The 144,179-nt window shown below is 41.2% G+C and overlaps 2 protein-coding genes across 2 annotated transcripts; one reads left to right on the top strand and one right to left on the bottom strand.

Moving 5' to 3' along the window:
* The first annotated feature begins 53,387 nt into the window (after positions 1 to 53,387).
* On the top strand, positions 53,388 to 112,296 carry SLC2A12 (solute carrier family 2 member 12). Its single transcript, XM_022557038.2, has 5 exons — positions 53,388 to 53,661; positions 72,931 to 74,271; positions 93,071 to 93,193; positions 96,854 to 96,986; positions 108,422 to 112,296. Exons 1-5 carry the CDS (start codon positions 53,547 to 53,549, stop codon positions 108,573 to 108,575), a joined length of 1,866 nt encoding a protein of 621 aa, XP_022412746.1. The 5' UTR covers positions 53,388 to 53,546; the 3' UTR covers positions 108,576 to 112,296.
* TBPL1 (TATA-box binding protein like 1) lies at positions 110,664 to 142,547 on the bottom strand. Its single transcript, XM_022557082.3, has 7 exons — positions 142,236 to 142,547; positions 118,755 to 118,933; positions 117,184 to 117,266; positions 116,954 to 117,017; positions 115,338 to 115,441; positions 115,150 to 115,244; positions 110,664 to 112,908 (listed from the first exon to the last, which is right to left on the bottom strand). Exons 2-7 carry the CDS (start codon positions 118,887 to 118,889, stop codon positions 112,829 to 112,831), a joined length of 561 nt encoding a protein of 186 aa, XP_022412790.1. The 5' UTR covers positions 118,890 to 118,933; positions 142,236 to 142,547; the 3' UTR covers positions 110,664 to 112,828.
* Between the last annotated feature and the right edge of the window lie 1,632 nt (positions 142,548 to 144,179).

Raw genomic sequence — 144,179 nt, 5'->3', positions numbered from 1 at the left:
TTGCTTGGTCCTGGGGTATCACTGCTCCCAGGACCTCTCAGTGGACAGAGCCAGGTGCCCTCTCTCTCTCTCTCTCTCTTTGCCCCCACTCTCTGCTTGTCTCTCTCCCTGTCTCCCTCTTTGTCTCTGTATCTCTCTTATCTGTCTAGATTAAAGAATAAATTTACACCAATATTTCTAATTCCAATTCAATTCATTCTGGTTTTCTCCCTATCATGATTGTAACTCCTTGCTCTAATAATGAGAAACCTGCTTTCTTTATCCTTAAAGTACTTATTCATGTGATCAATTCCCCTGTATGTAACTTACATCCTGCTGCCCCCTCCCCTGCATGGATGCCCTACTCACCTTTCTCAAGCTCTGACGCCCCGAGCTGGGCTACCCTCCTACAGTGACACCTGTCTACCCTGATTCCAACTGGCTCTGCACTGGCTCCAGCACTTACACCGAGACGCTACTTCTTCACATGGACATGCTTCACACACGGTCATCCTAACCTGTGTGGACACTTGCCTTGCTCGACCTCATCTGATGGATTTGGACCAAATTGCTCAAATAGAGAAAAGGAAGAATAAGAGCTGTGTGCCATTGTGGGTTTGCCTATTTTAATTTTGGTTTACTTATTTATGTATGTATATATTCATTTTTGGTTGTGTGAGAAAAGCTGCATTTAAGTTTAATTACAGCTCCAAATGATCTCTGGCATTTTGAATTACCTTAATTATATTAATTAATTCTTGCATCTTTTTTGCACACATGGAACTTCTAAAATATTAATAAGAATATCCCCAGGTGGTCCAGGCAATCCAGAGTTCATTCTATTTGTATCTCTGTGGGTTTTTCAGAATTTGCTTCTTGTTGTCTTTATCATAAATATTTTTGTTTTCCCATGGAGGTAACTTTATCTCCTTCCACACTGCTCTGTTCCCAGCATTTCTCAAGCTCCATTCCTGTCCAAGCATTTCGAAGTACCATCCCTAGCCTGTTTTCCAGAATTCGGCTTTTGTGTCCCACTACATAAATGTTCTTGTGGAGCCACCTATTTCAGAAAGCACAGTTGTGATGGTTTATGGAGTGTCTGAGAAATGTAAGACATTGTTTTCCATGATTCACTGGGGAAGGTCAGTAACTCACTGCTTATAAGAGAGACAGACAGTCTGTTACATTTTGGTTGCCCTTTTCCTCCTCACAGAGAGGCCATTTTATGGCCAACTGGGATATGCCCAAGCTCCCCTGGTGCTAGGACATCTGGCTTCTCCGGTGTGGTGCATGCATCTCAGAGGACAGCTGTGGCCTGGCAGCTCTCCACCCCCAACATAATGTCTTCATAGTCTTCAATGGCCAAGAAAAAAAAAATCCGATCAAGAATATGAAATGATTTGAGTCTATGCCATAAGTATGAAAAGAAATTAGAATGGAAACATCACTACCAGTCTCCAGTAACTGAATGTTCCATTTGGAAGGATTTGGCATGAATTTGAGTTTTGCCAATGATCAATTGTTAGCTCTTGGGTTGATAACTCTGCTGGCCGGTTTCTTCTTCTTTTTTTTTTTTTTTTTTTTTTGCGGTACGCGGGCCTCTCACTGTTGTGGTGTCTCCCATTGCGGAGCACAGGCTCCGGACGCGCAGGCTCAGCGGCCATGGCTCACGGGCCCAGCCGCTCCGCGGCATGTGGGATCTTCCCGGACCGGGGCACGAACCCGTGTCCCCTGCATCGGCAGGCGGACTCTCGACCACTGCGCCACCAGGGAAGCCCTGGTGGCCGGTTTCTGATGCAAAAGTAGAATGAATGTTTTTCTCTTCCATAATGGAGATCCTTTTCTTTTCAGGGGAACTCTAAATGGGACAGAATCACAAATATTTTTAAACAACTTGCTGATAAGTTTTTTTAAATGCTTGGAGGGAGAAGGATTTGAATGAAAATAACTGGAACATGCAAAAGCTATGAACTTATTGGATCTGAATGTGGGGGAGGTGTGCAGTTCTTTGCTAAATTTGCTCCAGGAGGCAAGGATATACACCTGAGGAGGGTAACTGGGAGTGCTGGGTCATTTGGGAAAAATGAACAGCACTTTGGGGGAGAAGACCTTTCATAGAAGATACCTTGGAAACATTTATTTAGATCAGCAGCCACTTTTTCTGTGAGGGAATGGAAAGGGTCTCTATTTCTGTGTTTAGAGCAGGAAAGAAGGAAGAATGGAGAGAAGAAAGATCTAATGGGGCCAAGGCAGAATAAAGGAAATGGCTCCACGGGGTGGGAAATGTGCCTGGCCCTCAGGGGGTGCCGAAGATAATATTGTTTCACCATGTGAGGACAGTTGCAAGGACTTTGAGCTAAAATTACCACTTTTACTTTATTTTATTTATTTATTTCTTGGCCGCGTTGGGTCTTCGTTGCTGCGCACGGGCTTTCTCTAGTTGCAGAGAGCAGGGGCTACTCTTCGTTGCAGTGCAAGCGCCTTTCATTGAAGTGGCTTCTCTTGTTGCTGAGCAGAGGATCTAAGTTCGCGGGCTTCAGTAGTTGTGGCGCACAGGCTTAGTTGCTCTACGGCACGTGGGATCTTCCCGGACCAGGGATCGAACCTGTGACCCCTGCATTTGGCAGGCAGAGTCTTAACCACTGCGCCACCAGGGAAGCCCCACTACTCTTTGTTTAAATTGGCCTCTTCACCTCAGAGGGAGTTCAATTAAATCCAATTCTTCCAGTGCTTCCTGAGTTCCCTATGCGATTCCTCAAGAGACAATTTAACATTTCCAGAGCTACCTTCTATAACAGACCAGTGGGGTTTGCACCATCCTCCCTCTACTTGCTGCTTCTGAGAGCTTTTCTTCGTTCTCTTTGGACAAGTTTTCGGTGTACTACAATAGCAAAGTAGGAAACAAATTTCCCATGACGTGATAACTGTGTTAAGGGGCTTTAGCTGCTTGTATTTTGAGGAGTCCACATAATTCGTGTAAATCTTCTTAGTTTTCCCTTTTAGGACATTACTGCTGTTCTACCAGCCAGGAAAGGACACAGCCTCTGTCTGCAGGAGACGAGCAGCAAGAGACCGAAGTTGAATGTTCTGCTACCAAGATGGCTCCTAAAATGCTGCTGGCCTCCTTTTGTGAAATATTGCTGGGTACTTTATACATATTTCATTCTCAGTAGAGGCTTTTAATTTATTTATTGAGGGATTCTATCTTTAAAATGGACCTAAGGTGAAATTGAAGAGCCCTTGACTCCGTAATTAAATATATGGTGAGTGAAATCATTATAACCAGTCTTTTAATTTCATACAAAGCTGTTCCCCCCAAACCTAGACATTTTATAGAAATCTTACTCATACCTTGCCTTTAGACACAATGATGCAGCTTCAGCACATAAATGTCATTTAATTTTCTTTTCATTTATAAATGAATTACAATAGGTCAATGAATATCTCATCAAAACTAGAGATGCACAGCTTTTGGTATGACTAAGGATTTACATCTTTGTTCCAAATATATTGTTTATACGACCTACCCTTCTTTGTTTATAAAATGATCTCTCGACTTTCATATTTTCATTTTCCAATTAATTTGTAAAATAATAAGGTCTGGTACAATAAAATATTTTAGAAATATATCCACCCTGCTGCACATACACATTACGAGGAGACCAAACTGACCTACTGGCTTGCAGGCAGGGACCTCATGCAGAGCTAAACCTGTTTGTTTCTCAGCTGAGTGTATAGCAGTCTGCAAGCAGCACTACCGTGTGAAGGCTGAGCAGAGTAGAATGTTGCCTTTATAGAAAGAGGTGTCAGGAGCGTCTTCCCCTGGAACAAGGGAAAGAAAACATAGCTGCGTGTTGCCTTCTACATATTAGACACATCTACAGTGGTAAGACATTTCCAATTCACAAAAACTTTGACGGACATTGTTTTCTCCATTTTTTAGATGAAACAAAAAATTTAGGGTCAGGGAAATTAAATAACTTGCCCAAGGGCATATCACTAATAAGTGCATAGCTGATCCACGATGGGAGCTCAGAAATATTTAGGTTGAGAAATTGTCCTCCCAAACAGAAACAAGGTACCATCACCCCTTAGTAGCTGTGAGGGATTGGTTCCAGGATCTCCCCCAACCTCCGAATACTAAAATCCATGGATGCCCAAGTCCCTTATATAAAATGACATAGTATTTGCATATAACCTGTGTGCATCCTACCATATACTTTAAATCATCTCCAGATTACTTATAAATACCTAATACAATATAAATGCTATGTAAATAGTTACCAGCATGTGGTAAACTCAAATTTTGCTTTTGGGAACTTTCTGGGATTTTTAAAAAGTACTTCTGATGCACAGATGCAGAACCCACTAATACAGAGGGGCAACTGTATGCCAAAGCAACTCTTTCCTCCTCAAATGATAACTATTACAGAATTTGCTGCTAACGCTGCTGCTGCTGTTATTATTATTATCATCATTATTACTATTTGGACGGCTACACTGAGGGACTTGGGGTAGACCAGTTGCTCTGTCTCTCTACACATTAAAAAAAAAAAAAAAAAATCCCTGGCAGCTCTAAACACAAATGTAAGTTATTGGAAGATGCGGAAGCCTTATATCAGAGATTAGCCTTCTAGGACTTTGTAGTATCTTATTGACTGGTTCCTTGGCTTTAAATTTGATCTTTAATGAACTGTCAGACACACAGTAACATGAAGTACATATGAAAGAGAAAAGTCAAGGAGAGAAATGAGGTATTTGACAGAAAGGGCAATTTTTAGAAACCTATAAATTGAAGAAGCACAAACCAACCAAGCTATTTCTCTTAATCGGTTGTTCATTCTTGTGAAAGCATTTGGCTGATGACTCATTTTAGTAATGCTTTTTTAAAAATCAGAAATGTGCTGAGCTAGATTTATAGCTGAGCTAGTTATGGTCAAACGTGGTTCTAATTTTAGCTGACTCAGAGAGATTCTGTTTAGCCAGTTGTTACAAATGAGATCACTTTACATTAACACTTAAAGCAAATCTTGATACTCTAAGCCCTCATCTGCTTAATTAGTTAGAAATCTAGCTTTTTCTTGGGGTTTACCTCTCCAAATAGTTTGAAAGGTCCAGGGGTGTTATGTGTGTCTGTGATTCAGTTTCCTTTGCCACCTATTTGGGAAATGGACCATCACAATTTACTCTTTAAGGCCAGACTCCTTAAGGCCAGATGCTAGTTGGGAATTTCCCATTGTCCTTACATGCAGTGAATTGCACAATTCACAGGTGTACAGATTAGTGAATGCACACACACACACACACACACACACACACACAAAACCATAACCAAGAGCAAGATATGCAAAGTTTTCAGTGCCCCTGAAGCCTCCTTGAGCTTCTCCCATTCAATTCACCAAAACTAATCATTATAATGGTGTTTATCACCAGAGACTTCGAGTACAGTTTGGAGCTGAGGGAGAAGCTTGGGTTTTAAAGTTTTAAAGTGCAATCATCCTTTTTTTTCTAGTTAAAAAACGTAGCAGAGTTAGCCAGTTTTCCTGGGTATCTCCCTTGTACACAGGAATTATACATGTTATTTTAAAAATGTAGCAATCTAATAAGCATAAGAGATGCTTATCAGAATCTTGAAGGGCATGAGCCCGCCCTGCTTTAAAATATATTATTTGTAGTAAACAAACATATAGGCACTCAGGTTAAAAATTTAGCAAAATTATGTTTACAAAAACTATACAATGACAGAAGAAAAGCTTAAATTGTCTAAATGCCTGGGTTTGAATTCTGGTTCTGTCACTTTGCAGCTATGAGACTTTTTACTAAATTGCTTAATCTCCTGCAGTTTCCTCTTTAGTAAAATGAGGGTAGTAAGAGTTCCTACTTCATAGACATGTCATGAGCCTTTAATGAGGTAGTACATGTGAAGTGCTCAGTCCTGCACCTGACACATAGTAAGCACTCTATAAATTTCAGGCATTGTTACGACCATTATCATGGTCTGTGAGCCCAGCGAAAAAAACTTTGTATGGAAAAAGATTAGAAGGAAACGCACAATTTGGGACTGGTCAAAGCACTACTGCTAAAAAGAATGAAAAAGAAATTCTAGAAATTTATAATAATATAAGGTAAACCTTTACTGTTTGAAAATAGTTTAAGCCGTTTAATAGCTAAACTAAGGCTTAAACACCTTAAGTGTAGCGTCATCTGCTGGCAAAAAGGTGAATTGTTCAGCTTGTGTACTAAGTACCTACCCCTAACGCGTTCAATTCAGTAATTTACTGAACATAAATTGGCATCAGATGTTTTGCTAGATTCTGTGGACAAGGTGATTAATTCCCGTGCTCAAGAAGCTTAGAGTCTAGCAGATCAGTTGTAAATTGCCTGTGCCTGAGAAGGAAAAAAACCAGGACGTTGTCACCACAGGCCTCTCAATTCTGTTCAGAAAATGAGATATAGCACCCCCCAATAAATTAAATAGTAATATAAGGCTGGTGTATGATCAAATTCAAAAACGAAAACTCTCAATGGTAGAGCCGCATGAGTGTTGGGAGAGAGAGGATGAGATCTACTAATGGAACACTTAGAAAGTCATTCAAAGGGGTGAGTCTGGAATTTCTTTTAATGACACAGGGCGGGGGAGTTCTGAATATTCTTGAGCAGAGAAGTGATAATAAAACTAGTATTCTAGGAAAATTAACCTTCCGGCGTTGTATAAAATGGAGTGGCTTCAGGGTTGGACTGAAGCAGGAAGAATGATTGGGTTGCTGTAAATATTAACAGTGAGGATGATAAAAATGTGGACTGACTTGATTCCAAAGTAGGAGATTCAAGTCACCTTGGCAAAGTGATTATCTCAGACTTAGATTCTGAGACATACACACGAAGAAAATACGTATTTCTGTAAAAATGGACAAGTGAATATGGGTGCCCATAACCGACATCTGCTCCTACAGTCAGGCAATCTTAGTCACTCCTTTAAGTATAACTCAAGCTGTTATGAAATCACACTTTTAAGTACTTTTATCTCAACCTACCGAAAAATTGTCCTTCTGAATATAGAATGAGTTCGAGACATTGCAATTAAATATTTTACAAATAGCAAGAAGCAGATGTGTATAGTTTCTATCTCATACGAAGACCAATCAGACCAGAATTTTGACCCCCATCCCACAAATGCAGTGGACACAGTCTGCAGAAACATGAACTGAAATATTCAAGTCGTTGCTCTGACTGATTCATTAGTCTACTTAAAAAAGAACTATATCTTGGGTTTCCTTGGTGACGCAGTGGTTAAGAATCCACCTGTCAATGCAGGGGACACGGGTTCAAGCCCTGGTCCGGGAAGATCCCACATGCCGCAGAGCAACTAAGCCCGTGAGCCACAACTACTGAGCCTGTGCTCTAGAGCCCCCGAGTCACAACTACTGAGCCCGCGCGCCACAACTACTGAAGCCCACATGCCTAGAGCCTGTGCTCTGCAATAAGAGAAGCCACTGCAATGAGAAGCCCGCGCACCACAACCAAGAATAGCCCCCGCTCGCCACAACTAGAGAAAGCCTGCGCACAGCAACAGACATAATGCAGCCAAAAATAAAAATAAATAAAATTTAAAAATTTATTTAAAAAAACCAAACCTTTTGATTTTGAAGCTTACATTGACAATTTTCCAAAAGATATTTTTTTCTTAATATGCTTTTCTATCCTAGTTATATAGAAACAGTACATTTTTATATTCCTCAATTTATAAACTCACAATACTTCAGGTTCATAATGAGTGGACCATATAATCTGCCGTTCAAATTGGGATAATTTTGAGAGTGAAAGGAGATGGGACAAATGCTAGACAGGTTGGACTGCGGGAGTCCTCAGACCTGTGGATAATTGGGATGTACGCTGGTCACGGTAGTGAGTGGAATTGGCCTGGGACACCTCTGATTACATCCACCCTCAAGTGCCGTGTGTGCATCCCATCCTGCCTTCGTTTGCATCTCCTTCGATTCAGTTTGGCCCAGTGTCCTCACTGCTTTCCACTGTCACCCAGCGTTTGCCGTAATAAACAGCTTCCTGATCTCGGGAAACCTCGAACTAGCCATTGACCTTATGCACATCTCCAGATCTACCTCATCAGTAGAAGGGAAGCACGTTCATTGCTCTGCTGCCTCAAAAAAAACCCATGAGAATCAAACGCGACAATGAGCGTGAGAATGTGTGGAAACTATACAGTGTTACACAAATAGAGCCACTGCTAAGGGAAAATCGAGAAAACAGGACTCCGTCGGAGCAGGCATTGTTTTCTTGACCTGCTGTTCAGGTGAGGCAGGTTCACCAGCCTCTCAGGTGACAGGAGAGCTTCCCAGCATCACTCAAGCCAAAGTTCCTGGTGGTGAACAATTAGGAGGGGTGTCAATTATACTCCTCAGTTCCCGAGAGACAGAGGCACATTTGGGGTATCTCAGTTCTCAGGCGGATTGTTGTGAGGATGTGTTGAGAAGTGAAGGGGACAGGAAGCCCTGAGAGCAGCAGCACAGCCAGGTCTCCCCGGGAAGGACCCCCTCGCCAAGCCCACGACAGAGGTCCTGGGCTGTGCCTGACTCCCTGGAGGCCAGGGCAACTCCCAGCCATGTCCCTGGCAGGTGCCAGTTGCTTCCTGTCCCAGCGTTTTGCTTCAGCAGTTCCTCCTCTGGGCACTTCTCCTGCTCCTGTGGTTAATGACTGACGCTTGTTTATTTGTGATTTCTACCCCTCTTGGCTTCTGCTTAACAGCTATTCTGTGTGCGCCTCTCTTCTGTGTCACTTACTGTATCCGTTTCTGAATGTCTCCCATTCAGGCACCTTAAAGGAGGGGCTCTGATTGGCTGAGGCTGTCACCATCTATTGTAGAATCATCCTGCCTGGGCAGAGTTCTGGTGCCAACCTTTTTAGAGATGATGAGCTAGATAGTAGATAGCTGCTTCATGCCAGATACTGATTCCTAGTGTAGGGATCATACAAAGCCAATAATTGGTGTGTTAAAAAATCTTCAGCTCTTTGCCCTAGGGCGGTCCTGTTTGGTGGAACTAAAAATGTTTCATGTTGCATTAATACTTTTTTCCTTTAAGACTCTAGTTAAATTGCTTTATCTCATTTATTCTACACACGTAAGGCTTTCATGGATTTAGGTCTTAACAATTTCATACTTGCCACATAATTCATAACACTAATTCATTCTAAAATGATCAAATGTATCATCTTTGAATATGAACACTCTTTCTTTATAAAACAGAACAATGATAATTACAATTGAGTTCCTCCTTTACCACACATTTTACATACATTTCGCTCTCATTTAATTGTCACAACCTCAATACAAGGTAGATATGATTAACCTCATTTTGCAGACAAAGGAAGTCTTAAAGAGATTAAATAACTTGTTTACAGTCATAGAACTAAGATTTCAACTCAACTCTGATTCCAAAGCTCATGCAATTTCTTTTTTACTCATGATGACTTTCAAGTTTCTTATTCCAGCCTCTTCCTTTTAAATTATTTTTTATTTTTTATAGTAGGTCCTTGTTGGTAATCTATTTTAAATATAACAGTGTGTACATGTCCATCCCAAACTCCCAGTCTTTCCCTCCCCGCAAGCTTTGCCCGCTGGTAACCATAAATTCATTCTCTAAGTCTGTGAGTCTGTTTCTGTTTTGTAAATAATTTCATTTGTATCTATTTTTTTAGATTCTGAATATAAGTGATATCCTATGATACTCCTCTTTGTCTGACTTACTTCACTTCGTATGGTAATCTCCAGGTTCATCCATGTTTCTCTGCAAATGGCATTATTTCATTCTTTTTAATGGGTAATATTCTACTGTGTGTACGTACCACATATTCTTTATCCATTCACCTGTCAATGGGCATTTAGGTTGTTTCCATATCTTGGCTATTGTAAACAGTGCTGTAATGAAATTGGGTTCACGTACCCTTTCAAACAATGCTTTTCTCTAGATATATGCCCAGGAGTGGGATTGTTGGATCATAGGGTAGCTCTATTTTTAGTTTTTTAAGGAACCGCCATACTGTTATCCATAGTGGCTGTACCATTTTACATTCCCACCAACAGTGTAGGAGGGTTTCCCTTTTCTCCACACCCTCTGCAGCATTTACTGTTTGTAGATTTTTTGATGATGACCATTCTAACTGGTGTAAGAAGATATCTCATTGTAGTTTTGATTTGCATTTCTCTAATAATTAGTGATGTTGAGCATCTTTTCATGTGTCTCTTGGCCATCTGTATGTCTTCTTTGGAGAAATGTCTATTTAGGCCTTCCACCCATTTTTTTTTTTTTTTTTTTTTTTTGCGGTACACGGGCCTCTCACTGTCGTTGTCTCTCCCGTTGCGGAGCACAGGCTCCGGATGCGCAGGCTCCGCAGCCATGGTTTCACGGGCCCAGCCACTCCGCGGTATATGGGATCTTCCCGGACCGGGGCGCGAACCCATGTCCCCTGCATCGGCAGGCGGACTCTCAACCACTGCGCCACCAGGGAAGCCCCTTCTGCCCATTTTTTGATTGGCTTGTTTGTTTTCTGGATATTGAGCTGCAAAAGCTGTTTGTAAATTTTGGAAACTAAGCCCCTGTCGGTCCCATCATTTGCGAATATTTTCTCCCATTCTGTGGGTTGTCTTTTCATTTTGTTTGTGGTTTCCTTTGCTGTGCAAAAGCTTTTGAGTTTAATTAGGTCCCATTTGCTTATGTTTGTTTTTATTTCCAGTACTCTGAGAGACGGATCGAAAAAGATATTGCTGTGATTTATGTCCAACCTCTTTGATTTATCTTTCCTTTTTCTCTAATTTCTTCTGAGATTTTTATTGTATTATTGTATCAGAATATTTGCGGTGCTATAATTATATAGAAAAAGTTCCTGAGATCTTGACTCCGTTGAATAATAGTTAATATATATGTTCTTGGTGTTTCACTCTTATTTCTCAATTTAAGTTTTAGTGCAAAAATATTCATTATCTATTTTATCTCCTCCTCTACCTCAATCTTTAACCTACTTCCTTTTAACTAGATAGGACAACTGAGGGAATGCTTCCAGGAAAATTTCTGTTTGAATCCTGCTGGTGGCATGTACACAACCACCTCCAGCTCTAAACTCACTGCTCTTAGTACCTGCAAGAATCTTTGTAACTCCTGGATATTTTTCCAGTCTTGGTCGTTTTGCTTGTGATTGCAATGCTACCAGGCCTAGTTGAGAAGCAATAAGAGGAGGCTAGTTTTACCACAGAAAGATCATCCTAACACTACATTTTATCATCCCTTTAGGAGACGCTAAGGTAGGAGATGGGGAAGGTTTAAGGTGAGAAGTAGGCTCCCCAGCTGACAGGTATTCACTAGTTATCATTCTTTTAAATATCTTTAGAAACCTAACTCAAAGAGGCTTCATTAGGGGAAAAAAAAGAACAAAAAGAGAATTTCATGTAACTAAAAAAAAAAAAAAAGGTCATCAGATAGGGCTTGAACCAGAAGCTTAAAGAATGTCTTAAGACCCAATCTGTCTAACTCTGGACACCACTTCTGGCTGTGGCAGATTTATTCTAAGCAAAGCATCTCCGTGTGTGATGGAGATTCAGGGTTAAATGCTCTGAACTCCAGGTTCAGAGAAAGGAGAGAACTTTTCTCCCCACAAATGCAAACAAAAGTCTGGTTCTGACTGGTCTGTATCACTTGTGTATCAACGAGCAAATTGCTGCAGCCAGAGGGTTGGGATATTTTGATGGGCTTAAGGTGACACTGCTCTTTGCCTCTCTTCTTGGTTTGCATTATATTTAACAGGGGAGCAATATGCAAAATATACAAAGGCCATGTAGTCACCCTGAGAGATGAACTTAACTGAAAATCCCTTTTAAGCTTATCTCTCAGGGCAGGCACATGGCTTTTCTATAGAAAAGTCACCATGGACCCCACCAGGGAAAAAATCTTGGGAGGAAAGTTTGACCTGGACTCAACAGTAGGACGTGGAGGTTGGTGGCTAAGATTTAGAAGGTCCTCTGAACTTCAGGATGATTTGGAGACAATGGCTGAGCCAGTGGGTATGAACTAATAGCTGTACATTAGAACCTGCAGTGGATTGCATTGTGTCTTCCATCAAATTCTGTAAAGTTCTAATACCCAGTACTTCAGAATGTGACCTTATTAGAAAATAAGGTCATTTCCATTAAGATGAGGTCATACTAGAGTAGGGTAGCCCCTAATTCAATATGAGTGGCATCCTTATAAAAAGAAGAAATTTAGAAATGGATACACACATAGAGAGACTTTACACATGTGAAGACTGGAGTTATGCAGTCACAAGCCAGAGAACTACCAGGCCTGGAATTGACTTTTCCTTAGAGCCTCCAGAGGGAGCACGGCTCTGCCAGCCCCTTGTTTCCAGACTTCTGACCTTCATAACTGTGGAGCAAATGTACTTCTAAGCCACCCAGTTTTATGGCAGCCCCAAGAAACTAATACAGAAGCCAAAGTTGGGGCACCTCTGTGATCTGTGAGAGACAGATTTAGAATCAGTGCATACCACTGCATCAGGGGATAAAGGTCCTGGGATCTATGCAGGATTGGTGCTTAACAGATACACCATGAGACAGTAAGAAAATCGATGGTAACTCTGGGCTGACCATCTCCATTTGGTGTTTGAAAAATGGATAGCTTCTTTTATGATTCATTAAGAGGAAAGGTTATAATATAGGATTATATTACTAACTGGAAAAATGCATTTCCTTATTCATCAAATAATTTTTGAATATCTAATATGAAGCAAACGCTGTTCTAGGTCCTGAGAATATAGTATTGAACAAGATCTATGAGGTTCCTGCTCCAGTGGTGCTTAAGAGATGGAACCCTATTTCCCAGTAAGCTGTAAGCTAGGTGGTAAGTTACCTGGGTTCCTCCAGCTTCATATAGATGATGGACCAAGAGAATTGTAATAATCTAGCAAGCCTACTCATAAGACCTCAATCATAGTGGTATGTGTTTGAATTGAAATGTGACTTGAAAAAAATATGAACATTGTACAGACTGTGAAGAACAATATTGGCTGTTGATGAATGTGTACGTACAGAGAGCTCAGATTTTGACAAAACAATGTTTGGCACAAGATGATCATGCAAGAACCTTCTTGAGCGTGATATTGGGAATTTTACTCCTTTGGCAGAAACCAAACCAAAACGCACTAACATTATAGCAGAACATTTACATAGAAAAGAAACATTAATACCACGTATTACTATATATCACTTAGGGGTTGAAATACAAAAACAGACGATTAAAGTTATAGTAGATTGATGACTAAAATACTTTTGAATAAGGCAATCTGCACATGCTAAGTAGTGTTCCATTGTTTTAGAGAAACAATCCCCGAGGTAAGGAGGTCTTACAAGGCAGATGAGTGTGTCTGGGTTTGTGAATTACCAAAGCGTAAAAATTCATATATTTGAACATTTGGGGAATTTTGTCCAGTAGATGATAGAACTAATAATATGATGTTTTGATATTCTCTTTTTTTTTTTTTTCTTTTTTTGCGGTACGCGGGCCTCTCACTGTTGTGGCCTCTCCCGTTGCAGAGCACAGGCTCCGGACGCGCAGGCTCAGCGGCCATGGCTCGCGGGCCCAGCCGCTCCGCGGCATGTGGGGTCTTCCCGGACCGGGGCACGAACCCGTGTCCCCTGCATCGGCAGGCGGACTCTCAACCACTGCGCCACCAGGGAAGCCCTGATATTCCCTTTATTGCTTCAAGTTCAGTGATGCACTAGAAAGACTTGTCAGACTCAACGGCAGGTCATACTCATGGATAAGGTTTATTACAGCAATGAGTACAGAGCCAAAACAGCAGGAAAAGAAATGCTGCATCGGTGGAATACAATTAAGCAGGGAGGGACTTCTGAGTCTTTCCTCATCTAAGACCACACAGGATGTGCTTTCTCTCTGGCAGAGAACTGTAGTCACACCCATGCAGAGTCTATGCCCAGGAAAGGCTGTTCAAGTCTCAGGGTCTGAGGCTTTCATGGGGTGCTGATCACATAGGCACATCCTGCTACTCAACCAGCCATGGAAACTGAAACTCAGGACCCCAACAGTGAAAACAGGCACACCTTATCAACCTTGATGTTTGTTCAAGGCAACCTGACAAGCTGGTACAGGATGATCCATTACTCCAGATGAAAACAACGAAAGCATCAATCACTAGCATAAAGAACATCCCACATCCCGAGGGCCGCATTCCAAGGGGTTGGCCAAGGGTCAATCATGGTTCCAGGTTCCCTTGGAGGCACGCAAAGAGTAAGCAGCCACATCTGTGTTAACTTGTTTCTCATATGTAGATATATATATATATATATATATAAAGCCGGAAGGGTAAATCTAACAAAACAACAAATTTCAGTATAAGATCTCTTTAAAATTATTAATTGTAGGCTATAATGAAATGATGGCCTGTATGTAAAAACACTTAACAGACATACATTTGAAAACTTGATGTAAAACACAATTGGAAACTCAACACCAAAACTCAAATAGTGGCACTATGCAATGATCTTTTAGAAATTACTGATCCATTAATAGATTCTAGAATGCAAGCAAGAATAACGTTTGAAAAAATGTTATTGAATTTATTTTATCTGTTTTAATTTTATATGATATTTTAAGTGAAATTAGTGTTACAAGTAAAAGAAGGCAAGAAAGAAAATTCAGTGTAATAAAGACTTTGAAATCATCAAAGGCACTAAGAAAGTTTTTGAAGAAAAATAAATAAATTGTGTTCATGAAAAATGAATGATACTAAATAAATGATATAGTGCATTGATATTAACGCCAACTTCACATAGAAAACACTAGAAATACTAAGATTTATGTCAACTGTAACTCACAAGGTCCGTCCCATCTATGAGCCAATACTAAATTTCAAAATCAATTCTTTTCTTATATTGAATATAACAGCACTATTTTTAAAAGAAATGGTCACGTAATCAAAAGAATGTCATGACTTTATTGATGTCCAATGACCAAAGTAATTTGCAGTACCACACTATCTATGTAAAGGCTTCCAGTTTAAATGGAATACTGATCATACTAAGGAAGGTGCTATCGATGGGCAGCCATGTATACTTTTTTCCCTAAAATCTATTTTAAGTCCTGCAACAAAGCAAAAAAATATATAATTGAGTTATATTTGACATACATTATATAAGCTTGAGATGTACAACATATTGGTTTGATGCATTTATATTGCCTAACACAGAAAAATTTTAAGGGATAATTTTCTGGATGCATTTCTGAAAACTTTCTTTTGTTATTACAGAATATGTGTAACTTCGCCAAAATTGGTCAGCAGTGAAAAATGTGGCTCCTCAAAATTAAAATTTATTAAAAATGACATAACGTCTACAATGTCACATGAATGTCCAATCTAGTAACAATTTTTGTGTGAGAAAGATATTGGAGCAAATAAACATTGACGTTATGAAAAAGAATCTCCTTTTTATGAAAGGAATACATGTGAAAAATTTACAACAAATCATTATATTCTAGTGGGACTTTGAGTCCCTCCTTACTGTAAATAAAATTTAAATTTTATGTTAATTGGCTTTATTTGCATAAGTTATACAGAATGACTTCATGGTTTTTTGTGTTTATTATCATCCCTTCCACTACCCTCTGGTCCTCACCTCCTATGCCCATAACCATGGCAGCTCCAACTTAATTCTTTGATTGGCCTAATCTTTCAAACTAAACAGGGTAGGGTTTTCTTCAGCAAAATTCCTAGAAAATAAAGAAGTTCAAGAGTAGTTTTGTGTTTGTTGAGAGGTGGGGGGCAGTGCAGAAGAATATATCCCCTAGGAATCAGAGCCTTGACTTTTTTCCAAAAAGCAGCAATAGGGGTAGAAAAGTGTTGTTTCTTCTTTTCATTCTGTTATAAAGAGCACTGCTGATTCTCTCCCTACCAAAGCGCCATCAAAACAGCAGAAAAGATATAAGAATATGGTAAAGAAAGGGTGCCATCAATGGAACAGAAGTTTCCTAAAAGATAGAAATCAGATGGGCTTATATTGGTAAAGTGCTTAGTGAAGAGAAGCCACAGACCAAAATAGATGTAGCTGTGAGAGAGGGCATTTGCAAAGATTGGAGCTGATTTTCCTAATAGTGCCCTGGGAGAAACTACAGCTCCCAGCCTCTCTGGACAGCATTGGGTACAGCAAAGGTCATGAAAGAACCCAGCACTGGGTAGTCACCTCAGCTCACTCCCCCTCTACCCTGAGAGACTGAATATGTATGTGAGTGGGTCACAGGTATTATAACATGGAAGCATCCTCCACCTTCATTCCCATGACCTTCTGAGGAGGACTCTGAGGGGTCCACTGCCCTCTTGGGCCTTTTTGATATTGATCAGGGTAACGGACAAGGAGAAGATTTGACAGGAGCTGAACAAAGAGAGGCAATTTTACGTTGGAAAGGGTATGAGCCTACAGAATAAATCTTAAAGTGAAGAAAGGGGACAAGATGGGACAAAAGAAGCCATGTGGCAAGTCACAGTGGCCCTCAGTGAATTTCCAATCTGAGACTGCACGGAATGCTCAGCTGTTTGCCTTCTGTAATAATGTCCATATTCTAGAAGCTGCTTTTAGTAAGTAGAGGCTGCATTTCCCAAAACATTATGTATTTTTTGTTTGTTTATAGTTATTGTCTCAAATTTTGTCACCATAATAAATTGTGTTCATAGAAAAATGTAAGAATTCAAGATAAAACTACTGCTTATTTTAAAAAGAGGCAGTAGGGCTTCCCTGGTGGCACAGTGGTTGAGAGTCCGCCTGCCGATTCAGGGGGCACGGGTTCGTGCCCGGGTCCGGGAAGATGCCACATGCCGCGGAGCGACTGGGCCCGTGAGCCATGGCCGCTGAGCCTGTGCGTCAGGAGCCTGTGCTCTGCAACGGGAGAGGCTGCAACAGTGAGAGGCCTGCATACCGCAAAAAAATTTAAAAAATAAAATAAAATATAAATAAAAAAGAGGCAGTAACCTGAATGATTCTCAATCAAATATATTTTATGACTTTGAATAATTTCAAGAGATGGAAATTAAAACTTCAGTAAAGACTTTCCATTATGTTCTCCTATTGTGGGGTTATTGAAACAAGCAAACACATAAATGGGAAATATCTTAAAAATCAGGAATGTTCCTAGAAAATAACTGAGAAGTTTTTATTCAGATTTGCCTTAAGAAGGAAATAATAAGAGCTAATTTTCACTGAGCACATATTACGTTCTAGGCACTGTTCTCAGAACATCCATTTTATAGATGAGAAAGAAAAGACCCAGAGAGCTTAAGTCACTTGCCAAGCTCACACAGGTAGGAAAGAGCTCAGCCAGCATTCTTAGTCACCACACCAAATTGTGAACTTTCTTCAGGAAGAAAAAGAAACCTCCTCCTTCCATGCAACTCGAATGAAATTCAAAAAACAAACCAAAGCCAAAGCAAAAACAGCCTTCGCCATTCATCAACCAAAATTTCATTTTGTAAGATACAGTATTAACTTTACCAATAGATGGCAATATTGTCTAGAAAAAGTCTGTCCAGCACACTGCAAATGATCCTTACAGAAAATTCTGGCACTGAAGCAATAAGCAGCTTTTTATAGCTTTTTCAAATAGGATTTTTGCTGTTGTTTACATAGAAATACTGTTGCTTTATTGTTTTATGATTTTTCTCTGACTTTCAAACATTAAATTTAGACTTGGAGCAAAGGAAAATTCTAAAAACCTTAAATTCACATGTTTTCTGAAGTAGCACTTTGAAATCAGAGAGAAACAGTGCAGGCATGAAAATAGAAATTTAGTATGTTTATATGTCATTTCAAAAACTTAAATATTAATTTTTATCTTATTTACTTGAAATGAAAAGCAAAACACATTTTCCCCAGAACTGAAGAAACTATAAAGTCATAGGTTTGAAAAGCTAGAGGATAATTAAATTTTATTCAACCTACATTTTCTACTAATAGTAGTTACAATCACTTTGTATGGAACAAATCTCAACATTGCTATAAATGCTGAATCTTTCAGGGAGCTACTGCACCAAAATTAAAGGAAACTTCTCCAAGCAGCTTTGTCTTAGGGCTCAAATACTAATTTATATGGAATTAGCTGCTGTTAATGCCTGTCACGATTTTTAAAAACATGAACAAGTTTAGACAGGGAATATCTCCTTTGACATAGGAGCAAATTTTTTTTTTTTAGCCCATTGTACCTATTTTGAGGTTAATCATTCTGAGGTTTTCATTACCTGTCTTGGTGCCACCAAATAATAAACTTGTACAGTGACTTGTCAGTTTCTAACACAGATGATAGGAACCAGTGTTCTACCATCAAGGAACTTATATTAGGAATGGTTTATAATAAAAGCTAATATTTAAATTAACCGTAAGACATACCTGTTGTTATTGTGGCTTTATACTGACTGCTTTAAGTGATACTCTAATCTTCATAATAAACTTACGAAGTTGGTACTAATTTACATCACGTGAATAGTGAATTGGCTTGATATCAGAAGAGCAGAATATTTTGACCTTGGACATGGGTATGAAATTCCTTCTGCAGTTGCCAAGAAATGCCAATTGGATAATTAGGGATTGTTTACGGTTTAGATCAAACTGATTTTATCCATTGAAGAAAATTCATTGAACAACTACTATATGCTGATACTATGCTATAAATTAGTTAAGAAATGTGGAATTAGTCTCTGCCCACAAGGACCATACACTCTGGTTATATTACTGGATTCATTTTTAATCCCTAATTTAAATGGCACCTACTGAGGAGCCTCTGACCTCTCTCTGCTTCTTAATAAATTTCTTAGGAAAAGAGAAGTATATGGGGAAAGAAAGAAATACATGAAAGCTCGCAACACTGAAAATTGAGATTCAAAGAGAAATTTTCTTAACTCTAATGGATAACCTGGGTGGAAACGCCTAGCCCTTTCTGTGACACAGGGAACTGCACAACACTTGCACCTTTCATACTATCAGCTCCTGGCCCAGAAATGCAAGGACCGAACTAAAAAGAAAACTAAGCATCTCTCCCTCCCCTCTGTGGCTGTTGTTTTGTAGACTGCCAGATTGCCATTCCCACCTCTAGCCAACATTTCCATGCTCTTTTTAGTACCTTTCTCCTTATATTCATTTAGGGACAGCAACTTAAGGAAGACAATTGTACAAGAAGAAGGGAAGGCATTGAATCTGGGGATATGTCATTTCCATAACTAAAGTGTCTTAGAGAATGCCAGCTCTGGACAGAATCATTTTTTCATATTCTCTTTGTGTTCAGTGTCAGAAAACTGGTGGAAAGGACAGGATAAAATCCCATCAGTGCCACAGAACAAAGCCAGATGAATGTAATTTGTTAGCTGCTAGAATTTGGGCTAGGAGCTGAGTATACTAACCTATTAAAAGTTACAAATTTAAAGAGAAAATTTAGCTAGCATCCAATTGTCAGAAAGTAAAACTAAGGGCATCCATCCACCCAATTTTGTAGTCTAGATATGGATAGTTATCCCCATCGACTAAGAATATGCAAGTAAACAAATGAGAAAGCATGGTTTATCCATTAGCTAGTATTGCATAACAAACAACCACAAAATCTTAGTGCCATGCAACAATTAATATTTATCCCCATGGATCTGTAGATCAGCTACAGATTGCTGATCTAGACTGGACTCAACTGGATATATCCCTTCATAAAGGTGAATACTTTTTAACAATAATCTAACCTATTATACACACAAACAAAAAAGTATAGAGATTTTGAAAATGTATTACAGAACAAGAGACTCGAAAAAAGAGACTTATGGTGTTGAAAATTTTAAAAAGAGGAAACCTATAAAAATGATTGATTATAGAACCTTGAAGAAAAACTGTGAGAACTGTATGAAATTTTCAGTAAGATTCAGAATGCCATGGCCTATATGAAATAAGACCAGAAAGTTATGAGAGAAAAGGCTAACATTGAAAAGAAAAACAGCACACTGAGACAACAAAAGTAGAAAGACAGTGAAACACTTTACATATATATATTTTTTGGCCACACTGCATGGCACACAGAACTTCCCTGACCAGGGATCAAACCTGTACCCCCCCGCAGTGGAAGCCAGAGTCTTAACCACTGGACCACCAGGGAAGTCTGTGTGACACTTTAAGTGAGTTTAAAAATGCAGAAACAGTTGAAAAATCCACATTTGAAGCAGACTTGTTATTGGATAAAATCCAACCAGTGACGTGTAGAAGCCTTTTTACAATGTTGACAAGGTATTAGAAAATAGACAGTCATGCTCTGAAATTAAGGTTTGCCGGGTGAGGGTTGGGAGCAGACACTAAAACAACTGAAACAAGCCATAATTATACATATTATTGGGAAAAAAAGTTCCCTGAGTTGCGTCACTGCCCTTTAGCCAAAGGACACCAGGAACACAGGTTGTCGTTAAACAAGCTTGGTTTTATCAACTGGAAAACACACACACCATGGGAAGAGGATGTGAGAAAAGACTTTACAATTTGGGCTTGTGTTAGATGATTTTCAGGAGAGTTCAAGGAAGTCAGGGATTCCTCTGGATTTGATGCTGCCAGAAAAAAAGAATTATTCTATGTTTGGGTATTTATTCATTTCCTAGGGCTGCCATAACAAAGAACCAAAAACTGGGTGCCTTAAATGAGAGAAATTTATGATCTCAGAGTTCTGGAGGTTGGAAATTCAAGATCAAGGTGTTGGCAGGGCCGTGCTCCCTCTGAAGGCACTGGGGAACGCTCTGCTCTGTTCATAGCTCTCTCCTGGATTCTAGGTAGTTCCTTGGTTTGTGGTAGCATAATACCAACCTTTACGTGATGTTCTCCCTGTGCGCTTATCTGTGTCTTAATTTCCAGTGCCTAAAAGGAAACCAGTCATACTGAATTAGGGGCTCATCCTACTTCATCATGATCCCATCTCAACTTAACTCTCTCCAGGTACAATGACCACTTTTCTAAACAAGGTCACATTCTGAGGTACTGGGGGCTAGGACTTGAAAAACAGGTATCTTTGTGAATCTTATCCAAAAAGAGAGAATAGAACAAGGCTGTAATTAGTAAAGAAGCAGCAGTCACTTCTACAAGCCAGGGTAGGGGGATGTTTGGTCATTTTTTTGTGGTTTAGAGAACATTTACATTTTTGTCAGTGCTCAGGCATGATTACTTTGTGAACTTGTTTTTGTCCTGATCCATCATGGTCACAGATGGCCTTGTTTGGTGTTGATGTTCTGTGACACTGTGTTTGTTCAACAGAAAAAGACAAAACTTAGCTCTGAGTGCTAGCAAAACCAAGACCTAATTGATAGTACCAAGCCAGCTCCCTGCTACCAGGGGCTGCTTTTCTCACTTTCAGTCTACAGTTTTGATGAAGGGCAGATGAAATTAGGTCACAGGACATTAACTCATGATTTCCAGATCTTCACCATGGCTGAAATTTTGCTGATTAGGGTGTTTTCCAGAGAACAGAGTCCCTATTTCTGTCTTTGAACTATTTAAGACTTCAAACTTAGCTCTTATATAACTCTCCTTGACGTGGAGTTCTTTTTCATTCCTCCCCAAAAATGCCAATTTTACCCTAGCTTGAGAATTGCCAGTAGAAAGACAAACTAGAAAATGCACTTTCAAAAATATGAAGTAGGGCTTCCCTGGTGGCGCAGTGGTTGAGAGTCAGCCTGCCGATGCAGGGGACACGGGTTTGTGCCCCCGTCCAGGAAGATTCCACATGCCGCGGAGCCTGCGCGTCCGGAGCCTGTGCTCCGCAACGGGAGAGGCCACAACAGTGAGAGGCCCGCGTACAGCAAAAAAAAAAAAAAATGAAGTAGTCAATCCCTGTGTTTTACATAGAGAGAAAAGCTGACTCCATTCTATGGAAAGTCAAGGGCAGAGAGCTATGCTCACATGTCCCTTGGAAATATGGAGCTTTCAAAGCTCCATGTATTTTTGTTGCATTAAAGAAGTTCTGAGTTACTGTGAGAATTGCTTCTAGTGTTTCATCAAGAGTAAAGGGGTAGATGCTGGGTTTGGTCATTGTTGAGAAACTTTTAAGTCAAAACTGTGCAAAGCTCCAAATTTATCAGTAGCCAAAGGATATATAAATCTGTTTGAAATCAGGATTGGGAGAATGAGTTTTATTTTATTACTAAGTGCTGAATCTGCTGCCTTATCATGTTCCAGCTATAGGTTGGATAAAAATATAATTTCAGACAGGCATTCTCCAGTTTGATCATGAGATTTATCAATAAGGAACAATTTATGAACAATGGCAACGTTTGGGATTAAAGGACATTCATAATTAAGACTTTGTTTCTAGAGTAAATGTCATTGTTTTGTTAAGATTTAGTGTTCCCTTAAAATATGTAACTAGGGTAAACTCTGAAAATCAGTTCCCAGGCTTCTTCACTTATGTTGTATTCCTTTCACGTTCTTGCTGATTAAGGACCTTGTACCACTTTAGTAAAATGTAAAATGATGGCTTGCCTGTTTTATACCACCGGCTTCCTCTGATCCCTCCTCTCCAGCCCTCTAAGGAAGTTCTGTAAAGGAGTTTCCAAAAGCCAAACTCCTTTTCAATCTTCTATTATGTATGTCTGTGGCTAATGAATTTAAATTACAAAAAAAACAAAGCAAGATTCTGTAAATTCTATGCTTAGTCACTCCCCTTTCCTTGCAGGAAAAACTTTTCATCAGCAATTGGTATATGATTCCAAAACTGATAGATTCATTTTACCATTGAGCTGAATTAAATACAGTAGCAATGGTTAATATTCTGCAGTAAAAGTTTTAAAATCTTAACATAATCTAATGCTTAAAATAAGCAGCTTTGTCCTCGAAGGTAATGCTGAGTAGTGATGCAGCTGAAAGAACATGTCCTTGGCTCAAATTAGGCTTTCATCCTTTACGGCCCCTATGGCCTTAGATAATTTTTCAGATACTCAATTTCCTCATCTATAAAACGGGAATAAAAAGATAGTTTGTGAGGATCCAATGAGAGAGTGGATTCCAGACATCAAATATTCCAGTTTCGTTTTCTGCTTTTCTTTTTCTTCTTCCTTTAAATAAGTGTGGGTTGGTTGTACTAATCTTATAACAGAATACACTTAAATAGCGTCCATTGTACTAGGCACAGTGAAATATACATATTTCATTTAAGTAGTCAAAGATCATATAAAGGAAGGGGACGGAAAGGTCCTTGAATTCTGCTCTCTCGTCTTTTTGCCTTACCTTTCCTATGTTCTCGTTCCTTCCTTTTTCAGCCTAAGCCTTCTTCTATTCTGTCTCGATGGATGTCCTGTGGAGCCCTTGCGTTCTTGGCAGTCAACCCATCCTCTGCTGGAGTGTTTTTTTTGTTTTTTTTTAACATCTTTATTGGAGTATAATTGCTTTACAATGGTGTGTTATTTTCTGCTTTATAACAAAGTGAATCAGTTATACATACACGTATGTCCCCATATCTCTTCCCCTATTTCTTCTTGCGTCTCCCTCCCTATCCCACCCCTCTAGGTGGTCACAAAGCACCGAGCTGATCTCCATGTGCTATGCGGCTGCTTCCCACTAGCCATCTATTTTACGTTTGGTAGTGTATATAAGTCCATGCCACTCTCTCACTTTGTCACAGCTTACCCTTCCACCTCCCCATATCCTCAAGTCCATGCTCTAGTAGGTCTGTGTCTTTATTCCCATCTTACCCCTAGGTTCTTCATGACCTTTTTTTTTTTTTCTTAGATTCCATCTATATGTGTTAGCATACGGTTTTTGTTTTTCTCTTTCTGCCTTACTTCACTCTGCATGACAGACTCTAGGTCCATCCACCTCACTACAAATAACTCAATTTTGTTTCTTTTTATGGCTGAGTAATATGGACCAGCACATCTTTTTTAAATAGGGTGGACCATAATTAAGTTACCCTGTTTTATTTCAAAGGGAGAAAAAAATATATTTTTTAAAGCAACAGCTATCTATTATCACCAACATTCCTGTTTTTGAAAGGATATTTTAAAGATTTTCTTTTCTTTTAATGTGGACAATTTTTTAAAGTTTTTATTGAATTTGTTACAATATTGCTTCTGTTTTATGTTTTGTTTTTTTGATGAGGCATGTGGGATCTTAACTTCCCGACTGGGGATCGAATCCACACCCCCTGCATTGGAAGACAAAATTTTAACCACTGGACTGCCAAGGAAGTCCCTTTAAAGTATATTTTAATACCAAAAATATTTAGAAGAGCATAATCTCAGAATAAAGGAAAGCCCTTTAAACTGAGTGACTTTACCTTCATGAAAAACTCTCTGGATGGTTTTTATTTTTCTCATTTTGTTTCAGTCTGGTAAAAATGTGGGTCCAGGGGCTTCCCTGGAGGCACAGTGGTTAAGAATCCGCCTGCCAACGCAGGGGACACAGGTTCGGTCCCTGCTCTGGGAAGATCCCACATGCCACGGAGCAACTAAGCCCGTGGGCCACAGCTACTAGAGCCCACACAACTAGAGCCCATGCTCTGCAACAAAGAGAAGCCACTGCAATGAGAAGCCTGCGTACCACAACGAAGAGTAGCCTGCGCTCTCTGCAACTAGAGAAAGACCACAAGCAGCAACGAAGACCCAATGCAGCCAAAAATAAATAATTAAAAAAATATATATATATGGGTCCAGAGGCTGGCTTTTAAAATTCCCTCCTTTTTTGTTTTTCTTTCTGTCTTCTCCTTCACTTTATTTTTTCTTTCTTCCCCCCCTTATCAAAATGTAACTGCCTTGGGCTTCCCTGGTGGCACAGTGGTTGAGAGTCCGCCTGCCGATGCTGGGGACACGGGTTTGTTCCCCGGTCCGGGAAGATCCCACATGCCGTGGAGCGGCTGGGCCCGTGAGCCATGGCCGCTGAGCCTGCGCGTCCGGAGCCTGTGCTCCGCAACGGGAGAGGCCACAACAGTGAGAGACCCGCGTACCGCAAAAAAAGAAAACAAAAAAGATGTCATTAAGAACTCACATCTCTCCTCTGTTATTCTAGCTGCGTAAATCTGACTCCCCTTCACGTTTACAAGATTGTGGCAAATGCTATCTGGGTGACCGGTTTCTTCATCCACATCTCGGGAGAAAGCCTGTCCACAGTTGTATTTATCATTATATTTGGATGCTGGCCTTCTTGGCAGCAGAACTATTTTGAAAGTCATATCGAGTCAGATATATCTTTCAGCAGGCAACTGCCTGTGCCACCAAAAGACGCATTTTGAGGGAGAACGTTAAGGATTAACTATTTTGTTACTGGCCAGAGTCCCATCTTTCCAAAAAAAGACTTCTTTCTGACATGGTACAATGCCTGAGTTCCTGTGCTAAACTTTCAGTGACGTGTTCAGGGAAGGAAAAGTTAAACTTTATGTTATCTTTCTTCTCTTTTATCAATGATGAATTTTAAACCAATCCACCAAAAATGCCTATTATTTAAATTGCAAATGCTGTTTTAACAAGAAGAGGAGAATAAATTTTGGAATATTTATTTGCATTTTATTCTTAATTCTGTAAGAAACCTGAGGAATGAGAGTTGCTTTTCCTCCTCTCACATCCTAAGAAACTAAATTCCATGTGCTCCATGGCTTCTGGGATATTTTTATTGCAGAACAGAAGGTGGAAGTCACTCAGAATAAGCCCTTCCCTGCCTCACCAGCCCTTCTGTTCTGGAAGCCCATTGAGAGTGGAGGAGCCATGATTGATCAGACAAGGATTCTGGGAGTATTAGTTCCAGAGCCTGAGGAAGAACAGGTAGTTTGGGGTCCATGATGGGGGGGTGCCTTGAGCCCCAAGAGGATAAGACCTCCCTTATAAAGTAGCCCAAAACTGGTAGAGGAACTGAATACTGATGCAATGGGGAGTCCGCTTATTTTTTTCTTGATGATTCCTCCCATATGGAGAGACCTTCACAGGCATTAAACACCTGACTTCTCTTCATCCATAACTCTTGATCCTCCAAGGGAGGAGAAGCAACCGCTCTCATGAATGAGTTAGGAGAAGGAATTAGACCTGCACATCCCAGGTCTTCTCCATTTTTCTTTGCTCTGTTCTACTGTCAGTTTTCCAGGATGTGCCCCAGTGCGTACAGCAGCCTTGGCTGGGCGGGTGAACCAGTCTAATTAGATGGGTGAATGAGTTTAGATCTGGAGTTTTAGTATTAGCAACCCATTTGGCCATTTTCCCCAACATAGTTTTATCAGTATCTAAAGTGGTATTTTGATCTCCATCTGTACTATTCCTACATCTATTTCTCAGTTGGTCCTGAACTTAAGCAGGGGGCAAAAGGGGATGCTGTGTATTAACCCCTCAGACACCAACAGCTAAGAGTCATGACCTTGGACACCTAGGTCACAGAACTTTTTGTCCACTTTGAATAGCCATTCATTCATTTATTCAACAAACATTAACTGACTACCCACCATGTGCTAGGCCCAGTTCTCAGCAGTGGGAATGTAACAGGTGGGTGTCTCAACCATTGCAATGATGTGGTGAAGACTAGAAGCTTTTCTATGTTGACTCACCATGTGAGTCTTCAGATCCTCAATGACACACACCCCCCAACATGGCTGATGTATTTAATTTAGAACAAATAATATAATCTTTCTCACATGTAAGTACTGTAGGTCATATTCATAACCGCTCCTAATAATTTAAGTTTATTTTGAAAGGGTAGCTGTTACTGAGAGATTTGGAGTGTAGGATAGGAAGGGGAAAGCTAGGGCCTTCCCTCAAACTGTATGACAGCTACATGGACAGTGTAAAAGTTGATCATGTTTTTGCACAAAACTACTCTATTACTTCAGGAAAAAAATCCAAAACTCAAGTAACTTAGGTTCAAAGAGAGGAAGGGCAAATGTTAAAAAAATAATAATAAAATAAAAGGCTAAATGTAGCATTCTGTTCTCTCCATACAAAAATTGTTAAAAGTGTTGTACAGAGAAAGAAATCCAAACATGCCAGTTTAATGGTTGTCAGATTTAATGTAATCTCTAAATAGCTGGATGGGCAAAATATCATATTTCTGAGGAGTGAATATTAGTTAATATGACAGAATAAAAACAAAAGATTTATCTTCCTCAAGACCTTTGAAAAATGCATTGCAGTCCCTATTCCTTACTTATTTCAGAAACTCCAAGGAAAAAGATTTGAAGACCCTAAAATCATAAAGATTATTCTTATTGTCACTTCTAATTTTTATCTTAGACTAGGGCAAAATGCCAAAAACATTTAAAATTTTTCCATTCTCTTCTCATTCATCATAATGTTTGCCAAACCCAAAAGGGGAGTGTGAGAAATAGCTTTAGTTAAGATTTTTTTTTAATATGTGGGGGAAAAAAAGACATATGACTATGCCAGTTCCTACGATGCTCTAATCACAGAATGTTGGGTTTAATTTGCATAATAGTTGTTGCAAAACTTGTTCCTTGGCAAGTAGCTCTGGCTCTCATCAATGTCATGCAGTGGGCAAACACTCTTCTGGTCCAACTTTCTTATGGCCTGGACCCCACTCCACCCCTATTCCACTGTGATCTATTTCCCTTCTAGGAAATTCCAAATTTAGGGTTAGTGGACCTCCCCAAGCAAATTTCGATTTTAAGGATATGCAAATAAGAAATCCAAATGAGCAGCATGAGCTAGGAGAAGCCTTCTAGGTAGTTCTATATCTGTGTCTGTATATATGAGACCACACTGCCATATCTTTTGTTTGCACACCTGACTCTCCCACTGGACTAAAATTTGTGCAGCACAGTCTCCTTCTTATTCACATTTGTAACCCTTGTCCCTAGCTCAGGTCATGGTACACAGTAGGTAAGCAATTTATTTTTGATGAATTAATAATGAATGAATGTTTTCACATTTGGACACTTTGACAATATATGTTCTGTCTTTATACATATCAATGGCTACCTCTAATTCCAATTACATCTTTCTTCAAAAAGTACTTTTGAAAGTTGGATCTGAGTAAGCAAAATGGAAATGTAACTTCCGTGGACTGTAAGCAGAAAACAACAACTTTATTCTTCCTCTTCATTGCCTTTCAAACCTGCCCTGGGGAGGTATTTCTTCTCTGCCTATTGAATAAAATTTAAGGCAGATCCTAAGAATCTTGTAATAACTCTCAGAAAATTTAAAAAAAGAAAAAAAAAAAAGAAGACCCTAGTTACTTCTAATTATAGTAACAGCTTTATATGAATATCCATATTTTGGGTTCCCTGTATAGTAAGAAGTCCAGACTTATTAAGTGTAGGCTTCTTTTTTACCAGCTCAGGCTGCCCTTGCACTGGAAACTTGCAGTGGAAAAGAGGGGCGTGGTCAGTTTCCTTTCTCTTTCTTTGAGTTTCTTTCTCCTCTCTACCAGCAGATCTGGGGCTCTACCTGAGGATGGGTAATGGAGGGTCCAAGCTGACTTTTCTCTTTGAGCACACCTGAGGGTTCTCCAGAGGCCCCTCATGAGACTCCACATTGCCCTGAAATGGGTAATGCATTCCCTAACTGAACAGTTATAACAATACCTACCCTCAGCACCAGACTCGGTAAGCTTCCCTTGCCGTGATACGGACAGGATTACCTCACTGGGCTGCTCTCTTATGTAGGGCTCCTTCCGGATGGATCTAGTTACAATCCTCACTGTCTACTTGGTCCACAAATCATCCCTGAGTACACACCACCTCTCCCCACCACAGTCTTCTTTCCTTTCCCTCTCTTCACATGTGTCTTCAGCTTAGCCTTTAAGCTTTGTTTTCTTATGTATGACCCAAACATGTTCCCAAACACTAAGAAACACTCATTAAGTTTTCCAGATGTGTCTCTGAAGCCCTTCTCACTAGGCTTGAGTAAAGAGGAAGCAGCCCTCTCCTTTCTATATGTCTGGCTTCGGGGGAGGAAAAGAGGCTCAGTTTGACAGCATTTTTTTCAAAGGAACTGCCTCTTCAACCTTAACCTCTTACACCCTATGGTGGATGTTAAGATGGGAGGGTCACAGAAACAGATTTTGATCACCTTCCTTGCTAGCCCCACGCAGGAAGTGCAGCACCTCACTTAGGAATGTGGGAACATTTGCTACCTATTATTTTCAACTCAACATTTTCAGGCTGTAGTCAAAATTGAGAGCAGGACTTTCCCTGGTGGCACAGTGATTAAGAATCCACCTGCCAATGCAGGGGACACAGGTTCGAGCCCTGGTCCGGGAAGATCCCACATGCCACGGAGCAACTAAGCCCGTGCGCCACAACTACTGAGCCCACATGCCTAGAGCCCATGCTCTGCGACAAGAGAAGTCACCACAATGAGAAGCCCGTGCACCACAACAAAGAGTAGCTCCCGCTCACCACAGGTAGAGAAAGCCCACGTGCAGCAACGAAGACCCAACACAACCAAAAATAAATAAATAAACATAATTTAAAAAATTGAAACAAAAAACACTGAGAGCAGAAGTGTCCTATACATCCTATACAAACACAAAAAACAGAGTTCACAGTCACCTACTGTTTCAAACCCAGACTCTTTAAAATAAAGGGGTTAGGTTTCTGGTTCAAAATGTTAAGTGAGTATATGGGTTATGAATAAAGAAATACAGGAAGGAAAACAACAGGCAAAGAGAGTTTGGCTGATTTCTGGAATACAGCAAGAAGACTGGGGATTGAATGACAAGCCATTCCGAACGCCCTCAGGAGAAGGCATCAGGAGAGGTAGCAGCTGTTCTTTGCAGGCTCCAGGGAGGCTAAGTTCGGCCTCAGCGGGTCCAGGGCAGGAGCGGGAGGCATCCATTGGAAGGCTTTCCGCAGAACGTGGTACTGGCGGCCGCCTTCCCATCTGTTTTTCCTCACCTCACACTTAACAAGCCACTGGCCAATACTGTCTTTAACACTAGGGGGAAAAATACTGTCTTTAACACTAGGGGGGAAAAAGCACAGAGATGTGGTATCTAAAGAAAGGGATGACCTATCATACTGGGTTTAGGGCTCCAAGAGTGGACACTGGAACCTTAGAGTGAAGTTCTAGCCTTTTTTTTTTTTTTTTTTTGGCGGTACGCGGGCCTCTCACTGTTGTGGCCTCTCCTGTTGCGGAGCACAGGCTCCGGACGCGCAGGCTCAGCGGCCATGGCTCACGGGCCCAGCCGCTCCGCGGCATGTGGGATCTTCCCAGACCAGGGCACGAACCCGTGTCCCCTGAATCGGCAGGCGGACTCTCAGCCACTGCGGCACCAGGGAAGCCCAGTTCTAGCCTTTTTGCCGACAAAATTAGCCAATGTATTTCCTACATGGCTTCCACCCAAAAGTGAACCCTATCATCAGTGCATGTGTGTGCATGCACACACAGACAGACACACACAGAGACACACACACACATACACACACCTCCTCTACAGCATGCTGGTTTCAGGAAGAGCCTTGTTGGGAGAACAGACCTACTCAGTGCTTTCGGAACCCATGCCAACCACTTCCATTAATCAGTCTAACCCTTCATATAGAAACAGGAAAGAACAACCAAAGACCACCAGACCACAGCCAAAGGGATCTGGGCAGACCCCAGAGGCTGTCTGTGGTGGAAGCGGGCAGGACCCCAGTCTCTCACATCTTGTAGAGAGGCCTTCTTGATCTGGGGAGCAGCTGAACACATAGTGGGGCACCCCAGCAGGGACACCCTGATTCCTTTTGCTCTTGCTTCTTATAAAGTGAGCATGACAACGGTCTTGGATGTGAAAAATAAACATTTTGGCCTGGGGTACTGAGAAGTCTGAGCTTAGGAGCTGGTTATTTAGGAACCTTCTGGGCAATGCTAGCTGTCCACATCTGGAGAATTTTAGGGGCTGCTAAGTGAGAAGTTGAGTTTGGGTACCAAACTCCCACCCCAGTGGAGGCAGGCGGAGCCCTTGATTACAGAGGAATCTTCAGGCTCTGCCCTGAGAAGAGTGAACCATCAGGCTCAGCCAGTTTGTTGCCAGGTAACCAAGCAGCTTCCCAAAATTAGTCATCAAAAGAGAAGGACCAAGAGGAATAAACAGAATGATTAATTCTGGAGAAATCAAAGTTTACCCAGGGAAACAAAGAGAATTGAAAAAAAAAAAAAAACTTTATTGTGCCCACCACCCTCCTACAGTAACAGTACCCACCTACTCGCCTTCAGAGTAGAAGAGTTGAATTGTCAAAGCCAGCTCACTTGAATCACAGATCTCATCTAGCACCAACCTTCACTAATAACTCAAAGACTACAGGCAAGAAGCAGGCACAGATGTGGCACTTCTTTTGGAAAAAGCCTCAATCTGTCAGACACAGCTTTTTAGAATGCTTCTTTCCCCCTCATTAGAATGAATTTTGTTTTCAGATTTCTGAACAAGGTATGTGGCATAGTTGCATGTTGTCCATTCCCCAACAGTCATGCTGCAAAACTCCATAAATTTTATGCTTATTTACAGTAAGCAATCTTGACTGGATACCTTTTCCTCCCTGGGATTCATTTTAAGTTTTGCTGAGATATATCCTCAATATTTTTTTCAGGGGTTAAATGGTAGAACAACATCTGAGATATGCATTTCTGAGAATGCCTTTATTTTGCTTTCATGTTGGAGTAATGATGTGGGTTGTTATATAGCTCTAGGTTGTCTTAATTGACCGACCACCTTGACACCTGGCAGCTCTCTCTCTCTCTCTCTGTCTGACAGTAAATATCATTAACATATTTACCAGGAGGTCTGGTCAAGGTCAACCATGCCCCTCCCATACCCCCTCTGTTGGGAATAGGCCACATTCCTGCTCCTAACATTTCCTTCCCAACCATCATCTTTCCTCTTACTATAAACTATCTAGGCTCCCATCTAAGGCCAACCTTCCCACTGTTGCATCAGATCCTATGCTCTCTTATCTATTAAAGCTTATTACTCCCTTATCTATTAAAGGTTACTGTTGTCCTCTTTCTGTCCTGCATCACTCTATTTTTTGCTCTTCTCTATTGGATCACTACCACCAGCACACAAATGTGCAATAACTTCTCACGTCTTAAATAATCTCTTGATCCTGCATCCTTGTCCAACTACTGCCCCATTTTTTTTTTTTGTTTCTCTTAATAGAAAATCTCCTCGCAGAGTTGTCTATAGTTCCTGACTCTAGTCCCTCTCTTCGCATTCTCCTTTGCCATTCCCAATAGGCTTTATCCTCATTATTCTACCAAAACTGTTCTTGCCTAGGTCAGAATGATCACATGTTACTAAGTCCAGTGTGGGAATGATCAGTCCTCATCTTCCTTGACTCATTAGCAAAAAACCCCACAATTTTAACATAGTTGACCACTCTCCTCTCTGAAACACATCCCTCACTGGACATTCAGGACATTACACGATTGTGATGTGCACATATATACTTCACATCTCCTCTGTCATGGGCCTCTTATTCTCAGGAAGAACAGACAAATAAAGAAGAGCAAATCTTCCAGAGCATAAATTAATGGAAAAAATATTGTAAAATAAAAACTGTGTGTGAGAGCTTCAGGGGGTATGATTAAGAGACCCGGAATGCAGACAGACTCTAGGGTGCCTCCCTTCATGATCCCCTGTTCCTGGTGCTCACACTCTGCTATAATCTCCTCCCATTGAGTGTGTGCTGGACTTGTCAATTTCTTCTAGTGAATTGCCTATGGTAAAGGTGATGAAGTGCCACTTTTGTGACTACATTACCTTTTTCAAGACCTTTTCTTGCTAGAAGACTAGTGCTAGGGATTCTCTCTCCCCAGCTGGCTCTGAAAAAGAGAACAGCCGTTCTCTTTAAGGTCTGTGTGTAGCAAGTATCTGAGAGGGGCTTCCAGGATTTAAAGGTGGCCTTCAGTCAACAACCCCCAATAAGCCAGGGCTCTGAGTCCAACAGATGCAAGGAAATGAATTCTGCCAAATTTGGAAGCAGATCCTTCCCCAATCAAGCCTCCAGATGAGACTGCAGCCCAGTTGACATGATTGCAGCCTTTCGAGATCTTGAGCAGAGAACCCAGCTAAGCTGTGCCAGGCTCCTGTCCTATGGAAACAACTGGGATGGTGTATGTGTTTTGTTTTAAGCTGCTGTTTAAGCTGTGATAATTTGTCATGCAGCAATAGATAACTAATACATGGTAGATCAAATGAAAATCTGGTCAATGGGAGTTCCAGAAATAGAAAATAGAGAAAATAAAGGGGAGGAAATAATAAATGAAATAATACAAGAATATTTCTAAAATATAAAGAAAAATTTAATTACTTAGATTGAAAAGTGTTGCAAGTGATTAGTAGGTAGGGAGAAAAAAGATTCATACCAAGATATAAAATTTCAAAATACCAGCGATAAATAAAAGAGCTTAAAAGATTTTCGGAGAGGGGAAGAAAAATACCACAGTCTCTCGAGAAGGAAAGAAAATCAAGTGGGCATCCTATTGCTGGATGCCTTCAAAGTTCTTATTTTAACCTAGTTATATACTAACCCACACCATTACTCCAACATCAAGGCAAAACAAAAGTATTCTCAGACATTCCAAGCTCAGAAAATTTTCTACTATTTATCCTTTTGAAAAAAAAAATATTGTGGATATACTTCAGGAAGTCTTAAAGTGAATCAAAAGGAGAAGGTATGAGGTCAAGAAAGAGGAGACAGGGCTTCCCTGGTGGCGCAGTGGTTGAGAGTCCGCCTGCCGATGCAGGGGACATGGGTTCGTGCCCCGGTCCGGGAAGATCCTACATACCGCGGAGCGGCTGGGCCTGTGGGCCATGGCCGCTGAGCCTGCGCATCCGGAGCCTGTGCTCCTCAATGGGAGAGGCCACGGCAGTGAGAGGCCCGCGTATGGAAAAAAAAAAAAAAAAAAAAAAAGAAAGAAAGAGGAGACAAACCCATGATGAAGATTATGCAGTGGACTGGGAAAAAAACGTGTTCAAATTAAAACAAGAAGTCAAAGAAGGTTGGTGAATTCACCTTGACAAATATCATTAAGAATATAGATGACCTTAGTGAGAAGGTAAAGGCATACACTTCTTTTAGGAAAATACAAAGGCAATTACAAGCTAAAAAAACAAACATCTACAAGAAATTCAAGGTTCAAATATGAAGCAATCTAAAACGTGGTATAATTTTGAGTAATTGATAGAGCGTAAAACAATAAATTATTTGATTTTAACATTTGGACATGTTTTTTTCTCCTAGTGTCACAGCTTTTAGTGACATATGAAAACATTTCTTTATGTATCCTGTCTTATTACTTCACTTAGTTCTATAGAGAATAATACATTCATAATCATCTTGTTGTAAATGTTGTATGGTGAATATCAGTTTTTAAAATCACTCTATATGTTACCAAGGCTGTTGCCCCAGAATCACACCCCTGCCTCTCCCTTGAATGGGAACCAATTACTCTTATCTAAGTTTCAGGAGGAAGCTGCAAGGAGAAAAAAACAAGAACTGGTTAGAACTACTTAGGTCCAAGGTGGCAGAAGATTTAACTTCCATTAGACCTTGAGCCTCATTATATGCTCATTGTAACCCACTAGCATGCTAAATGACACACCCACCAGCGCCCTGAGAGTTGACAATTGCCATGATAACAACTGAGAAAGCCCATACAAGGACTGAAAAGGAGCATGGCTGCTTCAGTTCTGGGTCCAAACCACACCCCTGTTCTTGGATATGTCATGAATATCCTCCTACTCTTTCCAAATCCTTTTTTTTACCTTGACCCTCCTATACATTTGACGTCTCCGCCCAAATTGGGTTGAGAAGCTGATTTGTGAACTAGGTTCTGCTTCTCCATTCTTTGGCCATTGAATAAACCTCGTGCTGTTCCAGTCTCAGCACTGGTTTCATTATTGGTGGCACGAATCCAATTGGAAAAAGAACCTCTCTGGCTGAGACAGAGGGTCTCAGCCTGGGCTAGAACCCCTGCATGGGTCCAGTCGACTAATTCCGTAACACATAGACAAGTCATGAATACATTAATTAGAGCCGAAGACACTAGAAAACATAGATGCGATAAATATTGAGGATGTAAAAATTCGTTTGGTTAGAAAAGTTGGGAGGTGCTCTAGGGAGAACTGGAGGCCTGTGGAAAAATCCAACAGGAGAACTAAAAATAACTGTAATGAATTGGGAGGAAAGAAGAGGGTTGAGGAGATTTGTGTAAGTGAAGGAGCCGGGGGGGGGGACTGAAATGCATTCTTCACTCTGCTCACCCATCCTTGTGAGTGAGAGGGACAGCTTGAGGCAGCGCTGTCTACTTTGCTCCAGGGCTGGGTAAGGAGAGGAGCAGCCCCTCTGGGCGAACCTAGAATCTGTTCCTCTGGATTCTGCCAATCATGCCCCCAAATGCTCAACACTGTGAATATGTTGGGGGCGGGAAGTGCTGTTTCTCTAGGTGTGGAATCACAAAAGCCCCATTCCCTCCCCAGTTCTGGAGGGGAGCTCTTCCCTCCAGTCACTGAGTTCTTTTCAACCACAGCACGGACTCCATTGGCTCTGCCTCTCAGGCAGCACAATTCTCCTGGATCAGCCCAGGCCCAGGCAACACAAAAGCCAGGGGGAGGGGTGCCTTGTGGGTGCCTGGCAACCGCTACTTCCTGCCGCGCCACACAAAGAAGGCTGGCTGGGAACACTGGGGCCTGGCTATCTTCTGGGATGGGGGAGGAAAACACACCCGAGCAGCAGGACACCAACTGCTATTTTCAAAGAACCAAACCATTCTCCTCCCTCTCCTAGCTTCCCACACAATCTGGGAGTCTCTGAAAAGAAAACAGTATTCCCTGCTTTGTCATCCCTCCAAGAGGACCAGGTCCAAGTTTCCCAGGATGTTAGCTTCCCCACTGGAAGCAGCTTATCAGTCAGTGAGGGATCTTTCCTAGATCTACTCAGGACTACTAGGCTGGGAGCCTGGGTCTGCAGCCAGTGGACAGGGAAGCAACCCCCCAACGCATTACACATTTCAGTGTTAGAATTTTCTTCATCTGGTGAAGCCCCTAACAAGCCTCAGGTTTGGGGGAGCAATGTCTGGTTTAAAGGCAGCCAGAGAGGAAGAGAGTCAATTTTTGATAAATCCAGATCTGGTCCCCCAACTGGAGCCTGGTTCCTCTTCTTCTTCACTGTTCTTCCTTCCGTTTGGGGGACCCCTGAGTGTGGAGTAAAGGGAAAACTGAAAGAGCCAGTTGAGCCTAAGAAACTTATTCTGTGGAGCAGCTCCACTCCCTGCTTCCCGCCCTGATTTGCTAAGGTCACTGCAAACGCGCCCGAGTTTCCTCTGTCCAGCTGTTTGGTCATTCCTGGGTTTGGTCTACCATAAGAGAAGCAAACACAAGGCTGTTGGGCTTCCCTAAACCCTCAGTGGCTTGCTCTGGATCCTCCCACATTGGGCGAAGCGGGGCTCCTGGTTTCCACTGGGGCTTCCTCCACATTCACTTGTGTTCTGGGCCGTTCCTTCAAGGACCAGGTAAGAGCCATGTCTCTTGGACGGGGTCCCAGACCAGAGGGTACTTTCTGTGCCTCAGGCACCCTCTCCCAGGAGGACACACCAAGCTCCCTGAAGCCTGCACGAGGGCAGTCAGGGCTTTTCGTTGCTGTGGTAAATCCCCATCTGTCACAGCAGGCAAGATATGGGTCGCTGAAGTCAACCCATCCATGTCTGGCTCCCGTTTTCAGGGAAGGGAACAATGGGCCCCTCGTCCCTCTCTTCCTCTTTTCTTCCACCTGATTCAGTGGATAGGAGAGCATTTGGAGAGGGGGAGGGAACACAGGGTCCACTGAGGATGAGGCACTCAGCTATGCATTAGCGCATGCCCAGTTTAAATGAGCAAGTTCTGAGCCGCATGTTGCTAAATCTCCCAGGCCAGATGCTTCTCTACTAAAGACTCTAATTCCAGTTTAAATACAGACCCCAGCCTTTTCAGCAGCCTTTGGGAGGGGGTCTAGGGAATTGACCTACAGCATCCTCTGGTTTTCAGTGGACCCTAAATCCTTTTCTAAAGTTCTCAGATATTCAGGCACCATGTCTGAAGAAAGGTTTCTCCAAGCAGAGTCCCAATTGTACCCACCCCCCAAATTCATATGTTGGGATCCTAACCCCCGGGACCTTAGCATGTGACCTTATTGGAATTAGAGATTTTACAGATGTAATTAGTTAAGGAGGTCATACTGGAGTAGGATTGTGTCTTTATAAAAAGACTGGTGTCCCTATAAAAAGAGGACATTTGGACACAGACACACACAGGGAGAACTCCATGTGCAGACTGAAGTGATGCATGGCTCTGCTGATAGCTTGATCTCAGACTTCTAGCCTCCAGAACTAAGAGACAATACATTTCCGTGTTTAAGCCGCCCAGTTTGTGGTACTTTGTTACAGCGGCTTTGTTACCTTGCTAACTAATACACCTGGGATATTTCGTCAGTGGATATCACTTCTGGCCTTGGCAATCTGTTACTGTGGCACCATCTACTCAATACTCCCACTTTTCTCAGCCTGGGACCTACAGTCACTTATTTCCTGATTGATTTCCACCATGGGCTTTCCCCCCACCCCTTCCCCCCACTGCCACCCCAACCAATTCCAACAGCTTAGCCTGTAACTCAGACTATCTGACCGGGCTGGAAGACACTGGGGTTGCTCTTATTTTTCTAGATAAGATTAATTTTTAAAAGAAGTTAAGAATCTGAGATAGGCCTCAAAGATCTCCAACTACATTCTTCCCTTTTATGATGCTTTCCTGGGTTATGTAGCAAAATAGATCTCTTTAATAAACTCAAACAAGGCCATCTTTATGTTCTCTTTCTGGCTTTTTTTGGTAAACACCTAGCCTAGTGTCTGCATGGGAGTTTTGAAGCATTTTATAGGGTTTTTCTTTTTTTTTTAAGTATTAGTTCAAATTCCACTGGTTTTCCCCAATCAACAGCCACTTATGAAAGTCCTCACTCAGCCCTGTTGACCAGTTCTCCAAAAGGGTCAAGGCCTTATCAAAAAATCAAAGGCCTCCAATTTTATGGATTGTCATCAGCCATGGATTTTACAAGAATTCAAATAAATCCTAGAACTCTTTTTCTCATGTAGTTGTTATGAATTTCATTCTACATCACAGGGTGTAAGAAATGTCACAGTTTTTGAATTCCTATAAATCAACTATATAAGCCCCAGTTGGCAGAACATTCAGTGTCAGTCATCTGGGAGGTCCTTCTCTCCCAGGTTGGATGAATGATGTGGAGTTCTCACATGGTTCAGAGTGTTGAGAAGCAACCTCTGGTCACTGGTCAACAGCGATCATTGAGGAGCCCTCTACCTTACAAGCCCCGTAATCCCTTCACAAGGTGGTTTCAGTGCTTTGGTGCCACACTTGGACCCAGGGATCTTTGCTGAAGTGGTAGTCATGGCCCTTTCAAGTGCACCAGGTAGCCATTGTGACCAAAGCCCTGGCACCCCTCTGGGACCCTATGGAGGGGACATTGGGAATCCTCACCAGTTGTGGTACCACAAAACCCTCTGTCTCTTCCCCAAATTCTCAAGACCCCACTTGTTGAGGGTTTCTCTGATTCTTCAGGCCTGTTCTGAATTAAACAGCACCCCCACCCCACCGGCATTCATGTCTTCCCTGGACCCTCAAAATGTGACCTTATTTGGTAATAGGGGCTTAGCAAATGTAACTAGTTAATATGAGGTTATATTGGAGTAGGGTGGGCCCTAATCCATTATGACTGGCATCCTTATAAGAAGAGCAGAAAGGACACAGACATAAAAGGAGAATGCCAAGTGACGACAAAAGAAGAGATTGAAGTGACGTGTCCACAAGCAAAGGAACACCAAGCATTGCCAACAACCACCAGGCGCTGGAAGAGGCAAGCAGAGTTCTTCCCTGGAGTCCTCAGAGAAAGCATGGTCCTGCCGACACCTTGATTTCAGACTTCTGGCTTCCAGAACTACGAGAGAATACATTTCTGCCACTTGAGGCCACCCAGTTTGTACCTCGTCCCAGCAGCCCTAAGAAACTCATAGAAGCCCCAGGCACTGGCCCACCCGCTGTGTGCTGGGCAATCCAGCGCTGTGCCCCTCCATCAGCAGGGACTTTAGCAAATCAAAAGCCGGGAGGAGGTCACTGCTGCTTCCAGTCTGCTGCTCAACAGCCCCGATTCGGGGCGCTCCAAGCCCTGCTTCATTCTGGGAGCCCAGGTGGGGATGGGCCAGGGGTGGGGACACACTCAGTATCTTCATAAATTGTCCATATGAAATTCACACAAAATTTGGAAAGTTGATGGGGTAGAAAGATGAATGAATCTTTAGATAGGAATTTTTCCATCTCCATATATATTCAGATCCTACCTTTCTGATATCATTAGCCACCCCTGAATGGCTCAAACTCATAAATAAGCACATAACAAAAAATGGCTTCAGACACTCAAAAGAGCTCTCACAAATTCATGTTATTCACCGGGGGAGGAGCAGAATTACCCCTCCCTTTATCAGGCGCTGAGCCTGTTTAAGTTTACAGATGCTTTGCGGGGGTAGGGATGGGGGAGTACCTGTTTTCCTTTAGCCTGAGGTTCCTTCCTAGGCTCCTAGTGGGGAGTGGAGGTGTAAAGAACACGTGGTGCAGGAAAAGAGATGGGTGCGAGCCACAGCCCCTCAGGCCTCCCTGGAACTCAGTGGCTGGCCAGCCATCAGAATTTACAGAGGAGAAAAGCTAGCCTTGGGGCCCCTCAGGCAGCCCTGCTTTCCTGCCTCCGCCTTTGTCCTGAGCATGTGCACAGACCATGACCTCAACTCCGCAGAGGTAGCTGAGACCAGCCGCCACAGTTGTCACATCTGTAGGCAGCACAGACACAAAGAATAACAGCTCAGGAGCTCAGGGCTGGCCCCAGGCTAACTTCCTGCCATCTACCCGCCTACCTCCTGTTCCAGAAGCAAACTCCTCTCACCGCTGGGCCTCCAACAGGAGTTCCCGGGGCACATCCTTCCCTCTCATTCCTGAACCTTCTTCCCCATAGTCCAAAAGAAAGGACTTTTCCCTCCAAGCCCACCCAGTCTCATCCCTGAGCTCCAAGTTTTCATTTTTGGTTTCTAGAACTGCCTCTTTTCAGGATGATTGTGGGAATTTCCACTTGCTTCCTGAAATTGCATCCTTCTTTTAGAGGGGTTGACCTTCTCTGACCCCAGCAAGACAATGGTATCCATACACAGAGGACCAGTGTCGGCACCGTTCCCCACGCCAGAGCTAATTTAGTCGGGTACCACACCACCTGTGAGACATTCCCAGACAAGTTCAGATTGACTTTGGCCAAATCTAGTTCAGTTGTGTTTTAAAAAAAGAAAAAAAAAAAAAAAAAAGGGAGTTTATTTTTAAGAGTAAGTTTAGGTTCACAGCAAAACTGAACAGAGGGTACAAACATTTCTTTTCTTTCTTTTTTTTTTTTTTTTTTTGCTGTACGTGGGTCTCTCTCCCGTTGCGGAGCACAGGCTCCAGACGCGCAGGCTCAGCGGCCATGGCTCACGGGCCCAGCCACTCTGCAGCATGTGGGATCCTCCCGGACCAGGGTACGAACCCATGTCCCCTGCATCGGCAGGTGGACTCCCAACCACTGTGCCACCAGGGAAGCCCCAAACATTTCTTATATTCCCCCTCTCCCCACTATCAACATCCCGAACTAGAATGGTGCCTTTGTTACAACTCATCATTTTCATCCCAAGTCCACGGTTTACATTAGCGTTCACTCTTGGTGTTGCACATTCCATAGGTTTTGACAAATGTGCAAAGATGTATCCACCATTACAGTATCATACAGAGCAGTTGCATTGCCCTAAAATTCCTCTGTGCTCTGCCTATTCATCCCCCTCTCCCCCCAATCCCTGGCAACCAATGATCTTTTTATATCTCCATAGTTTTGCCTTTTCCAGAATGTCAAATAGGTGGAACCATACAGAATGTAGCCTTTTTAGATGGCTTCTTTCACTTGGTAATATGCATTTAGGGCTCCTCCATGTCTTTTCATGACTTGAGAGTTCCAGTTGCTTTTTTTTTTTTTTACAATTTTTCCAATATGAGGCAGTCATTGGGCCTGCCTGTTCCTCATGCCAACTTCAGGTCTCAGGTTCCAACTCATGTAAACCTCTCTCCTTCTTTCCATCTATCATCAATCTATTTTAGAACAAGAATTCAGAAATGAGAAAACTGTCACAAAAGATGCACATTAATGTGGTTATTTGAACTTAAAAAATGAGTTTAAATATTTCCTCATGGAAAATAAGTTGTTATTTGACAGTTTGGTTTGACACTGAGGTCTATCACAATACGTGACAGATGTTATCCTCAGATTGAATCTATAGTTCCTTGTTTTTAGTGAATATGTTTAAAGGATATATACACTATACAGTACCCTGGAAGATACCGACTTTGTAAATATTTAAATTTATCGTAAAACATTTAGATGTCAGCTTAAAAATATATGAAGAGGTGCAGAATTTCTCAAGAGTTTTCAAATTTTTTTTTTTATGGTGTACTTGAGCAGAAATATTTGAGGACCACCAGCTAGAAGAAATTGTGTGAAAGACTGAAATTGGCTTCATATTTTTGCCCATCAGCTACTCTTCAGGACATCGCTGTATGACACCTCAATACTCTCATTACCCAGAATAATCCAGAAAATATTCCATCTGGTTCCAACTCTATGTCAACTAAGGCAGGGAAGTGTGTAATGCATATAAGGATGATGATTCAAATACAATTTCTCTCAGGAGGTTCATAAAAAATTTGGTTATCTAATTCCCTGACCCTAGCGAATTTGGCCATTCTATGCATTTTTAACTGCCCTCTATGGGATTTAAAATGTTTCAGCATGTAGAGTAGGAAATGGAAAGTAGGTACCTGGGAGAATAACAAGGAAGAAAATTATATTTACTAGGGCTTATTGCCAGGAAAAAGATGGAGGGGCTAGAAACTGCCTCATGAATGTTCTTTTTTCTCTTTTTTTCTAGAGAAATTCTAAAATGCTCCATTTATTGTGAGCCACGCTCAGGATAATGACACTTTTAGATCTTAAGAATTCCATTAGAATTTCTTTCCAGGGTGAATACCTTTCGTATTCAAGAGAGTTTCAAGTGGTAGATTCTGCGATCCAGATTCTTCCTCAGATCTCAGAACAAGACAGAATGACATAAGGATTCTGGAGATAGTGAAAATCATATGAACCCAAAGAGCCCATTTATGACTATAAAGCAAAGTGTCCTTACGAAATAATATTTGGGTCTGGAAAACTGTGAAAAGATGGCTGTCCTATGTGAGAAGAAGAAAGAAACCTCAATCAAAGGCTTCAGTCTCTGAGAGTCACGTCTAGAGAGAAAGAATATTAGAGTCAAAAAGAAGGTCAGGCACAGGTGCAATGAATATAGTCAGATCAACTGGAAAGATCTTGGGTTCTTGCACAAGAGGGCCTCTTTCGTCATCACCTTGCATTGGGCCAGGGTCAGAGTAAGCATATAATAAATATTTGAGGATAGGTGGATGAGTTTTTGAATGAATGCACACGTTCCCTTTACTCCGGGCAGGCGGGCAGGAAACACGAATGAACAGCTAACCGGAGCCACAAAACTCACAGAGCAGTTGACAAAAGCAACTCTTCAGATCGGTTTGGTGCTCTCTTTTCCCAGTAGATAGCTGGCAGCTACTGTTGGCAGTCTCCTGCTCCCTTTGGCCCCTTGCAGCTAGAAACATGCTCTTCCCTCTATCTATCAAAAGGGGGCAGCAGAGGACTTCCCTGGTGGCGCAGTGGTTAGAAATCCGCCTGCCAATGCAGGGGACGCGGGTTCCAGCCCTGGTCAGGGAAGATCCCACATGCCGCGGAGCAACTAAGCCTGTGAACCACAGCTACCGAGACTGTGCTCTAGAGCCCGCGAGCCACAACTACTGAGCCCGCGCGCCGAGAGCCCGTGCTCCACAAGAAGAGAAGCCACCGCAATGAGAAGTCTGCGCACTGCAGTCGAGAGTAGCTCCCGCTCGCTGCAGCTAGAGAGAACCTGCACGCAGCAACAAAGACCCAACGCAGCCATACATACATACATACATACATACATACATACATACATACATAAATTTACTAAAAAAGGGGCAGCAGAGAAGAGTTAATTCAGGTACCAGGGTGGCTGTGAGCAAAACCACCCCCAATAGCTTAATGCAGATTGCCCAAACTGTGTCCTCCTAAAAGTGCATTTTTTAAAATTAATTTATTTTTATGGAGAAATTACTAAGGATTTGGGAGAAATCTACCTCAAAATTATTTCATGTCTATACTGAAAATTTTCTTAAATGTAAAAATTTTTTTTGGTGTGTCAAGTACAGTATATAATACGGGAAATTTCTCAAACTTTCTGGCCGATGAAAGAGCCTCCGCAATTTTTTTTTTTGTATACCGCAGGTTCTTATTAGTTATCTATTTTATACATATTAGTGTATCTATGTCAATCCCAATCTCCTAATTCATCCCACCACCGCACTTTCCCCCGTTGGTGTCCATACGTTTGTTCTCTACATCTGTGTTTCTATTTCTGCCTTGCAAACCGGTTCATCTGTACAATTTTTCTAGATTCCACATATATGTGTTAATATACGATATTTGTTTTTCTCTTTCTGACTTACTTCACTCTGTAAGACAGTCTCTAGGTCCATCCACATCTCTACAAATGACCCAATTTTGTTCCTTTTTATGGCTGAGTAATATATTTACCACATCTTCTTCATCCATTTGTCTGTCAATGGGCATTTAGGTTGCTTCCATGACCTGGCTATTGTAAATAGTACTGCAATGAATATTGGGGTGCATGTGTCTTTTTGAATTATGGCTTTCTCTGGATATATGCCCAGGAGTGGGATTGCTGGGTCATATGGTAGTTCTATTTTTAGTTTTTTAAGGAAACTCCATACTGTTCTCCATAGCGGCTGTATCAATTTACATTCCCACCAACAGTGCAAGAGGGTTTTTAATTCCTCAGAATGTCTGTTAACATCTCAAACCTCTGTAGAAGATGAATTAGGAAGTGCTTTCCTAGCCAATCCATTCCCATCTTAATGCCAAAGTTGATTCTCTCCACTTTACGATATCAACTTTCTTTACCAACAGGGAAAGAAGGACTGGGACGTTGACCCCTGCCATTTCATAGAGTAAACTGTCTGAAGATGGAGCTTGAAAAATAAAGATATACCCCCAATCCTTTATATTCTTGACACTCTCTCTTCTCCCCTTCTCTCCTGGTAGTAAGATCAGCCCCCAAATTTGTCTGAGAGTTAAAGATCTCACTAGGGGCCTCCAGTTGGACATGTGGCTCTGTGAAATGTTGAGTCAGGTCATGCTATTGTAGAGGCTGGAGATACGTGGACCTTTCTGGTTTATCACCACTGTATCAGTTGCCAGTCTATTGTCATATGCTGCTTCCGTCCTTATTTAGAAAGAGAGCCTGCTTTGAATGGATAAACAAATAGACTGAGCATTAACTTGATTCTCTTCTACAGTTGTTATTGCTGTTTCATTAGTAAGTAAATTATATTCATATAGCACCTGAACAGTTTTCAAAGTGATTTCAGATACTTGTCTGATTTTATCTTAACTAAAATCTTTGAGACAGTTTATGTTAGGGAATCTTTGGACTCTGGTCAACATTAGCCAAAAACAAATTTGTAGCTGGGCTTTGGAGTGGTTTATAGGACTGCAGGAAAAAATAGGAAGAACGAAGTCTTGGGAGAAACCAGGAAAGTTCTGGAGAACTAGGTAATAGTGGGTAGAGTTTTCTATTCTGCCATCAGGAATGACTGACTGTTCCACCCAGGTATTGACCTAGTATTATCTCTCAAGACTCACATTCCAGGGATAGAACATCTAATTGTCATGGCAGGGGTTTACAAGCTGACCCCTTGGCTAGAGAGTGGTGCACATTAGTTGACAGGTCCTCTAAAATGGCATGTCATTTCCCAACAGAAAATTACAAGGATTTTGCTGAAAGAAGGGAGCTTGGCTGCATGGCAAAAAAATTAGCAGCTTTAGGCAAAGCAAGTTCATGTTTTCCTATCCTAGAGATAAGCAAAGAGCCTAGATGGGTTATTTGAATGGCCTAAAGTCATGTGGATAATAAACAAAAAACACGTTAGAATTTATATGATCTTACTCCTAAACCAGTAATATTTTTCCTAGTATTACTTATACTTCCATGGAGCCCTTGGGTGCAAAAACAGCTATCATTTATTGAGGATCATTATGGTCAGATATTGTTCTAAATACTTTCTTTACATTAATACATTTAATCCTCACAGGAACCCTATGAGTTGGGTACTATTATTATCCCATTTTAGAGATGAGGAAACTGAGTCATAAAGAACTTCCAGAGACAGTAAGTGGTACAGCCAGAATTAAAACCAACTAGTCCAAGAAGCTACTTTCAAAATGATGCTTTAATGAAACAACACGTGATCAATTTGAAGTTTGATTGTTTATACCCTCTTCTCCATCTTTTTCTTTTGTATTTCTTTCTGCAAATATTTAGTGAGTGACTCAAGGTTTCAGACACCACGCTGGACTCTGGAGGAGTGGCAATGAACAGGTGGTCACAACTCGCCCTCACAGTGGTTACAGTTTAGTAGGGAGAACAAGTTGGGAAATCATCACAGCGCTCCATGCTTCTCCTTATGTCAGCGCTGCACTCTGTGCCATGGGGGCAGAGAGGTGCGTCCTTGGCCCAGCCTGGGGGAAGGGAGGACAGAGAAGACTGAAGCATCTGGCAAAGGGGGATGGGGAGGGAGTGGAGAGGGAGGGAAAAGATCATACCACCCAATCCCTCAAGTACTGAAGGCGAGTATAAAACACAGCCAGACTTCATCGAAAGCCAAAAGCCAAGACCGTTCTCCTGGGGCCTTAGAGTTCCACCTCTCTGTTTCACTCTATGATTTCTCATCCTCCTGCTCTCTTTCTGCCGAGCTTTCTCTTATTTTGCGCATCTCCTTTGCTTCCTCTACCATAAATCTGGCTTGCACAAACTTGGCCTGCTGTGACTCTGACCCCAGGCCTCACTCCATATTAACCCAAACATTCACCCACCATTGGTGGATACAGTAGAGTGGCCCTCTCAACCTCCGTTCCACCCTCCTTCTTGTTGGGTAGATTAGAAAACTACATTTCCCAGGCTTCTTAGCAATCAGGATCTAGACACCAGTTAGAAGCATCCGCAGGAAGGTAGATAGGATGGGGAAGCTTTTGTGGGGGGGTTTCTACTAGCCTATGAGATCAGGTGATGTGAGATTTTCCTGAGGCAGCATTCGACATCTACAGCTTCTGGGAGAATGCAGTTATGGGGGTAGTTGTGTTTCAATCTGATCCCTGGATTTAAACAATGCAGCTTGAACTCATTGCTCCGTTAGGTGGCCTTAGATATAGGGGCTCAGCTGATAAGTCCTCTCTATATTATTCTGGGAGTCATTTCTGAATGCTTGGAATCTGATCTTTCAGGCCTTCCAATGATTTTATAAGCCCCTGATTCTCTGTGTCAAATTCCTTCCTGCTTAAAATTCCCACACAGAGCTCTGACTGATACAAAACCAGTCTCTAATTTAATTTAGAGAGAGAAGGCCCTCAATGAGAGGATCCTGGTCCATTCTTTTGGTTCCCGGCACGTGAGAACTCTATTCATGGTTTAGTCAGTCATGGGTAACCACAGTGAGGAGTGAGACAAGAGTGTCTAAAAGCCAATGAGGTCAAGGAGGCACTGATCAGCTAGCCCACCAGAGAGTCCAAGAAAGGACTAGACTGCAGAGTGAAGAAGCAGCAGGAGATGGGCCCAGGGAAGTCAGCTGGAGCCAGACCATGCCGGGCATTTTAGGTCTCATTAAGACATTTAGACCAACCCTAAGAACAGTTGGAAGCTGGTGAAAGGTTTAAAACAACTGGAACCATTTAAGGGTCTACATTTTAGAGAAAAGTCTGGGCTGTATTATGGAAAATGGGCTTCGGTGATCAAGAATGCAGGCAGGGAGACCTGTTAGAGGTCATTGCAGCTGTCCACATGGGAGATGGGGAGGTAGTTTGGATTTAGAGAGTCACAGCGGGGATGGGAGGAAGGGAACAGATCTGAGAGATTTTCAGTAAGTACAGTCATCTGGGAAGACCTCGATTTCCCAACCATATTCATAGGGTCTTAACCGCCCCTAAACCAGATCCCAAATATCCCATGACCACTCCTATGTCACCTACACAAGGAAAAGGTGACAAAAAGGATATCAGTGTCAGAACGCAAAGAATTAGGGGTCTTCACTGATTGTAGGTAAATATATTACTTTTGCAAATTTTAAGAAAATATACGATCCTATGAATGCATTGCTGGGCCCCTCCCATGACCTTGGAAGGGCCAATGTGAGTGAGGGGCCCTGAAGCTTAAATATTGTTAGCTTTGTGATTGATCTGCCTCTGCACACGTCAAAAAGGACTCAGCTAGATGAGTTCGGGAACCAACTCCAACTTGGAGACTCTGCAGTCAAAAACAATTCCCCAAGTCCTGCTCTGAGCTGATCCAGCCGCCCCGGGGAACATACCTCACTGTGTATGTCTAGCAACCAAGGGACATGGCGGCCAGACCACTGCACCATTTTGCCAGAACAAAACCACTAAATCCTGTTGCTTCATGTTGCCAGCTTCTGATGCAAAACCTGGGGTGGGTGATATGTTAGGCAGAGCCTGGCCCTAGGTGTAAAGGAAGCCCCAAGAAGGGTCTTTCCAAGTCCTGTGTGGGAGACAGTCAATTTTCTATGTAGTGCCCTTCTCGTTGACCAGCAGATAGGAGACAATTAATGAAGGTGGACCAGTCTTTCAAGACAATAAAGACTGCTGTTGTCACACAGGATTGAGCAGTATTTTTCCGTCATTATGGCATAAAAAGAAGGATAACCTAAAGGAAAGGCTTAGTCGTTGAACAACTTTCTGTGGATGCCTCCATCCAAAGAGCATGGTAATAGTACTGAGGAAAATTTAAAAATCGGAAATATTGATAATTTGTTTGGAAAAACAGGTAATAGAATGGAGAAGGGTACTCATCTTATATAGCTTAGCTCTGCAAAGGCAGATGTAGGCCAAACTAACAGATAAGACATTGCAATTCAGAGGAAGATTATAATTTGAACAGTCCCATTAATTGCCCAAATGCATCTTTGTGCAAATTACACTTTAACTTTGATTTTCTGGAAAACTTGTTTTATAAATAAACTTCTGTCTAAATGAACGGGAACAGCCCACCTATAGTTGTGCAATTTATGGATTGCACAATATATGGCAGCCCTAAATTTGCAGAACTTTTCTTCAGATTTATACTTATTAGATATACAGTATTATAACAATGTTAAGAAAATTTTTTTTCAGAAAATACTTTTCACACATGATTTACCCATGATTAGACCTAGTCTAAATTCCTTATGTGACCTAAGATTACCATCCCAATGTATTTGTTATTTTCAACTTTTCAAAGTTCCCTTCTAGTCTCTATGAACACAGGTATATATTTAAAAAAAATTATTATAGTGGTAATCAGCATGAAATGTTCTACTCTGATTTTTCCATTTAAAATAATAGAAACAATATTTTATTACACTGCTATATTGTCTTTCTTTTAACAATTTATTTTATATCAAGTGAACATATAATGAATTTAACCATACTTCTTTTGTAATTTGAGGAATTTTAATCGATATGTTATGATTAATAATATTCTACACATTACAAAAAAGTTATATTGAAAACCTTTAGAAAAAGGAGTTATTTGGATAGTATAAACATGTAAAATAATAAATATTCTCCCAAAACACTGATACGAAGATGAATATTTTATTGGAGGATGGCTAATTAAGACCTGAATTTGTATCTGGGTATTTTTTGTCTAAAGATTGTATTTCCCCATTTGTGTTTACACTGTAATGAACTATTTTAGGATAAAAACTCCGGAAGTACATTCTACATAAAATAGGGCAATGGGATGCACCACAGAGAAGCACCAGGGTGTAGTGGAAAGCATGTGAGTTTTGGAGTCAAACGGACTTGGACTGCTGTGCTTTGAAATGCTATGTTCTGCAAAAAATTTGTGCAAGAATTACTCATAATAGCTTTATTTACAATAGCCAAAACAAAACAGCCCAAGCGCCCATCAGTAGGAAAATGGATAAATAAACTGTGATATATTTACCCATGGAATACTAGTCAGCAATAAACAGAATAAACTACTAATACACACAAACATAAGGATGAATGTCAAAATTATGCCCAGTGAAAGAAGCCTTACACAGGAGTACATACTCTAGGATTCCATTCTATGAGGAGTGAGAACAGGGAAAGATAACCCATGTGGAAAAAATCAGAGCATTGATTGCTTCTAAGGGTTAAGATGTAAATTTACTCAGAAAAGACATAAAGTAACTTTCTGGATGATGTTCACGTTCTGTACTTAGTAGAGGTTTGGAGTGTACATATGTATGTGATTTTCTGAATTTCTGTAATGGTACCCTTGTATGAACATCATTGTACGTAAAATGTCTCAAAGGGGAAAAAAAAAAGGAACCTAAACAAGTATTGGACTCTACTTCATGATACACATATCAAAGTATTCCAACTTACTTTGAAATGCATAAAAATTAAGATGGATCAATGGATGAGGGATTAAAATACAGATACATAGATGAAAGAGTGAGCATAGTAAAATGCTGAGTATAGAATCTAGGTTTTCCTGTATGATTGAAAATTTTCAGGATGAAACATTGGAAAGTGTTGGGTTTTTTTGTTTGTTTTGTTTTTGATCTGGACATGTTTCAAAAACCTCTGTTTCAATTTCTGCAAAATGAAAGTAATAGTGTTTACTTCACAAAGTTGTTGCGAGGTTTAAGAAAAATCGCCCTAAAAATAGCCCTGGTATATACATAGTAGAGGTCCACAGCCTTGTGATGCTGTTTGCTTTCTCTTTCCTCCCCTCTTATTTGTCTTGTCAGTTTATAAGCCATAATACATATTTTTGGATTTGGTAGCATTGCCTATGAACAGGTGGTCTGAAAAGGTATGCAGCAAAATTATTGGAATTATGGGAAATGAACTGTCCATCTGCTGATTACATATTCCTTAAGTGGAGGAATCACTTTTAACGATAGTAGTGGCTCAGACTCTATTAAGGAGGGACAGCCTGTGGTGATACTTGCTCTAAAGAGAGTACCAGAAAGGAGAGAGAAACGACGAAGTGTTAGAGACAATCGTCAAATGGATTTTTTAAAACTACATAGTTATCCAGCTCACTAAATGCTCCATTTGTGAGCACTCATTTATTTGTTTATTTATTTATTTGCTTGTAGAAATTTGAATGGAATGAAGTGAGGAAAAGGACTTTGTTCATACCCCTCAGCTCTGGCTGCCCATCTCTTTCTTCCCAAAGTAGTTTGCAGGGTAGGTTTTTCCATACACTGTAATCTTTTTATTTATTTATTTTTGGCTGCCTCGGGTCTTAGCTGTGGCACGTGGGATCTTTCGTTGCTGCGCGTGGGCTCTTTGATGTGGTGTGCAGGTTGCTCTCTAGTTGTGGCGCATGGGCTCTCTAGTTGCAGTGCATGGGCTTAGTTGCCCCGTGGCATGTAGGATCTTAGTTCCCCGACCGGGGATCGAACCCGTGTCCCCCGCATTAGAAGGCAGATTCTGGACCACCAGGGAAGTCCCTGCACTCATTTATTTAACACATATTTATTGAGGGTGTGCTGTATGCCTGACACTGTGCTAAGAGCTGGAGACACAGAGATGGATGAGTGCCTGGGACAGACATAGGTGCCTGCCCTCATGGAACTTACATTCTAGTCATGCTAAAGTTAGTTGGATTTATAGGGATCAGTCTGTTAGCCAGCAAATATTTACTGAGTATTCATTCTGGCCAGGCACTTGGAATATCCATAGCAAACCAAACAGAAATGGTCCACTCTGTCATGGGGCCTGCTATCTAGCAGAAAAAGGCAGATTTAGTCAAATCACTGCATGTAACTATAATAAAACTGTAATGTGATAAGTGTGCAAAATACTGTGAAGGAAAAGTACAGGGTTCTTTGGGAAATTTCGGCAGGAGAATATGCCCCATTAGCCTAGGTGAAAAGAATTTTTCTCCTAAATTTTCTCTGAGTTTAAGAGAGTAAATTGAGCACAGAACAGAGCTTGGAAGAGCCAGTGGCCCACATCAGGTCAACAGTGGAATGAAGAACAGAATTAGGGGCACCAGGAGCCATGTGTTCAGTCACATAATGTGCTTATCCCTTTGGATTTCACCTTGGTTTATGCCTTAGGAGCTCCTGTGTGGTTCGGCTATAGAAAGCAAAGTGAGAATTGTTGAATTGCTCTTCACCGCAGTAAGGGATTCTGGAATTAGGTTTATCTTCTACTTGGTCAAAGACTATAACAAACACCCTAACACGTCCATGGTGCCAGGAAGCTGCTGGAGACACGGGGCCTGAGATCATTAAACAAAGCAATTATACAACTGACCCACTGCAAAAACATGTCTACCAACTGAGTTCGTTGATTCCCAGCAGAGAGTAGATAGAAGCCAAGCGAATACAGAGAGCTGATGAGAAATACATGTGTCTCACAGACAAAAACTGTTGCTCCTACAATGATAGCACATAAACACATAACAAATAAAAACCAAAGCATCATTGTACCACACATTCTTTAGTGGGGACAAGCTGATCTGTTGGAGTCTGAACTACTCACTTCTGAATCAAAAGGGGGCTGGGCTGGGCTTCCCTGGTGGCGCAGTGGTTGGGAGTCCGCCTGCCGATGCAGGGGACATGGGTTCGTGCCCCGGTCCGGGAAGACCCCACATGCCGCGGAGCGGCTGGGCCCGTGAGCCATGGCCGCTGAGCCTGCGCGTCCAGAGCCTGTGCTCCGCAGCGGGAGAGGCGACAGCAGTGAGAGGCCTGCGTACCTCAAAAAAAAAAGGGGGGGGCGGCTGGGCCATGCTTAAAGAGCTGCCATTTTCCAGCGCTAGCAGCAGACATAAACAGGTGCATAATCAATACTAGTTGAATCATCACAGGTTTGTTTCCATTTGTTGCCTGATTCCCCAAAGGATAAAAAAGATACAGAAATATCTAGTGATGAGCAAAAGTAATGTACAAATGATAAGTTAATTTAGAGCTGTGTTAGGATCCAGCCAAAATGCCAAAAGTGAGTTCTGTGTAGTTCAGCTTCTGCCTATACAAGCAAGAACTCGTTTCTCTGTCCAGAGAAACGACTAGGACCAAAGCTGTATTTCATGTCATCTTGTCATCAGGTCAAGAAGGGCTGAAAGTGATGGAAACCAAGAAAATCAGAGAAGGACAAGGCTGGGAGGTTGGGATATAGGCAAGTTATGGCATTAGACCACCTGGCTTCCTGGTCTCAGCTCTGCCACTGACTAGCTGTGATGTTTGAGGCAAGTCACTTTGCCTCCATTTTCTGCTCTGTAATATGGGTACATGCCTCACAAGTTTTTTTTTCTTTCCCCCCAAAATGAATCATTTGGTAAGACCTTTATAGAAATATACTCACAAATCAGGAAAAAAAAAAATCTTCCTTCTCAGGCCCTGCTTTTGTTTCCGATTGGATGACACCATAGCCACACCATGGTCCATTCACTCTGGACGCTCAGAACTGGAAATGCCCCTCCTCCTACAATCAGGCTATCAGGCATTGATCTCGACAGAAGATTCAGGGTTGGTTCCTTCCTTAAAGACAGCTATGCATAAACTGCGACATTTTTCTGTAACCCCAGGGTATAAAAAGTCCAAAGAACCTGGGCATTCTGAGCTTGTGTACACTTGGTCTCAGGCCTTGATTTGTCTGACAGGCCTTGGAGAGGGAGAGTATATACCGCACTCACCTAGGGCAAAATCAGGTTGAAACAATGAAGATGTTTCATGCTTCGTTGAATATGCTAAGTGTCACTGCTCTTGGAATAACCGTCTTGCTGAAAAATTGACACACTTTTCCTTCTGGTATGTCTTTGCCTAAATTGTTCCTCCCTGTGCAAGATTAACTAATACCATCTGTGAATAGTCTTGGCCCTCACTCTCAGCCTGGGCTTGAATCTGCCTGATTCTTTTCTGTGCCTCTTTTCAAAGGTGCAGGAATACAAGAGCTGCCCCCCCCCCCCCGCCCCCGCCCGCAACGCCCCCAGCTAAGCGCCAAACACTGTCAGAGCTCCGGTTCCCAAGCCTGGAAATCCTTTGCTTCCAGCTCTGCATCTGAAGGCAAAAAAACAATCCTCCGGAGATTCGGCCCTCCCACTGCCTGTGATAGGCTGCTTGGAATAGCAAGAGCCTGTGTCACCGAAAAGGGCAAAGCTTTCGGAAATAGAAACAAAGTTGGTCACAAATCACATTGGCTTTCCCCGAAGTTTTTTTTTCACCTTTCTTTAGCATGCGACCATGGGGAAAGTGACCGCTCGTGTCAGTGGGGGAAGTCAGGGTGGTTTAGTGCCCAGGGAACGGCTGTAACTTCTACGTGACCATGGTACCTGTTGAAAACTCAGAGGGCCCCAGTCTGCTGAAACCGAAGGGGCCAGCAGCCGAGACTGATGGCAGCGACAGAGACAGCGGCGGCCGGCATCCTCCCTGGGCGAGAGGTAAAGCGAGGCTGCAGGGCTCGGGGACAGCGAGAGGAACGAGCTGGGCGCGTGTCTCACTCTGTGTGTATGTGTGTGTGTGTGTGTGTGCGCACGTGAGCGTGCTAGGTGCCTGGAGACGAGGGGACAGGATCTACTGGGAGGAGTGACAAGGAGCTCTGATGTGAAGGTTGAAGTCCCACTACTCATAAGCAGGGTGCCCTCCGCCGCGTTGACGGTGTGATGTATAAATCTTTTTCATTTGGAGAAATTGACTGGCAAGATAATCACACGTGTAAACACACCCACACCCCCCCCCGCATACACACACTTTTTCATTTATTGTCACAAATGGATAATCTGTAACAATTGGACATTATAACCACCATTTCAAAAATCAGCATTTTAAGGAAGCTTCATAAAATTATTAGTTATATAATGAATAAATACAACTTTCTTTTTAAGTTCCCAGCATCTGTTTGTAATGAATTTGAGCATTATTTACAGCCTAAAACCTCTGCTTCGTTGCTCCTGCTTTCTTTAAAACTGGCCTTTCAGGCTGAGGTTTGTTTAATACTTTTCCTTCCGGAGGTGAAATTTGGAAAAGTTTTAATTCATTTCAGTTATCTTTGCTAAATCAAATGCCTTTCTTCACTCCCACATTTACAATTTTCACAAGCACATTGCACACTTTTAGTTGCCTTTTCCTATTCAGTTAGTTTGTTCTCAAAGGAATAGGAACTAATCGTAATATGAAATGAAATCAAACACAAATAATGCCCTTCTTCCCACCGCTTCCCTCAGCTCTGCTCCCTCTAATCATATAATACACTCCCACGCCATATATTGGAATTTCATGCATAACCAAAAACACTAAATGATATGAAAGGCATTTTACCTTTCACCTTGGGATGGATCTGTGTACTTATGTTTGCACGGCGGGTTTGATGTTCCTGGAATTGAATCCACAACCCCTCTCAAGGAGGAACGGAGCGGCCCCTCCTTGGGAACTGAGACCCTTTCCTTATCCCCTGCCCTCTCCCTGCTCAGCCTTCCCTTGCTTCCATCCTTCTAGTCAAGAATGAATATCTGGGGTCACCTTACACTATGCCTCAGCCCTCTCTTCAGCAGAGCTGTCCCTTTGTCTAAGTGTGATCTTTGGGTCCTAAGTCTAAGAGGAGACAAAAGAAACTTGTATTCAGGGGTAAAGAGAAAGAGTGGCAAAGTTCCTCTCTCTGAATTTCGGCAAGATTGAGCTCTAGGGTGAGCTGAGGTGGTGATATTGACAAAAGGGTTAACTAGATGGAGTCACTGATAAATGTCACAAAGAAGATGAAAAGGAATTTGTCCTGGAGGGGCCTCCATAGTAACAATAAAAAATGGACTATTTAGTTTTGATATGTCTTTGAAAGCACAGCGTACTACTCTTAATAGGTTAAATTGCCCAAGTTCACAGTGATCCCAAAGGAAGGTAACATGTATGTGTGCTTGTAAAGGTTGAATACACACACAAAATTCAATTTATAGTGCAACTGTTTATGCCATTGAAAAGAAATGATAAATGAACAAATACCATAAATTATCATTTACATTTAATTTTAAACGAACCTTTATCGTGTAGAAGAGGAAACCTAAATGTTTTTCTTAAATCCTTAATTAATACAGCTTTGATGGGTGCTGTATGTCATTTATATTTAGACAAATACAAACCTTTTATTATTACTTTTGTAAGTTTTCATAAATTGTCTTAAACTTTCTTGGTACCCAAAGGCAATTATACAGATCTATGTGTATAATGAATCCATAGTACGGACTTGCTCTATGGTTTTGACAAGTTACTTCACCTCTCCAACTGGGATTGTATTTTTGTATGATTTACGAAGATGTTGAGGTTTAATGAAATATTTGACAAATACTCCTTTCAACTTCTTTATATTTTAAACTTCCATAGTTTCATCCAGGAAATTCTGAGTATTTAAAACATGCTTAAATCATCCTACTTCTCCTGCATTTGAAGGTAGCAAGTTGTTCTATATTCCTAGATGAAAAAATTAACGTGCAAAGAGGAATGAGTTATACAACCCAGGACAAGGTCATTAAAACATTTGAGATATTGAAAAATGAAACAAAACAAAAACCTTAATCTCTTTGATTGTACCCCCTTAATGCTATTGTGGGTAATGAAAAGTGTTGGCAGGTTGGCAGGTTTTAGAGGCTAACCCCTCTAAACTGGAAAGAATGCTCTGTTTCAGTGGCTAGAAGCTAATGAATTTAAATTCATTTTCAAAAAGCTATGGCTCAAAGTGGGTATATTTTTAGTAAACCTTTCAGTGTTCATTGACACGTTATAATTGACCTTGTAGGGCAGGTTGAGCTCAATTTTAAATCTCGCTACCTCGAGCCAACAACAGATATAGGTGAGGTGAGGAACATGGACTGCTGGGGCATCTTACACAAGGAGAGCATGAGTCCAGAAGATGTGTGGTTGGCCCACGTTCACGCGGTGGCTGATCAAAGCTGACCCTGGTGACCTGTGGCCCAGGGGGCCTGCTCCTTCATCTCAGGAGCTGGGTCTCCCAGGCTCTTCTAATTCATGATTCAAACAACTGGCTAGGAGGAGGGTTTCTTTAAGTCCCCCATTACCCCACCAGCGCTGCATTTTCCTCTCAGATCTGCCCAAAAGGTCAGAAACCAAGAACAATATTCACCGTATGAGTGTCGATTCTCCGCGCTGCAGATCCAGCTGCCGAAAGCAGTGGAACCCAGATCGCTAGAACTAGACTCCGAACCAGCTGAAAGGGCTGCACTTCATCCCCTCCAAGACCCTTCTAAACCTGAGATGCCACACTCTGAGATTTAAGAAATGCACACTTCTGCTAATGAGGTGAATACCCTATGGCAGTTGTTCTCAAACTTGTTTAAAGCTGTGAACTCCTTTTTGCAAATGGAAGCTGAGTAGGTGGTCAGTATGTTAAGACAAGTAAACATGGCGCCTCTTTAGTGGAAAGGGGAGAGGTGGAGAAAGAAGGACCTGCAGCCTGACTGCTTCCCTGCTCCTCTCTCATCCCTTGTGGCCCTGAGCCGGCTCCTGGGTCAGCATCACATTAGCAAACCTCAGGTCCATCACCACTCCGGTTATGCAGGCCATGTTTTTGAGGTTGGGGCATATTTACTGTGCTCCTGCTGTGAGCCTTGGGCTCTCAGGATTAGCCTAAAACAGACCCTCTTGAATTGAGTCAGGTCTGGCTTTCTCAGGCTTCCTCAGGCAGCCCAAGGGGAAGTCTACTTGTAAGACAGACTGAGGAGACTTTGGGGAACAAACATCACAGGGGAAGAGAAGGTCAGACTGACCAGCTTGACCTGTTAACAGAGCTTTGGCTGTGAGACCAACAGACTGGTCACATTGGGAAGACCCAGGCCTTGGCCATTCTCATTTTTCCAGGCTTTCCATATATTAAAAAGTGACATCTGAAACTAATATAATATTGTAAATCAGGTATACCTTAAAAAAAAAAGCAGAGATAAAATTTTTAATAAAATCTATACAGTATTAAGTATCAAAAGAAAAAGTGACAAAACGCTTGACAAAAATTGTGTCCTTAAAAACATGTGTATTTAACAAATTGATGGCAATTACAGCAGCAAAAAAAAATGTTGTGTAGCTTGATATTCCCAAGGAAATGACAGAATTTATAGACACTTGAATTTATGAGGGACAATAGATTTTTTTTGACTGGAAATAAGACCAGATTTAAAGATAACCATCTCCCCTTTCTCGTCAGTCAGCTTATCTCTGGGGCTGTACATTTAACCTCACTTGGAAATCATACCAAAAGTCTAAATTTGAGGCTTTTTGTGACAGTGAGGCATGGGCAAATGGCTTCTCTGGGATCTCAGAAGGGAGAGGCTCTAAATAAACATGGCGGGAGCTGTTTCACCGCCAACTCTGGGTGGTGTTTGGCTCGCGCAGCAGGTCTCTTTTCCCCTCTAATATCACATCACAGAGAGAGCAGAGAGATTGCCGCTTGCCACAAACCACCTCTAGGCTGCTGCAGCAAAAGGCATGTATTGTGAGTGCCTGTGTTGTCAGGGCCTGGCAGACAAGGCCAGGCCAAGGAGCCACCAACAGTGCCATTGACCCAGAGGGCCTGAAATTACCCAGCAAACACCAGCATGCCTGAACAGGTTTTATAGCCAATGACTCTTCCGATAGGTCAGTGCCTCTGTCCAGTTGTTAAATATTTTAAACATTACCCTTCTGTCCGGTAACATTGCCAGCAGGACCTGAGTGGCTGCGTTCTTAGGAAAGAGACTGGTGGTAGCTGGTAGGACCCTCCTGTGATCCCTCAGGTACGTTTTTTGTGAATTCTCAAGGAGGTACTTTTCAGTGGTCTAGACCTTGTAGAAGCTGATAAAAACAGAACTCAAAATACAATGAGTCCACCCTGGAACTGCCTGCGGAAACTCCAGTGTACGCGTATGTATCTGAGGTGAACCTTAAGATGCAGGTTTTCATTGCTGTCGATGTGTGGTATGGTATTTTTCATTCAAGAATACTTAGTTCTTGAACCTGGCTTCATCGCCTCATCTCACTAGGAGGAACTGAAGTATAATACTGTTTAGCCTCAGGGTTCAAAAAGTTCTAAAAGCTCCAAACAGGCCTGCATGGGTGTAGAATTAGCTTTGGGCTTTTAAAGGTTTGAAGCAGCTTTTTATTCAGGTTGTATGAGCAAGAACTGGCTTTATAAGATTCTTAAATTGAACGGAGTCGGGACTCCCAAGTTCAACTTTTTTCTCATGAAGTCTTCCCCAAGAGGATGAGTTAGCGAATAAAATAAGGCAATGAGGGCTTCCCTGGTGGTGCAGTGGTTGAGAGTCCGCCTGCCGACGCAGGGGACACGATTTCGTGCCCCGGTCCGGGAGGATCCCACATGCCGCGGAGCGGCTGCGCCCGTGAGCCATGGCCCCTGAGCCTGTGCGTCCGGAGCCTGTGCTCTGCAAGGGGAGAGGCCACAGCAGTGAGAGAACCGCGTACCGCAAAAAAAAAGGCAACGAAAGCCACGTGAAAGTACACCAAGTCACGGTGGTAAGAAAGGAGAAAAGCTGAAATGTGCTTCTTCCCAAGGAGCTATTTGACCAAATACCAAATGAGGATAATTTCCCATCCCATCTTCCCTCAAAAAGTACCCAATCTCTGGGACTTCCCTGGTGGTCCAGTGGTTAGGACTCTGCGCTTTCACTGCTCAGGGCCCGAGCTCAGTCCCTGGTCAGGAAACTAAGATCCCACAAGCTGTGCGGAACAGCCACACACACAAAAAAAAAGGCACAGAACCTGAAATCCCTCCAAGTATTTCCCAGCTGAAATGTTAAGCCAAATATATTACTTCCATAGTAAATCATAAATTCACATGAGTTTTGTTTCTATTTTATTTTGTTCTGTTTTGGCTCCTTGGTATCACTTTTCTTCCTGCATCGCAGCACATTCATTTATGCCTCTGCAAAATGGCTATGCTTCAGTGATATACTAATTTTTCTATACAATTTAGGTAGAAGTAGTAAGACTAAAATAATTTATCACATTATTCTCATTTTAGGAGTTTTCATTCTTTTTGAGCATGACTCACTTTATACTGTTGTACCAAAATATCAGGGAGAAAAGCAGTCCTTTGTCTGACTTACAGGAGTATTTTTTTTTCCCTTAAGTAAATCAAGGGTTATTAAACTTTAAACTGGTAAATTGTGCTTCCCTTGGAAGTAATTGTTTCTCAAAAACATTCATGACACAGGTCTGCCTGGCATTACTAGGCTCTGGGGCTGTTAGCTACAACCATATTATTTTATTTATATTATTATTTTTTATAATGTATTGCTCCTGCATACACCTGTTTCCCACACTTTATGAAATTTGGGAGCCACGTGCAATGCTAATTTAGATATGACATCTCAGCCTCAGATGTGCAAGGTTTTTTAAGAATAGGGGAGGGAATTCCCTGGCAGTGCAGTGGTTAAGACTCCACCCTTCCACTGCAGGGACAAGGGTTCGATCCCTGGTCAGGGAACTCAAAATCCTGCATGCCGCGTGACGTGGCCAAAAAACAAAAATAAAATAAATAAAATAAAATAGAGAAGTGAAGAAAAAAGAATAGGGGAAAAAGTTGTAATTTTAATCAGTTGGTATCGTGAAAGAACATCCCTAAGCTAATGCATATTTCATTTCTGTTGGGACACAAAATTGTGGAAAGCCCAAGGCAAAATCACAGGAAGAGTTTTTAATGATATAAGCCCAATTGTGTAGGTATTGCCAAAAACAAAGGAATTCAAGAATTTATGAAAAGGCAGAATTGTTATGCTGGAAGCAAGGTATCACTTTACTTCCTTTGCTATCAGTAAGAGACTGTTTCAAAGTTCTACTTCAGTGTTATGGAGATTTTCCCCCATAGACTCAGACTAAACAGATCTTTGTTGAATGATTTTTGTGGGCAACCCAATGAGGTAATATTATCCCCCAGTTCACAGATAAGGAAACTGAGGCTAAGAGAGCAACAGTTAGCATTTACCAAGCACTTACCAGCATGCACCAGCCACTCATCTATCTCATTTATTCTCATAGCAACTTTATGAGTTATGTAATATTATCTTTATTTTAGGAATGAGGATGCAGAGGAACAGAAAAATTAAGGGACATGTCAGGGTCTAGCTGGTAACTAACCAGACGCTCTGATTCCAGATTGTACCTTCAGCATTAAGCCAAGGTACCTCTGGGAGAGAAGCAAAGTGACTTGCTCCATGTAGCATGGATAATAGCCCAGAGATCCAAACCTCAGTATCCTAAATCCAAGCCAGGGTTTTGCCCACTTGAATGATAATACCATCCAGCACCAATGTTTCTACTTCCTGGTCTGTTCCATGATCTGATCTGTGAATTTGGGTACCCAGTATACGCCTTTCAGAACTTTTTTGCATTCTGTTTTAGCTATTCTCTAATTTTCCATGTGACATGTCTTCTTCTATAAGATTATAAATTCCCAGATAAAATATATATTCTTGTACTTATCAGAGCTCTGAGCTAACTGCAAGTGTTTAGAAAGTACTGTGTAGCTCATAAGAGGGAGGAATTATGCCTTTTCTTCTGTATTTCCATTAGGGATCACATGCAAATGGCACAAGTACAGCCATCTTGTAACCTAGGAAATGTGTCAGCGCTGTGATTGGATTGACCACCGTGCTGACTGCACTGTCCATATAGTTGAAACTGTTTGCCATCTGTGTCCAAGACAGTGCTGCCATGGAGTACATGCTTAATTGTTAAATCAGTGAGTGAGTGAAGAAGTGTTTGTTGAGCTGAACTAAAGAGCATTTAATTCTGCAATACTTATTGACCACCTACTGTGTGAGAGGTACAGTGCTGGATACTTCACAGTAAAAAAAAAAAAAAAGATATCTAAGACATTATCCAGGTCCATAAGTTTTACCAACTCATCAGAGACATAAGAGTCTAAATAATGAGAAGACAATCATTTAGCAAATATTGAGTGTCTCCTAGAAATCAGACATGATGCTAGACCCTGGGTCCAATGGTGAACCAGTGACATTCATGCGATGCAAATACTTACTAACAATTGGTGATGAGAGAGAAGAGATCAGGAAACCTACAAGGGAGGAGGTGGTCAGACACATAATGCCACAGTAGTGCACAGGGGGCAGCTCAGCCAGTTTTTGAAGGATCCTGGAAGACACTATGGCTAAGCTGAGTCAAGAAAGTATCACTAAGGCCAATAGATTTACAGAGAGAATTCTAAGCAGAGAAGATAGCTTGTATACAAGCTATGTACAAGCACATTCAGGGAACTATGAATATTTTTATCTGATAAAAGCACAGAGTTCAAAGCAGGAGAAAGAGGGTTATGAAAACATCTGAAGGTGTAAGTAGGGACCATGTTATGAAACCTTTGTGTGATAAGTATCGTGAGAGGAGGAATTCTTCGGAAGAGATCCTACTGGTTTATAGAAATCAAGAAAAGTTTCTGAAAGTGATGATAGTGGTGAAAGAATTAGGGAGTCTTGGAAAGCTCCACCTGCATGGCTGTAAATCCTTCAGCTCTATGGGATCACCATTCTTTTAATATTTAAACAAAAGTAGCTCCAGCCCCCATAACGTTAACTCCACACGCCCTCCACCTTGCTCAAACCCTGCCCTTGCTCTTCTGCCCTCACCCATCCTCAAACACACCCAGTACACCTTAGGAGTCTTGTGGTTTCTGATCACTTTTTTTTTTTTTTTTTTTTTTTTTTTTTTGCGGTATGCGGGCCTCTCGCTGCTGTGGCCTCTCCCGTTGCGGAGCACAGACTCCGGACGCGCAGACCCAGCTGCCATGGCTCATGGCCCCAGCCGCTCCATGGCATGTGGGATCTTCCCGGACCGGGGCACGAGCCCGTGTCCCCTGCATCGGCAGGTGGACTCTCAACCACTGCACCACCAGGGAAGCCCTCTGATCACTTTTTGCACCAATTTCCTGTTTCCCCTGGATTTTTGCCCTTCAGTTCCTGCAGCTTGTCTTTTCTCTTGTCCCTGCTCCAATCCATGCGTGGATTACAGCCCTTTTCCTTCATATACTCAAATCCCATTCACACAAGTTCTTTGTCGATTCTTACTGACAATTTGAAGAGAGCTATAGTGCAATTAAATATTAGGTGGGCCCATTCATAAAATTCTCCTGTCAAATCCACCATAGGAAATTTCTTGTAAACCAACTTTTCTAAAAGCTACAGGCCTCTTGCACTATTGTTCTCTTGTCTTCATTCCCCATCCCCCAGAACTTGACAAGCTCTCCTGACCTTTTCTTTCATTTATCTTATTTCTGAGTTCTGTTGGCCATTCTTTCTTTTCTTTTTTTTTTTTTCGGTCCGGGGGCCTCTCACTGTTGTGGCCTCTCCTGTTGCGGAGCACAGGCTCTGGATGCGCAGGCTCAGCGGCCATGGCTCACAGGCCTAGCCGTTCCGCGGCATGTGGGATCTTCCCAGACCGGGGCATAAACCCATGTCCCCTGCATCGGCAGGCAGACTCTCAACCACTGCGCCACCAGGGAAGCCCTAGGCCATTCTTTCTTGACCTCTCTCTCTCTCACACACACACACACACACACACACACACACACACACACACACACGAAAATTCTTGCTTCTTGGCCTTTTCTCCTGTTCTCCCTCTCTCTCCCATAGCCCACCACTGTATTACCAACATGACCCACGGGCTTTCCCCTTGACCCTGAGGTGGCCGTCTAGGTATTCATTTTTAGTAAATAAAGTGCTCTTCCTAAGAACTTTACATCCACAGGCTTTACAATATTATTTTTTCTGCATTTCATTTCCTTAACTAAAGAATTTTTAAAGCACTGAGTGTGATTCTCAACCATTTTTGAGTACCTGGACTCCGTTTTTAAACTGAAAAACCTGGACTCCTTTATTTATTTATTTAAATTAATTAATTAATTAATTTTTATTTTTGGCTGCATTGGGTCTTCGTTGCTGCACGCGGGCTTTCTCTAGTTGCGGCAAGCGGGGCAGTGTGCGGGCTTCTCATTGCGGTGGCTTCTCTTGTTGCGGAGCACGGGCTCTAGGCATGCAGGCTTCAGCAGTTGTGGCACGTGGGTTCAGTAGTTGTGGCTCGTGGGCTCTAGAGCACAGGCTCAGTAGTTGTGGCGCACGGGCTTAGTTGCTCTGTGGCATGTGGGATCTTCCCAGACCAGGGCTCGAACCGGTGTCCCCTGCATTGGTAGGTGGATTCTTAACCACTGCGCCATCAGGGAAGTCCTAGACTCCTTTTTAAATAGAAAAACAACTTCAAATTCTCACATAATAGTTTTCACAGTTTTATATTTATTGATTAGAAAATATAGAATGACAGAAAGCTACTCTGCATTCACTCGCACTTTGAATTAAGACCTTTTTTTTCAGTCACATCTACATATGTATGAAATCTTCAAGTACAAATATGTATGTTACTATTTTTCCCAATGTTTAATGATCATTGATGGGATGAGGATCCTTTCTGAAGACTTTGCCAATTTTCAAAAGTCCCTCGCTCACCACAACTCACACACGCTGAAAATCTCTGGAGACATCAGAGGCCTCTGGGTAAAATGGCTGCTGGTTTGTTCTCCAGATTCACCCCCTCTTAACTATCTATTGAAAATCCCCTTGAAAAGATGAAAAGAGATGCAAAATTACAATAGAATTAAAGCCAGATATATTCATCAATGAGTTAGAACTTACCCCTAAATAAAATGCAAATATGGGCCTAATGTATAAACTAGGGCGGTAATATTTTAGCTCTCCACAAACTCTCACTCAGCACCCCTAATGAGAGAATTTTCATCAATCAAAGGATGACATCTCCACAGACTCCCCCGGAGCTGCTTTTTCGGAGGGTCAGAAGGTTTTGCTCCATAGTCCAATTCCTCCCACCCTATCCTGTCACCATCACTTCTCTTTCTATATCTCTTAAGGGCTACGATTTTCAAGATTTCAGCAACTCTGGTTGGCTCGTTGCATTCTAGAATGTGAAATCAGTGTTAAGAAGAGACAAAGTCCAAATGAGCCGCTGGAACGGTACATTCTAGAAGTTGTAATTTTGCATGTATTGTTTATGACAAGCAAAAAATGAGAGTCTGTTCATATTCAGGGGACCAAAAAGTGGAAGAAAAAAAATTCCTTTCTCAGTCCAGTGGGGTCACTCCAGAAAAATAACTTCCAGACATCAGAAATTTGGCTAGCAGCTGTGCACATCAACTGCTCCTTCAAGTCTAACTACAAGAGTTTCCAACTGCAACTGGGGTGGCTAGACTAAGGTGTGTCAGACACTGAAAACCCAACAGCTTTTCCAACTTCCTTCTTATTTCTTGGTCTTTCCCATCTGGCGAACTAGAAGATTCAGATACTCACTTAGTCTCTCTTGCAGCCAAGTTTGACTGTGGAACTCACTAGTTCTGGTCAACGAGACATTAGGGCAAGTCTTTGTAGGGGAGGAAAAAAGTTTTCCTCAACCTTTTTAGGGCCTGTGGCTGAGTCCGAAAATTAAACTGACAAAGACTAACAGAAAAGCATCCATATTTATTTAATATAAGTTTTATGTGACATGGAAACCTTCATAAGGAAATAAAGACCCAAAGACATGACTAAGCCTGAGTATTTTTATGCTAGATTTGATGAACAGTGGACAGTCATGAAAATATGACAGGTTAAGGAATATGAGGTAAGTGTAGTGAGCCAGGGGAAACTTAGCAAGGCTGTTTGTTTGAATTCTTCTTGGTGCCCCTTTGTCTTCTGAGATAAGGATGTTCTTTTCCTCTGGGTATAACAGAGAGCACCTCTCACATGAGGGTTTTATGACCTGCTTCGGGGGGAAGGGCAGGGGGAAGGCTAGAGCCACCTTCCTGTAACTGGCATTTTCTCAAATTCCTTCAGCTTAAAATATTCAATATGCCAAGGGGTTGTATTTTGGGGTAGCATGTCCTGAACCCCATCATCTTCCAAGGTGCTTCTGAAAAGTTCCTTCCCTGATAAAAGGAAAGATGCACATGGGGATAACCCCTTGCCCTAAGCCTTCTTCCATTGTCTGCTGCCTTTGAGTCTGGTTGTGAAAGCATCTAATATCTAGAGCTGTGACAGCCACCTTGCACGTATGGTGACAGATTGGGGACAAAAGCCAACCCTCTGAGGAGGCAGGAACAGAAGGATTCATAGAGTGTGAATCCTTGTAGACACCAAATTCAACTTGGTCTTCTCACAAAGTAAACAATAAATGCCCATGTTTTGGTTTTTGGTTTCCTGCCGTCAAAAATATCATAAATGATTTGGGGGCTGGGTAAAGAGAATGTGGCAATCTGGTTATTGTCAGGCACATTTTAAATACAAAGGCAAAGCATGCGTTTTAAGATTTCTCTTTACAGGAAACAAATACGCTTTGGACAGCATCTGATTTCTGTTCTCTATAATTTAAAAAAAGTGGACTCTGTGGAACAAAGAGATGCAGGACAACATCTGGTGATAAGAGTAAATTGAGGTGAAGATGGAACTTCAGCTGAGCATCAGAGCTGAGATCAGAGCTGCTAATAGACCTAATACGAGATGTGTAAAGTGTCAGAGTCTAAAACTGCGAGAGCAGAATTATTATCTGAAATCTGTGATGCGGAGGATAAATAAGAGAAGCTATTCTAGGATGTACATAAAAAGAACAATAAGATAGAGATGAGGAAATGAATATATTTAGCTAACATGTAAATAATTATTCCAGAACAAATGGGAAGGAAAACCCCCCAAAATACTAGAGGAAATCTTTTCTGAGTAGGAGAACTCAACCAGTAGCAAAAAAAATTTAGAAGAAACAAGTACTCTGACTTGTCCTGGTGAAAGTTTCAAATTGAAGGAAAGATGAAAGAGAGGAAGGAAAGAAAGAAAAGAATGAAAGTCCTACAAGGAATCAGGCAGAAAAGGAGTGTTAACAACAGAGCAAAATGCAGGGAAGTGCCCTTACGCCCCCTCTTTATACCTCCCCAGTCAACAGAATTTGGAGAAGATTAGTTTCAGAAAAGTGTGTCTGTGAAAGTACTACCTGGGGTTGGAAAAATAAAAGGAAAGAAAGTAAAGTTCCTACCTTTTTGTCCTAGAAAGCCCAAACAATAGTAGGTATAGAGGAAGGCCACATTTTCTGTTGTTCTGAGTTCCATTGCATGTTAAAGAGAGGGTGGGGGTACGGGGAGAGGTGGGGGGAGAGTGGTTAGATAAAGGATAGTGCCCAATATTTACCATCACAGGGAGCACCACACATGGTCCAAGGCCAAGAGGCAGCATCTGGAACTTTTGACAGCTGTTGGAAACATCATACCACAACACCACACTCTCCTCACACCCTCTGAACAAGGGAGCTATCTGATTAGGCCAGCGCTCTCCTTCCCGGGCATCCAATAGCCTCTGCAGAGCTCTGGCATCAGGTCCTGTGTGGACCCCCCATACAGACTCTACTCTCAAGGGACTCCCAATCTAAGCAGGAGACAGACTAATCCAGAGTGCTGTAAGGCCCTGGACACAAAGGCAGAAGAGAGAAGAGAGATGAATGCTAACCACAGAGAGGGAGTCTGGAAGATTTTGTAGACGGGAGATATTTGAGCCAGATCTTCAGAGACTCAGGTTTCCCTAGGCTGTGAAGGAGGGAGGCCAGATGTGCCACGTGCCGTAAATGAGGGACAACAGCATGAAGAGAAACACAAGTCTGGGAAAGGGCAGGCATTTTCCAAAAAAAAACCAGTGGTGCAGAAGGCCTGAGAATTGTGCCTGGAGACTGTTGTTGGGACCTGAAAACCTGGTCCCCAGAAAGGAGACTGCTAAACATGGAATCTGAGTGACTAGTGAACAAGCCTGTGCATGGGGCTGACATTAAATAAAATAACTATACGAGTGACAGTGGAACACTTTAGAGTCCCTGCAAATGCTGCCATATTAACTGGCTAATAACAGTGCTGAAAGCGCTATAGAAATACTGATTGCATGTTGTTCAGGTGCTAAGCATTTATGTAAATATAAAGTTCCAGGTGCTAACCCTTAAGTCATACTAGGTATTAACCTTAGTCTGTTGATCAACCATGGGGAAGAGAGGACCAAGGATTGGCATTTGCAGTGCTGTTACCATTCATTCATTTATTTATTCACTCAACAGATATTTATTGAGGATTGACCTTGTGCCAAAGACTAGAGGTAAGAATACAGATGTAAAGAAAGCAGGGTTTGGGGACTTCCTTGGTGGTGCAGTGGTTAAAACTCCATGTTCCCAATACAGGGGGCCTGGGTTCGATCCCTGGTCAGGGAACTAGATCCCACATGCATGCTGCAATTAAGAGTTCGCATGCCACAACTAAGGAGCCCTAGAGCTGCAACTAAGGAGCCCGCCTGCAGCAACTAAGACCCAGTGCAACCAAATAAATAAATAAAAATAATAAAAAAAAAGAAAGTGGGGTCTTGCCTTCAAGGTCTTTCTGTGTAAGAGGGGAAGACAAACAGGTCAATAAATGAGTGACAGAAGTATGCCTTCATACATCTGAAACCCTACATTCTGTGCACAGCAGGAGTGCAGAGGGGCTGGGGTGGGACAGCAGAAGGTGGCAGAGCAGGGTGGTCATCATGGGGGAGGTGGCACTTGAAATGACTCTTGAATGATGGGTTGGGATTAAAGGTATTCAGAGGGAAGGAGCAGAGAAAGAGGAGAACACAAATGCAATGCCATTTGGGGGCCACTGCAAGTTTTTCTCGAGCAAAACATGAAGTAGGAGGTCTTTGAAATATGTGAAGCCTTCACAGTTGGTCAAGCTGTATAATGACCTGGCTGCCTGCTGAAAAAAGACCTGTGTGTGCACGCTGCTTTCCAGTCTGTTGTAGGATTCAGTCCTCTGGCAAGCGTTTGCTGTGTGTCCATTATGTACCTACGCTAGAATAGGCACATGGGGGAGAAAGGAAAGAAGAAAGCGGGCAGAAACTCAAATATTGTGAAAAATGGAGTGTTTCATGTGCTTGCCTGTTAAAGTTGTGGCTCTGTCTGAGTCACCGTGAGCAGGAGACAACGCAGCTATTGTGAAAGCGGCTGCAGCCTCTTAGCCAGTGGGGCTTGCCTGTCCTTTGTGCCCTGGATGTGGGTCTCAGTGCTCATTTGCATAAAGCCTCTGAGCTGTGATCACATCTTCAATAGGAACAGTTTAACTTTATTATCTTACTAAGGAATTATCATCGCATCAAAAGGAACACGGCTGGTCTAACAAAGCAGCCGGACCCAGAGGGTAGGCATGACCCAGGAGCCTGTGGGTACCACTTGCAAGTTTCTAGATAGTTTCTACTTCTGTGATGTCCACAAAAGGCTGAGAATTCCCTATGGCATCTTTGGGGGGACACTGGGGTGGAAAGAAGGGCCCTCGTGGATCGAGACCATGAGCCAAACGGCCAGGAATGCTAAACTTCACCATGAACTTCAAGTGCGGACTGGCTTCAGGGCTGGATGTTTATTGAAAAGGCTCTAATTATGATTCCTCACCCTCCTCTCTCCTGTAGCGCTGGCTGCTTCTCCTCAGTCCACCCAGCTGCCCCAGACTCTGCCATTCGTGTTTAGGCAGACATTCTCTCTCTTTCCTCCCGTTCTCTGTCAGATTTCTTGGAAACGTCATCTCTACTTTCTGGCGTCCAGAGGATAGCATCCTGCTTCTATCATCATCAACCAAAAAGTAGACACAGAAAAGGAAAACCCACTCTATGTCTTTCTTCACTTTATTTATATGGTAAAATAGCAGCAGGAAAATTTCCCATGGTGGAAGTCCTAAGGTGTCACACGGTTGAGATCCTGGAAGCGCTAGGGTCTAGCCTTCCACACTGAATTAGAATTCCAAATCCTGAATGGGCAGCCTGAGGACTGTAATGGAACCTCAGCAGTAATAAACAGCAGTCATGAGATGAGTGGGGAAGCTAGTTTGGGTCAGTAGCCCTTAAAGCATATAATGGGAAGATATATCCTTCAAATAAAATTCAGTCAGTAAAGACCATAGCATACAACCTGTGTTGGTATCCTCCCCCCAACCTATGTGAGTATAGGGTCATAGAATGTCCTAGTGCAACTGTATAAGCTTTTGAAGGCAAATTGCCTAGATAGATATAGGTAGATAATACTGTGATATATAATTTTTAAAAACTTGTAATTTTGTAAAGAGAATTTTTTATTCATATGGAGACAATTTTATTATATCTCTAAAGAATTATACTCAGTGCTAGCTGCTGGGTCTCAAGAGGGTCTCATCCTGACAAACCAGGATGGTTTCCAGACCCTTTGCACACATCCCAGTCTGTCAGTGTCCTATGAACCCTGAATAAAAGAACTAGGCATATGAAGCTAAGTCCAGAAAGCAGAAGAAAAACCTGGATCTCTCTTCTGTGAGGGGATATTTCCCCAAGACCACAAGAAGCTGGCTTTGGAACTTGCACCCCTCCCCCCATCCCCTTTCCTCCTTAACGCACTGCCTCGACTCTCTCCAAAGTAGGATAATAGAGGGCTTCCCTGGTGGCGCAGTGGTTAAGAATCTGCCTGCCAATGCAGGGGACACGGGTTCGAGCCCTGGTCCGGGAGGATCTCACATGCTACGGAGCAACTAAGCCCGTGCGCCACAACTACTGAGCCTGCTCTCTAGAGCCCACGAGCCACAACTACTGAGCCCATGTGCCTAGATCCCGTGCTCCACAACAAGAGAAGCCACCGCAATGGGAAGCCCGTGCACCGCAACGAAGAATAGCCCCCGCTCACTGCAACTAGAGAAAGCCCGTTCACAGCAACAAAGAGCCAACATAGCCAAAAATAAATAAATTTATTTTTAAAAAGTAAAGTAGGATAATAGAGCATCAAAGGAAGGAACTCTTGTATCTCAAGGGGTCTTTCTTTTTCTAGGGAGGCACTATTTCCCATCCAACAAAACGGGGAAACTAAGGAAGGCTAAGGAGAAGGACAAGGTGGCAAAGACTGTCTTCTGCTACTCACACAGCTCTGGCATCTCTTCCCCCGTGTCCTTGACTCAGTACCCCATGCCGCCCTCTATCCCTCTAAATCTGCTTCTGGGGTGCCTCACTCAACCTGCCTCTCAAGTGCCTCATTCTCCTGAGTCACTTATTTCTCCAACCTGAATATTGGAGACCAACTGCCAGAGCACACACCCTAATCAGCACATCAAACTTAGGTGTAAAGAACGATGACAAGAAGAGATACGGAGCAATGTGATATTCTTATCCAAATGTGAGAATCTGACTCAGATCACCTGTGGTAGAAGAATTTGTTGTTGAGGATTTTAAGATCACGTGGGAAAAAAGAATATGTGGAAATTGAGAGCATGAAAGTACTTCAAAGTCATTTTGCATGTGAAAATTAAAAGAGTACATAAGAAATAATAGAAAATAGAGATATCACTAGAATGTTAAGTTTCTTGGGGAGCAAGAACCACATCTGTTTTGTTTCATTGTGATACATATAGAGAGATATCTGTACACATATATAGATATCTCCCAGTACCTAGGAAGATGCCTGCTGTGTAATGATGTTAAATATTTGTTTTCTGATTAGCTGGTTAAATTGTTGATGTAGTTTCAATGTAATGGTTTGTATTCGCAATGCTCATACATCAACTTTATTTTATTGTGGATTATTGCATTTTTATTTGCTCCTCCATCTAAATATTTGATGCTTTTTAAATTTTATTTTTGAAGCCTCCCATTTTCCACATGCCATCAGGATCCCAGAGATGTAAAATACCTTGGATACTTGTGGTGGGAAGCGATGTCAGATCACCTTTATCTGACCTGCTCCCTTCACCGAAGCTAAATGGCATTTTTAAACCACACCTCCTACTCCAGCAATGGCATAGCTGAACAGCCTTAGCTCAGCACACGTTTCTAGTCCATTTCACACACGTCTCATTCTGCTGCTTCTCCATCGCCTTTGCTTTTGCCTCCTCTTCTAAATGTTGGCATTCCCTAGGTCCTCGTCTTCGTCTTGCTTCTCTTGTTCCTCTATTCTGTCTCCCTAAGCGATCTCTCCCATCCCTGTGGCTGTAAATACCCAATACACGCTGCTGGATCCCAAATACATCTCTCCAGCCTTGACTTACCTCTTCAGTTCCAAATCCGTATTCTCAATCCACTACCTGATATTTTAATCGGAACACCTTACAGGTAAAACAAGTAAACCGTTTTAGCAAATCTAATATGGAACTTCTGATTTCCCCTTCTCCTTTCACCTCCGCCCATAGCCAGGTCCCTTCTGCTTCTTCCCTAGGTCCACCTGTGGCCCATATAGTACATAAGCCTGCATACCGGGTACTGAATATTGTAGAACCACCCAACAGACTGCTCAAACCAGGGAGCCATCTTGGGTTCTGACCCACTTCCTTACCCTCCAACACCAATTCACGGGCAAGTGTCATCGTTTTTACCTCCAAATTAACTCCTGAATCTGTCTGCTTGTCATCAGTTCCACTCCTCACACCCAAATGCAAGCTGGCACCATCTCTTGTCAAGACTAAGGCGACAAACTACCCCCTGCTACCGGTCTTGCCTTTTGACAACTAGTCTCCACACAGCAGCAAGAAGCTCAGGGTGTCTTCCCTCTTATGGGTCAGTGAACATGGACCCCACTGTATTGGGAATACAATAAAAAGTTGTCACTGTGACCTGCCAGGCCTTGCATGAAGTGTTCCCTTTCTACCTACCCACTTTCACTGATGCCCCCTCCCACCTCCCTCCCCAAGCTCATGCTGTGTACCCGTACATGACATGGTGTCCTGGCATCTCATAGCTCCTAAAACAGGGCGAGCGATTTTCTGTGCTCCGGCCTTGGAAACTAGTGCTTCCTGGACCTGTGATACTCTTCTCTAAGCCTTTGTCTTTTTGTTTTGTATCCTTTCTGTTATGACAAGTTACAGACATGTAACAAACACTTATGTACCTAGCACTGAAAATTAATGACTTTTAACATTTCACCATTTTCCCTCAGATGTTAACCCTACAAGAATGGAACAATATAAAGCCCCTTTTGTTCTTCCTCCCCCTGTCCCATGCCCCCTCCTCCTTCCTCAGAGTGAGTGATGGATGCTGTCGGGTCCTTTCCCTGCACCTACTTCTGCCTCCTTCTTTCTGACCCAGCCCTGAATTCATGGAGGCGCTCACATCCTGGCCTCCCCCAACACCCTCATGTGTTTCAGCAAAAGCCAGCAGTGGCACGATTGCGGCCAAGGAGACCGGAGGGCAGGTTTCCTGGAGGCTGTGCTTCATTTTGCCCCAGGATCCACGCTGGGAAGACGGGGGCCCTTCCGGAGGCTGCTTCGCTCTCTGTTCCGCCCTCAAGGGTTTGCCTTAGACAGTGGGACCCGAGGAGCCACGCTCTCTGAATTTCTCATCCAACACCAAGGCAGGGATGAAACCATGCTCTTGTTTGTTCAGTCCTCATCGTCTGTCATCTGCTTATCTCGCATATCTGTCTGCTCAAAACGAAAACCAACATCACATCACAAATAGAAATAACTTTCTAAATGTCTCCACCCCTCTCCTCCCCAAAAATGAAAGAAAAAGGATTTTTCCTTCTTTAATCATGTTTTGGTTAGTGTATTATTTGACTATGATTATATGTGTTTATACTCAGTGCTATGAAAAACGTACTTAGACAAGCTTAAGTCTCCATCAGACACAATTCAGAACTGACCTGTTTCTTCTCTCTGCTCGTAGGTTGCGGTATGTTTACTCTCCTGTCATCTGTCACGGCTGCTGTCAGCGGCTTCCTGGTGGGGTATGAACTTGGGCTCATCTCTGGGGCTCTTCTGCAGATAAGAACCTTGTTAGCCCTGACCTGCCACGAGCAGGAAATGGTTGTGAGCTCCCTCCTCATCGGGGCCCTACTGGCCTCTCTCATTGGAGGGGTCCTGATTGACAGGTGCGGAAGAAGGGCCGCCATCATCCTTTCATCCTGCCTCCTTGGACTTGGGAGCCTGGTCTTGATCATCAGTTTATCCTATGCGGCTCTCATAGCGGGACGCATTGCCATTGGGGTTTCCATTTCACTCTCTTCCATCGCCACGTGTGTCTACATCGCAGAAATTGCTCCCCAACACAAGAGAGGCCTTCTTGTGTCGCTGAACGAGCTGATGATTGTCATTGGCATCCTTTTTGCCTACATTTCAAACTACGCGTTTGCCAATGTTTCCCATGGCTGGAAATACATGTTCGGCCTTGTTATTCCCTTGGGAGTTTTGCAGGCGATTGCGATGTACTTTCTTCCTCCAAGTCCTCGGTTTCTGGTGATGAAGGGACACGAGGAAGCTGCTAGCAAGGTTCTCGGAAAGCTGAGAGCCATCTCCGATACAACGGAGGAACTCACTGTGATCAAATCGTCCCTGAAAGACGAATATCAGTACAGTTTTGGGGATCTGTTTCGTTCAAAGGACAACATGAGGACCCGAATCATGATAGGCTTAACACTGGTATTTTTTGTACAAATCACTGGTCAGCCAAACATATTATTCTATGCATCCACTGTTTTGAAGTCCGTTGGCTTCCAAAGCAACGAGGCAGCCAGCCTCGCCTCCACAGGGGTTGGGGTTGTCAAGGTCCTCAGCACCATCCCGGCCACCCTGCTTGTAGACCATGTCGGGAGCAAAACCCTCCTCTGCGTCGGCTCCTCTGTGATGGCAGCTTCGTTGGTAACCATGGGCATCGTGAATCTCAACATCCATATGAACTTTACCAATATCTGCAGAAACCATAGTCCTATCAACCAGTCTTTGGATGAGTCTGTGCTTTATGGACCAGGTAACCTGTCAGCCAGCAATGACACTCTTAGAGAATCCTTTAAAGGGATGGCTTCCCGCAGCAGAAGCTCACTAAGGCCCACGAGAAATGACCTGGATAAGAGAGGAGAAACGACCTTGGCATCCTTATCGAACGCTGGACTAAGCCAAACTGAATACCAGGTCATCACAGACCCTGCGGACGTCCCAGCTTTTTTGAAATGGCTGTCCTTGGCCAGCTTGCTTGTTTATGTTGCTGCATTTTCAATTGGTCTAGGACCAAGTAAGTATTTTATTTTTCATTCCTTCCCTCTCTCCCCTTATGAATGTTAGATATTATCGTTGACCCGTCAGAGCATCCTACTGCTATAGTACCTTATACATGGAACTACTAGAAGGAAGATGGGGATGATACTGGCCACCTGATGTTTCTGCTAATGAGGAAAGTATGGTTGGCTTATATCTGCCTTGTGAAATGCGCAGGGCTAGTATTCAACCAAGGATTAGCTTCCCATTATCTGTCACATGAGGATACTTTAATATCGGTTGATTAGGAATGAATCAGACCTTGAAAGATATTTGTTGCTCAAGAGAATATATTGTTGTATGAAAACAAAGTTGACTGGGACATTGTCTTCTATATCATTCTCTACTTTCTTCATAGGTGCAAGGAAAAAAAATTGTGTTTCGATTTTCTTAAAGACACAATAGTAGATGCATTCCAGTAATAAAGAAGAAGAAGGGAATTAAGAAGGAATTATTATGGGAAGGATAATGGATTATTGAAGTATATTTGATCACTAAAGTAACCTCCTGGGGCACTTTACTCTGTCTGTGAAACAAGAGAATGGGAGTCAATGCATTCCCGTTGAACATAGTACAAACAATCTACAGGGAGGTAGCTACAAGGTTGTTTTATTTGATATAGTCAGTCTATAGCAGTGACAAAGTTTAATCACTTTTCTTGAGCAAACTCGAGTTTGCTAGAATAGGTTGTTTGTTGCAGTTCTTTCATCTTTTAGCCTCACATCCAAAGTCTAAACCTCTCTGTAGGGGAGTTGTGAAGGCTCTTTTTTATGCCTCACTAGAAAATGATGTGCTTAAAAATCAAGGGTAGTCTCTCTCTCTACCACCCTCAACTCCTACCTGTCACCTCTCCCTCCCACTCTCATTCCTCTCCATCTCTCTCCCTTTCTTCCTCCTTCCTTTCCTCTCCTACAGAGTTGATATTGAAACTTTTGTTTACAATGATCAAGGAGCAGACAAATTTGCTCCCATAAAGGGAAATGCTGGAGGTTCAAGAATAATGAGAAGACATACGCTGTGTTGAGGGAGAAGGAATCTCATGAACACGTGCAGGTTTCTGGTGCCAGACGCTGGACAGTGTTTCTGGAGAGGGCTTGTCCTAGTGATCCACTCTTAACTCTTCATTCAAATGATATGTACCCAGTGACTAATTGTTTTAATAGCCAGGAACTATGCTCAATATTAGGGAAACAGTAATGAACAAGGCAGATACTGTCCCTGTCTTCAAGGAGATTTTGGTTGAATGGATTGAGCTATGCTCCTTGTGTCTGATTCTTTCTGGTCAGCAACCAGCAGGTTTGACCTGCTTAATCTCAGTTAATTAATAACTGGACTTGCACATGGCTGATATGGCCTCTCCTTCAACTCTGTTTCCTCATCTTTTAGTTTCTACTCCTACGTCTATGTGAGATCAGTCTCTAGATACTGATTCATTCAAATTCCATAGAGGGAATCTGATGTACACTGCTTTTTGCTGTGCCAGGTCATAAGGGATTGTTTTAGTCTAAGCAGCTATGGCTAGACTGGACTACATGATCTAAAGCACTGATGTCCAGAAGATGGCCCTTCCTTTCGCACTATGAGTAGACAGATTTCCCCATAAGGGGTTGTGCATGGGCAGATAGAGGAAATGCTACAATACCATCAACCTCTGCTCTCTCTGACCCATTCCTGGACCCTGACCCTGCTTCTTAAGACTGAAAATGATAAACATCATTAACGAATAGTTTCCTGGAAACAGGCTTCTACTATTCTTTCAAGATTCAATTATCTTGGGTGTGCACCTGTGAGACACTTGTTTTAATCACTTTGGGTTGCCATGGCTTAGAGAACAAACAGTTATTTCTCACAGTCTGAAGTCTGGGAAGTTCAAGATCAAGGTGCTAGGAGATTCAGTTCTTGGTAGGGCTCTCTTCCTGCTTTGTAGAGGCAGATTTTTTGCTGTATGGGACAGAGAGAGAGAGAGAGAGGGAGAGAGAGAGAGGAGAAAAGTGACTAGATCTTTTGTGTCTCTTCTCATAAGGGCACTAATTCCACCATGGAGGCTTCACCCTCATGACCTAATTACTTCCCAAAGGCCCCATCTCTAAATGTCATCACATTGGGTATTAGGGTTTCAACATATGAATTTTGGGGAGCCATAACATGCAGCAATAACAATACTTATGTGGCCATTCTGATACATAAAGTTAATGAAATTTGAGTAAGCATCTTTTAAAAATTGTTATTTTCAGAAACTCTTTAAAGCCTATTAGAAGAGCAAGATATGAGTGCTACCTTGTACCAAGGAATCAACTTAACCTTGTCTGTGAACCTTTCTATATCAATAAGGTTTGCTTACTCGATAAACTTCAGGTGGTATTTATTGTTCCATTGATTCCCTTTGCTGGCATCTTTTTTTTCCCTATATATTCATCATAAAACTAAAAGTATTTCTTTTTTGCATCAGTTTTCTTGATCCAATCTTTTGAAATGTCACAGATCAATTAAGAAAAGGATGCCCTCTTTGTTTTCATTCAGAGGATCTCTCAGGTTGGCAGAGGTTATGACATGACACACATTATAATATGAGAGACATTGATCTTAAACTTCCAGAGCCAACCTATTCATGGTAAGAGTCCTCCCGAGCTCATGATACTCTTCTTCTCTTTAATTTTTGGGTAACATTGAAAAGTACAGTAAATCCTCAGTCACTCACATACCATTTGATACTTTATTGTATTAGAGCAAGAGTTCCCCTTTTCAGGAAGCTCAATCTGATTCTGTAAAAAATTATTGGAGGCTATTTGTTATTTACCTTCTAGAATTCCTTAAATAGTATTCTATACTAATTTTTAAAAATACATAATTTAAGCTTTAGATTCAGCTAATATTTATTGGCACCTATTATGTCAAACACTGCTCTAGGAAGTTTTTACATATTTTGGAGTACTTCATTTTACCTTCACAACAAGCCTGGGAAGAAAAGTATTCACTAAATTTTATAAATGACGACACTGAATCTCAGAGAAGTTAAGCGACTTGCTCTCATGAAAACATCTCTTGTCTTCTGAAATGGCCAAGACAAGAATAGGCAGAACTGTGTTGGTCTTGATAGTAACTGTTAATTGTCAGTTCAGTCCTCTCCTTGAAGATATATTAGAAAAAACGAATGAATGAAAATAGTGTATTGTTGTCCATCACATGAGGCTATTAATGGGCCACTGCATTTTATGCAGGATAGAGACAATCTCTCTTTTTCTGAAGCTCTGCTAGCTAAGCGAGCATGAACAGTTTTTATAAGGCTGAGCTACAGGATAAAAGAGAAGGAAAATAATGATGAGAATGCAGAAGTTTTTGATGTGCATTTACTTGAATAACTAAACTTGATTAAGATAATGTTTAGTGTGTATATTGGTTGGAATTCAAGCTCAGCTATAATAAAGACCAAAATAACAGTGGCTTAAACAAGATAGTTTCTTTCTTTCTGTTAACAGCTGGAGCTGGGTAGTTCTGGGTGCTGTGGAGGCTTCCCCCAGGCACCAGAAGCCTATAGATAATGTCCCCAGACGACATGGTTTAATATTGGTTCCCAGTCTATCGTGATGCCTATTTAGAGATATTAAGATGAAGTTTAAAATTTCATCACCCGGGCTTTCCTGGTGGCGCAGTGGTTGAGAGTCCGCCTGCCGATGCAGGGGACGCGGGTTCGTGCCCCGGTCCGGGAAGATCCCACATGCCACGGAGCGGCTGGGCCCGTGAGCCATGGCCGCTGAGCCTGCGCGTCCGGAGCCTGTGCTCCGCAACGGGAGAGGCCACAACAGTGAGAGGCCCGCGTACAGAAAAAAAAAAAAAAAAATTTCATCAGCCTTTTCTGATAGCTAACGATCCCTTGAGAATAAGTGAAATGCACAAAGTACAGTCAATTAAAGGGAGGCTAGGTATTGAAAGGCCTGGATGAGAAGACAGTGTGAGCAGTCCTAGCAGAAAAGCAGAACTGCTGTGAGTGATATGAGATAAGGAATTCTCTACAGGGATTAGACATTGCATAATTGTGAGAGCTGCTGAGCAAGCAAAGGTCTGGTAGGGGACGGTTAGAGGCAAAGGAGAAAGTCACTAATCAGGGCCGCCAAGAAAAGCTGGTGGAGTCTGTGAAGCCTGTGGCTTCTGCATCTGGTTGCAGCCTGAAGTCTCTGCAGGTCAGCAGGGCAGGTGGGAGGAAAAGCTGGATGCAGAGCAGGGGGCAGCAAAGACAAGGGACCCTGCTAGGGCAAACTGGAATCCATAAGAAGAACCTGGAACCAACATCTGTCTCCCACGTCAACTCTGATGACACAGGCCACCTGCAGAAAAACTGATGACCTTCTCCACAGAGCCCTGCCCTTGTGCCTGGCCTGGTACTTGGAGAAGTTGGAGGAGGAGATCTGGGTGCACTTGCTGCTCCCTATGCCAACAAGGAGAACCAGCAGATCACAACAATGTGTACAGTCTGCACTGATGTCCAGGGCACCAACCCCCCAAGCACAGGGCTGAGTGTCACTTTGGCCTTCCAAGTCTCAGGCAAACTTCTCTTCTGGGCAACCCTTACCCAGAACTACACAGGGAAGGAAATGTAGTTCCAGCTTAGCTAAACTGACACAGTACAAAATGGCCAGAGTGATAAACTTGACTAAGAGAATAGATGAGAATCTGGAAAGAAATATTTCAGAAGGTCAAAGCCTCTGTATTCTGTCTTCAGTTTCTGTGATAGACATTGATTTCTTTTCATTAAAATATTACTTGTTAAACTATATGACTAGCTTCCATTCCATCTAGTTCTAAAGAAGCCATGAGGTCATTTCATTACTGTCTCTTGGCTTTTGTTTCTTTAGCTATAAAACCAAAAAACACTCTTTTGCTAATGCATTATAAAAGCTTTCATATTTATTTTCTCAGGAATGTTAATTGTCTCCCTTGAGCTGACCACTGTCACGTATCTCCAGTTCCATTGCCTCACGTGACTTCTTGTTCCCTTTTTCCCAATGAGTGCTGAACTTTTCCATTTTGATGCTTCACCGTCAGCTGAACACAAAGAAGCTGAGGCTGAATTCTTATTCCCCTCACGTCAAGGGGACTTGTCTTTCTTTTCCATGGGGTAGTCACTCTGCCAGTCACTCAGGTCTGACGCTCTGGGCCCGTTTCCCAATCCAGTCAATGACCAAATAAATGCTCCTGGATTTTCCCTCACAAAGGGTTCCTGTGTTCATTTTTCCTTCCCACTTCTGCCATCCTAGTCTACCCCTTTCAGTCTCATCCCTAGATTACTGGGAGACCCTTCCTGTGGTTCTTTCCCCTTCTAGGCCTTTCCCACACCCAACCATCCTCCATACCAGTATTCCCTAAGTAATCATGTTCCCCATGTCACCACAGCTCACAAATCTTCCATGGCTTCCCACTTTCTTCCATATCAGAAGAACCAAATGCCTTTCAAGATGAAAAGATTAGAAATGATCTAGTCCTACATTTTCCTTTTAGAGAAAAGAAACAAGAAACTCTCAGAGATTGAGATCACACAGATTTAGGACTAGAACTCTGGACATCTGAAGCCGAATTCCATGCTCTTTCTATAACTATATCACTCATCCTGGAGGGAAAAGATGTGTGATTTTCAAGGTTCTCCATCATCCCACCCAACTCCATCAGAGTGTCTGCACAACTCCAAGGGGCACCATTTACATCATAGTCTGTGGAGTTTTCTTTCAAGGCTACCATTCATATAGAAACACATATAGATTCCACATAGGATATAAAGAGAATGATGCCCCATGACGTTGTGACATGAGGCAATGCTTTGCCTCTCTGGGCATTTTTATTTCCCATTGCTCCCCACCCAGGTCAAGAGACAGAAAGCATCTGTTGTGGCCTCTTTTCCTTACCCCCTACTCTACCCAAGTCCCTCCTATCTTGAAAGCTCAGTGAAAGTCTTATCTCCTTTATGAATTCACTCCATTTCTTCAAAGTCTTTATTTGTATGAACTACTAGTTATTTCTAGTGTAGACTAGTTCAGTTCTGGGCTACAAAGAGCCTGAATTTAAAATCACAAAACCTAGGTTCTAATCTCAGTTCTTCTGCCTACGAGTTATATGTTTTTAAGTCATTTATTTTCTCTGAAGCTCTCTCTAAATCCATGAATTGGGCATAGTAATACCTGTCTTATCTCACAGAGTATAGGTGAGCATCAAGGGAACTAATGCATGTGCAAGTGTTTTGGATGTTACAGTGTGTGATGTAAATGGAAGTTACCACGTGATAATACAACTTAGTCCTTAATGATATAGTGTACTGCTTTTGTATGCTTGTTTGGTTTATTAACCAGAATGTGGTTACTGGATTGTAAGCTCTTTGAGGGAAGACACGACATCTCACATTTTTTCCTTCTGTCCCTTTAAGTCAGCACTGTATATATCTGTTTGAAAACCATGCAGGGGTACATTTATGTTTCTAAGGAGGAGAGGGAAAGAAGAACTTTAAAACTAAGGTGAATATACAGGAAAAATCTCGAAGTGTGCTTCTTTATCTGTGTCAAGCTATCTAGTGGGTAGACTAAGTACCAGGAAAGCTGGGAACACTAGGTTACCACAGAAGCTCCTGTTCCTCCTGAAACCAGCATGTTTTTGCAAAACAATCCATCACTTTGAAACCACACACCTCAGTTTGAGACTCTAACCCACAATCTTCTAATCTCACTCCTTCAGGTGGGACTCGAATCCAGCTGCACTTCAGTTGGGACTTGACCCCAAAATTTCTGGCTTAGGCGGGGACTCAAACCCACAATCTCCCAGCTGAAACCACACACCTGGTCACAGGATTTAATGGACCTCAGGTTCTTTACGTCTCAGCACAGAAGGAATTCAGTGAGAGGCGAAGTGATAGGCAAGTAGATTTATTAATATAGGACGCTTGTGAAGGATACAAGAGGGCAGGCAAGAGGACTCTGCCCTGAAAGTTAAGTGGGAAAGCAGGTTTATTTAGGGAGATTCACACTCCACAGACAGAGCATGGGCCATCTCAGAAGGCGAGAGGCCCTGAAATATGGGGTAGTTAGTTTTTATGAGCTGGGTAATTTCATAGGCTAACAAGTGGGGGGATTATTCCAACTATTTTGGGGAAGGGACAGAGATTTCCAGGAATTGGGCCACGGCCCACTTTTTGGCCTTTAATGGTTGGCTTTGGAACTGTCGTGGTGCCTGTGTGTATGTCATTTAGCATAGCTAATGTATTATAATGAGCTTATAATGAGGCTCAAGGTCCTCTGGAAGTCAAATCTTCTACCATCTTGGGCATAACCTGTTCTAACCAGTTTTTGTCATATCCTCAACAGCTATGTCATTCTTTTAAAGGTTGTGCCTTGCCGCCTTCCCTCCTGTCTCAACTGTGGTGTGAGTTTTAAAAATCTCTTTCTGTTTTTGCCTCTAAGAAAAGATGCAGGAGAGTTAGCAGTGCTCAGAAGTAAGTAGTTGGAGGCATTTAGGGCATTTCTTTGTCAGGTCATAAAGAGTTATTTGGGACTTTCACTAATTCCTACTTTTAGACACAGAGTATCTAAAAGTAGTCCCAGATTTTTTTTGGGACACCTTTGCTTTTTGCTTTCACATGGAGAAGAGAGTCTTTTTGAGCGTTTCTTAGAACAAAAGCAATGCTAATGAGATGGAGAATCTCAGTCTGAAGGAGGTTTGGGTTTGGGAAAGGGAAATAACCCTTCATCTCACGGTTTCTTCAACTTGTAATTGCTGTTCCAAGCACTGATCCGGATAGTCACGCCTGAGGGTAGAAGGCAAGCAGTCGGAGACAGAATCCCAAACATTCCCTCTAAGGAAAACAAGCAGTTAATTCACATGGGTGGCTTGAGACTGTCAATTCTCTTAGGGTTTTTAGAAGAGATCTGAACAATTGTCCTTTCTTTTTTCTTGCTAAGAGTTAGCCATTTCTGTTTATATTCATGCTGCAGTTCATTTTTTCTTTTCTAAAGAAAACATACCATAAGAATTCCAATTCAGTCACCAAAACTGTATTCTAGAGCGTTGGCACGAACCATTTGGAATTTAAAGAAGATTTTTATTAAGAGCAAATTTTCATACCAGATCATGAATGCATTATAAAACTTATTAACCTGATGCGATTATTGCTCAGGTATTTCATTTAGAGAGTTTATTACTTGTAATAGAAGCAAATCCTTTGTGTAAATAGGGGCATAAAGGGAAAAGTACTTGCTGTTCCAAAGCAAAATCAAAGCAAGATTAAATCATCTTTATTAAATCTTTTAAAATATGTGTTGGCTTAGAACAACATTCCTTCATTGTATTAGATCACAACATAGTTTCTCTTGTCAAAAAGTATTTCTATTTTTAGGTTAAAGTGTATACCCTACGTCATTTTACTTTCTGGTCATCTGTTTCCCTGATTTTAGCATAAATAGGGGTACCCTGGAATCTAGAACTCAGGAGGGGGCATAAATTTGGTACCAAGTAATCTCATATATTTTATTTTATACATTTAAAATATTATTCTATGAAGGAATCTGTAGGCTTCACGAGCCTGCTGAAGGGTTTCATAGCCCGAGGTTAAGAATCTCTGCCCTCCATTTCTCTGTAACTAATACCAAAACTCTTCCATCAAATAAAAATCACAATATATACCCCACTGCTTTTATTGGAGATTTTTATGAAACATTCCGTTTTCCGCGCTTCATCTCTCACTTTAAAATATGTTCGAAAACTTAACTTGACTTTCCAGTCTTTCTGGGGTGGTCCTGATCATTTTAGCTCCTTCTAATAACTGAACACTTTTTTTATTGTGGTTCAAGCTTCAGGGTAGAACCAAAAAGTCCTGACATTATGAGGACATAGAGCCACATAACGATTTCTCTTCTTCTTGGGCTTCAAAAGTAAAGCAGAGATGAGCCCAAGCCCAAGCCCAAGGCGTAAAGTTATTATTTCATGAGTTCATCCGAGGTAATACTTGTGTAGCTGCCCTCCTTAGAACAGTCTCTGTAACGCAGAAAAATGTGTGTGACTGTTCTTTTCACAACAGTTATTAGGGCTTTTACAAAAGGGAATGAAATTGGGCCATTTGTAGAGACGTGGCTGGACCTAGAGACTGTCATACAGAGTGAAGTAAGTGAGAAAGAGAAAAACAAATAATGTATATTAACGCATATATGTGGAATCTAGAAAAATGGTACAGATGACCCGGTTTGCAAGGCAGAAATAGAGACACAGATGTAGAGAACAAACGTATGGACACCAAGGGGGGAAAGCAGGGGAGTGGGGTGGTGGAGGGATGAATTGGGAGATTGGGATTGACATGTATACACTAATATGTATAAAATAGATAAGAACCTGCTGTATAAAAAATAAATAATAAAAATAATTAATTTTAAAAAACAATTATTAGGACTTTTTTTAAATCCAAAAATTCCTATGTCCATAAATTAATTAAACTCCTCTCCCATCTCATGACTAATATCTTTTCATTAGAGCAGATGGAAGAAATTTGTCCAAGGTCACATATTAAGTTCTGTAATAAGGCTATGACTGTCATCCTTTAACTGCCTTTGTATTCACAAGTTCAAGCGGAACTTTACACTGAAGACTGAATGACAGGTGACAGCAAATCACCTCCCCCAATCTCTTCTACCAAATAGGCAGGAGTTCCAGCAAGAAAGCCTCTTGGAGTGATTACGAAGAGAGGAGAGAGGGAGACAGTGGTAGGGATTCATCTGCTCACTTACTTGTCCAGCACGTGTGGATTGCTCACCACAACCCACTGGGCATGGTACCCATTGCTGGTGATTCAGGGATGGATGAGTGAGAGCCACACCTCTCCCCAGTGGAGCTAGTGGTGGGGACAGGCAATAAGCCAGAAAATGAATACATGTATAATACAACTTCAGGAGGAGAGAAGTGTCAACATTTAGGTGGAGGTAGGAGTGATGAAGAAAAATAAAGAAGGATCAGGGATAACATCAAGTGGCCTTAAGGGGGACATGAGCTTGGAGGTTTAGGAGAAGAGCAGAGAGCCTGTGGAGGCTATACAACAGAGTGTGTGAATTCCGACTACGCTTTGGCATTAGGCTGCCTGACCTTGAACCACAGCTCTACAGTGTAGGACTCCAGGCAGGTGAATCCATCTCCCTAGGCTTCAGCTTCCTGATCCACCTCACAGTGTAACTGTGGGGTTGAACAAAGCCATTTGTATGACGTGTACCTAGTGTAGTGCCTGGTGTGTGGCATGGACTCAATATACTTAGTTATTAGTGCTATTTTAAAATATCTGGCCATAGTCTGGACAAGAGATGTATAGTTTTGGTAAGGCCAGCACTGACCCCAGCAGTCATTTTGCTTAAGGCACATCAGGAGACACAGCAGACGCTCCATAGCCACATATTGAATTATGATGCCATGGTCCTCCTCACCTCCCTTCTATGCACACCATTCCAGTTAGGTCAAGACTAAAGAAAATGTGTTGCTTGAAATATGGTTCATTTCTGCATTACCTACAGTCAAGAGAGCTTTCTAGGTTATCAGACAGGTGTTACAGAAAATTCTGAGTCTTTGGTGAAAGGTGAAAGGTGTGATTTAGGTTGAGAAACACCCAACTGTCCATTCTTCTAAGTTGGTGCAACTAATTTAGACTCTGTGTCCTGTGTGCACACAAACTTTGGCTTGTTCATTGTTGTTTCCTTGAGCCTAACCTAGGGCCTGGCCCACAATAGGGGCTCAAGAAATATTTGTTAGGTGAGTCAAAAAAAGTTTCTGGAACTCTCTCAGCTTCTGTGATGAAGGGGAGCTGTCTCTCTAGTCTAGGGTTGACATATCCTGATCTCCTCTAGTATGAATCTGTGTCAATATCTAGGCCATCAGAAATAAAAGTGGTTTGTGGGGAACCCCATGCACATTTGACCGGAAGTTATATCTGAGTAAAACTACTCAATTGAGGATGTGTGGCCACCTCTAATTCATTTGATGACTAAAGAAGTTTCATGTTTTAAATTTACTAAAATTAAGGCCATTTAAAAAAATGTATGGTGTTAGCCAAAATATTCATTTCCAAATTTCCATATTTGCTCCAAATACAAGATTCAACCTTTCCCCTGGAGTGGGAAAAAAAAAAAAAAAAAAAAAAGAGAGAGATTGAGATTAGTCATAGCATGGGATAATAATTCCTACCTTGGTTTAGTAATTGAATGTTTTAGAACTTAACTCTTTCCAAAAAAGATTTGAGACAACTCCTTCCTGGTTTTCCTAAGAGAAATATGTAGAAGTCTGAGCCTGGAATTTGTTTACTTAATTAGTGTTAGAGCTTATAGAAATATTTCAGTGGATTATCTCAGGCTTAACAATCACGTTAAATTTCTCAGATGTAAGCTGGAAGTCTAAAGTTAGTAATAGCAATAAAAGATCTTTGTAGAAAAATCCTACCATAGCCACAAGTAATCAAACTCTCAAGAACTGTAAACTGGCTGATATTTGAGCCCACTTGCAAGCTTACAAGTTAGCCTCAGTTTCATGGATTTTGGCAAAAGACACAAGACTCCTTGGTCAGAGACAAAGGACAGTTTATTATTCATAGCAATAGCCATAGCCAGACTACCAGCATTTGCACAAATTCCCCAAGCCCCAATACCCACAGGGCATTATGAACCAGGCCAGGTGACACCTATACCTAGACTGGGTTGTTTTAGAGGAGAGGAACCCCAAGCTTAGGGAACCCAAATCTTTTATAATAGACAGTAAGCCAGCCTGATTTTTCCCCTGGAGGGAGACATTATCTTTAATTTACTGGATAGTAAACAAAACTTTGCTCTAGAGGGGACACTCTGTCTTCCAAGGTTGTTTGTTATATGAACATCCTTAGAAAGACAGCCTGGAACAAAATCGGTGCCTCTTCTCATGAGACATGCTGAAATGCGAGACCCATGAAAAATCGTCTTTCAACTCAAACACTCTGAAAAGGCCAATTTTCTGTTTAAAACAAGAAATTAGAACTTCTTAAGGTACAAAGATTGTAGAGCCTAGCTTTTTGTTTGGTTTGGTTTTATGGAGTTTAACCAGTCTTTTGGAGGATGGGTATCAGTAGGAAGCATATGACTCATCTGCCATAACATTTAAATTTAGATTTTATACCTGAATGACTCTAGCTCTTCCAAAAGCAATTGTTTATGTGTTGTTTGTACAGCTAAAAATTATGACAGTTCCAGGGGTGTGGAACAGCAGGTTCTAATTTGGAAGTTTACTCAGCTGCTTCACTCTAAGATATACAGGGTTTAGAACAAAGGCTTGCAGACCAGAATTATATCAAATGTTTTCAAAGATATTTTGATATTCTTCATATTTCCTCCTAGACACCAGGCCTCTAATATTCCAAACCATCACCGTCAAAGACTTTTTAGTGCTCACCCTCTTTTTCTATCATTCTTCTTGGATAATCACATACTCTTAGAGAAGAGGCATATTGATTAAATTATTATTCTTCAAACAGGAGAATTTTATTATCAAATGTAGCCATTATACAATCGTATTCACACAATGGGTTTGTGTTAATTGTGTCTACCTTTAAGATCTTTCAAATCTTTTTTTTTTCCTTTTAAATCTTGCATTTCAGTTATCATCAATATTCACACCAATACTGTTCCTTTTTTTTTTCCAGTAAATTAAGTTAAAAGTTATTTTGCTTGATTAAAGTGGTGATTTATATGGTCCTCTGGTGTTAGTCATTGCAATAATGCAAAGTAAACAAATAATAGTATCTGAATGGTTTTATACTAAATTTGCACCCAAGCAAGAGGAAAAACTTAAAGAAATATGTGCCTTAGCTAATTAAATCTCACTTTCCTCTTTGGAGTTAAATGATGCACAGTGGTACCTAATAGAACCAAAGAGTCTAAAACTACATTTTTGTAGCATGAACACAGCTAAACAAAGAGAAGTAACACCATTTACAACATTACCAAAGGCAACTCTTCACATAATATAATACATCGGTGTTTAACTTTCCTCTCCATCCCACGCTATGATCATAGGCCCATGCCCTTGAAAATTACGAATATCAGACAGTAAAGACATTAAAGAAACAGACTAGGGTTTTAACACTATCTTAATAAACACAGCATTCACCTGTTACTTTATTGTTTTTCAGAACACAATGTTAAGCATTTTTCCAAGGAACACCTGTAACATTAAAAACTATTAATACTTTTCTCATTGGAGTCTGAAGCATCATTCATGAAAAAAGCACAGCATAAAATGTTACATGTGAAGCATGACATTCAAGTTATAGTGTAAACCAGAAAAGACTAATTTCTTGTATCTCCTTCCCTTTTTTGTTTTGCCTTTTGAACTCTAGTTCAGTGATCTGCAAATTGGGATAAGCATAATCCTGGAGGCTACTTTCTGGAATATTCCTTCAATGATACATCAAAGGAAATCAATTTTTGGATTTTTAGGAAAAGTCTGTTGCCTAAAATTTCTTCTTCCCTGTCTTGCCAGTAATAACTATTCTTCCACTTAAAAGAAAGCACACCTGTTACCCACCAGAAATCTTATTATGATATATGTCCCCAATTATAAAAACCTTAGGAACACTAATGAAAAAGACAGTTGGAAATATTGGTGTAGGTGTGGTATGGAAAAATGACTCTAATGACTAGATAATAATTCTCTCATAAGCCTAGATATTTCTAATAATTTACTTTCAACAAAACTGTAGGATGACCTAATCAAGTTATCAGCTGATATATCATTACAACAAACTTTTGTTGTTAATTTAAAGAATGTAGTGACACTCCTATTAAAAAACTTTTTCAACTCCACTTCTATTTTTATTATTCTTGAAAACAGTACATTTCATCTCCCTTTTTTTCTTTTTTGGCCTGTGCCACGGGGCATGTGGGATCCTAGTTCCCTGACCAGGAATCGAACCCGCGTCCCCTGCATTGAAAGTGCGGAGTCTTAACCACTGGACCGCCAAGGAAGTCCCCCACATTTCGTCTATTTGAAAATGATGTCAACTTTATGTTAAATGCCTTATTGTTATATTTTTAAATGGATGAAGATGAGTATCAAATAGGTATTGTATTTAAATTCCACTGGAAATACTTGAGTGATATAATTATTCTCTACTGTAAATATAGAGTTTAAAAATACCATAGAAATTGCGTCTTTTGCTGTCATTTAAATTTATGGTAAAAAATGTTAGATGTTGATTTATAAATGAAAGAAAGTACTTAGTTTTTCTAATTATTTTAAAGGCTACACAAGCAAGAAAGTTTGGAGACCACTGCCACCGTTCTTATTCCCAATTAGTACCTGATCACAAAAGGGTTCCATTTTTAACTCTGGCATTTTTTATTAAGGGTTATTTCATTTAATCCAATTTCCTAAAAAGTATTTTAAGAAATCATTTCGGTTGATTCTGACTAGAAATCATTAAGATAGAAAGATTGGGAACATTGAGGTTTTATTTCATTGTTTTCCTTGGTTTGTTAAGTAATCCAAGATCATATTCTTGAAAAAAGTATTTTAAAAGAGGCCAGGAGTAAGCAAAACTCAGAGAGACTGAGAAAAGGGAGAATACAAAAAATAAAAATAAAGCTACAGTATCACTGCTGATATTGGAGATGGTGGCCTACGGTGGAGTATATTTTTAAAGGACAAGACTTTCCCACTCAAGGAACTTATAGGGCCATAATTTAATTGGCTTCACTCCTACAAAGTATAGGACACTGGCTCCATCAAGTTGTTGAGAACTCTGCAGCCTAAGTGTAGAACTTCCTCCAAAGTTACTAGGAGTTCCCTGGTAAGAGTTTCAAGGCCTCCATGAGTCTTTCAAACCTGAGGCTGCCATGCCAGGTGGTTCAGAAAATGCTCAAGCCAAATGGAAAGCATGCCTGAAATGCTGCGGGGTTTGAATCTGAAAGCACAGGGAGAGAAATGACAGCCTCAGTGGAAAAAATTGTTCAGCAGTGGCTGAAATATGGAGGAGGGAGGAGCTAAGTGTGGCTGTTGATATGCGACAGAGCTCAGCCATTTCCACTGATTGGCCCTATTCATTCAAGCTCATGTCCTCCATTACAAACAAAGACATTTCAACGTATTTGTCCTTCATGGTCTTTTTATGACACTCTGTGTAGCCATAAACTCTGCAGATTTCATCTGGATCAGGCAAGTTCTGATGGGCAGCCCTGGTGATTTACTGCCATGTGAAATATGAGTTTCAATATTTGTGGACAATTAGCTCCCAGCAAGACCAAAATTTCCTCAACCCTTGTAACCTAGAGAAGACTTTAAAGACACGTGCAGACTGACATTTACACAAGTCCATATTGCTGAGGTGGGCCTAGAATAATGGGGTTAAAGGTGAAATAATAGGCATTGAGGAGAATTGTTGCAGGGCCTGCTAAGCTGCAGTGAGTGGCTTCATTCACTGTAGAAGAGTTATTATATCTCTGACTACTCTGTGGATTCCTCACGAGCAGATAGCGCAAAGCACCCCCTGTGGGCCTGTCATCAGGGAAGGGTATAATGAGGACAGCCAGAGAGAGCCACCATTTTACTGTGGCATGTGACAATAGCTTGATTTTTGTTGGAGAGAAATTAGGCCATCTCATTGGAAAAACATTAGGGATTCAAACAAACAAACAAACAACAAAAAAAACCTTCCACCTGTTATTATTAAATACCAATATATATCCGCATGTGATGATTTATACCTCTTTGCTCTTTACTTATGAATTGAAAGAGCTTCTCCATTCCTTCTGCTTTGGGTGCTCACAGCCCTTTTTCAGGCAACATGGAGGCCTATAAGATTCTGGCACCATCTTGCTCCTAAGTCTTCCATGGAAAGACTTTACCCTCTCAGTAAATTCTATCCTGCTGCAAGTTCCACTTTCAGATTTTTATTTCACGCTCTCTGGATCTGAAAACCTGCGATTTTTATGGTTCTGAGATCATTGTTAAAATTATTTTAACATTATTATTAATTAATTAATTATTTAAATTAATTTACTATTATTATTATTATTTTTTTTTTTTTGCGGTACGCGGGCCTCTCACTGTTATGGTCTCTCCCGTTGCGGAGCACAGGCTCCGGACGCGCAGGCTCAGCGGCCATGGCTCACGGGCCCAGCCGCTCCACGGCATGTGGGATCTTCCCGGACCGGGGCATGAACCCGTGTCCCCTGCATCGGCAGGCGGACTCTCAACCACTGCGCCACCAGGGAAGCCCAATTTACTATTATTTACTCTCCTTATTTTTGACTTGACAGGGTCCATATTGGGGGTGTTGAACCATCGTTGTCAAAACCTTTGTCAATTGCTTCAACATCCAGTTTGTCAATATTACCTAAACCAAGGCATCGATTCTTAAATTTTCTCCACTAGATCAAAAAAGAAGTAGTCGCTTTTAGCAATGATATATTACTTTTGGAAATGTCAGGTGTAAGTTTTGCCTGACAACAAGGGCCCATCAGAGACTGACGGAAGTCTGTTTTTCAGTATTCAGTTCATTGCTCACTGACTGGTTAAACTGCCCAAGAACTTGGCTCAGCTGCTGCACTGAATGCATGCCTAGGACAGGCCTCAGTGTGGTTGCTGGGTGCTTTTAGGTGAGCCCTTGACAGTTCAGACTGAGCACTTATAACTAGTGCTTTGTGCAACTGTCCCATCTTCTTGTTGGTAAGATCCACCACTCTCTGTAACAGCAGGATCAACTCATTCTCATCTGAGGACAGCGTGGAAAGGATTTTCCCCAAACCCCACCAAATAATTCCAAGAAGCCATCATGATGCAAGGTGGGGAGGGGAAGTGGGGTATATCAGAGGTGATGAAGTGGGGATGGAAGTAGATCAAGAAAACCAGTGCTAACCCTTGTCAAAGAAGATCAGCATGTCCATTCCCCCACCTTTTCCTCACGGCTGCTAGAGCAAAAGACCATAAGGAAAGCTCTGCTCCACCCCTACCCTCACCAAATACCCAAGGCAGGAAGGGGCCTGGGGGATTGGCTTGCAGCATAGGTTATTTCTCTTCAACAGAGTGGACTTACATACTTTCATCTTGTATTTGCCCAAGGACAGGTCATTACAAAGGCTTCACCAGAATTATGCAGCTGTCATTCTACTCAGATCCAGATCCCCTGTCTTGCAAACCTCAAGGCGAGGTTACCTGAGCTTTGCACCCGTCTCCAAGGATATAATCTGCAAGAATCTAGTGAAGGTCTTCTGGGGGAAAGAGTGGAGGGGAGGGATCTGGAATGTTATTTTTGAATTCCCTATTAATTAGAACAATAATAATCATGCTCCTTTGGTTACGGTGCTCGCCCCCGCCCTACGTAGATTCACTTGGAGAAGATAATCAAGAAAAAAAATGTGTTTCCAGCCCTCTTGTATAATTTAAATATTTTTCTTACTTTAAAACAGCACATTTACTCCGAGCAGGTGTTTTCTCTACAGAGCATGATCTTCTCGCGAGAGGTGAGTTTTCAATCAGAGACACAGGTGACTGCTCCATGATTCTGGCTGGCCCTGGCAGCCCAGGTGGTTGCTGGCGGGGGGCCGCTCCCTGGCCTCTCGCTTCTTCCCTCACACCGCCTCCTCTTGGGCAAGAGGATGCATCTGGTCTGTATCTGAACACCGGCTTTGCAACACAATGTGACTTAGCCAGCAGGGAGCAGGGCTGGGACAGCTCCTGAGCCCTTCTTTCCTCAGAATCAGAGGTGCTGATACTCCACATTTATGTATTCATTAACGAATATTTATTGAGCCACCCCCAAGAGAGAACCAAGATGAAAAATCATGAGTTCCAGAGGCTACCCAGGCTCAACGCTACCTCTGCTGCCACCTCTGAGCTCTGGGACCTTGGCAAATTATGAACTCCTTTAAGCCTCCATTTCCTCTTCTATAAAAGAGGGAGAGTGATATAGTTCCTATCTGGTAGGAATTCAGCGAGGATCAAATGAGATAAGGTTTGTAAAGGTCTCAGCCCATTGGAAGAACTGGTAGCTATTCGGCAAACTGGATTTGATAGGCTGTGAGCAGAAGACAAGTTAATTTGCTCCTCTGCTGTGCTTTCTAATCCCGTCGGGCAGGTCCTGTAATGTTTTGTGTCACTCTCAGATCATAAAAAGTCCTCTGATCAGTTTTCGTGCCAAGAAGAGTCTCCTTTCAGAAAGTCAAATGTTTGGTCTGGCATAACATCGAATCCTGGAGCTCTGTCTAATTGAGAGCTTCTCTCCACCCAGCTTGCCACAGGCCAGGAAGCCCAAGTGGGGGAGGGGAGAGGAGCCAGCCTCCTTCCTCCGCCCTCCTGGCTCTACCTCCTACCCACTCAGTAGCTATGATGTTGGACTTGGCAAAGGTCGGGGGCAGAGGAGGTTACAGGAAAGGGCCCAGAAGAAAGCAGATAGAGGCGGGCTCTGGCACTGAGGCTCACAGCTGCCCCTTGTCGTGGGTAGGTGGCCTTAGCCACTGCCCTTTCTGTTTGCATTTCTCAGGCCAGTGTCCCCTACCCAGCCCTTTATGTCCCTCCCTCTACTTCCAGGGACCATTGTCAAGCTCTCTCAGCGTTTCTCCTGAATCCCTTCTCACTTGATTGGAGGTGAGGAGGAGGCACACTCTCTCCTCCCTCGTCCTGTAAAAGGACATGGCCCTGCTCTCCAACCACAGATCACGTGGGACTAGGGCAGAGGTCAGTGGGCTGGCCCTCAGCTTCAATGGCTTTTTGATCATTTTGCTGTCCCCCACCCACTCTTCCTTGTCTTCCAGTGCCCTGGCTGGTGCTGAGTGAGATTTTTCCTGGTGGAATTCGAGGACGAGCCATGGCTCTAACTTCTAGCATGAACTGGGGCATCAACCTCCTCATTTCTCTGACCTTTTTGACTGTGACAGGTAAGAACTCGCTTTCCTCTAACGCCTTTTGTGCTCTTAGGACAAATCTTAGGGAAGCACACTCGCCTGAAAAACATTTTCTCGTCAACATTTTCAAACACACTCAAAAGTAAAGAGAATGGCAGTGAACCTGATGTACTGACCACCCAATTTAAAACTTTATCAGTCTTCATTTATGACCCCACCTGCTCTGCCCCCCACATTATTTGGAGTCATTGTCCAAACACGTCATTTTGTCTCTAAAATTTCAGCAGGGACCTCTAAAAGATAAGACATTTAAACACTATAACTTCAACATCATTATCACACCTAAAAATATTATACTATTAATAGTCTCTTGGTATCAAGTATCCAGTCTGTGTTCACATCCCTCCAATTGTCTCATAATTATTTTTTATAGTTTGTTTGAATCACAGTCCAAATACTTAATTTATGGTTGATTGATATGTCTCATAATCTGTAGGTTTCACCTCCGTTTCTCCTCCCCCTACACTTTATATTTTTAATGAAGAAACTGGGTCGTTTGTTTCATAGAGTTTTCCCCGGGGTTGGATTTGCTGATTGTAGTAACATCACGTGACCCTCTGTCCTTTGTGTTTCCTGTAAACTGCTATTTAGATGTAGAGGCTGACAAAGATTTAGATTTTCTTGTTTATTTGCAAACTCCTTCCCAGGTGATGGCCTGTGTCCTGCCATCAGAGGCATGTCCTGTGCGCTTATCTCCCACTTTGTCATGCCTGCATCCTTTGAGGATCATTTCCCAGATCCGTTATCTTCATTTCATTATTCCTACTAAGTTTTTTATCAGCAATACTTCTCTTAAGGAGAAATTTCTTCTCATTAGTTATTTGCCTGCCCGAAGTATGAATCATATAAGAAAACCAAGATTAATGTTTGAAAATTTCTCTTTATTTTCTACTTTTCAAAATAATGAGGTAGTTCCCCAGCATCCTCCAAAACTGACCAATGAGTTGAGTTTTCGTCCCTTCCTTTATTTTATATGTATATATATAATGCATAAATATTAAATAGTATCTATAATACAGAGATAATATATATTGATACCATTTCAAAAGTGGATGTATAGTCAAAAAAGTATATATCTATATGTAGTACTTCTGAATCTTGTTGACTTTTTTTGGAATATATCTACTTTTGGAAATGAACTTTTAGAGTTATTAATTAAGCACAGTTTGGGTTTTTACACAAAACTTAAAAATATTTATGTCCTACATTTTTGGAAATAGCCCAAGATGAAAGGAAACACAGGAACTGGTCATTTGCATCAACCGTACGTCTCCTGCTCAGATCACACACATAGACCCGTGCCCTTCACCTTCTCACACACACACAACACACACGCTTACCTACTATTTATATGGAGAAGGAGAAATATAAAAGAAAGAATGGAAATGATGAAGGATGAATAAAGACGACGCGAATTTCTGGGAAGGATAGCTAATACATAGGATGAGCTTGATGAAGATTCAGAAGTTCTGCATGGGCTCTTAGAACAAATGTTGGGAAAGCATACTCATTAAAAAAAAAAATTCTGGAATGAGCTCAAACCTGTAAATGACATTTCATTGGACTAAGTTTGAAATTCTGTACTTCTTTTCAAAAATCAATTTTCCAAGTAAAAGATATAAGGGTTCTGCTTGGTGGCAAGCCCTTGGACACCAACTTTTAGCACAATTTCAGCTGTATCAATAAGAACAGAGTGTACCAGAGACACAGACATACTCTGCTGTGCTCATAATACAGCTGCAGTATTGCTCTCAGCTCTGAGTAAAATATTTGACGAGGGTTGCAGTGTGCCCACCAAGGGAGGGCAACCTGGATAACGTGGCAGGTGACCTATGGTCTGTGAAGAACGGTTGCAAGAGTTTGGGAGTTTGACTTGGACAAGAGGATGCTCAGCAAGGGATGGAGGTGCATTCAAATATTTGCGCCACTTTCGTGAAGAAGGGATGAGGAAGGCTGATCCAGAGGACAAAGCAGAACCTCTGAACCCAAGTTCCCGGAAGGTAGTCTTGGGCTTAGGAATGAGTGAGGAATATGTTTGAAACAGACAGGGCTGACTCACAATGTAGTGTGCATTTTTGATAAGTGATGAGCTCCTTGTTACTGAAAATACTCAAACAGAAGAGCATATAAGTTTGCTGAGATGACGTTTTGGGTTTTATTTTTTTTTTCCACTTTTTTATCTTCTGGTTTTATGCCCCAGAGAGGAAAGAAGGACCAGTTCTCCAAGCACTTTATTAAGCACTCTCTTGGACAAAACCCTGTGTTAGCAGCAAGAAAAGCACAGAGGGAGCGGACTTCAATTAAAATTGCCAGAAGGACGGCAGAGTTGTTCCTTCTCCCTGCTTCCCCCCACCTCAGCACAGCTGACCTATAAGTGGTTAATATGCATAGCTCCTTCCACTTTGCATTACCAAATGCCTTCCGCATAACTGCTCAGTCAGTGTTCCCGACTGACCAGTTGTGATTTGTGGCCGCTAAGGGCTATTTGCATTGTTTCAGTCTGTGGCTGGTCTGAGCCTGTGTTCAAAAAAATCCAGCCTCCTCCTCCCTGCTCCTGGCCACGCTGGACTTTCCGCTGAGCCTGGGGTGCCGCAGTGCAAGGGCAGACTCAAGTGCATCGGGGGCCACCTCTCACCAGCTAACATACCTTGACCTTGGTCAGTACTACAAAGGGACTGTACCTCTGGCTAGAAGCGCTCAGAGGGAAAACTAGGTTGGCGGGTGAGATCCATCAAAACCTGGAGGGTCCTGCTTCTTTTTGATGCATCTTAGCAAGTCAATGTCTTTCATTCGAACCATTATCCCTTTTTTTCTCTGAATCCAGGAAGCAGTATTACAAATACTGTCAGCTACTAAAATGATGAAATATTGCCAACATGAAACGATTTATTCAAATCAGAGTAAAGAAGGGGGAGCTCATTCCAAGAAGAGTCCATCTGTATAAATATGTCTTTAAAAATGTCTACCAAGTAGAAACCAAACTGCTATGGCGGGGATTCCCAAGAGAGGAATGGTAGAGGGTGAGGAGAGAGGAGATAGTTTACCTTCTGTTTTATGTGTTTCTGTGTTGTTTGAGTTTTTTTTTTTTTTTTTTTTGGCAATGAGCATTTCTATTACCATTTTTTTTTTTTTTTTTTTTTTTTTGCGGTACGCGGGCCTCTCACTGTTGCGGCCTCTCCCGCTGCGGAGCACAGACTCCGGACGCGCAGGCTCAGCGGCCATGGCTCACGGGCCCAGCCGCTCCGCGGCATGTGGGATCTTCCCGGACCGGGGCACGAACCCGTGTCCCCTGCATCGGCAGGCGGACTCTCAACCACTGCGCCACCAGGGAAGTCCTCTATTACCATTTTGAAAACGAAAAGTATTATGTTCACCAAGAAGATGGCATTGGGTTTAAATTGTGATATTTACAAGACTGCTATTCACTTTACCAGAGAAAGCTGGGGTTGTTTGTGAAAATGAAACTTTCAGAGGCTGGCTATATTTTTAATTTGTGATTGCTATTTCCCTGGATACAACCAGCATGTTTGAAAAGACATATGTTTTCATATATGCTCTAAGAAGCAGCTGTCCACAAATGGGATGAAAGCAACACAAAATGCATCTCTAACCAATTTCTTTTGTCCTCTCTAGATCTCATTGGCCTGCCATGTGTGTGCTTTATATATACAATTATGAGTCTAGCATCTCTGGTTTTTGTTGTTGTGTTTATACCCGAAACAAAGGGATGCTCTTTGGAACAAATATCAATGGAGCTGGCAAAAGAGTGAGTATTATGTGCATTGCTCTCCAAACAACACTCTTTGATCAAAACTTCAGCTTTTATATACAGTGGAATAATAATAATATCTGAAATTTTTTAGGATATTCCCTTTGGTGGAGAAACCATATCTCAAAGCATAATTCGAGTTTCTCTGCCATGCGTTTAATTTGGCTAATTCAGCTAAGGAATTAGAATAAGCAGAGCTTTCTAACAAGTGAAACTTTCAAAGCTCTTTTCAGTAATGATTGAAGAACCTCGCCCATCTCTGGTTTTCCACACAGTGGGTGGGAGTTGCTTGGGGTTTCAGGTGGTCCTGGAATGTCATGCTTGCCTTGTGCTAGCACCGTGGGCTTCAGCCTTCCACCTCTACCACACTTGTAGGTCTCTAAGCCCTAAACACTTGTTAAGGCTAAGGTTACCAGGAAAACTCTTGGGCTTAAATGTCTACAATTATTCCAAAAATGGCACAAAGTGCACTAAGAAAGATAAAGAGTTTCCTACATGAATAGGCAGTTAGAACACTGGTTAAATAAAATTTATATGGAGACACTGCTTGAACAATTTGACATAGCAGTGGCCTGTAGAATACTCCCCTTTTCTTTAGGAGCAGGTCTCACAGCTCTGACTGTTGAAACTGTGGCCTGGGGGAGGAGAGGATGCACAGGGGCCAGGAATGAAGGGGAACCTGTTGCTCTTCCTAGGATTTAATCATTCTGCCCAAAAATGTAGGGATACTTGTTCGTGGACTTTAATATAACAGGAGGAAACTACATAATTACAGTTTGTGCCTTTCTTCTAAAAAAACTTTCATTACAGTAGAGAGAAATGTATGATGGCTACAGAAATTGTGGGCATAGTGATTCTTCAGCTTTTGTCTGAAGGAAGGGTAAACCTGATAGGTGAATTGATGGTAGGTATGTGTACAAATATATAGACCGAGCTCTTAATCCTGGCTTATTAGTATTATATAATATTTTTTTATTATTATTAGGGTATGAAGTAAGTAGGAGTATGGATGATTTTTACTTTGTACCTTATATACTTTAAAATGGTTTACAGGGAATTCCCTGGCGGTCCAGTGGTTAGGACTTGTCACTCTCACTGTCAGGGCCCGGGTTCAATACCTGGTCAGGGAACTAAGCTCTCACAAGCCGAGAGGAGTGGCCAAAGGAAAAAAAAAAAAAAAAGGTTTACATTTTAAAGACATTTCATTTTGGTAAGCAGAAAAACTTTTCTCTTAACTCAAGGTAAATGTCAACTGTAGGGATAATTTTTGATGCTGATAAGGCCCTATTTTTAAAGCCTTCAATGAAAATGAAAAGCATTCATTTACAAAGAGAAATATAATTGTCAGGAAAGCCAGCTATCTCCTTGGCCTGGCCAGAGCATTGCCTGGCTCTATTCAAGTTGAAGTCAAATAACTGGATTTCTTGGAGAGCACAGAATCTGAAGGACAATTAATTACACATACATGATTCAAATAACTAACAGCCTCAGACCTTGATAACGCAGTGCATTCATCTGTAAACTGTAACATGAGAGTTATCTTTGAAGAGCTAACCCTATAGCCTTATGCCTTGAGGGCCAATGCAAATCCTCATCTTCAAAGCCTTGAGTAACCCTAGCCCTGATAGTATTCCTTGCACCAGGATCATCAATATTTTCTAGTCCCACTTTTTTTTTTTTTTTTTTTTCGGTCACGCCACAGGGCATGCAGGATCTTAAGTTTCCTGACCAGGGGTCGAACCTGTGCCCCTTGCAGTGGACATGGGGAGCCCTAACCACTGGACTGCCAGGGAATTCCCCCCATTTTCTTTTTACATTGCCTTAGCTAAAACTCCAGTGATTTCACTTCCTTAATTAAGCAGGTGATAAAGTTTTGGCATCCGGGAGCGGCCTTGGCCCGTTATCTTTCGTAGGTAGCCTCTACAGTGCCTAGCTTGAAATCGACTCCTAGGAGATGATTAAAAAGTATCCACTGTTCAGCTGGATACCCTGTGGTCAATCCGGTGCTGAATTCATTGTGTGTGGGGATTAGATTATGGGTAACAATATAAACCACAACAAGTTTTGATCTGTGGATCACAGACGAGATTTAATCTTATGATCTAACAATCTGTGCAACAGCAAGAGGTATGTGTTCAGAAAAGGGAGACATATGGCCTGCACCATACCACTCCCTGCCCGCAACTTCAGAGATTATTCATTCAACTCTTTGTTGATTATCTACGATGGAGCAGACACTGTATTAGGAAAGGACTGAAAATATAGGAGAAAAAGAATCCATAGCTCCTTTATTTGGAGAGGCAGACCAGAAAACAGACCACTGCAATACACTGTGTTGGCAAGTGCAAAGGAAGGGCATATGTGTTGGGGTAGAGAATGCCTTTAAAAATAAAGGTTTGTTACAATTCTTGTGAGCAGTACTAGCTAAAAAATTGAAGCAGGGAGAAAGCAGTAATGAATTAATTGGACGAAACTAAGAATCACTCCTCATTGCCCTCTTTTTTAAAAAGTCTAACTTGAAGGCAGAATGTGCTCAACGAATTAAGGTTAAGAAACTTTTAGATTTTTTTTTTTTAATATGGGGCTGTCAGAATGGATCAAATTTCAAACCAAATGAAAATCTGAAGACAAAACTTAAGCCAATCTTTCCATCCAGTAGGCCTCCAGAATAAGACATTCTGTAAGAACATAGTGATTTGGGTGTCTAAAACTCAACAAAACATATTCATTCATTCAGAATTCGGGGTGGGGAAGAAATCTGTCTAAATTAACAAAACTCTGCATTATGAAATGTTTTTGAATTACTCAAACTTAAATCCAGACCCTCTCCAAGAAAGTTTTAAATTGCAGATTAGGAGAGATCCAAAAGCCCAAGTACTACCCACCCCTAGACAGATTCCACAAGTACCAGGAGGTTGGTGTAGAAGAACAAATAGAGATAAGGGCACAGGTGCGAATTACGAAAGACGAGGTGGCAAAACAATTCTGCATTTCAAATTCATTTCTAGGAGCAGCAAGCAGCAGTGTCTACCAGGGATGCATTTTTGTGGGGAAAGCCCAGTACCTGAGGGCAGAAAGGAAACAGTTGCCTTCAGAAATCTTGGCTAACTCTGATTTCTGCAACATCAAAGAGCCTGGGACATGCCTTAGCTTGAAGCAGTAGGTTGGCAAATGCTTTAAAAATGAAAATGTAAGCAGCCTGAATGATAGAAATTGACCAAAGTTATGTATGAAGTATGTGTGTTAAACGAGGTTCCCTGGAGGGAAATGGCAGAGGCAAAAATAGAAATAAAATACGTAATGGTATTGAAAAGTGATCGAACTAGCTAAGTGAACGTGGGGGTGGTGGAAAGCCCCCGGGGACTTGTGAGGACACGAAAGTTGAAGTGAACTCGAAGATGGAGGACGGCTACTGCCGAGCTAAGGGAGTCTTCATGAACTTCGGAGTTAATGAAACAATTAATCAACTTTTGTCCCCAGGGAAAGAGAGTCCAGATGTGTATGTCCCAATGATTTTCTAAGCAGCAAGAAAGGAAACTATTTATAATATCAAATTAACTTCAAATTTGGTACTCCATACCGCTTGATATTTTCCTTTCTCATATTTGGAGTTGGCTTCTTTTCCTTCTATTTCTACAAGGCTGAGAAAACAAATATTCTTCCAAAGTTGTTAAGTTTCTTGTAAGATAAACAATGACTCAGTGGAGAGGTCAGAAAAGATTTCAGCAATAATGTAATTTGAAAGGATTTCATTTTGAACTTGTGCCCTGCCAGCTACAAGCACAAACACGAAATGGGACATTTGCCATATGTGCTGTTTCAGCTGTGACTTTCATTCTTTTCCCCAGTTTAAGTGGAAACAGTTAGAGGAAACTAACAAGTTAATGTTTTGTAAATATTTTAGTTCTGAGACTTAGGTTATTTTTCACTTTTAGCAGCTCATTTTATGTGGTCATTCCTTCATTCATTCACCCAAATTCATTTATTCGCTAAATACTTACTGAGCACCTGTTCCGTGCCACGCACTGTTCTAGGTGCTACAACATTAATCAGTGAGCGAAAATGCCATGAGAATTAAGATAGTAAGCGTGTGTGTGTGTGGGGGTACTTTTGTTTTTTGGGGTTTTTGTTTCGTTGTACATTTTTATTAGAGTAGTTGATTTACAGTGTTGTGTTAGTGTCTGCCGTACAGCAGAGTGAATCAGTTATACATATACGTATATCCACTCTTTTTTAGATTCTTTTGTCATATAGGTCATTACAGAGTATTGAGTAGAGTTCCCTGTGCTATACAGTAGGCCCATATTAGTTATCTATTTTATGTATAGTAGTGCAACACTTGTTATTTTCTATTTTTTTTTTTTTTGGTAGTAGCCAACCTAATGGCTTGAGGTGGTACCTTATTGTATTTATTTATTTGTTTATTTATTTATGGCTGCGTTGGGTCTTTGTTACTGTGCGTGGGCTCTCTCTAGTTGCGGCGAGTGGGGGCTACTCTTCATTGCAGTGTGCGGGCTTCTCATTGCGGTGGCTTCTCGTTGCGGAGCATAGGCTCTAGGCATGCAGGCTTTAGTAGTTGTGGCACGCGGGCTCAGTAGTTGTGGCTCACAGGCTCTAGAGTGCAGGCTCAGTAGTTGTGGCGCACGGGCTTAGTTGCTCCGCGGCATGTGGGATCTTCCCAAACCAGGGCTTGAACCCATGTCCCCTGCACTGGCAGGCGGATTCTTAACCACTGTGCCACCAGGGAAGCCCGGGGGGGGGTACTTTTGATTGGTGATCTCAGAAGGTTATCCTGAGAGATAACATTTAAGATAAACTCTGAGTAGTAATGAAGAGCCAACTCTGCAAAGGTAGGGGAAAGAGAATTCAGGCAGAGGACAGCTAGTGCAAAGACCAAATCAGAAACACACTGGACCTGTTCCGGGAGCCAGAAGATGCTCAGGAGGCTGCGATCTTTGAGATCCAGTGGGTAAGTCGGTGGAGACTGACGTGTGGGGCTTTACAGACTGAGTTTGGATTTCATTCTAAGTGCAACAGGAAGCTACTAAAGTATTTTCAGCAGGGGAGTGGCGTGACCTCATTTATTTTAAGGCGTGCCAAGCCAGCGTCTGCAGGCACACAGCTGAACACGGCTGAGAAAGCACACGAGCACAGGGCTGGGGCCCAGGTTCAATCATCCTGACTGACCTCAAGAGGCCCCCTCCATGCTACCCGGCAATCACCCATGTCCCTTGTCCATGAACTGTCTCTCCTAGACAACTGCTCAATGCCAGCCTCTCTCTGGAAACCTCCCACCTCCTTAGCCGTCCTCACTCCCGCCAACAGCCTTGCTCCTGACTTCACGGAAGAAATGAACACAATCAGAAAGGGACTTCCTTACCTTTCCACCTCAACCCACACGTCAGTATTTGCATCCAAATACACCACCATCCCTCTGGGTTCTATCTTTTAACTCATTCCTATGTGAAGCCAACCACTTCATGCCCTCTGCCCTTCCCTTCTCCAGAACATTCCCCAATAGTCCTCCCTGATCACCCCTGCATCATCCATATCTTCCCTCTCTCCTAGATCTCTGTCACATCAGCAGAGCAACCTTGTGTGATTCTTTTTCCCCAGCTTAAAAAAAAAAACTTTTGATCCCATTTTCCTCCCTAGGTTTTGCTCTTGTATCATATTTTTAATTAGATTTATCTATTTTTATTTATTCATTTTTGGCTGTGTTGGGTCTTCGTTGGTTCTCGCGGGCTTTCTCTAGTTGCAGGGAGCGGAGGCTACTCTTGGTTGCCATGTGCAGGCTTCTCATTGCATTGCTTCTCTTGTTGCGGAGCATGGGCTCTAGGCACACGGGCTTCAGTAGTCGTGGCATGTGGGCTCAGTAGTTGTGGCTCGCAGGCTCTAGAGCTCAGGCTCAGCAGCTGTGGCGCACAGGTTTAGTTGCTCCGTGGCGTGTGGGATCTTCCTGGACGAGGGATCGAACTTGTGACCCCTGCGCTGGCAGGCGCATTCTTAACCACTGTGCCACCAGGGAAGTCCTGCTCTGCTATCATTTATTTTCACCTGTATTCTTTGCCATCATTTATGGCAAAGCTCTTTCAGAGTTGTCCCTATTCACTGTCAGCAATTCCTCTCTTCCTATTCTCTCATGAACCTGCTCTGATGAGACTTTTATGGCCATTACTCTACTGTCATTGCTCCTTTTAACATCCTGGTTACCTCCATGTTGCTAAACCCCCGTGATCAATTCTAATCTGTTGTCTTAATGGCTCATGCAGTGACCATCCCCAGCACTGACTGGGGTGAGCACGCCCTCCTTCCCAAAATACTTGCTTCACTGCCTTCAGGGACCGGCCTCCTGGTTGTCTCCTGCCAGTCGCGCCTCCTCAGCATCCTCTGCTGGCTCCATCTCATCTTTCACTGTCTTACAGCGGGTGTGCCCTAGGGCTTCGTCCTCTGACCCCTCCTCTATCCCCTCGCGGGCTCATTGATCTCAAAGTTATGGTCTTTACACCATCCATATGCCGCTGAATCCAACATTTACATCTCCGGCTTCAATACCTCTCCTGAACACAAGGCTTGTCTATTCAACTGTTTGCTCTCCAACTCTTTTCAAATGTCTAACAAATATTACAAACATGATCTGAATTGAACCCCAATATTCCCCAAACCTACTCCACTCGCAGACTTTTCCACCTCAGTTGATGTCAACCTTATCCTTCTACTTGCCCTGGTCACAAACCTTGGCGTCTCCCCTGACTCTTTCCCTCCCACCCCATGTTCAATCTTTCAGAAAACAGTGTTGGCTCTAATTTAAAAATAGATCCAGGGATTTCCCTGGAAGCGCAGTGGTTAAGAATCCACCGGCCAATGCAGGGGACACGGGTTCAAGCCCCGGTCTGGGAAGATCCCACATGCCTCGGAGCAACTAAGCCCTGCGCCACAACTACTGAGCCTGTGCTCTAGAGCTTGTGAGCCACAACTACTGAGCCCCTGTGCTGCAACTACTGAAGCCCGTGCACCTAGAGCCCGTGCTCTGCAACAAGAGCAGCCACTGCAAGAAGAAGCCTGCGCACCACAACGAAGAGCAGCCCCCGCTTGCTGCAACTAGAGAAAGCCTGCACGCAGCAATGAAGACCCAACGCAGCCAAAAATAAATAAATTAAATAAATAAATGTATTAAAAAAAAAATATAGATCCAGAGCCTGCCACCTGCACTGCCCCTCCCTTGATCTGAGTCGCCGTGCTCTCTCCTGCGTTACTGTAGTAACCACCTGCCTGGTCCTGTTTTCAGCCTCCATCCCCTCCGATCTGTTTTCAGCACAGCAGCCAGTGATCCCTTTAAACATGACCAAGCTATTCCTTTGCTCAAATCCTCCCGCGGCTCTGATGGCCCGCACAGCCCTACATATCCTTCTACTCTCCCCCTCTTTCACCGCCATCAGCTGCGCTGGCCATTCTGCCGCATCCCAAACACACCACGCGATGCTCAAGACTCAGGGTCTCTGCCCTGGTTTCCTCTGTCTAGAACTCCCTTCCCTTAGATATCCACTTGTCTCACCACTTTATCTCCTTCTGAATTGTCCTGTTACCCTATTTAAAATCACAATCATGTCCCAACTCTGCATCCACTCTCTTTTTTCAGTTTTTCCCTCAAAGCTGGTACCTTCTATATTTCACTTGGTTTCTTGTCTCTCTCCTCTCGCTCCATTAAGTTCCTTGAGGGCAGGGAATTTTGTATACTTCGTTCACTGTTGTTTCCCAGCACCTGGAATAATTTCTTCGCATATAATTGAAGCTCATTATTGAAAATGAATAAATTAATGAACTAACTGGATATAGGAGTAAGGCAATGAAGTAGGGTGGTACCTAAATTTTTAGCTTGAGAAAACTGCACAGGGGAGCCCTTTCAGAACTAGGTTTCAGGGCTGGAAAGATTACAGAGATGTCCATTAGACATCAGATGGACATAGTACTGGTTGGCAGCTGGATATGTTAAGTATGAAATTCTGGAGACACTCAGAGTCAGGGTCAGATTTGGGTAAGTGGTATTTAGGTTATGGAACCTGATGAGATCATCTAGTCAGAGAGCAGAGAGGAGAATGAGGTGCAGGACCAAGCCCTGGATTACGCCAACACATAGAGAACAGGCAGAGGGTGAGTATCGAAAGGACTGAAAAGGAGCCAACGGTGAGGCTGGAGAGGAGCCAGGAGAATATGGTATCACTGAAGCCAAGAGGAGTGTTGTCAGGAGGAGGGACTGGATGATGCTGGGAAGGGGAGCAAACAGGATGATCGTAACCTCGACTGTCTTTACCCATTGCTGCTCCTTTCACAAGCATCCCACTCACCCTCGGACCACTCTGCGTTTCAGCTCACTCTCTCAAGCACCTACCAGGACTGGGAATCCACTGAAGAGTCATCACCCGTGTCCTCACTTCCTCTCTTACCTTCCTTAGATCCCATGCACCACCCCTCCCTCTACCCTGCCCTCTCTCCCTCCATTCAGGCAAACCTTAATTCTGATTAAGCCAATTCTTAGCTTGTTTTATCCCTGCGTCCAAGGAACTTGGCTTGAGATACACCCAACTATACTGACAGGTCCAGTTTTAAATTGATGAACAGAAGTCTCAAGTAGGTCTTCAGGAATGTCCTGCGACCTACCACATGGCCCTGGTCAGTTGATTTTCCTACTGTCCAAGATGGTGGCCTCACACCCTGTCCCCTCTCAAGCCCCCAGCACTCCGTCCCACTTCCTCACGCTCTGCTGACGGTCTTGGGTTTTAGTTCACTGAGAAAACAGAGAGAGAGAGAGCGCCCACTTTGTCCTGCACGCTATCTATTCAACCACCCACATCTATGCCCACCTCCTCTCTCGGTGCAAAGGCCAGTTCTTCCATTTGTCTTGAGCATGTCATCAACTTCCCCCTTCGACGGGATTATCATCACACACAGAGCTGCAGGACTCCCCATCCTAGACAACACACCTCCCTAGACCTCAAATCTCAAATTCCCCACCCGGTACCCACTCACTCCCTGCCCGCTTTTCAGTTCCAGAGCGCTCTGTTGTCTCCAGGTCCTCACCTCTCATTCTTTCTTGAACTTACTGCTCTCGGGCTTTCTTTCCTGCTTTCTGACTCCCCAGGCTACTCACGACTTCTGCCGAGTTACCAAACCTCAGGGTCAGTTCCCGTGTCATGTGACTTTCCAGCAGCACGTGCCCAGGCCCTCATGCTCCCTATCTTTAAACATTTTTTTTTCCCCACTTGTCTTCTGGAATATTACAGTTTCCTGGTTTTCCTCCTACCTCATTAGTCATTCCTTGGTCTCTGCTGCTTCCCCTTCCTCCCTCCCTCCCTTCAAATACCGTAAGGCCCAGGGCTCAATCCTTAGATCTCCATCTACACTCACTTCTTGGATGTATTCCCGTGGCTTTATCAGCCATCCATAAGTTGATGACTCCCAAACGATTATCTCTAGTCTCGGACCTTTTACCTGATTTTCGAATTCTGAAATCCAACTGTCCACTTGACATCTTTGGTTGGAACATCCAACAGGCATCTCTAATCTGACAGAACTCTTGATTTCCAGTCCCCTTGATGACCCAGTCACATTTCCTCCACAGGTCTTCTGCTTGGGGGGAACTTCTGAGGCCAGAGGCTTAGGATTCATCCACGCTACTCCTTTCACCCCACAGCTAATATCAGTTAAGTCTTGTTAGCTGTTAACAAAACATATGAATATACACTTTCCACCAGTACTGTTCTAAATCCAGGCCACCATCTTTTATTTGGACTTACTAACCTCCAAACTAGTCTTCCTCTTTCAACTCCTGCGCTCTGCACGCTATCCTCCATGCAGCAGTTAGATGGATCTTTTATTTATTTTTTGTAATAAACATTTATTATTTCTCACAGTGTCTGCGGGTCTGGAGTTTAGGAGTGGTTTAGCAGGACGGCTCTGGTTCTGGAAGTTGCAATCTAGCTGTTGGTCAAGGCTGCAATCATCTGAGGACTTTACTGAGGCTCAAGGATTAAATTTTTTAAAAAAATATTTATTTGGTTGTGCCGGGTCTTGGTTATGGCAGGCAGGCTCCTTAGCTGTGGCATGAGAACTCTTAGTTGCAGCATGCATGTGGGATCTAGTTCCCTGATAGGGATCGAACCCAGGCCCCCTGCATTGGGAGCACGGAGTCTTATCCAGGTGCCACCAGTGAAGTCCCTAGATGGATCTTAAAAACGTCATTCCTCAGCTCAAAATCCCATGGCTCCTACTACATTTTGAGTAAAATTCAAGCTTCTTAACTATGGCTGCTACCCTCCCCTCCAACCTCACGTCTGTCATTCAGGTACTCGCCATGCTTTAGCCATGTTGGACTTTCCGCAACACAGCACTTAGCTGCAGTCCTTCACATGGTTCCCTCCCTAACTTCACTCCAGTTTCTGATCAGATGTCACCTGATCTTTAGAGATGCCAGCAGTATGATACAGTCCCCCACACCCCAACTAAGTCATTCTTTTTCCCTTTCTTGGTTTACTTTTCTCCTTAGCACTCTTACTACTTGAAATTATATGCTTACGTGCTTGGCTCCTGTTAAGGTGTAAGCTCCTTGAAAGCCAGACTCTTTATCTCCTCCATCCATAGCACCTGGCATGTTGTAGCCACTCGATGAACTGGTTAAATTATAGGACAGGATATTTGAAAGGGGAGAGACAGGTTCAAAGGTGTTTATTTATTTTATTATTATTTTCTTTTGCGGTTCGCGGGCCTCTCACTGTTGTGGCCTCTCCCGTTGCGGAGCACAGGCTCTGGACGCGCAGGCTCAGCGGCCATGGCTCACGGGCCCAGCCGCTCCGCGGCATGCGGGATCTTCCCGGACCGGGTCACGAACCTGCGTCCCCTGCATTGGCAGGCGGACTCTCAACCACTGCGCCACCAGGGAAGCCCTCAAAGGTGTTTATTTAAATAAACATAAAATACTAGAGCATGTTTTTATGCTGATGGGAATAATGTTGCAGAAATGAATTTGTTAATGCAGGGGCGAGGGGATAATGCAGAAAGCAGAATATGTAGATATAAATATAGATAGGCATATTGGTAAGCAGAGTTTGAGAAAAGGGAAGAAATTAAAGAGGACCTGGGATGTAATCTCCAGTAGTTCTATGTAAGACTATCCTTGGAATCCTTCCCTGCAGACAGGAATGCCATGATTATGTTCTGAGAAGAAGGCACCCCACCTTACCCTTTGCATGAGATTGATCAAAGGTCTGTGGTGCACTGAATTTCATGACACGTGGAAACGTTGCAACAAACCTTGGTCTACTTTTGCAGAGCTAAAACATTAAAGCCCCAAGGTGATTTAAAAAATTATAGCCTGCACATTTTTAAATACTGTAAATTAAGAATGACATTTTCATTAGTGCCTCTTTCTCTTTCAGGAACTATGTGAAAAACAATATTTGTTTTATGAGTCATCACCAAGAGGAATTAGTGCCAAAACAGCTTCAAAAAAGAAAACCCCAAGATCAGTTCTTGGAGTCTAAAAAGCTACGGGGTAGGGGACAGCCAAGGCAGCTTTCTCCAGAGACCTAATGGCCTCAAAACCTTACAAATGTTGATACAGTATGAGAACATTTAGGGTGTCTTCCTACCGATACATATTGGCCACTCCCATGTTTTCTCTTCAGTGTCACAGAGCTAGTTTAAAAGGGACACCCTGAAATTATAGAGACAATCTTTAATCTCTACCTGCCCAAAAGGAACCATGAAAGGTAGGTGAGGAACAAGGTCCCAAGTGATCCCTTTCTTACTCTGAGCAGAATACCAGGTTAAAAAATAATACAGGTTGGTTATCTTCCACCTTCTTCACAGAGCAGCCTTTGAAAGACTATGAACCAGTGATGAGAATAACTTTTACCTTAAGGTTTGTATGCATAGAGGCCAGTTGCGGCTTTATCATTAAGACACAGAAGCTGTCTGAACATAAGCTTATGGTTTTTTGCCTACCTACCAAGACACTACCTGCACTGGGTCTTGTGTAAAAAAGAACCAGGACACAATGTGGACAACTGCAAACATGTTCTAGGTTAGGATAGGGTCCTGGTTAGGATTTTAGTGATAAATTTCTAATTACAGTTCAACAAGGATAAAGATTATACATCCTATTTTATGAATTATGAACTACAATGTAATTCAAAATATCCTTTTATGAATTTGGTATTAGTATTATAAAATAGTAAGAGAAACAACTCTGCAATAGTTGAGAAAAATAAGCATTTTCCATCCATTTTTTAAAAATACGGATAGAAAGGACAATTTCAAAATCCTGGGACCATATTTATTTAGAAGTAGCTGTTAGTAAAACACGAGAAAAGAAGTCAAGCCATTAGGTTATTTATCCAAATCTGTAAGTAGTTAAGTTTGAGTTACTAAGTCAAGCTTATACAGTTCTCTCTTTGTAAGGCTTTCATGATACCTTAACAGCGATCCATAGTTTCCTGTGATTCTTCGCACTCCTCAGGATTATCACTACCTCAGGTTATGGCCTACAGGCTATAACTGATGCTGACTTTCAGATGCCTGCAAACATAATAAATGACATCCAAACATCGGGACAATTCCCTCAATATGGTCTTCTCTATGATGAAACAGAGATCACTGACTGTACCAGAAACTTGGGTTTTCACCCACGCAACAATGGATTGCTCTCTTCTGTATTTCACCAGTTGAATTTTAAGACGTGGGGAGGCATTTTACCAATAGAATTTGGATACGATGATAGAAAATCTACAATAAAGAATCTCAAACCGCTTATGCAGTAACCCATTAAATGACTAATATTATAAACTATGGGAGACACACACACAAAAAGTACTGAACAACCTAACTTGAAAAAGAATACAAAAATATGATTAACCTGAAGAAAGGAGAATCCTAAGAGTCAAAAGCCCTTTTTATTCAGCTTGAAAATTTTCTATTGGCCCATAACAAACTGTCCCAGTTTGATATAAGGAAATATGATCTACTGCATTCCCTTATAATGAAGTGATCTGACTACAACCTATGTAAGCAATAGTAAAACTGTATTATCAGGAACTCAGGAGAATGACTAAAAGTCCTGGTGCTGAAACATACTATCTAAATTAAAATTGGCAGGGGAAGTTATGAGGAAGGGAGATTTGCAGTCTTCATTCTGCATGGTACATTTCATATGCAAGTTAGAACATGCATCGTTCACTTGTTTTGGAAGAAGGGAAAGTGTGTTCTGTAGAGGATCAATTTAAGAAATTTATTATGAACCTTCAGTGCAATTATACGCTGAGATTAAAAAAGGTCAAGACAGGTAATCAATATGAATTTCTTTTTCTTTGCCAAGCATCACAGACTGTAAGATATTTAACAAAATTGTTACATATTTCACTGTGCAGTTCAAACACTGTATATACTTTAGCTATCTCTTGGCTTAGCCATACATTGTAAATGGGCAGGAAACTGTTATAAACCTAGTAGGTTTATCACTAAGTGATTTCAACTTCAGTATCTTAAACACTGTCTTATATTTTTCTTTTATTATCCATAATCTATAATGAAACAGTTCTGTTTTCAAACTAAATTTTACCCAATATGCACCCAATTAGAGCTTTTTGACTTTCAAAAATAAAAAAGGGGGAATACTTATAATTTATATGTATATATTCACAGTTTTTATTTATTAAAAAAATGTACAGCACTTGTGAAAAGCCAGAAGACATCAGACACACTCATTTCTTACCAGCTTTGTTAAGCATAGTGGGTCACCCATGACACTTTGCCAGGCGATACTCAAGCAAGCAGCCCTGAAACCAGACCCGGTCAGATTGTCTTTCTCCCTCTTTTCTGAGAAAGCATTTTGATGAGCTACTGATCTACATAGTTTTCAAGTCACTCGAATACTGAAAAATATTACAACAAACATCTGGATCTGCACCTTGGCTATATAATCAGGTTTCCCCCCCTTTTCGCTATTTCTTTTTTGTGAACACTGCCAAACAGGAGGTCACTTAATTACTGTTAATTAAATCTAAGTGGAAAACCTAAAATTTTTGAAACAGTCTGCTCAGGACCTATAACTTTCATTGAATTTTATTCTGGATATTTTTTGAGGTTGCCTATCCCACTGGATCTCAAAATGAAGCAAGTAAACACAAATGTAAAAAATGAGAAGTCTTAAAATCACAATTAAGTCTTTCCCAAGAAAGAAAATATAAAAGTTAGCCATTGGCCCCAACTTATGAGGGAGTGAGAGGCAGGGTAGGGGAAGGCATTGAGAAGAAAGAAGATAAAAATAAACATAAAAAATAATACATATTGTTCAGTGCAGCTTTCAAGATTTTAGAATATGGTAGGGAAAATGGAGGTTAAGATGTTCCAATTTTTCACAAAGGTTTCAAAACATTTTGGAAATTCAAGGTTTTAGTGGAAAACTGTGTTGTACTATTACCTCTATTAATTTTAACTGAGAAGCTAATATGACGCTCCACTCAGCTTTATTTCTAGGTAAAATCATTGTTAGTAATTGTTAGTAATTACAATGTTAGTAATACTAAACTCCTAAACACAAATGGCCAAGCACCACTGCAGCCTGATCCCATATTACCATTCCTGGGCCCATGGGTGAGCCAGAGAGCCACTGTTTCACAAATGCATATTTATTATAACTTTAAGAGGAGCAATCCCATATACTGAGTAGTCGCTCTTTAGCTTCACTAAATAAGACACAGCAAGGGGAAAGACTTATCTTGCAAAATGGCTTTCAAGTTCAAACTGAACTGTAGTATAATTAATTACACTGTGGCACAGAATCAGCTTTTGGGCACTTTTTGCTAAAACAGCACAATGTTTCAACTTCTGACAAGACTCTTAGTAAAGCCTTGAGTACCAACCTAAGAGTTTTACTCTCCTCTAACCAGAGTTGAGTCTTTCCAGAATAACAAAGGTACATATGAGGTACAACCCATCACAGCTTCTTTCTTATATTCATCTTGTAGGTAAGAGTTTCTCTTTTTAAAACTACAACTTTATGACTTTTAAAAGATAGTTAACATTTTCTATCATGTTAAATTAGCAACATAAAACATTACGCTGAATTTATAAAGTTCTACTCCAGTTCCCTAGAATTTATATACATGTTTTTATTTCTAATCTGCAAGAAAAAAATCCCTATTTGATATTTGGTAACAGAGCATTAAAAGATACTATACACATGTGGCATATATATATTTACAAAATACACTTCAAAAAGAAGCCAACACACTTTAGCAAAAGTCTAAGCTTGCATAGATTAAAAAAAAAGAATTATGAATACAATTTTTGTTAAAATAGAAAATGGGGAATAGAATGGATATGAAGAGTGATCTTTTCCAAACTTTTATTTGTGCACATTCAATTGAAAAAGATAACTTTTACAGGTTCTTTGGTGCCCATATTCAGCATACAAAAATGTAAAAGACTATTCACAAATAAAACACATCAGCTCAAACTGGAAAAAAATAATGACAACAACAAAACACTTTAAGGTAGTGCACACTGTGACAGCTCTGCTCGTGGGGACATGAAATTACTGCGAAAATAAATAGAATGTCCTTTTGTAAAAGCAGCAATGTCATGTCTTGTAAACTTCCTTTTTATATTACAGCAAGGTTTGAAATAAAATCCAAAGGGACTGGAGCTTACACTGTAGCCGTGAATGAATAAAAGAGTCTATTTCCTCAATTACTGTTGGTCCAGTTTTCCTTTTGTTCTGAGTCCAATGTGCAGCAGGTTTTAAAAGGTGCTCAGTTTGGGATTCTAACCAATTACGTGATGACTTACAAAATTTCTTTCCTGCTTTCAAACACAAATGGGTATACCTGTTCCACAGCAGTAGCGACGGCCTTTACATTGGGCCCTGTAACAACACAGTGGAGGAAGGGGTGAGAAGAGGCAAAAGAGCACTAGGAAAAGCTGATTTCCCAGAATTACAAATAACCAAGTACTTTAGAATTTATCAGGTTGTTTAAAAAAAAATCTACACTTACATAATTATACACACAGTCACAGCAAGAACCAAGAGAATAAGACTTTTTTTATGGACAATTAAAGGGAATCAAACACAAAATGATGATATTCATCTTGTTTTAGGGCACCACTGTGAAAAGGGAGTATATAAAAAAAACACACAGACAATCACAAAGTACTATAATACGCTTATTAAAGGAAGGAGTAACAAGCGGGACTACACAGCTATTGTGCTTTTGGTCACTGTAGCCTGGCTTTTGGTTAGGCTACGACTGAAGCTCACAGGAGTATCGAGGGACCCGGCAGAGCTAAACAAAGCTGCTACCAGAGCGTTGGGAAACCAGAGGGCCGTTATAAACTGCACGGTCTAAACATCCCCACAAATTTACTGCTATTTGGTACTCACATGTTTACTACTAATCTGGCCATTCACCCTTACAGCTTACTCTGCCCGTTAAAAAAAAAAGCACCAGGGATGAGGTTATGTTACGTATTAATCTATATAATGCTAGGACTTTAAAAATGTGTAGCCTTTCATCTAAATAGCTAAAAAAATACATAAAAAGGATAATGAAAAAATATTTTTATAAAACTTATTCTGAATAAATACGTTTTTTCTACTAACGTAAACTTACCTTTTGAAAGATCCTAAAAAACGTACATATGCATCCACTGTGGACCCTTTGAAGGTACTGACCACGTCTTACCCTAGGCCGATCCTTCCTGACTCACCTCAGTCCCTCCACAGAGTAGAGCTTTGCCCATGGGAACCACTCAGTATATGTCCACTGAATTAACAGTTCATAGGGTATTCCAGAGGTTAATATGTAATGCATACTAATTAACCAGGTCAATGGTCTTCAGTTTGCTACTGTGTTGTTTAAATCTATTAACTTAATATATATTTTACATATGCATTATTTTCTTCCATACTTAGTAGGGACTTGTCAATAGATTTGGAGGCCTCTGTAAGGTCTGGGCTCCAAAGTGTAGAAACAGAGAGTCCAAAGAAGGAAAGAAATGGACTTGCTCCCCCATTTTTAAGATTCAGGCATGACTCTGGCAAGAGCCTTTAAGTCTCCAAGGAAGATGTGAAAATCCATGGCTGAATCAGAACTAAAGCTTTTTTGTTGAAGGCTTACAGGTGTCAATAATTTTTATTTTCCTCTAAGGATTGAAGGAATAAAAAGAAAATTCAAGGACACTACAGAAATTTTCCTTAACTCAGTTTTGCCAAAGGTTGGGTCTGACTCTCAAGTAATGTCTCTGAACAATTTATAACCATAGTACCATTAAAAAAATCATCCTGCATGCTAATACTACCCTTGGACATCTATGCCTACCTAGTATTCTGAAACTACCCCTTCCAAGTAATTAAAACAATTCAAAAGATATAACAAAATACACATAAAACATACCAAATAGGTACCGATTATGTATGAATATTTTGCTCATGTAAAACCTCTATGAAGTTCATAGAATGGGTTTCTCTTGAGTATTTTTTTTTTTTTTTCCCGGTATGCGGGCCTCTCACTGTCGTGGCCTTTCCCATTGCGGAGCACAGGCTCCGGACGCGCAGGCTCCGGACGCGCAGGCTCAGCGGCCATGGCTCATGGGCCCAGCCGCTCTGCCGCATGTGGGATCTTCCCGGACCGGGGCATGAACCCGTGTCCCCTGCATCGGCAGGCGGACTCTCAACCACTGCGCCACCAGGGAAGCCCTCTCTTGAGTATTTTAAATGCAAGATGTCATAAACTTAAAAATCATATATAAAAATACATACTACAGTATTTTAAATTCCCAACTGAAAACTATCCAAATGCCCATGGAGCAATATATTCACGTACTGGGTACTAAATAGCAGTAAGAATGGCTGATCTACAGCTACATGCAGCAATACAGATGAATCTCACTAGGGTTACGATGAAGATAAAGAAGACTGACACAAAATAGTATACATATAAAAGCAGGTTAAACTAATCTACTGTGTTAAAAGTGAGGAGACTGGTTCCCCTAGAAGGGCAGAAGTGGCTAAAAGGGACAAAGCAGACTTTATCTCTATTTTGGTACGGACACCTCTTATCTCATTCAATCCATAATTGACAAGCTTGGTTTCAATATCATAAAATACCTGTTACTGTGATACTTCCTGTTGAAAAAATCTGTAATGTAGCTCTTAGAGATTTTATCCGATAACACACAGCAGGATGAAGTTCAGGTTCGTAACTACGCAAAAAAAAGCCAAAATTAATATAAATACTTATAGCTGGACAAGTAACTTCAAATTTGCTAAGTTATCTTGATTCTTCAAAGACCTACCTGGCATGAGGTCTATTGTTCTTTGTGAATTCTGGCAAACGTATTTCAAATGGCATGTTACATACTGCCAAAACGTTAACAACCTTAAAATCTGTAAATATTACCTTTAGGAGAGAAGTAAAATGAATGAATTATTTTGAAACAAACAAAAAAATCTGCTCATCATGGCAATCTTAATCATTGAATTGTAATCCTTAAATACAAGAACAAACAAGATAAACAAAAACATTTAAAGCATGGATTTAGTGTTTTACGTTATCGGGGACTCCTTAATGCTATAATTAAAGGGGGGAAAAGGCTCAAAAACTTCATTAAAAAAATAAACAATGCCTGAGATAACTGCATGATCAAAGCGCTACATCTGGGGTCTTCTGAATCTTATTTCAGTTTACTTTTTCAATACTTTAAACCCATTTAATATTTAATCTACTGGGATAAGAGGGAGAACAGTGAGGAAAAAATTAAAGCAGAGTCCTCCTTGAAGTGTCAGAATGCAAAGCCATCACTTAAAACTCAGAAAGTACCGGACGCTGAGCTCCAAACGCCTGACTTTTTCTTATATGCAGTCAGGTAAAATGGCATTGCTGCGAGTTTAGTTAGATGTTTGTTTCTTTTGGGGGACAAAATGAGGAATAGTGTGATAGAATCGTGTTTTTTAACTCACTGGGATTTCTCTCAACATTTCTAATATTATGCTAAGAAAAGAGGCTCCAAGGCTGAAAATAATGTCCTCTCAATATTAATAACTTCAGCCACTCCTACCAAGATGTTAATGGTTTTACCCTGTCGTCTTTTCAACTGTCCCTAGTAAAACCACAAACCTGGATGAGCTATCCTCCAACTCAGTACCGGCACAAGGCAGTGGGAGAAAGTCACAAAACGTGCACAGTGGCCCCGCTGTCAATCATGGCTCTCTACCTGTACTCCCTTCCAGCACCTCAGTGCCTTCCTAGCACCTTCCACCTCAGAGGAGACTGAAGTCATCAGAAAGAAACTCAACCTCTCATCGCCTCCCACCCAAATCCCAAACTGCCTAGGCCCGCCTGTTCAGGAGCCACAGCTCATCTTTTTCTTTCATTTACTCATCGCTTCCAAGTGACCTAGCAAGTCCAGGATATGTATTAATTTTATTCAAATGCATGACTCTACAAAATCACATTTGATAAGGCTGGCCTGCTAGTAACAGTCATTTTACAAGTGTGAGAGCCTGCTAACCAGTGTGTACGTGTCAACAGGGTCCTGCAGCTCTCGCTCATCATCCTGATACAGCATTCTTGTGATGATCAAAAACAGAATTTTTTTTTTTTTTTTTTTTTTTGTGAGAAGTGAAAAATGTAAAGAGTTGAAAAGGCAGTTAATCTGTAAGGAAACAAGTCTCTCTCTCTCTCTATGGGGAAAGGATTTGGGAGAAAGCCAGGATTCCTGACAAATACCCACAGGGGCAAGGTCTGCCACTAAATTTTTGTGTTGAAGGACGGTATTATACAATGTAGAAAAAGGTCAATCATAAGAGGACTTTCTGTGGAGATTTCTTTAGTCCGTTAAAAAAAAAATGCTAACTTTACAAAAATAAATCCTTGAGTACCTGCAGCTCGGATAGCTTTTGAAAACGTTACCTGAAATCCTAGTTTCTGGAGACTCCGGGCTAAACGTCTGGCACCAAATTTAGCTTCTTCTTCACTGTGGTTTGAAAGAAAGAAAGAGACGATCAGTTACACAGGAAATAAATTTTATACTGAGGAACACAACAAACTGTACACGTGATTTTGTTTTTAAGTCTAGAAATATGTCCTTCCCATGAGGGGAAAATTAAAAAATGAAAATTGAAAACCCAAGTAACATTTACCTTGTTGCTCCAGTGCAAATAATTTTTCCTGAGGACCAAATCGTAGCTGTAATTCTAGGCTTTCTAAGCTTCATTAATACTTTCTGCAAAAAAAGACAACCAGAACTCCAACAACCTGATAACACAGTAAGTGTTGATCTGCACACACGGTTCTACTCTATGTGGCCATTTCATGTTTAAATACTATGCCAAGCTTACCCAAGACTGAAATAACTGTCCTCCAAATCACTCATTCTGAAATCAAGAACCATGCTGAACACAAAGAACGTATTAATCCAAAAGGACATTTAATCAATTAAAAATTCAAGGCCTGTATAAACCTCTCACTGTATACTTGAAATCAATGTACCACAAGGATGTACACACTCCAACTCTCGTCCCATTCCGTTCACATAACTGAAATTTGCAATCTGCACACATCCTCAAACATGCCAAACTTGTCCACGCCTCAGGAGCTTTGCCTAGCTTACTTTCATCTGGAATATTCTTCCTTCAATGTTCTCCCTTCACTCAGGTCTCTCACCAGATGTCATCTCCACAGAGAGGCCTTCCCCGATCATTCCATCCCTTCACCCTTCCCTGATTTCTAACCCTGCTTTTCTCTGCTTCTTGGTGCCCACCACTACTTTATACTGTATCTTATAGCTGAGATGTCCATTACATATTCAAGGTCGATGTGCAAATCCTGAATGCAGGAGGAATGCTGGAGCTGGAGATGTAATTTTAGATTCCTTAGAAACGAAAGGCACTTAAAGCTATGGGTTTAGAAGAAATTACCTACAGTGTGAGTATAAATAGGTCAAGGACTAAGGTCCAAGATAAAAAGTGAATTTAAATTTTCACTGCAGCTTTTCATTTATGGCAATATTTATTATATGGCCATTATGTATAAAAGAGATAAATGTTTACTGAATACATAACAAATATATGAATGAGACATTTCTTCTTAAAACTCTTGTTACATTTTTAGTTCCTTCTTTTCTCTGTCATATGCCATATTATCAAACTAGAAAGCTATTAAATCTGGGGAGACAAAATTTACCACAGATGCAAAATAAAATCTGAGCTAAAATACGTTATAAAATTTCATACGTCAAGTGGCTGTGGCTGAGAAACATTGAGGTTATTCTACGTTTAGCTGTCTTGCACTACCAGCTCGTCCATCAACTCAGTTTTCAGTTAACCTTCCTAGAAAAAATGACTTCTCTACCATATGGCATGCTAAAGTTCCAACGCAGCATAAGCCTTTTCCTCTCTTTTTAGCAGATATATTTGCTCCTTTTTTAAAGTGAAGATGGCATTATTGATGAACCTGAAAACCTTTCATTGTGATTCACTGAAATCTTTAACTGAGTTTAATTCATCTTTACTTAGTTTCTAGCATGAAGAACTAATGAAAATTTATCAAGGTATACTGGCATCTGATTTTTAGAGCTTAAACAGGGCCTTCATACACATTCTTAATTTTTATAATAAATGCATAAGGTAGTGGCATCATTGTTTACTTAGTATCTTCACAGCGCTATAAAATTGGGCTAATGTAGCACACACGACAAAATTCAGATACTCACTCCAACGTCACGCTTATAAATTACATTTGCTCCCTCCAAAGCAATCTTTCTTAAGTTCAAATGGCATCTTGTTCTAAAAACACAGACTACATTTGTAATTAGAATGTCCAGTGCAACATCACTGTCTGCATCCATTGGGGTAGTTTAAAAACTTAGCTTCCCGCCACGAAGATCACATCCTGAGAAATAAAACAAAATAAAATAATTAAACTCAAATGTTTTGTTAATATACTGCTCACAAGTAATCTTGAAAACTAAAATGCAAGAAGTTGATCTCATTACTTATTGTTCAAATGGTACTCAAATCAAATCATATCCTTTCTTCTCCCCATGAAAAATGTCACTTTTTAAAAGACAACATGTCATATAAAATCCTTCCAAATCTGGACCTAACTTTCATTCCTTAAAATTAATCAGTAACTTTTACACGCCAGGAGCTTGCCAGACGTAACTGCAGCAACTCGCCTTTACAACCACCATGCTCCAGGCGTACTGCAGTTATGGCCATTCTCCGTTTACACCATGTTCAAGGGCTGGACTTTGTGGTCCCAATGTCCAACCATTAATGGTACTATAACCCACCTCATACAACCTGCAAGGGCTATAAAAAGAATGACCTGCTTTTCCGCTATTTTGGGTAGAGCCATTGACTTAAGTTTAAAGAGGCAGCAATATTAATTATAACATTTATTAACAGACTTTTCTCACTTACTAGTCATTCATTCATTATTCACTTACTGAACACCTCCATACACTGAGGATACTGGAGGAAAAAAGGAATAAGGCAAGGTCTTTTGTCCTGAAGGAGCTCACAAACCTGTGTGTGTATGGGGGAGCTCTAACAGTTACTTAGCACAATAGCGTTTTTATCAAGATCCCAATCTTCCAAAATATATATCTTTTCAATTCGAATTTCTATAAACAAACAAGAACAAGCCCTTGTTTTTACTAAGCACATGATCCATGTCCAGATAAAATATCCTCTGAGTTTCCACATCTTAAAAAATAAGTAATGGTAATTCAGCTTACCTACCCCACAAAGAGAAAATCAGAAAATAGTAACAATACTATTATAATTATCTTTACAATTCCTTGAAGCCACAATATGAAAATGAGCTAGGATTCTTTATACAGATTCAAGTTATTATATGACTAAGGATTCAAGTTATTATATGACTAAAAAATGAAGAAGCCAAGAGTCCAAATAAAAAAAATTCAGTTTTGTTTTCCTGCCTTTTAGTTTCTGATAGGACACAATGAGAAGTCAGACCGAAACTTTTAGCATCTCTATAGGATCATATAGCATTGAGCTCTGTGTACTACTTGAACCTCAACATCATTCTATTTTCTCAATCTTATATTCCCTTCAATCTGCTTATCTTTTTGTTTTTCTGTTCTTTGTGTATGTTTGAGCAACCTCATACGATTCTTATGCACAAGAGGCGGGGCAGGGGTGGCAGTGGAGTCTGAGGGATAGATATATAGGTGGACAGATTAATAAGCAGAGGACAGAAACAGTTATCAGTGGTGATCTTAAGTGCAGACTCCATGTTTGACGCACCACCGACTAAGTTCTCAGGACTTAGGCCAGTTATGCATTCTGTCTGTGTCTTGGTTTTCTCACCTGTGACATGGAATAGACAGTGCCTACCAGACAGTGTTATGGGAATTATATAAAATGTATGAAAAGTACTTAGCACATATACTTGGAAAATAATAACACAAAAATAACAGTGATTAGGGATAAAAATAAGTTCAAAGCCACAGGCAGAGCAGAGATTTCTTAGCATTACTTCCCACGATTACCTCACTACCCAGATATCGAGCCACCTGCTATTTTCCTATTAAAATTAGGAAATAACTGTGAGGTAGAGGCTCCTGGCTGCTCACCCCAAAATCTATTAGGGTCACTCTGTACTGGTCAAAGAAATGTAAAATAAATGGTTTTGTGTCTTTTGAGAAGTCTGCTTAGAGGGACCAAATTAACCAGCGAAGACCCTTTTGCCTTTCTGCTCTTCTTCATTCTTGCTGCATGGAGTCTGGACGTGAGAGCTGGAACTCAAGAAGCCATTTGGGATCATGAGATTATGAGATGAGTATGGAAGAATAGTAAGACAGAAGCAGCCCGAGTCCCTGATACTGTGAAACTCCTTACTAGCCCTGTACTTTCTAATTCTAGACTTTACAAATGTGAGAGAAAAATCAATTTCTATCTTAAGGCCCCATGGTGGACTTTAGTTATATGCAGCCTGACTGACACACATCCCATGATAAGAGGCCACAAAAAAGCACTACTTAACAGAGAAATTACATATGAAGAAACTATGTCAAATTTACTGTTTCACATAGACTTTTTACAACAAACAGGCTAAAACAAATTGACTCAGATCTACTCTGAGTATTAAACTGCTGAACTGTCTGGGAGAGAATACAAGGATAACATATAAGGTAAAAAATAAGTCAAGAAAGAAGGGGTAAAGCAAATCTTTGAGAATGCAAAGAAGCCTTAAATAATTTGCAATTAATTCAAAATTGATGATTGTTTCTATACATAAGCAACTTAAATTCTAAAAATGAAGTCATGGGCATAGATCATCACGTTAGGAAGTATTCATATTTATATGAGTAAGCTGTCAAACAGTCTCAGAAGATATATCATTGCTTTAATAGGTTTTAAATCAAGGATAAAATATGAAGAAGTCAGTACTTAAGAAAAAAAAAGAGGCAAGGCATACTACATGAAAGATTCCACCTTTTTCAAGCAGTACCAAAAAAAAAGGCCCATTTGCAGTTTATCTATCTTGTAAAACAAGAGTAGTACTAAATATTAACAAAGATTAACTTCTTAAAGCTAAAGCATTTCATATCACTTTTAAATAGGATAATTCAAATGGCGATCCAGTGAAAGAGACAAATCTCAACTTCTACAGAGCATCATACCCCTTTCAATTCTGAGTGAAGCTAAATCATTTATCAATGGGTAAAAAATTCTACCTGAGGAAACTTTATTGTCAGCATTAAAGAGGAATGAATTGATTACCTCTTAAAGTAGTTCAAAAGGCTTAGATTATTCCTAAAAACACACACACATAACTTTTTAAACACACACACACACACACACACACAACTATAAAAAACATGGGGACAATTCCCACTAGGGAAGAAATATTCCAAATTGCTTGTAACTATTATGGTACCTACAGTTAAACATCTGGACCATTTATTTCACCTACTAAATTCTGAAAGTCAAAGACTACATCTTAAATGTTCGTACACACCCATGGCTCAGCACCATATCTGGCACATAGTAAATGTTCTCTTACTATTTGGTGAATGAATGCTAGAAAATCCAACATTTCAGTCTTCAGCCTATATTAAATTTCTCATCCACCTAGAATTCCAAACTATTTCTTTTAATACTAGGCATGGAAAAACTTTTTAAAAACTAAAAGCAAGTCTGAAACTTTACTTCCAAAGCCACTCATTTTCATATAAATGAAGAAGAGCTAAGAGTCTTTTTCTTTCCCTTAATATAATATCCATGAAAATGCATATGTAGTACACTTTACTATATTTCATGATGGTTTACACATAAAACTTTTTAAACTTGTTTGTACAGTTCCAAGGGAAATGTGTTTAAGCAACTCCACAAAAAAGAATAGTATTTTAGAGTGGCATTTAAACTTACAAAGCTGTTAAGCCTGCTGACACTGTAACATGAAATACTGAAGATACATAAATGGCAAAAACGAACATCTATGTACCTACCACCCAGCTTAAAAAATAAAATTTACAATACAATTGATATCTCCTCATGCACTTCTCCCAAATTACATGCTCCTTCCTTCCCTCTGGAGAAAATCTCTACTCTCGCTGAATTGTTTTATCATTCTCATATATTCCTCTTAAAGTTATGACATATGTATTACATCCTTGAACCCAGTAAGTCATGTTTTCAAAAAAAATACATTGATGGATTTGGTTTGCTAATATTTCAGTTAGGATTGATATGTCTATGTTTGTAAGTAGAATTTGCCTATAATATTCCTTTCTTGGACTGTCTTTATCTGGTTTGAGTATCAAGGTGACACTAGACTTATTATACAAGTTAGGTTGGTTTCTTCTTTTTTTTTTTCAGTTTTTATTTTTTTAAACATCTTTATTCGAGTATAATTGCTTTACAATGTTGTGTTAGTTTCTGCTGTTTAACAAAGTGAATCAGCTATATGCATACATACATCCCCATATCCCCTCCCTCTTGCGTCTCCCTCCCACCATCCCTCCTATCCCACCCCTCTAGGTGGTCACAAAGCACTGAGCTGATCTCCCTGTGCTATGCGGCTGCTTCCCACTAGCTATCGATTTTACATTTGGTAGTGTATATATGTCAGTGCTACTCTCTCACTTTGTCCCAGCTTACCCTTCCCCCTCCCCATGTCCTCAAGTCCATTCTCTACATCTGCGTCTTTATTCCTGTCCTGACCCTAGGTTCATAAGAACCGTTTTTTTTTTTAGATTCCATATATATGTGTTTACATACTATTTTTCTCTTGCTGACTTACCATAATTCAAAAAGAGTCATGTACCACAATGTTCACTGCAGCACTATTTACAATAGCCAGGACAGGGAAGCAACCTAAGTGTCCACTGACAGATGAATGGATAAAGAAGATGTGCCACATATATACAATGGAATATTATTCAGCCATAAAAAGAAACGAAACTGAGTTACTTGTAGTGAGGTTTCTTCTTCTTTTTTTTTAAAAAAATTCTCTGGAAGACAGTTTTAGAAAACCTTATCTGAAAATTGTGTGGACCTGTTTCTTGTTTCCTTGGGGGACTTTAAAAGATTAATTCAATTTAAGAGTTTTAAGACATTTGATGTCTTCTATTTCTTCTTTAATCAGTTTTCCTAAATTACATTTTCTTGGGGCATTTTGCATTTCTTCTAAAATTAAAAATTTTATGGCATACAATTTTTCATGGTTTTCTTACAAATTTTAAAAACTCAACTTTAGTACACTTATCTCTTTTTCATCATAGTATCATTTATCCCTGCTTTTTTTCCTATCATCAATCTTGCTGAAAAGTCTTTCTATTTTTTGTTTCTTCAAAGAACAAATTATTGGCAGTTAGTTGATCCTCTTTATTAAATTTTTTGCCTTATGCTCATTATTTCCTTCCTTCTACAGATCTATTTTTTTCCTAATTTCTTATATTAGAAAGTAAGTTGGATGCTTAATACTTCAGTTTTGAACTTTTTCTCTATTCTCGTATGAACATTTAAGGCGATTATAACCAAGTGCTTTCGGTACATCTGAAGTTGGATATATTATGTTTCCATTATCCCTTGATTCTAACAATATTTACATTTCCATTATTATTTTTCTTAGACTAATTAGCTATTTATTTAGAAATTCTTTGCCTTTAGACATATATAGTTTTTAAATTTACTGGTAATGAGGAAGTGCTAACTTAAAAGAATGAGATACCACTATTTATACTGGTAAGCATCAAACACTGCTGATGAAGATGTAAGTAAACCAGCATTCTCTTCTAATTTGGAACAATTTCTACAGGAGATAATCTGGCAGTGTGTATTCAAATAATTAAAAATATGTGTATATGATGAATTGCAGTCAACCATTAAGAATGCATCTTGAGAAATTATTCAACTGAGCAAAGTATAAATAAGATTATATACACTGCAATTCTGTTAATAACAGAAACCTACGTGCCCATCTGGAAGGGATTGGTTAAATAAAGTATAGCAGTCTCATATAACAGACTACTGAACAGACTTTATAAATTACAACTACATGGATGTAGACGGAGGTTCATAATGTAAAAAATAAATATATGTTTGACAGAGTTCATTTTGGTTTATATATCTCTGTATGTACTAAAAATGCCAAAATGTTAACAATTATTCTATTCAGAGAATTGGCAACAGAGTGACTTTGGTAATTTCCCCACTGCCCAAGGCCTAATATTAAGACATGGTTTAATAATGTGTTTTGTCCTGTTTCTCAAGTAAATGCCTAACATGTGCTTGTCAAATATTTCCTTCTAATAAAAAGCAAAGTTGAAAACTGAAGCTGTCCTACTTCAAGAAATAACATATTTCTAGCACTGTATTAAAATGCATTATTGAAGTTGAAACAGCTTCTTCCCTGCTCACTGACTTTTATGGACAAGTTAGATCCTCTGTCCAGTGGTATTCCAATTACAACCTTAAAGCATCACCTGGAAAACATCGCCACCTCCTGGTTTTTAAGACAAATTACATCCGAGACTACTACATTTAAAATTTTCCACACCAGGAAAGACATTTTAAACTAAAAGGGCACAATAAACACTGTTATAAAAACAATGCAAAAGTAACCCTAAAAATCTAACTAAAAGCCAAAAGAATAAAATAAACATGAGAATACAGAAAAGTAGATTCCAGCTACTTTTAAGTGTACTCAAGTTGCATCTGAGGATACTGTGGGTGTGGGTCCTCAAAGGTTTAACCACGGAACTACTGTCCATGATTTGAGAAATGGCAGAAGGAGGGAAAGACTGGATATAGTACAACTGCAAACACAGTGTGAACCCAGGTGGTGTCCTAGAGATCATTCTTCTACAAATAAGGTACGCCATCCAAACTAACCTCGTATTCTTTATAAAGCCCCCAAAACAGCAGCTTAGGAAAGAGACATTTTGTGTTCCTGATCCCAACAGATTACTTGATCGTCTCTCAACACATGCCCAGGACTAAGATGGACAAAAGCCTTTTAGAAAGAGGGTCTTCTTTCATATCTGTTTAACAGTACAGCATAAACCTTACAAAAGGGTAGGGTGACTTAGTGTTTACATTTAGGTGTGTGATACTGGGTAAGTTACCTGACCTCTTTCTAAGTCTTAATTTTTTCTTCTGAAAATCGGCGATAACATCACTGCATCTCCCCGGGTGCTTTTAAGCATTAAATATGATTATTTATGTCAAGTACACAGCATACAGCATGTGTTCACTAAATGGTAGCCTATAACTGTTTAATGAATTCACAGGTAGTAGAATATCGCAACCAGATAGTATGATTTAGTGAATTGACACAAAACTTGAGAACAGTCACATTAACAGAAAAAAACAGAGATCATAAGAGGTTAGGCCGGGGTCAGCAAACTACAACCAATGGGCCAGGGCCTGATTTGTTAAAAAAAAAAAAAAAAGTCATACTGAAACACAGCCATGCTCATGTGTTTACATAATGACTCTGTGGCAGAGCTGAGTAGTTGTGACAAAAACCAAATGACCTATAAGCCTAAAATAGTTACTATCTGGTCCTTTAAGAAAAAGTGTGCAGATCCCTACACTAGTGCAATGGGGCGACAGCGATAAAATAAAATTTAGTGCTAATAAATGTAAAGCTCACATTTTTACCTAGAGTCTGTCATACAGAGTGAAGTAAGTCAGAAAGAGAAAAACAAATACTGTGTATTAACACATATATGTGGTATATAGAGAAATGGTACAGATGAACGGATCTGCAGGGCAGGAACAGAAACGCAGGCATAGAGAATGGATGTGTGGGCACTGGGCGGGGGGGAAGGGGAGGGTGGGATGAACTGGAAGATTAGGTTTGACACAAATACATTACCATGTGTAAACAGATAGCTAGTGGGAACCTGCTGTATAGCACAGGGAGCTCAGCTTGGTGCTCTGTGATGACCTAGATGGGTGGGAGGCGGGGGTGGGAGGGAGGTCCAAGAGGGGGGGATATATGTAAACATATACCTGATTCACTTCATTGTACAGCAGAAACTAACACGACGTTGTAAAGCAATTATACTCCAATAAAAAAATAAATAAAGTGAATAAAACATCTGTATATCATGGTCCTTGATTGGTTCCTGGTTTGAACAAAACAGTTATAAGAGGAAATTTGAGTATGATAGATGACATTAGGGAATTACTGTTAATTCTGTCAGGTGAAATAATAGAGTGGTCATGTAGACAATTATGCTTATTTTTCAGACATGCATATTGAAATATTCACGGGGGAAATGCCATGTCTGTAATTTAAGATACAGGAATCTTCCACTGTCTGAACTCGGTAACAAATAGATTTGGATAAAGTTTCAGATGAGTCCCTCATTATCTGGAATCTTACCACAGGAACCAAACAAATTTGGACAATCTATTCTGAGGTACAGAATGAATCTGGATAGTAGGTATAATTTTATTTTAAGACAAAAAAGTACCATACTACTGCCTCATCTCTTACTAATGATTAAATCTAGGTGATAGGATATATGTGTATTCGTTACACTACTCTCCCGACATTTCTGTCTAAAAATTTCCACAATAATTTTTAAAGGCTGTTTTAAAAGAAAAAAAGAATTTCCTTACAGTAAGTCACACTAAGACAACATGGATTTTAATTATATTACTTACAAAAAAAAGAAAAACTAGGTTAGAAAGGACTATTCAGAGCAAAGGAATTACTAGCCTCTTTGCTACTAAAACATCTAGAATATCCTGACCTTATCATTTAAAGAGGGCACTGATATCCAGATATCCAGAGGGAAGTAGGATGGCATGAGATATAAAAATAGTTGTATGAGGAAAGTCTCAGGACATTTAGCACAAGAAAGGAAAGATAGCAGTTGCTCTCAAATGTCTGAATAAAAAGGAAACTGAAAGATCCAAATGAAGTCGCACGGAAGCAGGCCTCATAAAGCCACACCAAAAAGCAAATACCTGCAAAGCAGAAGCCTCAACAGAAGGTAAGTGTCCCAAAAAAGGGGAGGTAGGGCAAAATACTTAACCAAGTTAGGAATGTTATAGAATGATTCTCTTATTAGGTAGAAGATGCCACTAGATGGTTTCTAAGATGCCATCTAATTCTCAAATCCCAGGATTCCAACATCTTGCATGAAGACATACTATAGACAAATTTACATACTAAATTTCATACTAGAATTACATACTAAATTTCAATTTTCATTCTAGAACTATTATGTTAGGTTAGTTAAATTAACATCCCAATTCTGAACTTCCCACCTTCCCTTCAACAAGCATTCGTGTTCAAACGGGCAGTAAAGGGAGAAAGATGCACCGAGGGGCAACGGCGGAGGCAGATGACCAAATTGCAAATTCTTTGTTTGGCATGGTGACATCGTATCATGAAGACATTTCTCTGCACGGCCCAACAGCTTATACTTTATACCAACAGTCCTTGGGGTTGGCATTTTTGTGGTCTAGCCACATGAAGAAAGAAAGTTTTATTAACAGTATGCCTGGGCACAAAAACCCTTGTATATTCCAAAGGAAAGGGTTATGTAGTATACCACTCATATAAAACTGTTAAATGCTTAAATAAAAGCAAAAGTATTTGATGTACAAAACCATCACTGCATTAAGTTAAACAGAAAGTTAAACTATCTTCATTACATATGTCTCCACCTTCTATCTCTGACTTAATCTAAATACCAATTCTGAAGACTGGTAGCAAAGTGGTTATTACAATTTTTAAAAATCTACATTAAGAGAATTACAAAGATACTGTTTTTATTTTATTTTTTCTTTTACACTGGAGCATAGTTGATTTACAATGTTGTGTTAGTTTCAGAGGTACAGCAAAGTGATTTAGTTTGTTGTTTAGTTAGTTTAGTTTTTACGTATATCTATTCCTTTTCAGATTCTTTTCCCATATAGGTTATTACAGAGAAAGATACTGTTTTTTAAGCAACTCTGAGGGTTGCCAGCAACTATCTATTAAAAAAAAATAGTAAAGAGGAGTATATTAATATGTTTTAATCAATGAACATATTTGTAATGATGCCTAAAAGGTGGTGGAGGAAGATTTAAATGATGCTGATTTTCTGAAAATGACTGCTTAAGGAAAGATAACTCAATGGTTTACACTGCCATGAAAAAGTTCCAGTATAAAAAAGTATTTTGCAGTTTAAGAATACATAATCAATACTTACCCCATACTAATAATGCTTAAACAGTAGCCTGCTTAAGAATTTCACTATTTTTTTTTTTTTTTTTTTTGTGGTACGCGGGCCTCTCACTGTTGTGGCCTCTCCCGTTGCGGAGCACAGGCTCTGGACGCGCAGGCTCAGCGGCCATGGCTTATGGGCCCAGCCGCTCTGCGGCATGTGGGATCTTCCCGGACCGGGGCACGAATCCGTGTCCCCTGCATCGGCAGGCGGACTCTCAACCACTGCGCCACCAGGGAAGCCCAAATTTCACTATTTTAATAAGTACTAATATGTATCTGTAAAGTAAGAAATCTTGGATGTCTAATGGATGCTATGTGACTAGGGGCTGACTCTAAACTGCTTCTCCCCTTATTTGCAAAATACAAACAACACTATTTACTCACCATATGATTGATTTGAGGGATTAATGAGCACCTCACAAATTATAATATGCTCTATTAAAGTGTTGTCACATTAGTCAATGCTAACATTAATATTAATTTTAACTAATAAAGTATTTTACTGAATACAACTTGAAATCTGGCGATTCACACTCAAAGATGAGAAATCTGGCATACAGATTCCTTATTATGTAAAAGCAAAATTTATTTTGGATAGATTTCTTAGTATTTCCATTACACGGTCTTAATATATGATTTAATATATGATTTTAAAAGATGGCATGTCATTTTCTGATTACATAAGAAATACTTAAAGAAAAAAAAAGTCATCCATAATCTCACCACAGTGATAATTACTGCTGTTTTTCTATGCTCACGTAGGCATATGAGCCTGCTAAATCCATATATTTATCTGTGCATATTAAACAAGGTTAAGATTATATGTTTTGAGGCTGCTAAATCCATATATTTATCTGTGCATATTAAACAAGTTTGAGGTCATATGCATATGGTGTTGTATCTAGTCAACAAAGGATTTTATAAAAACCTTTGACAACCTGAGATAAGAAAAATAGCAATATTGAATTGATTTTCCTTGAATACTAATGAAGGTGAACTTTTCAAATATGAATACTTATATTTATTCTATGTTAATTGCCTCATATCCTTTGTTCATTTTCCTTCTGAGATATCCTACTGATTTATAAAAAGCTCTTATATGTAAAGAAATATCAGCCTTTTGCTTGCTTATGCTATTCCTCTTGCTAAAAATGATCAATCCCGATTTCTATACCTAGCTCATTCCTACTTGTTCTATAGCTCAGCATCACCTTCATTCAATCAATTCTATAACAATGAAACGGAAATCTAAGCATCAGGCCCAGTCCCAGCAGATGGGGGTCCAGCAGTGACCAAGACTTGGCAGAGGGAACAGCTGGTATTCTCAGCTCTGAGGTGAGTGAGCAGTGTGAAGTGTTCAGATGTGAAGAAGGGTCAGCCTGGCTACAGTGGGAAGACGGAAAGTGGCATGAGACCTGGCTGGAGATGCAGGGAGGGGTTAAATTATGCCTTCTAGGCCAAGTTAAGGATTTTCATGTTTATCCCAAGATAATGGTGGGCTAAAGAGAAGCAAGAAATGACATAATGTATTTGCTTTTCAAGAAAATCTATCACTGCCATTTCTGTAACAGGAGAATGGACTGCAAGGTTAGAACAGGCAGAAAACTCAGGGTCTAGTGTGGCAGTCCTGGTGAGAGAGGACAGTCGTGGGAGCAGGGTGGATGAAGACGGAAAGAAGTAGATTGAAGAGAGACATTTTTGGGAGGCAGAGTGAACAGAGCTTCGTGACTGATATGGGAAAGAGGAAAAGGGAGATGGAGGATGACTCTAGGTTTGTGGCCTAAGATACTATCTACTGGGACAGGAACACTGAAGGGAGAGCAGGTTTGCAAGGGGAGATGGGAAAAGGAGGAGGGGTAAGGATTCTGTTTTGGACATGTTAACTTGAAGGAACTCGTGAGACATCCAAGAGGAGATACAGACAATCAGATAAGAGCCACTGCTCAGGACAGGCCTAGGTCTAGACTGGAGGTGAAAACTTGGAAACCCTCATACAGAAGGTAATTAAAACCATGATGGGTAAAATAAGAAATCAAAGGAACTAAGACATCTGATCTCCAAGACTGAGCCAGAGCATCCATTACCATGATGAATGCTCCGAGTCTCATGGCCATGCTGCTAGTTGTACTACTACACAGCACTTTCCCACACTATAGTGAAATTTTGTATTTCTGTCTCCTTGGTAGACAATAAGCTCCTTGGACGCGTGATCAATTCTTACTTATTTTTGTACCCAAGTCTTGGAATAGTTCCCAAGGCATGAGACACATTCAATAAAGTGTCTATGAGAGGTTAACTGTTAGCTTGAGATTATTAAAAAGCAGCATCTCTACACATGCACACACAAACACAAGTTTTAAGAGCGCAGGCTCTGGAGCAGATTACTTGGGTTAAATCCAGACTCTACCACTTATCAGTCGTGCGACCTTGGGGAAGTTATTTAACGCCTTTGTGCCTCAATGTCCACATCTGTAGGATAAGGCAGATAACAGCACCTAGTGCCAAGTGTTGGGAAAACTAAAATTTCATGCAGAGCATTTAGCATAGTACTTGTACACGGTAAGCATTCAAATTTAGCTATTCTTATTGTTACTATAATTATCTCCTTTCTTCATCTTCCACGGATAGAGAAATGTTCAAAAATGGAAAGGATTTCCAGCTATTCATTGTGGTTCTCCAGCTTTGGAACACAAAAACAGATCATGTTGCTTCAGGGCTAAAAGCAAGGGTAAAAATAAAGAATACAATTTTGATGTATCTGGTAAATGAAATCAGTATTTAAAAAACAACTAAATTTAACAGTGAATTAAAACAACAATAACAAAACCGTTTCAAACCAAAACAAAAAGTAGTTGTTGATTGTGTGGGTTTTTTGGGGGGTGGGGAGTTGGGAGTCTGGAGGAGAAGGAGAGAGAAGAGACGGGGAGAAGAGTCTGACCAAGTCTACTACAAATTACAAAACAGACATTTTGCCAACATTTACTTAGCTAGCTACCTGCAAAAACAGGAAAACTGAATATTAAAGTGCAACAAAACCATTCATCTGTTCATTTCATTTAAAGTGTAAATTTATCATTTTAAGTGTAAGGCCTCAGTTCTTCCCAGAAGGTCTTACATGCATCCCTATTTTCCCATATTATGAGCTATTATTTAAAAAACGAGGAGGTTTGTCTCTTTACAGAGAATCTTAATATTTGCCCTAAGTTACCCATAATAAGCAACTACAATTTGTGAGACTACTCTAGCCATTAAGCTGATGCTAATAACACAACAGAATTTTTTAAAGATTATCATTTTCTTCGCAAGTAAAAATATTAATTAATTAGGTTGCTAAAAAAACGGAATAAACCCTCTTTCAGCTTGTGGTTGGTGTCAAGGATGGCATGCATAAAGTTCAATGTTTTCCATAATCTGATTTTTATTTCAAGGGTATGAACACAGGATTCAAACTTGAACTGCTGACAGCTCATCAAGAATTTAATCCAGGGCTTCCCTGGTGGCGCAGTGGTTGGGAGTCCGCCTGCCGATGCAGGGGACACGGGTTCGTGCCCCGGTCCGGGAAGATCCCACATGCCGCGGAGCGGCTGGGCCCGTGAGCCATGGCCGCTGAGCCTGTGCGTCCGGAGCCTGTGCTCCGCAACGGGAGAGGCCGCAACAGTGAGAGGCCCGCGTACCGCAAAAAAAAAAAAAGAATTTAATCCAGAGAAAGCACTGCAAGTTGAAAACACAACAGGTGGAATTTCCTATTTTGACAGTTTCCTTTCAACTGATTTTATAGTTTACCCTTCATATAAAATGTCTGCTCTAATGGAGACAACCTGTTTAAGGTCTAGGTCACGTATGACTGCCATTTTTTAAAAAAAGGAAGGTAAGATTATGAAATTAGCTACTTGGAAAATAGTGTACAGAGTTCAAACTTTTCTAGTTAAAAAATAGTTTTTACTATTTAGTAAAAAATGTAACATACTTAAATAAAAGCAAAAGGGACTGCAGAATGAATACTCTTTCCACATGTAAGCACCATTAAGAATTTCCTGTCTTACTCAGAAATGGGCAGATCTTTCACTGATTGAGGGCTGTATCACTCAAAAAAGATAAATATGTAGAACTTGGTTGAAGATCAGAAGAAAGCCACAAAATTTTTTAAATTGGAAACTAAGGTCTGTGAGAAGGACTAAAGGGCACTGATTTAAACCTAGCACAACAGTAAACTGAGTAATTGATAATAACGTACAATTAAAGAAAGTATTCTAACACAGATGCATAAAAAGAGCGATAAGGAGGTTTTCTGATGGGAACATTGGTTCTTAACTTTTAAGAAAAACCCGAAACAGAACAAACAAAATAAAAGCTATAAAGAGGTACAAGCCCCAAAGATATTGATTAACTAACCTTTGTAGGGCCCTGATTTTAAAAACATTTCCAAGTTGTTTCTAATGGGGCAGTCAGTTGAGAACCACTGGGCTGAAACGCCACAACAGGTCAACAAAATAATGGAATTTCCCTTTCAGCAGGTCCTTAAAATGGGTTATGTTCTCATATCAGGACTGTTTATCATACAGAACATCAAGACTTCTGCACTCTTTCCCATGCATTGTTTCCTTAACTTGGATTCGTGCATTAAACGGTCACAATCTGCCTTCTGCCTCTGCACGGGATGAAATGTTACAAATGAACTGCTCATTGCTGAATCCAATGTCACAGCTGACACTCCCTCCTACTGGACCTCTCCAGAGCATAAAGCCCTGGGAACCTCTGATTCCCCCGATTCTTCCTCACCATCCCCTATCCTGGGCTTCTGAGGCACCTTTCCTAGGTTCTCCCCATCTCAAATACTGCTCTGTCTGCCTCTTATGTCATAAATTCTTCAGGGAAGTCCACGACAGTCCCTGAAGAGCTCAACAATTGGTTCCAGAGGTGCAAACCCCCTTGAAATCATATCCACACAAATTTGGATGTACATCTGAGGAGGCCATTATTTTCTTCAGATTCTCAAATGAGTTTAAGATCCTTGAAGGTTATAAACAACTGCCTTAAATCCCTTTCTAATTTAAGCTTTCCAGGCTTCAACTGCTACCCATAAATTTATGGCTCTTACTTCAATCCTGACCTATCAGAGATTTGAAACCATATTCCTGTCTGTTAGGCATATTCATTAAGGTAAACCAACACATCCAACACTAATAATTAATCCCCTCAGAAATACTTGCTGTCTCCGGATTCTTAATTTTATTTAATGGAGCCACCACCCAACACTCTCAAACCTGAATCAGACATTTCAGAATCATCCTTCATTTCTTCTTTTTCTCCTACACTCAGTTAGCTTCTCGTCTAGCTTCTTTTCTGCATCCCAAGCATCAGTGCTTTATATGAGGCTTTCACGCGCCATTAAGGCTACAGCCTTCTAGTGGAATTCTCTGCTTGCAGTCTCCACAATTTAGTCCATCTACCAAATAAGCTACCAGAATTGTCTTCCTAACTGTGCCACACCCCTGCTTAAATAAATATCTCTTGGCTCTCTTACATAGACAGCTTGGAATGCAGTGAGTTTCATGTCTCCAAATTAAGTTTTATAACCTAATCTTCCACTTCCAACGCACCTTAGCGGTTTCACAACTTTTTACCACTCCTCTTGCAACAGCTGATCCTTTCCTGATTTTATATCTGCCTAGGATGCCCCTTCCCCACTCCTTCAACTAACAAACTCTTACTCACAACTGTATTCATTAGCATGCAATGGATGTGAACCAAGCACTACGGCTAGACACTGGGAATGCAGCTCAGAACAAAAGTCAGGTAAGAAACCCTCATGGCAGTTGTATTCCAGTGGAAGAAACAGACAATGAAAAAGGACAAGCCATGAAAATAATTAGAGAATGTGATCTATGTTATAAAGAGAAACTCTAGAGTGATCCAGGAAGGTCCCTTAACTTCCTCAGAGATGAGAAATTATTCTTAAAATGAGATCTGAAAGGCTAAGGAGGAGCCAGCCACATGCAACACTGACAGAAGAGACCCCAAGTGAGGGCCCAACAAATGTAAGGGTACTGACTGTATTATAACTGTCCACTCTACTAGACTGTAGGCACCATGCTCCTTAAAGAGAACAATTTAATATAAATGTGTGTCTTTAGAATGTGGCTTAGCGGCTGGCACTTGGTCATCAACTCAATAGACCGGTTTTAGTTCAGACCCCCAAGTCCTAAAGGGCAACTGTGTTCTAGGAGTTTTCACAAATACAGAAATATAATACAGTTCTGATGTAAGGAAAGAATAATTTTGGTTAAAACACACATACAGACCCTTAGCACTTTTGGTATATATTCTCTTTCCCCTTTCCTAAGCTACACTCTCCATTTCAGCCCCAAGGGTCCTAACTCATCCATATCCTAAGTTTATTCCATGAAAGCTGGTTATAGACTAGCTACCCTGTCAGTTACCTTCAGCATAACAACCATCCTTTAAACAGGGTGTGATAATAAAGCCATTATTCCTCTCTTTACAAAGTGAGAGTAAGGATACAATACAGACAAATTAAGTTAAGAATATAGTTTCAGACATCTGAAACTCTTCTAATTTAACAGGCCCTAAACAAAAAGCCTACAAAGAGTAACTAAAAGGCACACATTCTTAATGTACAGACAAATTAAACTATCACCTAAGTAGGTTTACACTATGCATTGAAGCAGAATTTTCAAGATTACTGGCCAGCCAAAGGTTTTCTCTAAAGATTTACATTATCAATATGCTGCTGAGATAATGGAAAAAGTGTTATTCATAGAGTTTTTTATCAGTTGTGAACTGTTGAGCCACATCACATCCCTTACTTCAGGTCCTCCCCCACCAACAACAAAAAAGAGGAGAGAACTGAGTTAAGCAATCTGGTGGACCTTTGAGATGAGCACACCAGGTTGGTGTTGAGGAAGATCTAATGAACTGGTGACTGTGCCTTCAACATGGCTGTGGCTCCTACCACCACCCTAACCTGCCACGTCCTGGGATGTGGTCAACCCATGAGCAATTAACGGTTGCTCATTACAACCTCACTAGGTTGCACATACATACAAGAAACTGGAGATGCCCAAGAGGTTCACTGCAGCCATAAGCAGGTGAAAGATAAAAGGGTTTGTGGTTCAACAAAAGTATCTGGCAAATTAAAAAGAACGGAGAGGTTCTTGCTCCACATAAGCTGCAGGTTCATCGTGAATCTTAACAGAGGTTCAAACAATGATACGGTCTATAAGTGTTGGCCATACTCATAAACCAAATGCCCATCTTCAGATTTGCACTTTTGGGTTACACACTGATTTTATTATCTTCTTATCTGAAAGATGGCAACACCTGTCCCTGAAAAAGGGTGGTGTTAAGAACACCGGGGAAACGTTAACAATGTATTAGACAGAATAAAACACCCAGGTTTTATTCTGGGCAACAGTATTGACACTTTGGAGACCTGCTGTCCTAAAAATCTCCCAATACAGTCCTCAGAATATCTAAAATTAAAGGATATATACATGTGCGAGTATATATGTGAAACAGCCATGATCATTTCCTTGCTTATCTCAATATTTTTTTAGACCCAGAATCCATGATGGCTACAGGAATTATGTTAACAATATTATATCAATACCTCATCTATTCTGGCCAATGTAGTTATTAGTACGCAATGAAATCAACAGTATCAACTAAATGTCACTCTCTTCAATCAGGAAAACAGAAGTCATGCCTCTAAATACAAGCATATTTGCCAATCTTCTTGGCGGGGTGGTTATAAAAACCAACTAAAAAGCTGCACAATATAGAAGAAAGAATTATAAAACTTTATCCCTGTATATTTAAAGCAAAACATACTTTTAATAATGTTTTATATAAACTTCTGTATGTTTTATAAAAAATATTATTTCAACTAAAAACCAAGACCTACATATTAGCCAATATAGGAAAGAACAGTTTGTGATACATTGTACTTAAGAGAAATATTTATTTTCTAGTCAACAGTTTCAAAGGTCCACACAACTAAACTAAAACATTTGGATTTAACATTAAAAAGTTAGCCATTTCAATAGCAGCCTAATAAACAAAGCTATAATGATCAGGTTATCCCCTACTAGGCAGCCTCAGTATTTGGTGTCAGCCTTACCATAAACAAATAATCTTGCAATCGTATGCAGTCATTCCTGAGCCACTTGAATTATTGGAGCACAGCAGTAGTTTCAGCTACCTCTAAAATTACAAGAAAGCTACTATGTAGAGCACATTTATAGTGACACAGAAAACCCAAGTGATAATGACACCAATAAGTTTCAAGTTTACCACCACCTAAGGCTATGCAAGTAAAAAACAGTGTCTTCTAAAAAAGGGCTAATTCTGCTAAATGAAACCACTGGGGTCTATTCCTTTTATTCAGAAGTACCACACAACTAAACAAGCAGTGAAGTCCACAGGGAAATAGCATTTCAATAGCTGCAACATGGTGCCAGACCGGGCTTTGTTGGCCGTCCTTTTCCAAGAAACAGAGATGTCTCTTTTTACTGAATCCATCTGCCATAAGTGATAACCAGATGTCTGTGTGATGATCCAAAATTAAAACAAAAGTGCTTCCCCCTCCCAAGACCTAACAGCAGAGATGAGTCCAACAGCCAGCATCACAAAGAATTTCACTGTTTTAATAGCCTCCAAAGGAAAGAAACAAAGCATCTGAGTGGTCTAATGGTTCACCTCTAATGTACTACACCTCACACCACTGAGTCAAGCACCAGCTAGTACTTTTTCAGCTAACTCCGCAGAACAGTGTGCTAAGTGCTTTACACTTACTTTTCACAGCAACCCTATGAGGTAGTACTTATATGAACCCCATTTTGAAGATGAGGAAACTGGGGAACGAAGGTAGTGAAAAAACTTGCTCAAGGCCACACCAACAAGCAGCATCGCCACCACGCTGAACACAGGCAGCCTGTCTCCAGAGTCCATACTCTTAAGCGCTATACTAACCCTAATCCCAAGAAAGCGTAACTGATTTTGATCAAAACTGGTTTTACAGGGCTTCCCTGGTGGCGCAGTGGTTGGGAGTCCGCCTGACGATGCAGGGGACACGGGTTCGTGCCCCGGTCTGGGAGGATCCCACATGCCGCGGAGCGGCTGGTCCCGTGAGCCATGGCCCCTGAGCCTGCGCGTCCGGAGCCTGTGCTCCACAACGGGAGAGGCCACAACAGTGAGAGGCCCGCGTACCGCAAAAAAACAAACAAAAACAAACAAAAAAAACTGGTTTTACAATGAAAATACTTGTAATTTATCAGAAGGAAAAAGGTTAATGCCTGATCTCTGGAACCATTTAGTTAATAAAAACAAATTCTGACTTTCAAAATGTGAGTTCTCACCTAGTGAGTTAAAAAACAAAAACGTATCATGGATCAAGGTCTATGGACAGAAGTCTATGATGGTAAACACAATTATAGTACCAAGAGTCATCCACACATGTCCTGAGAAGACTCCTTCAGATGCAATCTGATTTTCAGTATTCTTTCTTGATGGATGAATACTGCGTGGTCAAAATCGCCAGCCAAAGTTTTGTGCTGCATTTTTTTGGTGAAATTTCAAACAGCTTCATTATGGACTCCCACATGAAGGCTGATTTGAACTGTCCCAGAATTCACCTTGTGTTTTTTTAGCATTTAATGGGATCCTCAGCAGCACACCTTCCATTACAAAACAAGCCATTTAAACCAAATTGTGAATTTTGTCACCCTTTAGTCACAAGATAAGACCAGATAAGTACAATTTTTGATATGACCTGATTCCTTTCCACTAATGACGTACTTCTGGAATCTTGCTTTTTCACAACTGTACAAACACATACACTCCATTTTTCTTCTAAATAAATTGTGTCACAATACAAAAATCAAATTTGTCTACGTGGCCTGGAAAGACCTCAGATAAATATATTCTTTCACCCTTCTGAAATTACCCGAAGTGGCAGTCATGTAACAAGAGCACATACTGTATCAACTCAAGGCAGTAAACCATTATTTTTATTATTTGAATTGGTTAAAAAAAAAAAAAAAGCCCTAATCATGTTTGAGAAATTTTGCTGTTTAGAATTTGCAGCCAGTATAAAAAGTTAATTTTAGGCATCAGGAATTAGATTCCTAATTAGATTAGATGCCTAAAGGTTCCCCTCATCCACTAGATAAGTCCCTGAAGTGAAAGAAATGAAATATATATACATCCTTTTATTAATATGTTAATCTTCAAAATACACACATATGCAACATGAACATACAATATGATGGCGACTTACAGTCCCGATGCCCAAGAAACTTCTAATTTAGCAGGCACGATGAAATCCATACATCAATAACTATAGCACCAGGCAGTATGTAATAAAGGATTTAAAATTCAAATTTATGTTTGTCATGTTTTAGTATCTATGCATGTCATTTCTCTGCTATCTACAAGTGCACAAAAAGCACCTGAAGAGAAACACTTCCATCCAGCTTTGTATACCTGCCGTGGCATCAGACATATTAAAGGTACAACAAACATGAGTGTAAATTTCAGGAAATCTTTATTTATTAATTCAAATGTCACAATACAGCTAAATTTTCAAAGAACTACAGGTGTTGAGCCATTGTGGAAACATTCTACTATCAATTCTACAATCAATTTACACTTTATTTTTCATAGCAATAATAATTCATCACATGGTCTATGATGCAACAGAAAGAAATCAATCACCAGTTAATTACGGGCCTCCTCACCTAAAAACAGCACTAATAACCACTCAACTAGATTACACAATATTTGCTGATTTTTAAATACTGTGCCACACCCGTGCTAAGAAAGAACACTCTCCAAAACTATTCAGCTATAGATTTTGCATGTATTCATTCTACCTTACAGCAAACTCTGCACATTCTATATATGTATACATCCACACAAATTTCGACATGACAATTTTCCACATGAAACAAAACTGTGGGACTCACTTAAATTGTTCCCTCTAATTTGGAAAAGTGTAATTTCAGTCAAGTATTCAGATGCAAAATGATCAGAAAAGATGGATGTTAAGAAAAGGATTTTAGAGTACAAATTATGAAAATCTAAGGTTCAATTAAAAACACACAGCAGGCTCTACAATACTCTTTTATTTTTAAAAAATTGACTACATCTCTAATTACAGTGTTACCACTTGGACTTCTGAAACACCTTTTATTCCTAAACGTTCAAATATTTTTACGTGTCTTATTTCAATGCAGTCTTGATTCTTGGTTTAAGGCTCTTATCTGTTGTATTCAGAATAAATACAGAGCATCTGACATGATCACTCCATTTTCCATATAAGGGGAGGGATACAGAAGGAAAATGCAACAGACGAAGTAACATTAATGAAAAGGATATACAGGCCAAGGACATATGTTGAAAATTCCATAAGAAACAGAAATAATACAAATATCACAAAAAATCACTTTTGATTGGGATGTGATTAAGTAAGGAGAGGAACTAAGACAACACAAAACGTTGGGAGTGCTGGAGCAGAGAGCAGGGAAAGCAGGGATTGTTAATAAAGGTGGAAGTCGGGGCTTAAATCCTTTCCCCCATCAAACACAGAAGGGGTAAGGGATAGAGGCAACAGCAAATAAAATCTAAACAAAGTGAGTGTGATGGCAGCCCTGAGACTGAGAGAACTCACTAAGTCTCACACACACTGAGAAAATCCTGGGACTCAACGTCCAATACCCTCAGGTGTGGTCACCCCCCAGAACAACATTCACAGAAGTACAGCTACATGAAGAGATTAAGAAAAAGTCCTTGATTCACTAACCTAAAGATGACAATATTAGGTTTTTCTTCTTAAGAGGTTTAAAATGCAATTTTAAGTTTCCCAATGTTTATACTTCCCATCTTTGTCAAAGGAAACTGCCCACCTCTTTGCACATATATGAAATTCCGTAACAAGAGATGCTGCACCTCAATTCCATGAAAATGCCAAAGTCAAAAACTCTGTTCTGGCATCAACCAATCAAGAGCACAGAGCGGCATATCATTACGAAAAAAGCGGGCTGGGGGACAAGGATGAAACCTATTTGCTTAAGACAAGCCAGACTTAGCGAAAAAGGTAAGGAACAAATAGAAACCGTGGTTGACATCACTGCTTCTGTTATTTATCAATTTTATTTTCATCTTTAATCTTCAGCTTTATATAAAGAGCTTTGTTCCCAGTGGACACAAAAATAGTATTACTGTAGTATGCATACATGGCCGTTTCAGCACGCCACAGGAAAACCTCATTTACTGACCTAGAATGGTTTCGGAAAGCATAAAACCATTAAATAGTTAGAGACATAAGGCTTAAAGAGATAGCATAAACTGGCATTTAACATATCAACTGCGAATAATTCTTTAAACCACAGTGATAAAAATCCTTTCTCGATTTGAATGAACTGCCATTTTCTCAAACTTTCCAAGAGAATGCAGATTGTACTAGAATAGCTGAACCTTCTCATATTTCTCTTTCCCCATTTCCCCAAGGAATCTGTTATTATTTCTTCACACAATAATCACACCAAGCTTGTTTCCGTTTCTTTCCTTGAGCCAGTTTTAAGGCACTGTTCTTAACCCTAAATACACAAGCCTAACGCTGGTTAACTGCCAGTGTCGCTCTGGAACTGCAGGTGACAGATGCAGTCAGAGAGCTCACAGATGTGGATTGGCTGCATCTGAATCCTATCGCAATGAGCACACTGACACAGCCCGCAGATGCACATCTCGGCAGAAGGAGAGAGTTTAAAAACCGTCATTCCCAATTAAATTTACTTTTAGAGCTTCTACTGTCTATCATTAAGCGCTTATCCCGACTCTCAACCCTGCTTAGCCCTACCTACTATCCATTTTATCTTCCTCAGTTCCAGATCCTTCTTCATCAAGTCTATTTCGGTTAATTCTACTACTAATAATAACATAAAGCGAGGCTGTTGGCATTGCCAGAACCAGGAACCGACGAAGGTGCTATTTGGGAGCCGGCCCGCCGCGGCAAAGGCCGTTGGAAGTTTTCTGGGAAGCAACGGACCCGCTAGCATCTTTGCACGATTTCTCTTCCCCTGGGGGAGGGCTCCATAGAGACGGATGGGGAATCTCCCTTCTCCTGTCTTTCCCAGTGGTGGCTAACAGGAAAAATAAAATACCTCTTTTCTTATCCTACACCTCGCTGGATAACGCTCCCAGGCAGTGACGCCCCACCCCCAACCCGTTATCCCTGATGAGACCCCCAAACATCACCCTGTCCTCCTAGGAAGTGGACCCTCCCTCGGCCCCCGGACCAATTTCCTACATCTGAGCGCCTCTCCCTCAGGCATCCGCCCGCACACACCCCACCCGCAGCACGGCCCCGGCTCCGCACACGCAGCCCCGCGCCAAGTCGCCCCGCACCCGGCACTCAGGCAGCTCGGTCGCCCGCGCTCCCCCCGCCCAGGGTCGCCGACAGGGTTACCGTGGGAAGAGCGGGCGGCGGCAGAGGACGCGGCGGCAGCGCTGCTGCCGGTTGCGGCGGGCGCGAAGGATAAGCTGGAGGACAAGGATAATGATGAGGCGGGCGCGCTCCCCAGTCTCCATGGAACTCCCGCCCCGGCCCGTTGCTAGGAGCCCCCGAGGCTCAGGCTCAGTCTTTCGTGCTTTGTTGTTCCGGGTACAGGGCGGCCGCTGCTTCCCCGCGACAATAAATAGACGAGACGCGGGGGAGCACAGAGACAGCGCGCGGAGGCTAGAGCGCCGCCGGACAGGGCGCTCCTGGGTTCCTCGCTAGCCAACCACTTCCGGCTCTCACTGCTCCCGTCACTTTCCCCCGCCCCTTCCTCCGTTTTCCTTTCCTCCTTCCTGGTGCCCAGGTCCGGCCCGGCCTGCTGGAGAGCTTGGCGAGGTGGGGCTGGTGGGTGTGGACTAGGCTAGACTTGTGCTTGAGAACCGCTTGAAAAGATTTCGAGAAAACTATGTATCCCTTGTACATTTTTAGCTGGTAGCTAAACATGTGCACGTAATTTCTGGTGTAAAGTATAATATAAACGGATTTTAGGGTTTTTTGTTTGTTTTTTGCCAAAACCTTGGAACTTTCGTTAGCTCATTCAATTTATAGAAAAGGTTCACCATTCAACATAATTATAGAAGCTAGCCCTAAGAACTATTTTTTTTTCTAATTCTAACGAAGACATTTTCTGTGAAAAAGTCCTACTTCGCTTTTTCGCGTTAATTTACGACTTCGCGATCAAACTCTCATGAATGAATTCTAATCCTAGTCCTAAAATAGAGCGATAGGATATGAAAGATGAAAGAATGGATACACGGGTAAATTGATAGATTAGATAGATAGATAGATAGATAACGCAGGGAGTTTAGGTCAAACTTCTGTCGCCTGTCCCTTCGATATTCCTTACTCAGCTTGGGTTTGCGATCAGGATTCTGCCTTGGGAGCCGGGAGGCACTTCCGAGGCTTCTAAGCGGCGTAGCCGGATCCAAGAAGGATGCGAGAGGTGGGAGAGGAGGGCGGCTGCAGGCTGGGACTGGGGCGCTGGGTAGGAGCAGCGGCGGCTCGGCTCACGTGGAAGCTGGGCGCTTGGGACTGAGACCCTTCCTCGGCTGTGCTCCCAAGTAGCCGTGAACTGACCCGGGGGACTCCCAGGGGTGCACATTCGCCAGTTTGAACGGCTGCGCTGGGGTCCTCGAGGATCCTCGCGGGGTGACGTGAAAGGCGCTGCCTGTGGGAGCGAGACCCGAGTAACGGCCCTGGGAACTCCAGGGAGCGCGGGGCCCCGCGGCGCCCCCAGAGCCCCACTCCCAGGCCGGCATAGGCCTCTGCTCCAGGGCTGGGCTGCAGTCAGAAGCCTCTGGCCCTGGATGAGGCCAGTGGGCAGCTCTAATTTAATAAAAGGCCATGAGGCGGGCTCATGAGTACCTGGCCTCTGATTGGTGTGAATCCTGCATGAAAAATGATAACACCACAGTCCTTTTGAAAAGACTTGGGCTGACTTCTGGGGGATTTGGGAGTAGACAACCATTTGAGTGTTTCACTACTTACGGGGTCTTCAAGGATGCCTCTAGATCTTTTGCTTCCCACTCTGACTGTTCAGTAAAATATCTGATGTTTAAAAGCACTGTAGAATTATGGAACTTCCATTTTGTTTCATTTTCTTTACTAATTTATTTTTTGAATATATTCAATAATTATAGCTTGTATTATAATTATTTAATGAAGAAAATGAACAAGAATATGTGTGATGAAGAAAATGAAGAAGAGGCTGGGTTAGAGAGTAATGTCTGCTGGGTAGTGAGGAGATGACTTTCGGGAAGTAACATTTTAACTGTTACGGGAAGTAACATTTTAACTGTTATCTGAAAGGGATGGGAGTGCAAGGGATGCACATAGTGTTCCAGGCGGAGGGAA

This window comes from Delphinapterus leucas, chromosome 12 (genome assembly GCF_059928025.1).
Source record: "Delphinapterus leucas isolate spDelLeu-1000000601 "Yukka" chromosome 12, BTC_Dleu_Yukka2, whole genome shotgun sequence".
Lineage (NCBI taxonomy): Eukaryota > Metazoa > Chordata > Mammalia > Artiodactyla > Monodontidae > Delphinapterus > Delphinapterus leucas.
The sequence above is the reverse complement of the archived record's forward strand: the minus strand, read 5'-3'. Positions and strand labels throughout refer to the sequence as shown.

What these genes read in the sequence shown, in the direction of transcription:
- SLC2A12 (XM_022557038.2), top strand. Translation starts at nt 53,547, where the DNA reads ATGGTACCTGTTGAAAACTCAGAGGGCCCCAGTCTGCTGAAACCGAAG. An exon ending in GACCTTTTTGACTGTGACAG is followed by an intron (nt 93,194 to 96,853) that starts GTAAGAACTCGC and finishes TGTCCTCTCTAG; the next exon opens with ATCTCATTGGCCTGCCATGT. An exon ending in TCAATGGAGCTGGCAAAAGA is followed by an intron (nt 96,987 to 108,421) that starts GTGAGTATTATG and finishes TTTCTCTTTCAG; the next exon opens with GAACTATGTGAAAAACAATA.
- TBPL1 (XM_022557082.3), bottom strand. Translation starts at nt 118,889, where the DNA reads ATGGATGCAGACAGTGATGTTGCACTGGACATTCTAATTACAAATGTA. An exon ending in ATTTGCACTGGAGCAACAAG is followed by an intron (nt 117,018 to 117,183) that starts GTAAATGTTACT and finishes TTCAAACCACAG; the next exon opens with TGAAGAAGAAGCTAAATTTG. An exon ending in AACAATAGACCTCATGCCAG is followed by an intron (nt 115,245 to 115,337) that starts GTAGGTCTTTGA and finishes TTTTTTGCGTAG; the next exon opens with TTACGAACCTGAACTTCATC.